Source organism: Bombina bombina, chromosome 4 (assembly GCF_027579735.1).
Source record: "Bombina bombina isolate aBomBom1 chromosome 4, aBomBom1.pri, whole genome shotgun sequence".
In the NCBI taxonomy this organism is placed as follows: domain Eukaryota; kingdom Metazoa; phylum Chordata; class Amphibia; order Anura; family Bombinatoridae; genus Bombina; species Bombina bombina.
In genome coordinates this window covers 336830160-336974338 of record NC_069502.1, presented here as the reverse complement: position 1 = coordinate 336974338, position 144179 = coordinate 336830160, and the positions used below count along the sequence as shown (strand labels likewise).

The 144179-nt window shown below is 38.9% G+C and overlaps 1 protein-coding gene across 1 annotated transcript; it reads left to right on the top strand.

Annotated features, from left to right (window-relative positions):
• The first annotated feature begins 33561 nt into the window (after positions 1 to 33561).
• On the top strand, positions 33562 to 142126 carry LOC128655369 (ankyrin repeat domain-containing protein 65-like). Its single transcript, XM_053709017.1, has 3 exons — positions 33562 to 33812; positions 45148 to 45697; positions 141035 to 142126. Exons 1-3 carry the CDS (start codon positions 33562 to 33564, stop codon positions 141470 to 141472), a joined length of 1239 nt encoding a protein of 412 aa, XP_053564992.1. The 3' UTR covers positions 141473 to 142126.
• The last annotated feature ends 2053 nt before the right edge of the window (positions 142127 to 144179 follow it).

Below are 144179 nucleotides of genomic sequence, written 5' to 3'. Positions count from 1 at the left end.
ATGTCCCTTTAATAGTTTATTTTAGTATATCTCTTTTTGGGGGGCTTGCGGTTTAGGGATTAATAGGTTTATTATAGCGGCGGTGTGGGCGGACAGCAGATTAGGGGTTAATAACTTTATTATAGTGGCGACAATGTTGGGGAGCGGTGGAAGAGGGGTTAATACATTTTAATAGTGGCAGCGATTTCCGAAGCGGCAGATTAGGGGTTAATAAATTTATTATAGTGTTTGCGATGCGGGAGGGCCTCAGCTTACGGTTTAATAGGTAGTTTATGGGTGTTAGTGTACTTTGTAACACTTTAGTTATGAGTTTTATGTTACAGCTTTGTAGAGTAAAACTCATAGCTACTAACTTTAGATGGCGTTACGGATCTTGTGGTTATAGAGTGTACCACTCACTTTTTGGCCTCCCAGGCACTATGGGAGTCCGATTGAAAAAGTGTGGTACTGACGTTGCGTGACAGGCTAAAAGGTGTGCGGTACACCTATACCAACAAGACTTGTAATAGTAGCGTTAGGGAGAACGAAGCGGTATGGGCCATAGCGCTGCTTTTTCAATCATAACGCAAAACTCGTAATCTAGGTGTTAGTATGAAACATCTATACAGTTTAAAACCAATTAATTTTCACAAAACATCCTGTAAAAACAAATATAGATCATAGTCTTTATTTAAACCCATTGTATTCAGAGTTCCCAGGTGCTAAATCACACCTCCCTCCTTTTAAGCAACAATTCTCTATTTTCACCCCTCCTCAATTTAGGGATGTGGTCAATTATTTGAGCTCTTAACTGACTGACTGTGTGTCCTGCTGTAAAAAAATGGGCAGAGTCTGGAAGGGACATATCTTTACATCTAATAGATAATTTATGGGCACTGATTGTGTCTTTAATGGGGCATATAGTTTCCCCAACATAGGCCCACCCACATGGACATTTTAATAGATATACTACATAATTAGTTTCACAGGTAAAGAAACCATTGATCTCTCTAGCTTTTTTCTAACATGTATTTATGCAACATGTCGACCCTTGATCATGGGGGGGGCGGTATGAAATTCACATATTTTAGGATTAAACTTACTTAATAAGTACCAGTGGGGTTTTTTTCAGAATAGCAGAAATGGTATCACTATGTATATTATATTCAGATGTAAAATAATATGATGATCACCTTTCTTATGTCCTTGGTTTAAATGTGAGCCCCTTATATCTGATGTAACTTTTTCCTTACAATTGGCAATTATTGATGGTGGATAGCCCCTATCTTTATATTTGGTGGCCATTTGTTCTAATCTAATGTCTTGTAGATTTTTTTCTTTTGCATTCCCAATGGTTTTAATAAATTTACTTTTTGGAATTGAGTTCAAGACCCTCTTTGGATGATAGCTTTTGAAGTGTAGTAGAGTATTGAGGTCGTATAGTCTTATTTATACACAACTGTATCCAAATAATTCACAATAAGTTAACAGTGAAAGAACTTAAAGTGAAAATCACCTTTATTTGTTTCAATAGTCAATCCTAGTGTTTCACAAACGTTAGGATTGACTTTCACTTTAAAGTGAATCTCAGACAATCAGTGCTTCTATTTAATTAATCTACAAATTCCTGTAATGATTTAGATGTTCCCCTCCATACACCAAACACATCGTCTATGTAGCGAAGCCAAATTATACTGTGATCTTGAAACATCAAATTTGTTTAAATGGCCCTCTTTTCAAAATGACTGACAAAAATGTTGGCGTTTGAAGGGGTCATATTTGAGCCTATGGCTGTGCCCTTTTTTTGTAGATAATATGTATCCTGAAAGAGGAAATAATTAACATACAGCAAAATATTCAAAAAATCCTCAACAAATTTACATTTTAAAGGAGGGAAAAATTTCTTGTCTAATTAGTTCTAATACTGATATTATACCTGCCTCATGGGGAATTGAAGTATATAAGCTGACCACATCTAATGTGAATAAAATATCATAATCTTCACTTTGTAAATTTGCTATTTTCCCAATAAAATCACCAGTATCAATCAAGTAAGAGTTTTATAAATAAGCTAATGGATTTAGAATTCTGTGAAGAAAAATTGCAATATTTGAAAAAACTGATTAGTACTATTAACAATGGGTCTCCCTGGAAGATCTTTTACATTTTTATGTACTTTGGGGAGAGTATACAAAAATGGTGTTATGGGGTTCTTTTTTATTACAAATGTGGCAAGGTCTTTGGTGATAACTTTATTGTCTACAGCTTTGTCAACCACTTTCTGAATTTCTTTTTGAATATCTGCTAGTGGGTAACCATTTAGAATATGATAAATACCACTATCAGATAATTGTGCCAGAATCTCTTGTATATACTAGTCTCTATCAAGCACAACTACTGCACCAACCCTTGTCCGCATTTTTAATAATAATAGATGTATTACCTGCAAGATCTTTCAAAGCCTGTCTTTCAGCAGATGTGACATTATTAATAGGTCTATGTTTTTTCAACCCCTGAATTCAGAGTGCTGGAACAAACTTCGATTTATTTCTTAGACCTAAAGAGTGTAAATTAAACAATGCATTGACTGTGTCATGATACATATCACCTTGATTCACAACATCATTCTGTGTACAAAAATGTGCTTTCAATCTCAAAGTCCGAAAAAAGCGATAAAGATCTTTCTCCAGGGTAAACTCATTAGCATTTGTATTAGGGCAAAAAGATAAACCTTTACTGAGCACATTCAATTCGGTCTCTGTTAATTGATATTTTGAAATGTTAATGACTAAAGTGTAAATTTAACATTCTCCCATTTGCAATGTCCAATTGAGATTTATATGTACTCGTTAAATCAGAAATATTACCCTCAGCTAAAGAGCCATTCTCAGCATTATCTGTACATACTGGGTGTTGGGGGTTTAAAGGGACACTGTACCCTAAAAATTTATTTCGTGATTCAGAATGAGCATGAAATTTTAAGCAACTTTCTAATTTACTCCTATTATCAAATTTTCTTCATTCTCTTGGTATCTTTATTTGAAATGCAAGAATGTAAGTTTAGATGCCGGCCCATTTTTGGTGAAAAACCTGGGTTGTCCTTGCTGATTGGTGGATAAATTCATCCACCAATAAAAAAGTGCTGTCCAGAGTACTGAAACCAAAAAAAGCTTAGATGCCTTCTTTTTCAAATAATGATAGCAAGAGAACGAAGAAAAAAATGATAATAGGAGTAAATTAGAAAGTTGCTTAAAATTGCTCTTTCTGAATTACAAAAGAAAAAATTTGGGTTCAGTGTCCCTTTAAGTATGTTAGATCCCTTACGTCTTGATGCTGATTTTTTTCCGCCAACGTTGAGCTGGTTTGTTCTGTGTGAGGCTTGATTATTGAGGGTTTTTGCCACCTCTGCCTGTGCTTCCTTCCTCCCCTCCGGTATCAATGTCTGAACTTGAATTTAAAAAATCTTCAGAAGAAGTTGACTCGGCGTTACAGTGAATAGTATTTTTTTCCCACACACCTCCTTCTCTTCCGAGTCGCCTCCAGATGATGTCACAGGGTCTGCCATCATGTGACAACGGTATACACGGTTATACGGATAATCCTCTTCATCCCTGCTGAAGTTTTGTCTCTTTGTTTCTTTTAATTCCTTTTGGAAATCATTGATTATTTTATTAACCTCAGCTTTGATATTCTGAGGCTCATCTGCTGAAAAGTGAGTATCCAAATAGTATTCAAATTCCGAGACCAATAACTTATGTTTCTCTATCTCTTTTTGGAGACATTCAACTGTCTATACTATAATATCGAAGGAACATTTATTTAGGATACATTTTAATTTTTTTTTATACTTCTCATTGTTAGCCATAATAGTTGGTCTCAATTTGATTCTCAGTCCTCTCTGTATCCTTCTCACTTTATAGTATTCTGCAAGTGTTGTACTATGCAGTTGATAGGACAATAGTTTCTTGCATGCTTTCACCTAATTCTTAGAGATATTCATACTAGTTTTACCTCTAATAAAATCCCTTGTGCCTCTAGCCAGTGCTGTGATCCTGGAAGCTTATGCATCCATATAGGACAGGAGATCCATTACTTATTTTATCAGCTCCATTCTAATAAAAAGCTTTTTTTAAGTTTTGAATAATTGCTGTACCCACTGTTGGTGATTGTCTATGTTTTCCTGCCTGGGTTATGTGCACTGTCACTTAGAATTATAATGGAGCTGTCAAAAGAAGAAATGGATGCATTTTCCTATACAGATGTAGATGTTTCCAGGATCACAGCACTGGCTAGAGGCTCAAGGGATTTCCTTAGAAGTATATTTAGTATGAATATGTCTAAGAAATTGGGAGAAAGCACGCAAGAAACTACTGTCCTATGAATTGTATATTACAATACTAGCAGAATACTATAGAGTGAGAAGGATACCGAGAGGACTGAAAATCAAATTGAGACCAACTAGTATAACTAACAATCGGCTAGATTACGAGTTTTGCGTAATAACTGAAAGAGCAGCGTTATGGGCTATAACGCTGCTTTTTCACTACCGCTGCTATAATGAGTATTGTCAAAAAAGCTGTACCGCACACTTTTTTGGCCATAACGCAAATTAACTTACGCAATTTGCGTAAAGTCTTTTTTCAATGGGACTTCCATAGCGCCGATATTACAAGCTTTTTCTGGGAGGCCAAAAAGTGACGGTACAGCCTATCCCGCAAGATTCGTAACGCAATTTAAAGTCAGTAGTAATGAGTTTTACGCTACAAAGCTGTAGCATAAAACTCATAACTAAATTGTTAAAAAAGTACACTAACACCCATAAACTACCTATTAACCCCTAAACCGAGGCCCTCCCACATCGCAAACACTAAAATAAAATTATTAACCCCTAATCTGCTGCTCCCGACATCGCCGCCACTATAATAAGCATATTAACCCCTAAACCACCGCACTCCTGCATCGCAAACACTAGTTAAATATTATTAACCCCTAATCTGCCACCCCTAACATCGCCGCCACCTATCTACATTTATTAACCCCTAATCTGCCGCTCCGGACATCGCCACCACTATAATAAACATATTAACCCCTAAACCTAACCCTAAATCTAACCCTAACACCCCATAAATTTAACATAATTAAAATAAATCTAAATAAAACCTACTATTAATGACTAAATAATTCCTATTTAAAACTAAATACTTACCTGTAAAATAAACCCTAAGCTAGCTACAATATAACTAATAGTTACATTCGGCTAGATTTAGAGTTGGGCGGTAGCCGTCAAAACCAGCGTTAGAGGCTCCTAACGCTGGTTTTTACTGCCCTCTGGTATTTGGAGCCAGTCATTAAAGGGTCTAACGCTCACTTTTCAGCCGCGACTTTTCCATACCGCAGATCCCCTTACGTCAATTGCGTATCCTATCTTTTCAATGGGATCTTTCTAACGCCGGTATTTAGAGTCGTGGCTGAAGTAAGCGTTAGAAATCTAACGACAAAACTCTAGCCGCAGAAAAAAGTCAGTAGTTAAGAGCTTTCTGGGCTAACGCCGGTTTATAAAGCTCTTAACTACTGTGCTCTAAGGTACACTAACACCCATAAACTACCTATGTACCCTTAAACCGAGGTCCCCCCACATCGCTGCCACTCTATTAAAAATTTTTAATCCCTAATCTGCCGACCGCACGCCGCTGCCACCTACGTTATCCCTATGAACCCCTAATCTGCTGCCCCTAACACCGCCGACCCTATATTATATTTATTAACCCCTAATCTGCCCCCCTCACCGTCGCCCCCACCTGCCTACACTTATTAACCCCTAATCTGCCGAGCGGACCACACCGCTACTATAATAAAGTTATTAACCCCTAATCCGCCTCACTCCCGCCTCAATAACCCTATAATAAATAGTATTAACCCCTAATCTGCCCTCCCTAGCATCGCCGACACCTAACTTCAAGTATTAACCCCTAATCTGCCGATCGGAGCTCACCGCTACTCTAATAAATTTTTTAACCCCTAAAGCTAATTCTAACCCTAACCCTAACACCCCCCTAAATTAAATATAATTTTATTCTAACGAAATAAATTAACTCTTATTAAATAAATTATTCCTATTTAAAGCTAAATACTTACCTGTAAAATAAATCCTAATATAGCTACAATATAAATTATAATTATATTGTAGCTATTTTAGGATTAATATTTATTTTACAGGTAACTTTGTAATTATTTTAACCAGGTACAATAGCTATTAAATAGTTAAGAACTATTTAATAGTTACCTAGTTAAAATAATTACAAAATTACCTGTAAAATAAATCCTAACCTAAGTTACAATTAAACCTAACACTACACTATCAATAAATTAATTAAATACAATACCTACAAATAAATACAATTAAATAAACTAACTAAAGTACAAAAAATAAAAAAGAACTAAGTTACAAAAAATAAAAAAATATTTACAAACATAAGAAAAATATTACAACAATTTTAAACTAATTACACCTACTCTAAGCCCCCTAATAAAATAACAAAGCCCCCCAAAATAAAAAAATGCCCTACCCTATTCTAAATTAAAAAAGTTCAAAGCTCTTTTATCTTACCAGCCCTTAAAAGGACCTTTTGTGGGGCATGCCCCAAAGAATTCAGCTCTTTTGCCTGTAAAAAAAAACATACAATACCCCCCCAACATTACAACCCACCACCCACATACCCCTAATCTAACCCAAACCCCCCTTAAATAAACCTAACACTAAGCCCCTGAAGATCTTCCTACCTTGTCTTCACCATGCCAGGTTTCACCGATCGTTCCAGGCTCCGAAATCTTCATCCAAGCCCAAGCGGGGGCTGGCGATCCATAATCCGGCGGCTGAAGAGGTCCAGAAGAGGCTCCAAAGTCTTCATCCTATCCGGGAAGAAGAGGCGATCCGGACCGGCAAACATCTTGATCCAAGCGGCATCTTCTATCTTCATCCGATGACGACCGGCTCCATCTTGAAGACCTCCACCGCGGACCCATCTTCTTCTTCCGAAGACTTCACGACGAATGACGGTTCCTTTAAGGGACGTCATCCAAGATGGCGTCCTTCACTCGAATTCCGATTGGCCGAATTCTGATCAGAACAGCCAATAGAATGCGAGCTCAATCTGATTGGCTTATTGAATCAGCCAATCGGATTGAACTTGATTCTGATTGGCTGATTCCATCAGCCAATCAGAATTTTCCTACCTTAATTCCGATTGGCTGATAGAATCCTATCAGCCAATCGGAATTCGAGGGACGCCATCTTGGATGACGTCCCTTAAAGGAACCATCATTCGTCGGGAAGTCGTCGGAAGAAGAAGATGGGTCCGCGGTGGAGGTCTTCAAGATGGAGCCGGTCGTCATCGGATGAAGATAGAAGATGCCGCTTGGATCAAGATGGTTGCCGGTCTGGATCGCCTCTTCTTCCCAGATAGGATGAAGACTTTGGAGCCTCTTCTGGACCTCTTCAGCCGCCGGATGATGGATGTCTAGCCCCCGCTTGGCTTGGATGAAGATTTGGAGCCTGGAACGATCGGTGATACCTGGCATGGTGAAGACAAGGTAGGAAGATCTTCAGGGGCTTAGTGTTAGGTTTATTTAAGGGGGGTTTGGGTTAGATTAGGGGTATGTGGGTGGTGGGTTGTAATGTTGGGGGGGGGGTATTGTATGTTTTTTTTTACAGGCAAAAGAGCTGAATTCTTTGGGGCATGCCCCACAAAAGGTCCTTTTAAGGGCTGGTAAGGTAAAAGAGCTTTGAAGTTTTGTAATTTAGAATAGGGTAGGGCATTTTTTTATTTTGGGGGTCTTTGTTATTTTATTAGGGGGCTTAGAGTAGGTGTAATTAGTTTAAAATTGTTGTAATTTTTTTCTAATGTTTGTAAATATTTTTTTATTTTTTGTAACTTAGTTCTTTTTTATTTTTTGTACTTTAGTTAGTTTATTTAATTGTATTTATTTGTAGGAATTGTATTTAATTTATTTATTGATAGTGTAGTGTTAGGTTTAATTGTAGATAATTGTAGGTAGTTTATTTAAGTTATTTATTGATAGTGTAGTGTTAGGTTTAATTGTAACTTAGGTTAGGATTTATTTTACAGGTAATTTTGTAATTATTTTAACTAGGTAGCTATTAAATAGTTCTTAACTATTTAATAGCTATTGTACCTGGTTAAAATAAATACAAAGTTGCCTGTAAAATAAATATTAATCCTAAAATAGCTACAATATAATATAATTTATATTGTAGCTATATTAGGGTTTATTTTACAGGTAAGTATTTAGATTTAAATAGGAATAATTTATTTAATAAGAGTTAATTTATTTCGTTAGATAAAAATTATATTTAACTTAGGGGGGTGTTAGTGTTAGGGTTAGACTTAGCTTTAGGGGTTAATACATTTATTATAGTAGCGGTGAGCTCCGATCGGCAGATTAGGGGTTAATTATTGTAGGTAGCTGGCGGCAACGTTGTGGGGGGCAGATTAGGGGTTAATAAATATAATATAGGGGTCGGCGGTGTTAGGGGCAGCAGATTAGGGGTACATAGGGATAATGTAGGTAGCGGCGGTATACGGAGCGGCAGATTAGGGGTTGAAAATAATATGCAGGTGTCAGCGATAGCGGGGGTGGCAGATTAGGGGTTAATAAGTGTAAGGTTAGGGGTGTTTAGACTCGGGGTAAATGTTAGAGTGTTAGGTGCAGACGTAGGAAGTGTTTCCCCATAGAAAACAATGGGGCTGCGTTAAGAGCTGAACACTGCTTTTTTGCAGGTGTTAGGTTTTTTTTCAGCTCAAACTGCCCCATTGTTTTCTATGGAGATATCGTGCACGAGCACGTTTTTGAAGCTGGCCGCGTCCGTAAGCACTGCTGGTATCTATAGTTGCAGTGGCGTTAAATTATGCTCTACGCTCCATTTTTGGAGCCTAACGCTCTGAAAACCCAGCCATTCTGTGAACTCTAAATACCAGCGGTATTTAAAAGGTGCGGGAGAAAAAAAGCATGCGTAGCTAACGCACCCCTTTGGCCGCCAAACTCTAAATCTAGCCGATTGTATCTAGCTTAGGTTTTATTTTTATTTTGCAGGTAAGTTTGTATTTATTTTAACTAGGTAGACTAGTTAGTAAATAGTTATTAACTATTTACTAGCTACCTAGTTAAAATAAATACAAATTTACCTGCAAAATAAAACCTAACCTGAGTTACACTAAAACCTAACCTTACACTACAATTAAATCAATTACCTAAATTAAATACAATTACCTAAATTACAAAAAAACAAACACTAAATTACACAAAATAAAAAAAGAAATTATCAGATATTTAAACTAATTACACCTAATCTAATAGCCCTATCAAAATAAAAAAGCCCCCCCAAAATAAAAAAACCCTCCCCTAAACTAAACTACCAATTGCCCCTAAAAGGGCCTTTTGCGGGGCATTGCCCCAAAGAAATCAGCTCTTTTACCTGTAAAAAAATACAAACAACCCCCCAACAGTAAAACCCACCACCCACACAACCAAACCCCCCAAATATAATCCTGAAAAGGGCATTTGGATGGGCATTGCCCTTAAAAGGGAATTTAGCTCTTTTTCAAGTGCCCAAACCCTAGCCTAAAAATAAAACCCACCCAATAAACCCTTAAAAAAACCTAACACTAACCCCTGAAGATCCACTTACAGTTTTTTGAAGGCCGGACATCCATCCTCAACGAAGCCCGGAGAAGTCTTCATCCAAGCGGCAAGAAGAAATCAATGAAGCCGGGAGAAGTCTTCATCCAAGCTGGCAGAAGTGGTCCTCCAGACGGGCAGAAGTCTTCATCCAGACGGCAACTTCTATCTTCATCCATCCGTCGTGGAGTGGGTCCATCTTCAAGACATCCGGCGCGGAGCAGCCTCTTCCTTTCCACAGCGACTGAAGAATGAAGGTTCTTTTAAGTGACGTCATCCAAGATGGCGTCCCTTGAATTCCTATTGGCTGATAGAATTCTATCAGCCAATTGGAATTAAAGGTGAAAAATCCTATTGGCTGATGCAATCAGCCAATAGGATTGATCTTCAATCCTATTGGCTGACCCAATCAGTCAATAGGATTGAGCTCGCATTTTATTGGCTGATTGGAACAGCCAATTGTAGACATGTGCATGGCGAAAAAATTCGGTTCGGTTCGGTTCGGATCGATTCGGAATTTTTCGAAGTTCGGTTCGGATCGATTTGAATTCGGAAAATTATGAATCGATTCGTTTCGGATTCGTTTTGGATTCATTCGGATTCGAAGAAATTCGTCTGGATTCGGTTCAATTCGGTTCGTAAATTCTGCATTTCGGTAAGTGTTAGGTGGGATTAGACTAGTATTATACTGTATATTAGGTGTTAACCTAACATACTGTACAATACTAGTGTAATCCCAATGGCCATCCGAATTTACGAATCGATTCGGTTAGATTCGGTTAGATTCGGAAAATTCGGCAGAATTTTAATTCGGAAATTCGGTTCAATCTGAATCGCCGAATTTTCCAAATTTCCGAATCGAACCGAAACGAATCGCACATGTCTAGCCAATAGAATGCAAACTCAAATCTTTGGCTGATTGGATCAGCCAATAGGGTTGAAGCTCAATCCTTTTGGCTGATTGCATCAGCCAATAGGATTATTTCACCTTTAATTCAGCCAATCGGAATTCAAGGGACGCCATCTTGGATGACATCACTTAAAGGAACCTTCATTCCAGAAGAGCGGTCATAAGAAGAGTATGCTCTGCGTTGGATGTCTTAAAGATAGACCCACTCCGCGCTGGATGGATGAAGATAGAAGATGCAGTCTGGATGAAGACTTCTGCCCGTCTGGAGGACTACTTCTGCCGGCTTAGATGAAGATTTCTCCCGGCTTCGTTGAGGACTTCTTGTCGCTTGGATGAAGACTTCTCCCGGCTTCGTTGAGGATGGATGTCCGGTCTTCAAAACTGTAAGTGGATCTTCGGTGGTTAGTGTTAGGTTTTTTTAAGGGTTTATTGGGTGGGTTTTATTTTTAGGTTAGGGTTTGGGCACTTTAAAAAGAGCTAAATGCCCTTTTAAGGGCAATGCCCATCCAAATGTGCTTTTCAGGGCAATGGGGAGCTAATGTTTTTTTAGTTAGGATTTTATTTGCGGGGTTGGTTGTATGGGTGGTGGGTTTTACTGTTGGGGGGTTGTTTGTATTTTTTTTTACAGGTTAAAGAGCTGATTTCTTTGGGGCAATGCCCAGCAAAAGGCCCTTTTAAGGGCTATTGGTAGTTTAGTTTAGGCTAGAGTTTTTTTTTATTTTGGGGGGGGGGCTTTTTTATTTTGATAGGGCTATTAGATTAGGCGTAATTAGTTTAAATATCTGATAATTTCTTTTTTTATTTTGTGTAATTTAGTGTTTGTTTGTTTTTGTAATTTAGGTAATTGTATTTAATAAATGTAATTTATTTAATTGTAGTGTAAGGTTAGGTGGTAGTGTAAGGTTAGGTGTTAGTGTAACTCAGGTTAGGTTTTATTTTACAGGTAAATTTGTATTTATTTTAGCTAGGTAGTTATTAAATAGTTACTAACTATTTACAAACTAATCTACCTAGTTAAAATAAATACAAATTTACCTGTAAAATAAAAATAAACCCTAAGCTAGCTGCAATTTAACTATTAGTTATATTGTAGCTAGCTTAGGGTTTATTTTATAGGTAAGTATTTAGTTTTAAAAAGGAATTATTTAGGTAATGATAGTAATTTTTATTTAGATTTATTTTAATTATATTTGTTAGGGGGTGTTAGGGTTAGATTTATGTTTAGGGGGTTAATAAATTTAGTATAGTGGTGGCGACGTTGGGGGCGGCAGATTAGAGGTTAATAAATGTAGGTAGGTTGTGGCGATGTTAGGGGTGGCAGATTAGGGGTTAATAATATTTAACTAGTGTTTGTGATGCGGGAGTGCGGCGTTTTAGGGGTTAATATGTTTATTATAGTGTTGGCGATGTCCGGAGCGGCAGATTAGGGGTTAATAACATTATGTAGGTGTTGGCGATGTCGGGGGCGGCAGATTAGGGATTAATAAGTGTAAGATTAGAGGTGTTTAGACTCAGGGTTCATGTTAGGGTGTTAGGTGTAAAAATAAATTTTGTTTCCCCATAGGAATCAATGGGGCTGCGTTACGGAGCATTACGCTGCTTTTTTGCAGGTGTTAGGCTTTTTTCAGCTGACTCTCCCCATTGATGTCTATGGGGAAATCGTGCACGAGCACGTAAAACCAGCTCACCGCAGCTTTCATAAGCGCTGGTATTGGAGTGCGGTATGGAGCTCAATTTTGCTCTACGCTCACTTTTTGCCTGTTAATGGCGGGGTTTTGTAAACCAGTAATACCAGCGCTGTAGGGAAGTGAGCGTTGACAATAACGTGCAAGTTAGTACAGAGCAGCTCTTACCGCAAAACTCGTAATCTAGCCGAATGAGAAGTATAAAAATTCAAATTGTATCCTAAATAAATGTTCCTTCAATATTATATTATGGACAGTTGAATGTCTCCAAGAAGAGATAGAGAAACACAAGTTATTGGTATCGAAATGTGAAAACAATTTGGATACTCACTTTTTAGTAGATGAGCTTCAGAATATCAAAGCCGAGGTTAATAAAATAATCAATGAATTCCAAAAGGAATTAAAAGAGGGATTAAAACGAAGAGACAATAATTCAGCAGGGATGAAGAGGATTATCAGTATAACCGTGCATACCATGGTCACATGATGGCAGACCCCATGATGTAACCTGATGGCAACCGGGAAGAGAAGGAAGTGTGTGGAAAGGAGCAAGGAACACTCCAAAAATACTATTCACGGTAACTCCAAGTCAACTTCTTCTGAAGATTTCTTTAAAGTTCAAGCTCAGACATCCATATCGTTGGGAGGAAGGAAAGACAGACAGAGGTGGCAAAAGGCCCTCAACAATCAAGCCGAACAAACTAGCTCAACATGGGCAGAAGAAAATCAGCATCAAGACGTAAGGGATCTAACAGATTTAAACCCCCAAGACCCGGTATGTACAGATAATGCTGAGAATGGCTCTTTAGCTGAGGGTAATATTTCTGATTTAATGAGTACATATAACTCTGAATTGAACATTGTGAATGGGAATGTTAAAAAATTACACTTTAGTCATTAACATTTAAAAAATATCTATTAACAGAGACTGAATTGAATGTGCTCAGTAAAGGTTTATTTTTTGCCCTACTACAGATGCTAATGAGTTTACACTGAAAAAAGATCTTTATCGCTTTTTCAGACTTTGTGATTGAAAGAACATTTTTGTACACAGAATGATAATGTGAATCAAGGTGATGTGTATAATGACACAGAAAATGCATTGTTTAATTTACACTCTTTAGGTCTAAGAAATAAATCTAAGTTTGTTCCCGGCACTCTGAATTCAGGGGTTGAAACATATATTACGTTTGTACAAAATTATATTGTCACTTTTTTCTAAGGAACAACATAGACCTATTAGTAATGTCACATCTGCTGATAGACATGGTTTAAAAGATCTAGCAGGTAATACATCTATAATTATTAAAAATGCGGACAAGGGTGGTGCAGTGGTTGCGCATGATAGAGAAGACTATATACAAGAAATTGTGGCATAATTATCTGATGGTGTTATTTATCAGATTCTAGATGGTAATCCACTAGCAGAGATTCAAAAAGAATTTCAGAAAGTGTCGGACAAAGCTGTAGACAATAAAGCTATCACCAAAGACCTTGCCACATTTCTAATAAAAAAGGACCCCATAACACCAAATTTTTATGCTCGCCCCAAAGTACATAAAAATGTAAAAGACCCATTGTTGCTAGTACTGAATCATTTTTTTTTCTAATATTGCTTCTTTCCGAAAATCTTACTTGAAAGATACTGCTGATTTTCTTACATGGCCCCTTCATACGCCAACATTTTTGTCAGTCAATTTGAAAAGGCCATTTATACAAATTTGATGTTCCAAGAACATTGTAAAATTTGGCTTCACTACATAGACAACGTGTTTGGTGTATGGAGGGGAACATCTAAATCATTACAGGAATTTGTAGATTTATTAAATAGAAGCACTGATTGTCTGAGATTCACATTAAGTTCTTCCACTGTTAGTGTGAATTATTTGGATACAGTTGTGTATAGAAAATACTCTACAATAATTACAGATTTAGATAGTAAACCCACAGACCTTCATACACTACTACACTACGAAAGCTATCATTCAAAGAGGGTCTTCAACTCAATTCCAAAAAGTCAATTTATTAGAACCATTAGGTATGCAAACAAAAAATATCTACAAGACATTAGATTAGAACAAATGGCCATTAAATTTAAAGATAGTGGTTATCCACCATCAATAATTGCCAATTGTAAGGAAGAAGTTATATCAGGTATAAGGGGCTCAAATATTAACCAATGACATAAGAAGAGTGATCATCATATTATTTTTACATCTGAATATAATATACATAGGTGATTATATATATACATATATATATATATATATAGAGAGAGAAATATATATATATATATATATATATATATATATACACACTGTATATGTATATTAATATCCGCTGGGGTAAAGAACTCACAAAGACAAACTATTAGGTGCCTGTGGTGCTTTTCAATAAATAAATACGGTACATAAGAAGGAAGGCACTCACCGGGTCTTTGCAAACAATTTATTCACAACTTGTAATGATTTGGGGTCTATCCCGTCTTCAGACAACTTAAATTGTGTGAAGAATGCCTTCCTTCTTATGGGCTATATCTATAGTCAAATAAATATATAAATAAAGGCAGCTGGCCTACCCTATAATAAACCTACAACAGCTAAAAAAAACTTCCTTATCTTTTGTGAGTTGAATAGTTTTTAGTGATTGATATTCACTACTGAAATATCAAACATTGAGGCAAATTGTTATTCCAAACTCCATTACACGTTCCTAGTGTCCCTATTTACCTGGTCTAATTCTCTAAATATTATATATATATATAGCTTGTATATAGAAACCACTTAATGGACTTTGTATACATTCAAAAATAACTTTTATTCCAAAGTCATAACATTTCGGGTACCCGACCAGTCCCTTTATCAAATGATACACACGAGACAAAAGTATGCATAACATCCATCACCTCACCCCACCTTATATACTGTAACTATAACATATAAGCAAATGTCAACAATTAACCAATAATACTTAGCTCCAACAGAAACCATGCTGGTTTTGCGTGTACCGCCGCAAGCCCAAGTGATGTAGTGACGTCATCATGGCGCAACACACCAGGTGCGTCAGCACTCCCTAGGGGAGGGTGGTGTCACAAGTGACAGCTGTCACATGTATTCTGTAGCCTGTGGGGTTTTACAAATCATCAGTAAGCTTACTCGGGCACAAAAAGCTCATGCAATACACATGGAAAGGGGCTAAAAAAGAGATAAAAACAAACATATATACATATGTACATAGTATATTAGACACGTACCAACATTGGCCTCTTCTAACATGTTAGTTACGGACTGTGGTATTACATCATATCTATTTGATATGGTAGAAACATCAGAAAACTTAGTGAGAGTTCATCCATATATATAATGAGTGACAGATCCACATTTCAGGGGATATAGAAGCTTGATTAAGATCCATAAATGCATATAAGTCCCATCTTCAGAGACTATTGATAGAAAGGGCTAAAATCCAAGTGGGTATTAAGACCCTTTGGCATTAGAGTATCCAAAGTGTAAATCCATCTAGTCTCTCTCCTCAATAATGCTTTTGCCCTCATCAATAACATCAACTAATACAGCTTCTGTTTCTGGGGTTGTTACCCGAGCAGCTAACAAACCACCGTTAGGAACAAACAAAAACTAACAAGGAGAGGGAGATTTAGAAAAAAAGAAACCCTTAAAAAAGAACCTGACATAGTATTTAACTGGAGTAGCAGGGTGTTAACAGAACATGAGACATATCTACTTGGTCGGGGTTATCTTTTGTGTCCACACCTAAAGAGGATGACTTTGAGGAAATAGTTGACATACATAAACTTCAGAGACAATTCAAACTAAAAGACTTCTTTAGGAATAAAACACAGGGAACAGTAACTAAATTTAAAACCCCGTCAACATTTGAACCACCCACTACTAACCCAGCTATCAAAAGTTTTACTAGCATGGTATTTCACAACTGCACAAGCAATAAGTCACAAACATACTCAAATTTGACTGAAGGTGAAAGGAAAGCTATCCTTAGTTTAAAGAATGATGAATCAATCAACATATGCCCAGGCGGGCAGTATTGTGGTTATGGATTACACACAATATAGAATTGAAGCCAAGAGACAGCTTTCTGATACCTCTACATATATTAAACTGAGGGGCAACCCCACACTTACTTTTAAAAAAAAGTATTGACCTGTACCTGAGGTCGGCAAATAAAGCAGGACTCATAGACGAAAATACGCTTTTGATCCTGACCACTGACTTTCAGAAAATTCCAGTGCTATACTTATTACAGAAAGTGCATAAGACACCTATAGTCTCTGCGAGGGATTCACTTTTTTTCCAATATAGCAAAATTTGTGGATTATTTTCTGCAGCCAGTGGTCAGGAATACTAGCTCTTACCTGAAAGATGCCCCTAGTCTCATTTCACTATTGAAAACAGCAGATTGGCTGAAGGAGGGTGATTTTCTGGTCACCATGGACGTTGACAGCCTGTACACCTCCATCCCTCATGATGGGGGTGTGCAGGCTGTCCGATCCATGGTCACCAGCTCTATATTCTATGAGGGACCACCAATTGAGTTTATTATAGAACTCATGCTCTTCTGTTTGGAGAAAAACTATTTTAAATTTGAGTCCAAATTCTACTTGCAGACCTCAGGTACAGCAATGGGTTCCAATACGGCTCCCACCTATGCCAACCATAAAAGAGATGTCATGAGACTCCAAGACTGTATGGAAGTCATCTTCTATACATGCTATATTAATGACGTACTATTGATATGGCATGGTAATGAAGAGCATCTTGTTACATGGGTGAACAATTTGAATAAAATTGAATCCCCTATAAAATTTAAGCTTGAATTCTCCCTTGAGTCTATACATTTCCTCAATCTCAATATCTTTAAAGTTAGGGAAGGCGACTACTGTAGGTTTGGTACATCATTATATGCCAAGCCAACAGATAGGAATTCGCTCTTGAAAGCACACCGCTGCCACCCATATCACCAGAAGAAGGGGGTATTCACGTCTTAACTCACCACAGTCATAAGGAATAATACAGAGAACTCCATAATGAGTGTAAAACTGGACCTTGATGGGGAAGAAGCTTTTAAAGTTATGATGATAGTTTGGTGACTGAGACCAAGAGAAGAGTGCTGGAATGTACACAGGACAAACTCATCATTAAAATTGTAAAGCCACAAGGAACGGATCGGATAAATTTTGTGACAACATTTGATACTACCCATGGGATACTCAATTCCTCAATGAGGAGACATTGGGATTTGGTGAAAGTGGAGAAGTTCCTACCATTTCAACATACAGAACTCCCTAGGATGGCATATCGAAGAGCACAAAACCTAAGAGATATTCTAGTGGAATCCGATCCAATGTACTGCTACCGTAAGAGTACATGGTCACAGTCAAACAAGAAAGGTTGCTTTCAATGCGGCAACTGTGTAACATGTAACAGCACGTTGAGGGGTTCCTCATTCCAGCACCCTCACACTAACCAAAGATATAAGATCAACCATCGTCTGACGTGCACGAGTGACCATGTCATCTATATCCTCATATGCCTGTGCTCCCTTTTTTATGTTGGAAAAACAATAACATTGTTCAGGGACCGCATGGCTAATCACAGGTGTGCTATCAGGGTAGCAATCGACAAAGGCGACTCTTAGCAACCTGTAGCCAGACGCTTTTGAAACATAGCGCTGCAAGCCTAAAAACGATGCTAATAGATCATATACCACCTATGTCCAGAGGGGGTGACAGGGCAAAAGCATTATTGAGGAGAGAGACTAAATGGATTTACACTTTGGATACTCTAATGCCAAAGGGTCTTAATACCCACTTGGATTTTAGCCCTTTCTATCACTAGTCTCTGAAGATGGGACTTATATGCATTTATGGATCTTGATCAAGCTTCTATATCCCCTGAAATGTGGATCTGTCACTCATTACATATATGGATGAATTCTCACTAAGTTCTCTGATGTTTATACCATATCCAATAGATACAATGTAATACCATAGTCCGTAACTAACATGTTAGAATAGGCCAATGTTGGTACGTGTCTAATATACTATGTACATATGTATACATGTTTATGTTTTTATCTCTTTTTTAGCCCCTTTCCATGTGTACTGCATGAGCTTTTTGTGCTCGAGTATGCTTACTGATGATTTGTAAAAGCCCATGGGCTATAGAATGCGTGTGACAGCTGTCACTTGTGACACCGCCCTCCCCTGGGGCGTTCTGATGCATCTGGTGTGTTGCACTGTGATGACGTCACTACGTCACTTGGGCTTGCAGCGGTGCACGCAAAACCAGCATGGTTTCTGTTGGGGCTAAGTATTATTGGTTAATTGTTGACATTTGCTAACATGTTATAGATATATAAGGCGGGGTGAGGTGAGGGATGTTATGCATACTTTTGTCTTGTGTGTATCATTTGATAAAGGGACCGGTCCGGTACCCGAAAAGTTATGACTTTGGAATAAAAGTTATTTTTGCATCTATATGAAGTCCATTGAGAGCTTTCTATATACAAGCTGGATTTAATTTGCTGTCATCACCGTGGCCATTACAGTTGATAAGGAGTGCATATCTTTGAAAGAAATATATATATATATATATATATATATATTCTTAATAAGCTTATCACAATTAATCACAAAAACATTTCTACTAAATTAAGAACATTAGAAGATCATGTTGAACTGTTATATTTTATGCATTTATTCCTAAGAATTTAAACTTCAGCGCTTATGCTACAACCTCAGCTTGCAGTAATATTCTGAAAGCAGGAAGTCCATGAAAGATTTTATGCTATTAGCGGACACAGAAATAAATACTGTGATTTATTTACATGAAAATGAGTCTAGAATATGTTGCATGAATTAGGCCTGTATAGTCATTCTTACTAGATTACATATTTTAATTGATACGCATACACATTCAACCTCAGCCTGTTCAGGTGTTATCATGTTCTAGAAGTAAATATTCTGCATTTTTGTTTTTCATCTGGATGGTTTGATAGTTAGAGAAAGGAAAACAGTCACACAAAAAAGAAACCAATCTATATAGATGATACATTTTTGTGACTTGAAATCTATCTGCGCCATTTGTGCTGGATTTAATATGCATCACCATGAGAGCAATAAATCTAAACCTTGTGCGGTTCTGTGGAAAAAAACAATAACATGTAAGAAATATTATCCTCGCTGTGATTGAGTATGATTATGATGCCTTGATATACCAAAACCAATCTAATATTTTAATGGTAGTGATGTTCACTTACATTATTTGAATAAAGACAGTGAATAAAAATAGTATTTTAGCTACAATAGATTGCCTATACCTATCTCAAGGGTAAACATGCATAGCAGAGCTCAGCTTACCCAGTAGTTTTTTTTACTGCTATGTAATGTGAGGAACATTTTAATGGTAAATTTATTCTACATTTGAATGTCTTTACCAAATTGTCCCTCACATAAATGTGGTACTACATACAGGCCTAATAAGTTTCAATTTGAATAGCCACCATTTAAATTTGTAAATTTAGTAAAACCACACCTGGGGAGTTTTTTTTTTATAAATGCCACAGGAATATATTTAAAATTTGTAGCTATATTAGAGAGAGTGAGACTTGTATTTCACCTGAAAAAAATAAGAAGTTTCAAAAATGTTTTAATTACCTGAAGGAATACATATATTGGGCCAGAGTGATACAGTGCTTTTTTTTGGCCGTTTGCGTTTAAGTTAAATTCCGCAAATGCGTGAGCGCAATTGCAATTTATGCTAGAATGATTACTGGGACATCAGAGCTTTGGGTAACTGTCACGCAAGTCAAAAAAGTGTCATAAGACACATAAAAAATACATTTAAAAGTACACCTACACTCATAATAACACTAATAAAAATTACTTTAAAAACAATTGCATAAAAAAGTTATAAGGGCTCAAAGATATGAGATGTCAGGGGTTAGAAAAAGAATGGACAAAAGTGCTTTTACATAGGGATCCATAGGAACATGTATAAATATATGTATGTATATAAATATACATGCATTTCTATAAATATGTATGTATGTATTTATATATATATATATGTGTATTTACAGACATATATACACATACAAATACAAACAAAGGCATACACATATGTATAGAAATACATACATATATCTCATTGCAATCCTGCGCTGGTTTTTGTGCGAGCTTGCGGCTGTTATTTTTTTTTTTTTTAAAACAAGGTTCCATTAAAGTCTACGGGGAATATGATCCTGCATTCTCAGCTTCGTAAAGTCTTTTTTTCTGCGTGAGGATGCGACCGTAAGAGCTCAAAATTTTACTTGCGACCTGTAATACGTGCGCAACTAGGCGTGCGAAGGGAAAAAAAAGTTGAACGCAGATAAAGCACTTGCAGGAGCCCAAATTTGAACTTCATTCATAATCTAGCCCATAGTATATCGTCTTACCTGCAAGGGTGCCAGATTCATTATAGAGGGAAAACCAATAGTTTTGAAGGATCGATTTCTGGAACAACTCTGCAGTATATTATAGATGATCTGGAAAGCACTATGCCAGGGGCAGAACACTTTAGTTATTTTCATAACTCTGATAGTACTTTATCTAAACTGCAGAGAATTTATCACATAGAATTTAAACATAGATATGTTAGATGAGGTGCAGGGCCAGCTCAACCATGGGACCAAGTGGGTCCAACAGACCCAGGCAGCACTTGACACAAGGGGCAGCACTTCAGTGACTGAGTCAGTCACTGTCAGACTCAGACCACTCCTGTCCTGTCCTCAGTCTCCGTGGCAGAAGTTGTAGGTATCCATCAGCATAACCACATCATGAAGAAAGACACAAAACCGGACAGGGGTGACATTCAAGGTGGACAAGTGCACCTCTTTCCTATCTTCCTTCCTACTTATTGCACAATCGTGCATAAGCATTGGTTGCATGCAGATATGCAGGCAGGCTTAGAAAGGTCAGCAGCAAGGCTAGCAGGTTGATTTGCTAATTAGTAATGTAACTATGGTGGGGCGTCATTTAATTCTCGGACCTAGGCAGCTCAATATCTTGAGCAAGCCCTGGGGATGTGATAGAGAGCTAATAATAAACAAATATGAGGTATTCTGGATTTTTACAGTCAAACTGATGTGAATTTTTTTATTTTATACTATTGTCCATGACTTATATCCTTGCATTATCATTCACGCATTAGTAATAAAGACCCTGTCAAAATTTAGTGTATAGTATAAACTGGAAAATGCTTCTACGTCTATAGTTTTACGCTTAAATCCATAAAGGATTTAATTACAGATTTATTCATTTGTTCATTTGTTACATGTGTGTTCTGAAGGCCTAGTGTTAAGCTGAAAAAGCAGCGTTAACAGGTCCTAATGCTGTTTTTTCACTACCGCTGCTATAACGAGTCTTGCAGGTTTAGGGGCACCGCACACTTCTTTGGCCTTACCGCATGCGCGAAACATGTCAGTTAGTTTAAGCTGCCCTGCTTAACTATTCTACAGATGAATAAAAACTAATTGCACTGGCTATCTATCCGGATTTGTCCTTTTTTCCTATGAGTAAACTTTGTTAACCCTTTTTTCTATGGGACTTCCATGGCGCTGGTATTATGAGTCTGTCCTGGGAGGCCAAAAAGTGAGCGGTACACCCTCTACCTCCAAGAACCGTAACGCATTCTAAAGTCAGTAGTTATGAGTTTTACACTACAACGCCATAGCATAAAACTCATAACTAAAGTGCTAAAAAGTACACTAACACCCATAAACTACCTATTAACCCCTAAACCGAGGCCCTCCTGCATCACAAACACTATAATAATGATTGGAACAGCCAACAGAATGTGAGCTCAATCCTATTGGCTGATTGGATCAGCCAATAGGATTTTTTCTACCTTAATTCCGATTGGCTGATAGAATTCTATCAACCAATCGGAATCTAAGGGACGCCATCTTGGATGACGTCATTTAAAGGAACCGTCATTCAGTAAGAAGACTCCGGATGAAGAGGATGCCCCGTGTCGGATGTCTTGAAGATGGACCCGCTCCGTGTCGGATGGATGAAGATAGAAGATGCCATCTGGATGAAGACTTCTGCCCGTCTGGAGGACACTTCGCCCAGCTTGGATGAAGACTTCTCCCGGCTTCGTTGAGGACTTCGGCCCGGTTGGATGAAGACTTCTGCCGCTTCCTTGAGGATGGATGTCCGGTCTTCAGAACAGTAAGTCGATCTTCAGGGGGTTAGTGTTAGGTTTTTTTAAGGGCCGATAGCAGGGGGTGCCTATTTTTGTATTATTATTATTTTTGTTCAACTGTTAGCAGATTTTTAACTGAACACAGTCAAACTGGGGACAAGAAGAAACCTGAAGATTTAACATCAACTTGTGCACACTGTCTCAATGACAATATACTTATGTCCTGTTCTTGTTGAGGTGAAATTTTTCTGAAACATCTTCCACAGAGTGTTTGTCATCTGATATGAACTTCCTTGTGTGTGATTACTGTAATCTATCGCTCTATTATCTCTCTATCTATCTATCTATCTATCTATCTATCTATCTGTCTGTCTGTCTGTCTGTCTGTCTATCTATCATCTATCTATAAATATAATTGAAACTATGAATTGTTGAATGTATAATTCATTTTTGTTTTAGTATTGTCAGGGTTTTTTCCCTGTTGTGTTTGCCATGTGCTGCTGGCAGCCATTTTACTCACCTCTCTTCCTGACTTGGTGCATTGTGGGGGATGCTGCTCATTGCCTGCACTTCCTTTTATGGCCAGACTGTTGTGCATCATCCATGTGAGACAGGATGCGGTCTCAGAATTGTGATGTCATCACTTATTATTTAAAGGGCCTCTGTTCAGTATGCTTTGCCCTTGCGTTGTCTCAGACCTGTTTGTGAGAGCTCCTGTGTTTTACCTGGCTGCCTGACGTCCTTCCTGGTTCCTGATCCTTGGCTTGTTCCTGACTCGGCTCGTCTGACTACCAGCTCTGGTTTTGACTCCTGGCTTGTTAATTGACTTGTGGACTTTTTATTATTTTTTGCTATTAATAAAGCTGTGATTATTTTTGCACTTCTCGTCTCAGTCTGATTCCTGGCACCCTGACATTACGCAAGGGCCATGAATCCTGATGGTGCTAATAATCCACCTTTACCTGTCATCATTTCCAGGATGGATGAACAGGATCACCGCTTGGATCAATTTGCACTAGCCCTGCAAACCCTGCTGACTCGCACTGCACATTTGGACCAAGGTGTCCCGCAAGTTATGGCTGCTCCTGTTTCCGCTGCTGCACCTATGCCTACCAGGAGCATGTCCGGTTCTGCACCTCTACCTCAGCGATATGGAGGCGATCCTATTCAGTGCAGAGGGTTTTTGAACCAGGTGGGCATTTACTTTGAGATGTTACCTCAGGCGTTTCCCTCTGACAGAGCTAAGGTGGGATTTCTCATCTCGTTACTCTCTGACACAGTTCTTGCCTGGTCTAATCCCTTGTGGGAGACTAATAAACCTAAGATTTCAAATTACCCTGAATTTGTGGCCTCCTTTCGAAGGGTATTTGATGTTCCGGCTCGCTCCTCCTCTGCTGCTAAACGACTCATGTCCATTCAGCAAGGTACAAGATCTGTTGCTCAGTATGCTATTGAGTTCTGTATGCTTGCCGCAGAGATAGGTTGGAACAATGAAGACCTTGTTGCCGCCTGCTTTCATGGGCTCTCTGATGCGATCAAAGACGAAGTTGCTGCCAGAGATTTACCAGAGGATCTTGAGGCATTGGTGTCTTTTTTTATCTTAATTGACATCAGACTCAGAGAGAGGCCCTCTTTCAAGGAGTGCTTGCAGAAGCCTCCTGTTCCATTGTCTCCTACTTGTTCGTTCCCACCCATGCCTCCCTCTCCTCCCATGCCTCCTGTTCCCGAGTCACCAGGTACTGCTGAGCCGATGAAGCTGGGATTCACGTGTCTCTCTGCAGCGGAGAGAGCCTTTAGGAGGAGGGAGGGGCTCTGCTTCTATTGTGGGTTACTGGGCCACCTTTTGAAGTCTTGTCTTACACGGCCGGGAAACGCTCACACCTAAGGTCCTGTTGGGGGCAGACCTTGGGTGGTTTATCCTTGTCCCCGGAACAACTTAAGGAGAAACCTTTGGTCACGGTTGTCCTTTCCTGGGTGGACTCCTCCTTAGTCATTCAGGCTCTTGTTGACTCCGGTGCTGCGGGCTATTTCATTGACAGTGCTTTTGTATCAAAGCACTCCATTCCTGTTTTGCCTCGGTCCATTCTGCTTGCTATTGAGGCCATTGATGGCAGGCCCCTTCAGCCCGCACTTGTTACTCACGAAACTGCTCCGTTGTCCATGGCTGTTGGGGTTCTCCATTTTGAAACACTCCAGTTCCAGGAGATAAACTCTCCACATTTTCCGGTTGTTCTGGGTTATCCCTGGCTCCAAAAGCACAATTCCAGTCTCGACTGGCGCATGTCCGAAATTTTGTCGTGGTCCCCGCAATGTATTTCCACTTGTCTTCGGAAACCAGTTAACGTCTTTTGCACTTCTTTGGTATCTCAATTGCCAGAGGAGTACCGAGAGTTCCTAGACGTGTTTGACAAGGTGCATGCCGGTACGTTGCCTCCTCACCGGTCTTACAATTGTGCCATAGACCTGCAACCCGGAGCCATTCCTCCTTGGGGCCGGGTGTACCCTCTGTCTGTTGCAGAGAATTGTGCTATGGAGGAGTATGTTGCCGATGCTCTGTCGCGGGGGATCATCCGCAAATCCTGCTCTCCTGCAGGGGCTGGCTTCTTATTTGTGAAGAAAAAGGGTGGCGAGTTAAGACCATGTATCGATTATAGGGGTCTTAATCGTCTTACCATTAAGAATGCTTACCCTGTTCCGCTTATTACGGAACTCTTTGACCGCCTCAAGGGAGCTACTGTCTTTACTAAACTTGATTTGAGAGGAGTGTACAAACTCGTTAGGATTAAGGAGGGCCATGAATGGAAAACAGCATTTAACACCAGGAGCGGGCATTATGAGTATCTTGTAATGCCCTTTGGCCTATGTAATGCTCCTGCTGTTTTCCAGGAATTTATTAATGATGTCCTACGAGATATGTTGCAACAGTGTATTGTGGTGTACTTAGACGACATCCTCATACACTCACCCACACTTGAGGCTCATCGTTCTGATGTTACACGGGTACTTCAGAGACTACGTGAGAACGGCCTGTTTTGTAAACTCGAGAAATGTGAGTTCCATCAGACTCAAGTAACCTTCCTAGGTTATGTTATCTCCGTTGCAGGGTTCTCCATGGATCCTGACAAGTTATCTGCAGTTCTGCAGTGGCCTCGCCCAGTTGCTCTTCGGTCTATTCAACGTTTTTTGGGGTTCTCCAATTACTATAGAAAGTTTATTAAAAACTTTTCTTCCTTGGTCAAACCTATCACAGACATGACCCGTAAAGAGAATGATCCACTCCATTGGTCACCTACTGCCATTAAGGCCTTTAATAGTCTTACGACTGCCTTTGCTGCCGCTTCAGTTCTGGCTCATCCTAACCCTGTCCTGCCTTTCGTTCTTGAGGTCGATGCGTCTGAGACTGGAGTAGGTGCCCTCTTGTCTCAACGTCCTACGCCTGACGGTTCTTTGCATCCGTGTGGTTTCTTCTCTAGGAAATTGTCTCCAGCGGAGTGCAATTATGAAATTGGCAACAGGGAATTTCTGGCTATAATTTTGGTACTTAAGGAATGGAGGCATCTTCTCGAGGGTACTAGCGTGCCAGTGCTCATTCTTACTGACCACAAGAATCTAACTTATCTATCTGAAGCAAAACGTTTGTCGCCCCGACAGGCCAGATGGGCGCTATTTTTGTCTCGGTTAATTATGTGGTCTCCTACCTGCCTGGTAGTAAGAATGTTAGGGCTGATGCCCTCTCTCGACAATTTTCGCCTCTGTCCAAGGAGGAGTCTGTACCTACTCCTGTTATACCTCCTGACCATATTTTGGCTACCATACGTACTAATTTGACTTCTCCCTTGGGGGAGGAGATCCTGGCTGCACAAACCAATTCACCTCCTGAGAAAGTGTTTTGTTCCTGAGAATCTTCTAACTAAACTTTTGCACACTTACCACTATCCTAAAGCCGCAGGTCACCCAGGCAAGAACCAAATGATTTGGTCTGTCACTCGACAATTCTGGTGGCCAGGACTTCGTTCTGATGTTGCTGCGTATGTTGCCTCCTGCTCAGTTTGTGCACAGAATAAGACTCCTTGACGTCTTCCTGTGGGTCTTCTTCAACCTATTGCTAATGGTGAGCGTCCTTGGACACATCTTTCCATGGACTTCATTGTCGAGCTCCCTGTTTCCAATGGCAATACTGTTATCCTTATGGTGATTGACCGTTTTTCTAAAATGTCACATTGCATTCCCTTGATGAAGCTGCCTACCGCTCAGGAGCTTGCTTCAATTTTTGTCCGGGAGGTCTTCCGTTTACATGGGTTACCCAAGGAGATAGTGTCGGACCGGGGCAGCCAGTTTGTCTCCAGATTTTGGCGTTTCTTTTGTGCTCAAATGGGGATCCAGCTTTCCTTCTCCTCGGCATATCACTCTCAATCCAATGGGGCTGCGGAACGGTCTAATCAAGCGCTGGAACAGTTCCTCCGTTGCTATGTCTCAGATCACCACAATAATTGGTCTGAACTGTTACCTTGGGCAGAGTTTGCTCGTAATAGTGCTATTAATGCTTCCTCCAAGTTATCCCCGTTCATGGCGAATTATGGGTTTCAACCATCCTTGTTGCCCGATTCATTCATGTCTCAGGGTATTCCAGCTTTGGAGGAGCATCTCCGGCAACTCCGTTCCACGTGGGTACAGATTAAGAATTGCCTTCATCGTTCTATGCAGTGCCAAAAGTTCCAGGCTGATCGTAGGCGTCTCCTTCCTACCAGGTTGGTGAGAGAGTTTGGCTGTCCTCCCGCAACTTGAACCTTCATGTGCCTTCCAATAAATTGTCTCCCCGTTATGCTGGTCCTTTTCGAATACTCCGATGGGTTAATCCTGTAGCTTACGCTCTTGACCTTCCTCCTGCTATGCGCATCTCCAATGTTTTTCATGTCTCCCTCTTGAAACCATTGGTTTGTAATCGGTTTACCACTGTGTTACCTCGTCCGTGTCCTATCCTTGCTGACAACCATGAGGAGTATGAGGTCAGCAGCATTATTGACTTTTGTATGTCCAGGGGCCGTGTACAGTATTTGGTTCACTGGAGGGGCTACGGTCTGGAGGAGCGTTCTTGGGTTCCCTCCGATGATGTTCATGCTCCTGCCCTCCTCCGTGCCTTCCATTCCCGTTTCCCCAATAAGCCTTTTGTCCTCCCGTGGGGGAGGGGTCATTGAGGGGAGGGTACTGTCAGGGTTTTTTCCCTGTTGTGTTTGCCATGTGCTGCTGGCAGCCATTTTACTCACCTCTCTTCCTGACTTGGTGCATTGTGGGGATGCTGCTCATTGCCTACACTTCCTTTTATGGCCAGACTGTTGTGCATCATCCATGTGAGACAGGATGCAGTCTCAGAATTGTGATGTCATTACTTATTATTTAAAGGGCCACTGTTCAGTATGCTTTGCCCTTGCGTTGTCTCAGACCTGTTTGTGAGAGCTCCTGTGTTTTACCTGGCTGCCTGACGTCCTTCCTGGTTCCTGATCCCTGGCTTGTTCCTGACTCTGCTGTTTTCCTTGTTCCTGATTCCGGCTCGTCTGACTATTCGCTTTGGCTCCTGACTTGGCTCGTCTGACTACCAGCTCTGGTTTTGACTCCTGGCTTGTTATTTGACTTGTGGACTTTTGATTATTTTTTGCTATTAATAAAGCTGTGATTATTTTTGCACTTCTCGTCTCAGTCTGATTCCTGGCACCCTGACAAGTATTAGTTTACAATAAAAAGTGATCTAATTTCTAAACATTCCAGTGTCCTTCCTTTATCTGTACCAATAGGCATATTTGTCGCTCTCCCTGGCACAAACAACTTCCTCAGCCTAATTTCCAGGGGCCACAGTGCAACCACTTATTTTTATCTGGCGGTTATTCCTCAGTCTGTACCCATTTGCAACATACAGACAGCTACCTCTCTTAGCAACAGCCAATTACCTATACCCTCTGTGCAGTGCTTGCATATATCTGTGGGTCTGTTAGGTCTGTTTGAATACCTTGTTCTGTGGCATATGCCTTGCTGGGTAATGCTAGGATTACCCAAGCGGCTGTGGGTAAAGCCTGATGTAAGATCATAAATCCCCTCAGACTGATCGGGTCACTGCATCAGACATATATACGATGCACTGTAATTCCCCCATTTTCACTAACTTTTTTGCCTCCGCCTGGTCACTTGCCAGAGAATCAGTGGGGCAAAAATAAAAATAGTGTAGATGGGGGAATAACGATACATCGGGCTTACCCACAGCTGAATTACAGTACATCGGGCTTTACCCTCAGCCGCTTGGGTAATCCTAGCATTCTGACTTTACCCGTAACATATATATATATATATATATATATATATATATATATACACATACATACACATATACAAATACACACACATGCATGTACACCTTTGAGTCCCATTTGTGCTAAGAAACATAAACAAAGAAATATAGAATTTGATAGAAGATGAACTACTTGTGTAATGACATTCAGCGATGTCTGTCGGACATGATACGCTACAGTGTATCATGTCAGACAGACATTGGTAAATCTACCCCCTTGTGTTTACCACCTCTATTGTAAGTTTATTCCCTTAATCCACTATCCTTTCTGTAAAAAAAATGCTTCCTCACATTTGTTCAGAATCTGCTACCTCTAATTACATTCCCTGCGATGTCCATTAAAAATATAGGGCACACTAAAAAATGCCAGCTGTGTTAAAATTCTTTGGTTAACCTTTAAAACCATCCATTTGTAATTCTAGATTGTATTATTTTTTTAACACCCCAATGTGATATAAAACAATCTATCATTCTTGTTCTTTAGTGTGCATGTTTATTTATTTAAAATTTGACAGCAGATCAAACTATTTTGCAAATCCATCTAAATTGCAGGTTTTGTTCTCTAACTAATGGTATCTTAACCTGCAATTATAGCTGACAGTTTTCAGTCATGTAATTTAGAATTGCTATTACAGTTAACAATACCTATTGAACAAAATATAGATTGCAGCAGCTGTTGCTAGGATCTCGTATAATACATGCATTAGAAGCATGCAGGTATGAAGTGTATAATTTTCTGTGACAGAGCAGTTTGCCAAGAACACTCAAAGGGCTTCAACACAATGGCTCTCACTCATGCCAGGTACTGGCCGACTGATTTTGAAAGCTGTGTTTGTAACCTATCACATAGAAAACGTATTTGTTTTCTTTAGTTTAATCTTTTATTGAGGTTAAAAGATAAAACATAGCAGGCAAATAAGCACATGAGTAAAACACATCAGGAATAGAAAACATTTTTATGTTTAGAGATAATAAATATCTGAAATAAATCATGTGATGCAAATTTTTTAAATTTTACTACGTCCAGGATTAGGGGTCATATTTATCAAGCTCCGTATGGCGCTTGATGCTAGATATGTGCATGGCGAAAAAATTCGGTTCGGTTCGATTCAGATTTTTTCAAATTCGGAAAAATTTGAATCAATTTGTTTCGGATTCATTCGGATTCGAGTAAATTCGGCTGGATTCGATTTGATTCAGTTCGGTTCGGAAATTCGGAATTTCGGTAAGTGTTAGGTGGGATGTGCTGGGTATTAGACTAGTATTATGTATTGTATATTAGGTGTAACCCATAGCAGAGTGATATAACCTAATATACTGTACAATACTAGTGTAATCCATGGCCATCCAAATCTAACGAATAAATCCAAATAAATCCAAACTAATTCCCGAATTTTACGAATTCGGCCGAATTTCCGAATCGATCCGAAACGAATTGCACATGTCTACTTGATGCCCCTTGTTTCCGGCAAGCCTTCTAAAGACCGCTGCTCCATAACTTGTCCACCTGTTCTGAGGCTGCGGTCAGAAATCAACCCGATCTTATACGATCGGGCTGATTGACACCCCCTGCAAGAACTGCTGGTGCAATGATAAATGCCGACAGCATATGCTGTCAGCATTTATCGATGTGCGGAGGACATGATACGCTACTTCGTACTCGCACATTGATAAATATGCCCCTAGGTCTTTTCTTTTTGTACAAAACAAGTGAGTAGGAAAGTGGATGCACCAGTATAAGGTGCATACAAAAGACCAGGGGAATAGCACCTCAAAAAATAATTCACAGAACACAAGGGTAAATATGCAAGGAAAAAATTATTTATATAAATCAAGTCATAAATAAATTAACACATACATGAGCAGACACAAAGACACACACATAAGACAACACATGGGCCCCTCACACAACTCTAAGAGAGACTGAGCTGGCTGTTAGTAACCTATGTAACGCTGTGAACACAGCCAAATAAAGTGCCAGATGTCGTTCAGTATACATTCGATGCTTGTTGTCACATATCCTGTTATCACATAACAGATGGTTAAGTCAGCAAAGATGTTAATAGTCAAGTTACAGTTTACATCCTGTGCATGCAGATGCAACAGACTAAGCAAGCAGATAGGATGGTAAGCCAGTAAACAGACAAACCAGTTGTAATGAAAAAGTGCAGGCAAGCACAAGCAGGCAAAGTTACTCAAGAAAGAAAATGTGAAATTCTGCTTTTCTTTTTGTCCAGAGACCCAGTGATTAGGGGTGTCACTACAGAGGTTCCAGAGGTCTAACTTGAGGCCAGGCCTATACAACTAGGTGGCACTTATAGATCTTCAGTTAATAGTATAATTTCTCCAGTAGTAGGGTTGCCATGGTTCTACTTTAGAAGATGACGCTTAAGAAAATACATTTGTCAGTGGTCTTTTAAACAAATTGTTTAAAAATGTCCTGTAAGTTTGAAGATGTTCTAAGGACCGTAACATATTTATTTTTTACAAGGGTCTTCTTTAACAGCAGAAAAATGGCAACCTTAAAGAGGGGGGCGGGTGGTGTCTGGGCTCCACCTGCAAAACAGGGTTCACGTTGTACAGAAAGTGTATAGTTTTGAAGTATGGTGGCAGGGCAAGGATGACACAGTATCACAGACAAGCCGCCCCTCTTGCTGCTATGTTACTGCTAGCTCAGCCCCTGCTGATGGCAAACATCCAGAAAGGTTGCTCTTGAAATGGGGGGCCTTACCATTGCCTTTGCCCTGTGGCCCATTGAGATCTAGTTTCGCCCCTGCCAGTGATCTCAAATTCATCAGAATGGTGAGAAATATCATGCCAGCCTTCACATGGACAGATATTATTGAATGATTTATGAAAAGGGGCTGAACCAGGAATTTCCTGCAAGCTTAACTCCATGGAAAGTAATGAAGATCACTAAAATGCAGATTCTCACAGGGGCAAGCAAATGTAATGGAGCAAAGTACACTGTTTTCAGCAGAATGTACCTTGCATTCATTTCTAGTTTTGCATAATGTATTATAATGCATAATATGCTTAGATTACTCTCATTCTGTCAGTCTGTACCCATTTGCAAAATACAGACAGCTACCTCTCTTAGCAACAGCCAATTACCTATACCCTCTGTGCAGAGCTTGCATATATCCGTGGGCCTGTTAGGTCTGTTTGAATACCTTGTTCTGTGGCATATGCCTTGCTAAATAATTGCGAGTAGTATACACTATAAATTTGTAGTCACAAAATCTATGTTCAGTAAACATTACCAATAAACCCTAACCCCTAATCTTATTGAAGGACTATTGCATACACAACTCTCAATGTTACCAAGCAACAAATGGTTGTCAACCTATTTAATCTTAGCCAAAAATAACTAGAACCTGTCTAAATCATCAGCTGTTACTTGACTGAAGCAATAAACAAACATTATAGTGTTTAAAATTAAAGAGATATTACACATATGAATCAAGGTTAAATTCAAGTTGTATTTTTTGTTCGTTTGTTTTTCTGTTTAAAACTAACAGGGAGGAACTTACAACAGAAGCTCATTTACTGCTAAGAAAAATTCCACAGTTCTTTTGAAATGTGTTTTTTTTCCAGTACAGGTTCAGAAGTTCTTCATCAAAAAGGGATAGAAAATAACTGGAAATGGCTCTTAACATCTCCAAGTTGTACACCGTAGAACAAGTATGCTTTTTACTTATTTGACAGCAAGCCAAAGAGGGGCATAACGTTGTTGTCAGAAAAGGATTAATAATTTAGGTGTCCCAATGTCTTTTTATGTAATGCTATGCACATCTCCTGATTGGCTGTACTTGGCAGTAAAGTTTGTACAACACATTATTTAGTGCATATATGGATGAAAAGCAAAGTGTCATCATGTGACTCATCAGACAAGGACCCCTGAGTGAAAAGTCTATAAGTTGTTGCCTACTATGCGTAATGGAAATATACTATTGGTCATGGGTTGTCTTTGCCACCATAATACATGATGCATATACAGATTTAAACATTGCTGGCTCTGTCTTTTGTACTTGATCACCCAGATATCCAGGAACATTAATTCTCCACACGATGTCTAATTTTGTGTAGTAAAAAATGTATAGCTTTACCTGTAAAAAGTTTGACTTTTTCTCACATCCCAAGGGATGCTAAATTGCTTCTTTTATTATACAAACCCTCTACCCTGCTACATGCTATATAGCAATTGCTTGACAGAAAAAAGATAAGCAATACTCAATATTTTTATATGTATGTCCATGAATCTCAAAACTATCCACATGTCCTAACAAAATTACAGTTTTAAATCATTTAAATTTGTATTCAGGCCTTTTAGAATGTAATAATTAATTGCTGACATACATTATGCTTTAACTTGTCTTTACTGGTAAGCATGAAGGTATCACAGTACAGTCTGGGTTACTTGATACTTGATTTCCAGTTAATAAACAACACTGGAAAGAATAAAAAAACAATAGTCTAATGTCTCAGGCAAAACTGTTACAAAGTTAGGAAAGCTAAAAGCACCATAGGAATGAAGACTAATAACTTGGGGCAATCCATTAGCATGTGATCTGTCAAATGATGTTACCCATGACAACAGCTAAACAGTGCTATGCTCAGCCTTTATCTGACAGTTTTGGAATGCTGGACTGTACTCAGGTTTGAATGCAGTGGCTGTGCCTTTATAAAAACATTATCCTTGGTCGATCTTGCAGAATAATTATACCTATGGCACAGCCTTTGGAAATAACATGGAAAATCTTTGATCTTCATGATTCCATTTCACTTTCTAGATCTGAACAACAGATCAGGAGAACAAGAAGCCTGAAGCAATGGCAGCTGGATAGGTGTCCCCACTTGTGTTCTTCACTTACTAATTCACTGGAAAGCAAAACAATCTTGCTACATAAAGCAGCATGGAAAGGTGATATAGACCAGGTTAACACTCTGCTCAACTTTGGAATCTCTGTTAACTGCCAGTAAGTTTCTCAATTTACAATAAATGTATTGCATTACTTTAGTTATGTTTGTTTAGTGTGTATGTGGTTAAAAAAAGATATATAAGCAATAATTTACTGAAGACACAATTAAAGGGACATTAAACACTTTAAGATAGTACTATAACCTGATAATATATATATATATATATATATATATATATATATATATATATATATATATATATATATATATATATATATATAAACTCTGCAATATACTTTTATAATGTATTTTGTCCCATTTTACTGTAATTCCATTCTAAAATTGTGAGCTTTTCAGTTCCTGTTAGTTCCACACAGCTATTGGCTACACACTCTAGTGACCTATTTATAACTGTCCCTAATTATCCACAGCAGATAACCTAAGTTGCAACATGGCAGCTCCCATTGTTTTATAGACACTTAAACTTTACACTTATTTTGTCAATATTTAAACAGCTAATGAAACTTTAAAAAATACATCTACATTTTCTCAGACTAATCTTTTCTTTGAAAGCATCATTCTATCTAGCATTTATTTAGTATTTAATGTCCCTTTAAATATGATGATATAATCATGTACAAAAAAGAAACTTATCTTATTATTATACATTTAGGGCTAAATTAAAAGTGGAGCGTTAAATTATCGCGTTCCTGCAAACAGGCAAATCTGCCCGTTTGTGGGAGCGCGATAACTAACCAACTATTACAAGTTGCTGATTATTGCTACTGCGAGTTTGTGGTAGCAATTAGTGCTCCGAAAATTAACCAGAGATCCGATCTCTGGTTAATTTTCTAAAATTGCCCCAAATGCCCTCAAAATAGAGGGCATTATAGTTTTTTATTTAAAAAAATGTAGCATTTTCTTTTAAATAAAAGAAAAACTGCACTAGGCAGTTTTGGGGCTTTAAATTTGGTGGGAGTGGGGTGTTAGAAAAACATAATGGCACTGAAAAGTACCTTTACATTGCGGCTATGGAAACTGTAGCCTAGATTTAGAGTTTGGCGTTAGCCGTCAAAACCAGCGTTAGAGGCTCCTAACGCTGGTTTTTACCGCCCGCTGGTATTTAGAGTCAGTCAGGAAAGGGTCTAACGCTCACTTTCCAGCCGCAACTTTTCCATACCGCAGATCCCCTTACGTCATTTGCGTATCCTATCTTTTCAATGGGATCTTCTAACGCCGGTATTTAGAGTCATGGCTGAAGTGAGCATTAGAACTCTAACGACAAAACTCCAGCCACAGAAAAAAGCCAGGAGTTAATAGATTAGGGGTTAATAAGTGTAAAGTTAGGGGTGTTTAGACTCGGGGTACATGTTAGAGTGTTAGGTGCAGACTTAGGAAGTGTTTCCCCATAGGAAACAATGGGGCTGCGTTAGGAGCTTAACGCTGCTTTTTTGCAGGTGTTAGGTTTTTTTTCAGCTCAAACTGCCCCATTGTTTCCTATGGGGATATCGTGCACGAGCACGTTTTTGAAGCTGGCCGCGTCCGTAAGCACCGCTGGTATCGAGAGTTGCAGTGGCGGTAAATTATGCTCTACGCTCCCTTTTTGGAGCCTAACGCACTGAAAACCCAGCCATTCTGTGAACTCTAAATACCAGCGGTATTTAAAAGGTGCGGCCAAAAAAAAGCCAGCGTTGGCTACGCGGGTCATTACCGACAAAACTCTAAATCTAGCCGTGTGTGTCTCCATTAAATATATATGTATATGCTTATATACATATATATTTATGTGTTAATATATGTATTTGATTAGCCAATAGGATGTAAGCAGCTCTCATCCTATTGTCTGATTTGAAATTTTCAGCCAATAGTAATGCAAGGGTACCCCTCTATAAAAGGGGTACCTTGCATTCAATCTTCAGTGTGCGATGGGTGATCGCATGAAGAGGACCTCCACGTCACTGATAACTGCCGCCAACCACTCTGCATCTGCCGACCGCTCCGCCTCCGTGCCACCACCAAGAAGATAGAAGATGGACCCACGATGGATGAAGATGGATCCGCCTGGATTAACTTCTTTTGCCATCTGGATGAAGAAGGTTGGCCGGACTTCATCAATGGTAAGTACCTATTTTGGGGTTAGTTTCTTTTTGTGTTTTTTTTTGGTTGGTTTTTGGGTTGTAGTGTTAGGGGCTATTTGGTTTCTTTTCTTGGCAAAAGAGCTGTTAACTTTAGGGCAATGCCCTACAAAAGGCCCTTTTAAGGACTTTTGATAGTTTATTTTGGGGTGGGTATAAGAATAGGAATATTTTTTTCTATTTTAAATAATTTACGGCTAGATTATGAGTTGTGCGTTAAGGTAAAAAAGCAGCGTTAGGACGCTGCTTTTTTACGCCCGCTGCTATTACGAGTCTTGCAGGTATAGGTGTACCGCACACTTCTTTGGCCTTACCGCAAAACGACTTACGTAAACTTCGTAAGGCCCTCCCGCATCGCAAACACTAAAATAAAAATTTGAACCCCTAATTTGCCGCTCCGGACACCGCCGCCACCTACATTATATTTATGAACCCCTAATCTGCTGCCCCCAACATCGCCGACACCTACATTATATTTATTAAACCCTCATCTGCCGCCCCCAATGTCGCCGCAACCTACCTACACTTATTTACCCCTAATCTACCGCCCCCAACATTGCCGCCACTATAATAAACATATTAACCCCTAAACCGCTGCACTCCCACCTCGTAAACATTAGTTAAATATTATTAACCCCTAATCTGCCATCCCTAACATCGCCGCCACCTACCTACATTTATTAACCCCTAATCTGCCGCCCCCACTATACTAAATGTATTAACCCCTAAACTTAAGTCTAACCCTAACTCTAACACCCCCTAACTTAAATATAATTAAAATAAATCTAACTAAAAATTCCTATCATTACCTAAATAATTTCTATTTAAAACGAAATACTTACCTATAAAATAAACCCTAAGATAGCTACAATATAACTAATAGTTACATTGTATCTATCTTAGGGTTTATTTTTATTTTACAGGCAAGTTTGTATTTATTTTAACTAGGTAACTATTTAATAACTACCTAGCTGAAATAAATACAAAAGTACCTGTAAAATAAAACCTAACCAAAGTTACAATAACAACTAACACTACACTACAATTAAATAAATTAACTAAATTAAATACAATTACCTTAATTAAATTAGATAAGCTAAAGTACAAAAAAACCCCCACTAAATTACAGAAAATAATAAACAAATTACAAGATATTTAAACTAATTACACCTAATCTAATAGTCCTATCAAAATAAAAAAGCCCCGCCAAAATAAAAAAAACCCTAGCCTAAACTAAACTACCAATAGCTAGTGATGTCGCGAACATAAAAATTTGGGTTCGCGAACGGCGAACGCGAACTTCAACAAAAGTTCACGAGCCGGGCGAACCGCCATAGACTTCAATAGGCAGGCGAATTTTAAAACCCACAGGGACTCTTTCTGGCCACAATAGTGATGGAAAAGTTGTTTCAAGGGGACTAACACCTGGACTGTGGCATGCCGGAGGGGGATCCATGGCAAAACTCCCATGGAAAATTACATAGTTGATGCAGAGTCTGGTTTTAATCCATAAAGGGCATAAATCACCTAACATTCCTAAATTGTTTGGAATAACGTGTTTTAAAACATCAGGTATGATGTTGTATCGATCAGGTAGTGTAAGGGTTACGCCCGCTTCACAGTGACAGACCAAACTCCCGCAGCGGGTACAACATCATCATCATCACACCGTACGTCCATGTGTGTAATGCTGCCTGACTGAGACATATCCCTGTTATCTACATCCTCTGGCAATAATGGTTGCGCATCACTCATTTCTTCCAACTGATGTGTAAATAACTCCTCTGACAGATCAAGTGAAGCAGCTGTGGTGCTAGTGCTGGTGGTGGCGGCAGGTGGGCGAGTGGTAACTTGAGAGGTGCCCGAAGCTAAGCTGGAGGAGGATGGTGCGTCAAGGTTCCGAGCGGAAGCTGTAGAAGATTGGGTGTCCTGTGTTAGCCAGTCAACTATGTCCTCAGAACTTTTCGAGTTCAGGGTACGTGGCCTCTGAACACTGGGCATTATTCTAGGGCCAAAGGGAATCACAGCACCACGACCACTGCCTCTGCCTGTCATTTTTTTTTCGATTAGTGGTACTATGCGTGCAAGCTACTGTGACAACAGATTTGAGTGGCACTGTGCACTGGCAGAAGTTGGCAGAGTAGACGCTGTAGGCCTGACACACATGCTTGCAGACAACTAACTGCTATTCAATCTATTACAGTCAAAATTTTATTTATTTTTTTATGTACACTACTGTTACACCAGATATGAGTTGTACTGGTGTGACACTGTGCCCTGGCAGGCCCTGAAACGCACACGCATAAAGGAAAATGACTGCTATTATTTCACAGTCAAATTTCTAGGTTTTATTTTAACCCCTTAAGGACCAAGGCCATTTTTCAATTTCTTTCCCTTAAGGACCAGGGCTATTTTTACATTTCTGCGGTGTTTGTGTTTAGCTGTAATTTTCCTCTTACTCATTTACTGTACCCACACATATTATATACCGTTTTTTTCGCCACTAAATGGACTTTCTAAAGATACCATTATTTTCATCATATCTTATAATTTATTATTAAAAATATTATAAAATATGAGGAAACAATGGAAAAAACACACTTTTTCTAACTTTGACCCCCAAAATCTGTTAAACATCTACAACCACCAAAAAACAACCATGCTAAATAGTTTCTACATTTTGTCCTGAGTTTAGAAATACCCAATGTTAACATGATCTTTGCTTTTTTTGCAAGTTATAGGGAAATAAATACAAGAAGCACTTTGCTATTTCAAAACCACTTTTTTTCAAAATGAGCGCTAGTTACATTGGAACCCTGATATCTGTCAGGAATACCTGAATATCCCTTGACATGTATATATTTTATTTTAGAAGACATCCCAAATTATTGATCTAGGCCCATTTTGGTATATTTCATGGCACCATTTCACCGCCAAATGCAATCAAATAAAACAAAATTGTTCACTTTTTCACAAACTTTAGGTTTCTCACAGAAATTATTTACAAACAACTTATGCAATTATGGCATAAATGGTTGTAAATGCTTCTCTGGGATCCCCTTTGCCACTGCGCACCACACGTGTTTTATGCCCAGTAGTGAAGGGGTTAATTAGGGAGCATGTAGGGAGCATGTAGAGTTAATTTTAGCTTAAGTGTAGTGTAGTAGACAACCCAAAGTATTGATCTAGGCCCATTTTGGTATATTTAATGCCACCATTTCCCCGCCAAATGCGATCAAATTTAAAAAAAAACTTACATTTTTTCGCAATTTTAGGTTTCTCACTGAAATTATTTACAAACAGCTTGTGCAATTATGGCACAAATGGTTATAAATGCTTCTCTGGGATCCCCTTTGTTCAGAAATAGCAGACATATATGACTTTGGCGTTGCTTTCTGGTAATTAGAAGGCCGCTAAATGCTGTTGCGCATCACACGTGTATTATGGCTAGCAGTGAAGGGGTTAATTAGGTAGTTTGTAGGGAGCTTGCAGGGTTCATTTTAGCTTTAGTGTAGAGATCAGCCTCCCACCTGACACATCAGACCCCCTGATCCCTCCCAAACAGCTCCCTTCCCTCCCCCACCCCACAATTGTCCCCGCCATCTTAAGTACTGGCAGAAAGTCTGCCAGTACTAAAATAAAAGGTTTTTAAAATTTTTTTTATTTTTTTTATCATATTTACATATGCTGTGGTGTAGCATCCCCCCTTAGCCCCCAACCTCCCTGATCCCCCCAAAACAGCTCTCTAACCCTCCCCATGTGCCTTATTGGTGGCCATCTTGGGTACTGGCAGCTTTCTGCTATTATTTCACAGTCAAAAAAGTGTTTTTGTTTTTTTAAATGTACACTACTGTTACACCAGATATGAGTGGTGGCAATGGGCAAGTGGGCACAGTATACGCTGTGAGCCTGACACACACGCTGGCAGGCAGGCAAGTGCAATTAGATTACACAGGAAAAAAAGCAGACTTATGTTCTAGCCCTAAAAAGGGCTTTTTGAGGTGCTGTCCTTACAGCAGAGATCAGATGAGTCCTTCAGGACTGTAGTGGACACTGAATACAGTAGCCTAGCTATCGATTTCCCTATTAAATCAGCAGCAGCTACACTGTCCCTCCTCTCACTAAGAATACAGCTTCCAAATGAATCTAAAATGGATGCTGTCCAGGAGGTGGGAGGGTCTGGGAGGGAGGGTCTGCCGCTGATTGGCTGTAATCTGTCTGCTGACTGTGAGGTACAGGGTCAAAGTTTACTCAATGATGACGAATAGGGGGCGGATCGAACATCGCATATGTTCGCCCGCCGCGGCGAACGCGAACATGCTATGTTCGCCGGGAACTATTCCCTGGCGAACTATTCGCGACATCACTACCAATAGCCCTTAAAAGTGCCTTTTGCGGGGCATTGCCCCAAAGTAATCAGCTCTTTTACCTGTAAAAAAAAATACAAACAACCCCCCCAACAGTAAAACACACCACCCACACAACCAACCCCCCAAATAAAATACTATCTAAAAAAACCTAAGCTCCCCATTGCCCTGAAAAGGGCATTTGGATGGGCATTGCCGGGCGAAGTGGTCCTCCAGACGGGCAGAAGTCTTCATCCAGACGGCATCTTCTATCTTCATCCATCCGACGCGGAGCATCCTCTTCATCCGACGACTAAAGACGAACGAAGGTACCTTTAAGTGACATCATCCAATATGGCGTCCCTTAGATTCCGATTGGCTGATAGAATTCTATCAGCCATTCAGAATTAAGGTAGAAAAAATACTATTGGCTGATGCAATCAGCCAATAGGATTGAAGTTCAATCCTATTGGCTGATCCAATCAGCCAATAGGATTGAACTTGCATTCTATTGGCTGATTGGAACAGGCAATAGAATGCGAGCTCAATCCTATTGGCTGATTGCATCAGCTAATAGGATTGAAATTTAATCCGATTGGCTGATAGAATTCTATCAGTCAATCAGAATCTAAGGGACGCCATCTTGGATGTCGTCACTTAAAGGTACCTTCGTTCGTCGTTAATCAGTCGGATGAAGAGGATGCTCCGCGTCGGATGGATGAAGATAGAAGATGCAGTCTGGATGAAGACTTCTGCCAGTCTGGAGGACCACTGATGAAGACTTTTCCCGGCTTCGTTAAGGACTTCGACACGGTTGGATGAAGACTTCTGCCACTTCCTTGAGGATGGATGTCGGATCCTCAGAACAGTAAGTCGATCTTCAGGGGGTTAGTGTTAGGGTTTTTTTAATGGTGTATTGGGTGGGTTTTATTTTTAGGTTAGGGACTTTGGGCCTCAAAAGAGCTAACTGTCCTTTTAAGGGCAATGCCCATCCAAATGCCCTTTTCAGGGCAATGGAGAGCTTAGGTTTTTTTAGTTAGGCTTTTATTTGGGGGGGTTGGTTGTGTGGGTGGTGGGTTTTACTGTTGGGGGGGTTGTTTGTATTTTTTTTACAGGGAAAAGAGCTGATTACTTTGGGGCAATACCCTGCAAAAGGCCCTTTTAAGGGCTATTGGTAGTTTAGTTTAGGCTAGAGGGTTTTTTTTTTTATTTTGGGGGGCTTTTTTTATTTTGATAGGGCTATTAGATTAGGTGTAATTAGTTTAAATATCTTGTAATTTGTTTATTATTTTCTGTAATTTAGTGTTTGTTTTTTTTGTACTTTAGCTAATTTAATTTAATTTAGGTATTTGTATTTAATTTAGTTAATTTATTTAATTGTAGTGTAGTGGTAGGTGTTATTGTAACTTTGGTTAGGTTTTATTTTACAGGTACTTTTGTATTTATTTTAACTAGGTAGTTATTAAATAGTTAATAACTATTTAATAATTATTCTACCTAGTTAAAATAAATACAAACTTGCCTGTAAAATAAAAATAAACCCTAAGCTAGCTACAATGTAACTATTAGTTATATTGTAGCTAGTTTAGGGTTAATTTTATAGGTAAGTATTTAGTTTTAAATAGGAATAATTTAGCTAATTATAGTAATTTTATTTAGATTTATTTAAATTATATTTAAGTTAGGGGGTGTTAGGGTTACGGTTAGACTTAGATTTAGGGGTTAATACATTTAGTATAGTGGCGGCGATGTTGGGGCAGCAGATTAGGGGTTAATAAATGTAGGTAATGTTTGCGAGGCGGGAGTGTGGCGGTTTAGGGGTTAATATGTTTATTATAGTGGAGGCGACGTTGGGGCCGCAGATTAGGGGTTAATAAGTGTAGGTAGGTGGCGGCTTCATTGGGGGCAGCAGATTAGGGGTTAATAAATATAATGTAGGTGTCAGCGATGTTGGGGGCAGCAGATTAGGGGTTCATAAATATAATGTAGGTGGCGGCGGTGTCCGGAGCGGGAGATTAGGGGTTAATAAGAATAATGTAGGTGTCGGCGATGTTGGGGGCGGAAGATTAGGGGTTAATAAGTGTAAGATTATGGGTGTTTAGACTCGGGGTTCATGTTAGGGTGTTAGGTGTAAACATACATTTTATTTCTCCATAGGAATCAATGGGGCTGCGTTACTGAGTTTTACGCTGCTTTTTGCAGGTGTTAGACTTTTTCTCAGCTGACTCTCCCCGTTGATTCCTATGGGGAAATGGTGCAAGAGCACGTACGACCAGCTCACCGCTGACTTAAGCAGCGCTGGTATTGAAGTGCGGTAAGGAGCAAAATTTTGTTTAACGCTCACTTCTTGTCTTTTAACGACGGGTTTGTAAAAACTTGTAATACCAGCACTGCAGGTAAGTGAGTGGTGAGTAAAAACTGCTCGTTTGCACCGCATAGCCTCTAACGCAAAACTCGTCATCTAGCCGTAAGTTTGTTATTTTCTGTAATGGTAGTTGTCTGTTGTAATGGTATTGGTAATGGTAGTTGTCTGTTGTCATATCTGTATAACCAAATACCTTTGCTCCTAGTGTGTCTTGCATTTCTTCCATAATTCCTTATGCACTGCTGTTAAAAAGGAAGGAATTACTCTGGATTTATACCCTAGATGCTTTAAAACCAAAAGGAATGAACAGAGACTTTGACTTGTGTATATTCATGTAATACAAAAAAATATGTATACAGGCAGTCCTCGGGTTACAGACATCCGACTTAAGTACAACTCGTACTTACATACAGAGAAAATAGAGCTTTATCGACAATCCTTCTTTCCAGGATAATCCAAAATACTGAAAATCCAATTGTCACAAGGACAGAAAGTGATGTGAAATTTTCTGAACAGGGGCACAGATAGCAAAACAAACTTTATCCTATGCTATCCAAAACAAAAAAAAATGTTTGGCTAGAGTTTCACCTAAAAAAAGTGCCTGTTCCAACTTACATACAAATTCAACTTAAGAACAAACCTAAAGTCCCTATCTTGTACGTAACCCGGGGACTGCCTGTATATTTTTTCCTCAGAAAAAGATATGTTTTTGATAGGCTAACCTGCTACATATCTGTATGTGTGTATTTTGTTTTGTTTTATTTTGTATTGAAGTTTCACTCCTCTGCCAATAGGGGGAGCTGGATTGAACCAGAATGAAAAATATAAGTAATAGTTAAAGGAGAGGAGCCAGTTCACCTGGTTAAGGTATTTAAGGTTGTTGTAATGCACAGTTGTAATTGACATGACTAAGGGTATGTGACCCGAAACGTAGTCATTTTGCACCTGCTCCTACATAAAGAATAAAGAGGATTTACTGCATATCAAGGTGGTGCTGCCGTTTTCTTGAACTTTTGTATTATCCAAAGGTTTTTGCAGGGACCTGTGGGCGTGCACACCTGTTTGTTTGTTGTGCTGGATTACATTGGATTTTGCATATTGATTCACTGTTGTTTACACCAGCACACAATAATTAACTTGGCTAGCATGCTAATTAGTACATCCTATTATAATTATGGGCCATGGTAGTAATAATACTGCACGTCACAATAATATGGATTTCTAAAGAATTTCAATAGTCAGTATTACATTTTTAAACATAGATATAAAGGGAAAGAGTGCTTGGTTTTTCTTTTTTTCAAGGCACTAAAAGCCACTAAGATCTACCTTTATCTTATTACCAAAATTTGAAGCAAAACCAATCAGATATTTGGGCTGTAGCTGTCTCTCAAACATTCTATTAGCGCTTCATGAAAGATTTCATTCAAACAGATCAGACAGCAATTTTACTTTATTATTCTTATTTAATTCCTGATCATACTTAATTAAGTTTGGACCACATCTTCAGATTTGAACCCTTTGGCTTACAAAAAGAGCAGTTAGTTATTTAAAGCGCCTTTTGTTTTCATACTTTATGAACAGACTGTAAAAGAACAAGCAAATAAATTTTATTTGGATCTTTGATCAATAAGTTCTAGAGCATATTTTGTAACATCTTTTCCCACATAATATTCAGTAGTAATGAAATATAGATTTTCAGAATTTGTTATCAAATCGTCTTTCCTTTTTGTCCATAGAGACATAAATTATTTGAATACAATGTGGGATTTATAACTTGACAAAACTAGGCAGAGGTCAGTTACAATACTGTGCCTTTTTATAGACACAGACTTCCTCCTGGTGGATAATAAATAGAATAACTTTGGTAATGGCAAAAAATATAGTAACAGAAATGCATCTCTAGGTGGTGATTTAACAAGTGTTTGTTTTAAAAATTAGCTCACCAAATGCAACAACCTATATTGGAGATGTTGTCATCTTTTCCAACAGATTCTCTATAAGTGGGTAGCTGAAAAATATAACCAAAATTACAACGGAAATTTAAGTAGCTGACATTAGTTTTGATAATATATTTATCTACTATGCTGTGCAATGATGCGTAAATGCAAATATGAATCTAAAATGCTCATGAAGATTAAGTAAAGGCCAAGCATGCAGAATTCATAAAGGGTTCATAGCCTCGTATCTCTTCACGCAGATAGGTCTCGAAAAGCTGACGAGGATATTTTGTCTTTATTTGTAGCGGCTTTAAGGATTAAAAGGTACGTTTTTGAAGAAAAGGAGTGAAATGTCAATTTTGATGAATTAAAATGCCCTTGTTTTAAAAATAGGTTTATTAAAAAACGGGCACTAATTCATCCAAATTGACCTTCACTTTAATGTATTTTTGAGGATTTATCAGAACAAATCTATGTAATATTTAGTGCAATGAGCAAATTGGACACTTGATTTTGTAGATCTTAATAGATGTTGCTCTTTTTAAATAGTCCTGAACAAAATCTTAGAATGACTTTAAATCATATAATGCTTTCTTTTGTTTTGACAGGGATTACAGAGGCTGGTCACCACTGCACAGTGCAGCCTGTTGTGGAAATCTTGCTTTAGTAAAATACCTGCTACAGAAAGGTGCCTCTGTTAACCTGAGAGATAGGTGCAAGTATACCCCGCTTCATCGAGCTGCAGGGAATGGACACACAGAGATTGTGGAGTATCTCCTTGAGACTGGAGCATCACCAAATGTCTGCACCTCATCAGGGGAGTCCCCCATGCATTTAGCTGCAGCTAATGGTTATCTAGCTTCCATTAAAACATTACTGAACTACAAGGTTTCATCCAGTATCATGGACAAAAATAAGTGGACACCGCTTCACTGGTGCTCTATCAATGACCATATAGAGGTGCTGGACTGCCTGGTGAGTCACGGAGCTAATATAGAAGATACGAGTAGCAATGGGTTGACATTGCTACACTTGTCTGCGCTGGCTGGAAACATACAAGTCATCAACTATTTATTAAAAAGGAAATTAGATATCAATGTCAAAGATATGAAAGGAATTACTGCTCTTCATTTAGCAGCGGAAAATGGAAACAAAGAAGTGAGTCACTTTTATTTAATTTAAAAATGGTGTTCTACCTAAACATGACACATTAAAGAACACATAGGTGACAACAATCACAACACTCACAATGATTTGAATCATTAAAGGGAGACTGAACCCAAATTTTTTCTTTCATGATTCAGATAGAGCATGCAATTTTAAGCAACTTTCTAATTTACTTCTATTATCAATTTTTCTTAGTTCTTTTGCTATCTTTATTTGAAAAAGAAGGCATCTAAGCTAAGGAGCCAGCAAATTTTTGGTTTAGAACCATGGACAGCAATTTTTTATTGGTGCTGTCCAATCAGCAAGGACAACCCAGGTTGTTCACCAAAAATGGGCCGGCATCTAAACTTACATTCTTGCTTTTCAAATAAACATACCAAGAGAATGAATAACATTTGATAATAGGAGTAAATTAGAAAGTTGCTTAAAATTGCATGCTCTATCTAAATCACGAAAGAAAAAATTTGGGTTCAGTGTCCCTTTAAACACTAGTATAGTTATTAAATACCAACTGACAGGATATTGTATTCTGTCATTGAAATGTTAATCTTTCAGATTTTTGACAGCCTTACAAAACTCTGATCAAATCATACTGGTAATAAATACAAGTGAAATACTATTCATTTATTGATCCTTCAATTTTTTTCAAATACAGCATGACGTAAGCTAAGGCTATTTTCTTGAATTAAAGGGACATTGTGTTTCAAACTTTTTTTGCTATCTATGCATTGAAAAATAATAATCTTTTTTCTTTTTTTTTTTTTTTTTACCTGAACAAAATGTATAGTAAAAGCTGTTTAAATTTCCATTTTACAGGAAGTGCTTAACAGCCAATGAGCATTAGTAGCAAGAACTTATTAGCAAATGAACATTAGCAGGAAGTACACCATTTATACGTTTGTCTTAGTTTCAGTTTATATTTAAACACCTTTTAATTTGACATTTTCAGGCAAAAAAAATGCATATTTAAATGTTCAAAATATTTTAATGCTGCTATTTTATATGTATGATAGTTAGAAGACATCTGAGAACAAGTTTTCTTTACACTTTAAGAAAAACTACAGGGAGTGCAGAATTATTAGGCAAATGAGTATTTTGACCACATCATCCTCTTTATGCATGTTGTCTTACTCCAAGCTGTATAGGCTCGAAAGCCTACTACCAATTAAGCATATTAGGTGATGTGCATCTCTGTAATGAGAAGGGGTGTGGTCTAATGACATCAACACCCTATATCAGGTGTGCATAATTATTAGGCAACTTCCTTTCCTTTGGCAAAATGGGTCAAAAGAAGGACTTGACAGGCTCAGAAAAGTCAAAAATAGTGAGATATCTTGCAAAAGGATGCAGCACTCTTAAAATTGCAAAGCTTCTGAAGCGTGATCATCGAACAATCAAGCGTTTCATTCAAAATAGTCAACAGGGTCGCAAGAAGCGTGTGGAAAAACCAAGGCGCAAAATAACTGCCCATGAACTGAGAAAAGTCAAGCGTGCAGCTGCCAAGATGCCACTTGCCACCAGTTTGGCCATATTTCAGAGCTGCAACATCACTGGAGTGCCCAAAAGCACAAGGTGTGCAATACTCAGAGACATGGCCAAGGTAAGAAAGGCTGAAAGACGACCACCACTGAACAAGACACACAAGCTGAAACGTCAAGACTGGGCCAAGAAATATCTCAAGACTGATTTTTCTAAGGTTTTATGGACTGATGAAATGAGAGTGAGTCTTGATGGGCCAGATGGATGGGCCCGTGGCTGGATTGGTAAAGGGCAGAGAGCTCCAGTCCGACTCAGACGCCAGCAAGGTGGAGGTGGAGTACTGGTTTGGGCTGGTATCATCAAAGATGAGCTTGTGGGGCCTTTTCAGGTTGAGGATGGAGTCAAGCTCAACTCCCAGTCCTACTGCCAGTTTCTGGAAGACACCTTCTTCAAGCAGTGGTACAGGAAAAAGTCTGCATCCTTCAAGAAAAACATGATTTTCATGCAGGACAATGCTCCATCACACGCGTCCAAGTACTCCACAGCGTGGCTGGCAAGAAAGGGTATAAAAGAAGAAAATCTAATGACATGGCCTCCTTGTTCACCTGATCTGAACCCCATTGAGAACCTGTGGTCCATCATCAAATGTGAGATTTACAAGGAGGGAAAACAGTACACCTCTCTGAACAGTGTCTGGGAGGCTGTGGTTGCTGCTGCACGCAATGTTGATGGTGAACAGATCAAAACACTGACAGAATCCATGGATGGCAGGCTTTTGAGTGTCCTTGCAAAGAAAGGTGGCTATATTGGTCACTGATTTGTTTTTGTTTTGTTTTTGAATGTCAGAAATGTATATTTGTGAATGTTGAGATGTTATATTGGTTTCACTGGTAAAAATAAATAATTGAAATGGGTATATATTTGTTTTTTGTTAAGTTGCCTAATAATTATGCACAGTAATAGTCACCTGCACACACAGATATCCCCCTAAAATAGCTAAAACTAAAAACAAACTAAAAACTACTTCCAAAAATATTCAACTTTGATATTAATGATTTTTTTGGGTTCATTGAGAACATGGTTGTTGTTCAATAATAAAATTAATCCTCAAAAATACAACTTGCCTAATAATTCTGCACTCCCTGTAAATGTATGCTTATCAGATAAATTCATTTCTTTCACGGTGTTGAGAGTCCTCAAGCTGATTCAACTCCTGGCCACTAGTAGGAGACAAAGATTCCCAAAGCTCCAAAAGCACTTAATCCCTCCCACCTCTCTGGTATTCCAGTCTGACATATAGCAAAAAAAGTAGAACGGTAGGAAATGACAAAGTAGGGAAAATGATGTGTAAACTAGATCTGCCCCCGAAAAAAAATTTAATTACGTAAAAAATAAAAATGGATGAGTATAATGGACCACCATGAAAGAAATTAATTTATCAGGTAAGCATACATTTTGTTTTCTTTCATAAGGTGGCACGAGTCCTCTAGCCATTACTCCTGATAACTAATACCCAAGCTGTGGAGTCCACGAGTAATTGAGCGGGACAAACATTTTTGTGAAGCAAGCACCTAAATATCAGACACTGCTTAGTTCACTCTCTGGAAATTGTTTCAAGAACCTTAAAAAAAACCTCTTGTGACTTTAGCAGAAGGTTTAAAAATTAAATCCAGCTGTTTAGAAGATTTTTCTGCAGATGATGTAGGGTTTTGGACATAAAACCTTTTTAAACAAGCATGCTAATGTGCTCTGAACACTGATTATGCAGAAGAACCTGATAATGTAACTTTAGGTTGACTTTTAGACATAGAACTTTTGCACATACTTGGTTGAGGCATAGCAGCTACCACTACAGAGTTCACAAAACCTTAAATCCTGCAAAATAGAACTTAAAATAGTGCATACTTAGAGGAGGTATAGCCATCACAACTACAGAGCGCACAAACCTTTAAATCCTTAAAAAGTTATTTTATTTTCCTTCCCATTGCATCATGTGACAGCCATAAGCCAAGTTAATCACAAAATGCATATAAGTATATTATGGTAATTTTGTACATGCTCAGCTGGTGTCTTAGAAAGTGTGTATATATAATAAGATTTTCCATATTTAGATATGAATGTGAATTGGAAAGTTGTTTAAAATTGTGGGCTTCTCTCTGCCGCGATTTCGCTTAAAATTGCGAGATTGCGCAATAGAAATAGATTTGCAGAGTTACCGATGCAGAGAGGACCACTCTGTGGTTCTCTCTGCACTGGACAGCGGTGGTGCCAATCGTTGGTGGGTGGGAGCAATAATAGGGAGGCCGGTGCGACATCAGATCCTGTCCGTGATTGTGCACGGAGGCGGGGCTTGGGAGCGTGTGCACGCGCACGGTTATTGGCACTACTTCAGTTTAATCTGCAGAAGAAGGCAGAGGGGAGAGGGAGGGGGAAAAATGTTTTGGAAAGGGATCCGGGAGGGGGAGAGGGTATTGAGGGGGGGGGGGGAGCTACACTACAGAAAATAGGGTTTTTTATATTTTGTTACAAAAAAAGTGCAAATTTCTTAGTAAACTGGGTACTGGCAGACAGCTGCCAGTACCTAAGATGGTGACCAATAGGTAAAAGGGGAGGCTTAGAGAGCTGTTTGGGGGGGTCAGGGAGGTTGGGGGGTAATGGGGAATCCTACACTTCATATAAAAACAGAAAACACCTTTATTTTTATACTGGCAGACTTTCTGCCGGTACTTAAGATGGTGGTGACAATTGTGAGGTGGGGGAGGGAAGAGAGCTGTTTGAGAGGGGTCAGGAAGGGATCTGGGGGTGGGATGTGTCAGGTGTGAGGCTGATCTCTACACTAAAGCTAAAATTAACCCTACAAGCTAACTAATTCACCTTTTCACTGCTGGGCATAATACAAGTGTGGTGCGCAGGGGCAATTAGCGGCCTTCTAATTACCAATAATCAACGCCAAACCCATATATGTCTGCTATTTCTGAACAAAGGGGATCCCAGAGAAGCATTTACAACCATTTGTGCCATAATTGCTCAAGCTGTTTGTAAATAATTTCAGTGAGAAACCTAAAGTTTATGAAAAAGTTAACATTTTTTTTTATTTGATCGTGTTTGGCGGTAATATGGTGGCAGGAAATATACCAAAATGGGCCTAGATCAATACTTTGGGTTGTCTACTATACTACACTAAAGCTAAAATTAACCCTACAAGCTCCCTAATTAACCCCTTCACTGCTGAGCATAATACACGTGTGGTGCGCAGCGGCATTTAGCGGCCTTCTAATTACCAAAAAGCAACGCAAAAGCCATATATTTCTGCTATTTCTGAACAAAGGGGATCCCAGAGAAGCATTTACAACCATTTGTGTCATAATTGCACAAGCTGTTTGTAAATAATTTCAGTGAGAAACCTAAAGTTCGTGAAAAAGTGAATGATTTGTTTTTATTTGATCGCATTTGGCGGTGAAATGGTGGCATAAAATATACCAAAATGGGCCTAGATCAATACTTTGGGTTGTCTACTAAAAAAAAATATATACATGTCAAGGGATATTCAGGGATTCCTGACAGATATCAGTGTTCCAATGTAACTATTGCTAATTTTAAAAAAAAAAAATGGTTTGGAAATAGCAAAGTGCTACTTGTATTTATTGCCCTATAAAAAGCAAAAAAACATGTAAACATTGGGTATTTCTAAACTCAGGACAATATTTTGAAGCTATTTAGCATGGTTGTTTTTTGGTGGTTGTAGATGTGTAACAGATTTTGGGGGTCAAAGTTAGAAAAAGTGTGTTTTTTCCATTTTTTCATCATATTTTAATTTAATTTTAATATTTTATTTATAGTAAATTATAATATATGATGAAAATAATGGTATCTTTAGAAATTCCATTTAATGGCGAGAAAAACTGTATATAATATGTGTGGGTACAGTAAATAAGTAAGAGGAAAATTACAGCCAAACACAAACACAGCAGAAATGTAAAAATAGCCCTGGTCCTTAAGGGAAAGAAATTGAAAAATGGACTGGTCCTTATGGGGTTAATAAAAATATCTTACCCGTGGCAGTTGCACTCAGCAACAAAGGAGCAGTTGAGGAATTTCAAATAACAAAGGAAAAAGGAAATTTATGCTTACCTGATAAATTGATTTCTACGATATGACGAGTCCACGAATTCATCCTTACTTGTGGGATATTATCCTCCTGCTAACAGGAAGTGGCAAAGAGCACCACAGCAGAGCTGTCTATATAGCTCCTCCCTTGACTCCACCCCACAGTCATTCGACCAAAGGTATAGGAAGAAAAAGGTGAAACTAAAAAGGTGAAGAGGTGACTGAAGTTTTGAAAACAAAAATATAATCTGTCTATATGACAGGGCGGGCCGTGGACTCGTCGTATCGTAGAAGAAATCAATTTATCAGGTAAGCATAAATTTCCTTTTCTTCTACTAGATACAATGAGTCCACGGATTCCTCCTTACTTGTGGGATACAATACCAAAGCTTACAGGACACGGATGAACGGAAGGGACAAGACAGATACCTAAACAGAAGGCACCACTGCTTGAAGAACTTTTCTCCCAAAAATAGCCTCAGAACAAGCAAAAGTATCAAATTTGGAAAATTTGGAAAAGGTATGAAGGGAGGACCAAGTCGCAGCCTTACAAATCTGTTCAACATAAGCATAGTTTTTAAAAGCCCATGAGGAAGCCACCGCTCTAGTAGAATGAGCTGTAATCCTTTCAGGAGGCTGCTGTCCAGCAGTCTCATATGCCAAACAGATGATGCTTTTCAGCCAAAAAGAAAGAGAGATAGCCGTAACTTTTTGTCCCCTACGCTTTCCAGAATAAACAACAAATAGGGAAGATGTTTGACGGAAATCCTTGGCTGCTTGCAAGTAAAACTTCAAGGCAAGAACCATGTCCAAGTTATGTAACAGACGCTCTTTCTTAGAAGAAGGATTAGGACATAGAGAAGGAACAACAATTTCCTGATTAATATTCTTATTTGAAACAACCTTAGGAAGGAATCGAGGTTTAGTACGCATAACCACCTTATCAGAATGGAATATAAGATAAGGCGAATCACATTGTAACGCAGAAAGCTCAGAAACTCTTCAAGCAGAAGAGATAGCAACCAAAAACAAAACTTTCCAAGATAAAAGCTTAATATCTATGGAATGCATGGGTTCAAACGGAATCCCTTGAAGAACATTTAAAACTAAATTCAAACTCCATGGCGGAGCAACAGGTTTAAACACAGGCTTGATTCTGACTAAAGCCTGGCAAAAAGACTGAACGTCTGGGAAATCCGACAGAAAGCAGAAATTTGTCCCTTTAAGGAACTAGCTGATAATCCCTTCTCCAATCCTTCTTGGAGAAAGGACAGAATCCTAGGAATCCTAACCCTACTCCATGAGTAGCCCTTGGATTTGCACCAATAAAGATATTTACGCCATATCTTATGGTAAATTTTCCTAGTGACAGGCTTTCGAGCCTGAATCAAGGTATCAATGACTGACTCAGAGAATCCCCGCTTAGATAAAATCAAGCGTTCAATCTCCAGGCAGTCAGCTGCAGAAAATTTAGATTTGGATGTTGGAACAGACTTTGAATGAGAAGGTCCTGTCTCAGTGGCAGTTTCCATGGTGGCAGAGATGACATTTCTACTAGATCAGCATACCAAGTCCTGCGTGGCCACGCAGGCGCTATCAAGATTACCGAAGCCCTCTCCTGTTTGATTCTGGCAATCAGACGAGGCAGGAGAGGAAAAGGAGGAAACACATAAGCCAGGTTGAATGACCAAGGTACTGCTAGAGCATCTATCAGTACTGCTTGGGGATCCCTTGATCTGGACCCGTAACAAGGAAGTTTGGCATTCTGACGAGATGCCATCAGATCCAATTCCGGTGTGCCCCATTGACGAATCAATGCCGCAAACACCTCCGGATGGAGCTCCCACTCCCCCGGATGAAAAGTCTGACGACTTAGAAAATCCGCTTCCCAGTTCTCTACTCCTGGGATATAAATTGCTGATAGATGGCACAAGTGAGTCTCTGCCCATCGAATTATCTTGGAAACTTCCATCATTGCTAGAGAACTCTTCATTCCCCCTTGATGATTGATATACGCTACAGTTGTAATATTGTCCGACTGAAATCATATGAATTTGGCCGAGGCCAGCTGAGGCCATGCTTGAAGAGCATTGAATATTGTCCTCAGTTCCAGAATGTTGATTGGAAGTAGGGACAAAGCCCCTGAGCCTTCAGGGAATTCCAGACTGCACCCCAGCCCAAAAGGCTGGCATCCGTTGTCACTGTGACCCACGCTGGTCTGCAGAAGCACATCCCCTGGGACAGATGATCCTGTGACAACCACCAGAGAAGAGAGTCTCTGGTTTCTGGATCCAGATTTATCTGGGGAGATAAATCCGCATAATCCCCATTCCACTGTCTGAGCATGCACAGTTGCAGTGGTCTGAGATGTAAGCGAGCAAACGGAACGATGTCCATTGCCACCACCATTAACCCGATAACCTCCATACACTGCGCCACTGATGGCCGAGGAGTGGACTGAAGTGTCCGGCAAGTAGACAGGATCTTTGACTTTCTGACCTCTGTCAGAAATATTTTCATGTCTACCGAGTCTATCAGAGTTCCTAGGAATGGAACTCTTGTCAGTGGAACTAGTGAACTCTTTTGTATATTCACCTTCCACCCGTGAGTTCTTAGAAATGTCCGCGTGAGACTTGGTTAGCTGGTAAGTTGACGCTTGAATCAAAATATCGTCTAGATAGGGCGCCACTGCTATGCCCCGTGGCCTTCGGACCGCCAGAACGGACCCTAGCACCTTTGTGAATATTCTGGGAGCTGTGGCCAACCCGAAAGGAAGGGCCACAAACTGGTAGTGTTTGTCCAAGAAGGCGAACCTGAGAAACTGGTGATGATCTTTGTGGATAGGGATGTGAAGATACGCATCCTTTAAGTCCACGGTAGTCATATATTGACCCTCCTGGATCATTGGTAAAATAGTTTGAATGGTCTCCATCTTGAACGATGGGACTCTGAGAAATTTGTTTAGGCATTTGAGATCTAAAATCGGTCTGAAGGTTCCCTCTTTTTTGGGAACCACGAACAGATTTGAATAAAATCCCTGCCCCTGTTCTAGTCTTGGAACTGGACAGATTACACCCATGGTATATAGGTATTTTACACAGTGTAAGAACCCCTCTCTTTTTGTCTGGTCTACAGACAAAAATGAAAGATAAAATCTCCCGCTTGGGAGAAAATCCTTGAATTCTAGTCGATACCCCTGTGTCACGATTTCTAATGCCCAGGGATCCTGAACGTCCCTTGCCCAAGCCTGAGCGAAGAGAGAAAGTCTGCCCCCTACTAGATCCGGTCCCGGATTGGGGGCTGCCCCTTCATGCTGTCTTGGTAGCAGCAGCAGGCTTCTTGTCCTGTTTTCCTTTATTCCAGGTCTGGTTAGGTCTCCAGACTGACTTGGATTGTGCAAAATTTCCCTCCTGCTTTGTGGCAGAGGAGGAAGTAAAGGGTCCACCTTTAAAGTTTCGAAAGGAACGAAAATGATTTTGTTTGGCCCTCATTTTAACCATCTTGTCCTGAGGAAGGGCATGGCCTTTACCTCCAGTAATGTCGGAAATGATCTCCTTTAGTTCAGGCCCGAATAGGGTCTTACCCTTAAAAGGAATAGTTAAAAGTTTAGATTTTGATGATACATCAGACGACCAAGACTTAAGCCATAACGCTCTATGCACTAAAATGGCAACGCCTGCATTTTTTGCCGCTAATTTCTCCATTTGAAAGGCGGCATCAGTAATGAAAGAATTAGCTAGCTTGAGAGCCTTGATTCTATCCAAAATATCATCTAATGGGGGATCAACCTTAAGAGACTCCTCTAGAACCTCAAACCAAAATGCGGCTGCAGTAGTTACAGGAACAATGCATGATATAGGTTGTAGAAGGAAACCCTGATGAATAAACAATTTCTTTAACAGACCCTCTAATTTTTTATCCATAGGATCTTTGAAAGCACAACTGTCCTCAATAGGTATAGTTGTACACTTAGCCAGGGTAGAAATAGCTCCCTCCACCTTAGGGAACGTCTGCCAGGAATCCCGAATGGTGGCAGATATGGGAAACATTTTCTTAAAATTAGGAGGGGGAGAGAACGGAATGCCTGGTCTATCCCACTCCTTAGTAACAATGTCCGAAATCCTTCTAGGGACTGGAAAAACATTAGTGTAAGTAGGGACCTCTAGATATTTATCCATTTTACACAATTTTTGCATATATGTGTTTAATCTTGTCAGCTAAGATTGCGCCACAAGTAAGGAAAAGTTAACCCTTTACAGAAAAAAAGTTACTCAAAAAACGTTTATTAAAGTAATAAATCAACCCCCTGTACCTCGCCACAGCTCTGTTGTGGTGCCTACCTGCCCTCAGAGGTCTGTAAAACACACTATCCTTCGTTTTTTTGCCTAGGCTCCTCGGAGCTGGAGCTTGCTGCCTTCAGGATCAATTCAACTGCGCGTCTGAGGCGCGAAAATAGGCCCCGCCCATCAATATCGATGCCTCTCATGTCTAATGGAAACCACTGCAAAGCGGTCTAGCAAACAAGCCATGTGGGTTTTCATATACCCCATATATAAACGAAAGCCATGTGAACCCTTAAAGTGCCATCATCAAAAAAAAGTTTTTCCATAAAAACGTTAAATATCCTCAAAAACATGAAAACATTTTGCCCACAAAACATTATGATAACAGTGTCAATCAATTGTTCCATAATAAACAGGTTCCAGTAATACCCCCTTCTTTACATGTAGGATTACTGCTTACCCCTTCCCCTAAGGGAACTATGTCAGCCAGTTCTGAAATACCATAGTCTCTCCAGAAAAAAATGACTGAACATACCTCAATGCTCATAGCATGAAAAACGTTCCTCACACTGAAGCTTCTCAAGTACTCCTCAGCCATTCTGTGGGAACTACTCTGGATCTTAGTAACAACTGCTGAGATCATCAGTCTCCAGGCAGAATCTTCATCCATCTGCTGCCTGAGAAAAAAAATAGCACACACCGGTACCATTTAAAATAAAAAAAGTCTTGCTTGGGACATCAATAGTTTTTTAGGGCAGGTGCAACTCAACGAGATAAGCAGGGAAGACTCAGAAACCCTAGAGGCCCAAATAACACCGGAAGAGATCAAAACAGCTATCACAAACATGCCAAACGGCAAAAGCCCAGGTCCAGACGGCTTTAGTGTACTATACTATAAAACTTATATGCGCCATGCATTGCCACCGCTGACAGCGTTATTTAACTCCTTACTCAAGGAAGGGGGATTCACAGCCAACATGTTAGAGGCACATGTCACGGTTCTCCCAAAACCAGGGAAAACTCCGGACAAACCAGAAAATTACAGGCCCATTTCGCTTCTAAATGTTGACATCAAGATATTCGCCAAAGTCTTAGCCATCAGAATAAACAAAATCCTCCCTGATTTGATCCACACGGACCAAGTGGGATTTGTCCCCGGCCGAGAGGTCAGGGACAATACCCTCAGAACATTCCAATTAACGCACTGCGCCCAATTACATAACCTACCGATGGCCCTCATATCCACCGACGCGGAAAAGGCGTTTGACAGAGTTAATTGGCTTTCCCTCAGATCTGTCCTCCACAAAATGAAATTCGGCGATACCTTTATTCAACTAATCTTTACATTATATCAGAACCCCACTGCGCGAGTAAAAGTAAACGGCATACTCTCAGAGAAATTTGTAATAAAAAATGGAACAAGACAGGGCTGCCCCCTTTCCCCAATATTGTTCGCAATTGCCATAGAGGCCTTAGCCCAAAAAATACGTGAGGATAATACAATTAAGGGAATCACAATAGGGAGCAATAATTACAAACTAGCGTTGTATGCGGACGATATCCTACTCACATTAACAAACATTGACCATTCCCTGCCTAGGGTATTAGGATCTTTCAAAGAATACGGGAAAATATCAAACTTCCAAATGAATCTCTCAAAATCAGAACTATTAAATATATCTTGTGATATGGAGACCCTTAACAAAACATTAAGAGAATGCCCGCTCAGACGCCAAGAGTCCAAAATGAAATGCCTAGGCATTTACATTTCCCCCGACCAACAAGAGATCTTTCAGGCTAATTACAAACAACTAGAGAGCAACCTAGTAGCAGACTTGTCAAATTGGAAAAACAAAACGATATCTTGGCTAGGCAGAATAAATGTTGTCAAAATGAACATACTCCCAAGACTCCTTTACATTTTACAAACAACGCCCGTGCCACTACCATCACACTACTTGTCAAAAATTCAAAGCATAATAGAACAGTACATATGGGGGGGCATCAGACCCAGAATAACCAGGAAAACACTATATTTACCAAGAAACAGAGGGGGTCTGGGACTCCCCAACATACTGTTTTACAAACAGGCCATTAATTTGAGGACGTTGATAGATTGGTGTAATAACACACATGACAAATTATGGGTGCAGTTAGACTGTGACATACTGGAAACTGGAAATGTTGGAGGCATGGCTTGGTTACCGAAAAAGAGCAGACCAGGGGCGATCTCCAAGTACCCACTGTATATAGAGTTCTTTGCTGGGTGGGACAAATTGATGAATACCACCACAAACATCTCAACCCCACTCTCACCACTGACCCCTTTATGCCATAACCTGGAGACACCATGGGCCAGTGGGGAACTAAATTTAACAAGTAGAGTGCCCCTTAAGGAAAGGTCAATTTCGACAATAACTGACAAGGGGAAACTAATGACTCTTGAGAGCATAAAAGAAACAGAGATAGGAGAAACCCTGAATTGGCTTGCACACTCACAACTAAGCCACTACTTGGCAACACATAAACAAAAACACAACCTACTTAGACTACCTACCCCATACGAAACTCTATGTTTACGGGAAGAATCAACTGCACATGCGATCTCTCTATTATATAGACTACTACTCATAGAAGATGCACAAACCTTACCCACATACACAAAGGCGTGGGAAAAAGAGCTAAACACAGACATTGACCTACAAGACTGGCTGACGGCATTTCAAATCACCAAGAAAGCCTCAATATCGACAGGAGTACAAGAGTCTAGTTACAAATTTATATCACAATGGTATCTTACACCCCACAGACTAAAACAAATATATAAAACGACCTCAGGACGATGCTGGAGGGAATGAGCCGGGGAAGGCACCCTAACGCATATATGGTGGGACTGCCCGGGCTTAGATCAGTTCTGGACCGACATACTTACCCACATCAAGATAGCGACAGGGAAACCCCTACAAAATAACCCCAAAACTTTACTGTTCCTTTCGTTACCTCCCCTGGAGAGCAAAGCTCTTACCGTGCTCAGACTAGTCATGTTGAATGGGGCGAAAATGTTAATCCCCAAACACTGGAAAAGCAAAATTCTCCCAACAGTGAAAGAATGGAAACAACAGGTAGACTCCTTACTACACTTAGAAAGGTATCACCATTTACAAAATAACACAGTAGACTTACATGAGATTATGTTACTACAATGGGAAGAGTGTCAAACAAGAGGCAGACTTAGGGATATTTAAAGTAGCACCAACTTAACAGAGGGTAACCGGCAGTAGGGAATTATGCACTTTTTGTATATGATAATATCACCTGTTCCTCTAAATATCTAACCTGCACAGTAGGATAATGTGAGATCTGTGACACCAGGAGGTGGACAGCCATGGCTTATATGGCACGAACTGGCAAAATTGAACATTCATACTCACTATCCTAAACACTAGATCCAACCCAAATTATCGACAATATGGATCTCTCACAGATCCTGGACTTGTTACTACTGTATTACGACATATTTGATGTATATTGAACACATTTTCTGCATGATTATTGTTACCTTAGCTTAACCCCCGGATATATACATGAACAATCCATTAGGTCCAAGAGTGACCTGTATCAGCAAGATGTGGGGACAAAAAATGAGGACTATAATTATCTCAATGCAATTCATCTCTAACATGGAATGTATAATTGATAACTTGTTTGACTATGTATTATGTTTATTTTCAATCCTCAATAAAAGATTTAAAAAAAAAAAAAAAAGTCTTGCTTGAAGAAAATAAAAAACTATCATTTTATCACCTCTTTCACTTTACCTCTTCCTATTACTTAGTGTAGGCAAAGAGAATGACTGGGGGGTGGAGTCAAGGGAGGAGCTATATAGACAGCTCTGCTGAGGTGCTCTTTGCCACCTCCTGTTAGCAGGAGGATAATATCCCACAAGTAAGGATGAATCTGTGGACTTGTCGTATCTAGTAGAAGAAATAGCCCAGTTACTAACTGTAGCAGCCATGCTAATTCAGTGTACAAAAAAAAAACATAATATACACAGAGACTCGTCTTCACATAGCCAAACATTTAAATCCTTTTTACTGTATACAGTATATAACAGAGGGTATAAGGTTGCATTGAGATGAAGGTCCCCGGTGAAGTAGGTGAATATGAATTAAGTCTCCATAATGAATAGACTAAATATAAAAATCTATGTAATTAAGGTAGAATTACAGGGAGTGCAGAATTATTAGGCAAATTAGTATTTTGACCACATCATCCTCTTTATGCATGTTGTCTTACTCCAAGCTGTATAGGCTCGAAAGCCTACTACCAATTAAGCATATTAGGTGATGTGCATCTCTGTAATGAGAAGGGGTGTGGTCTAATGACATCAACACCCTATATCAGGTGTGCATAATTATTAGGCAACTTCCTTTCCTTTGGCAAAATGGGTCAAAAGAAGGACTTGACAGGCTTAGAAAAGTCAAAAATAGTGAGATATCTTGCAGAGGGATGCAGCACTCTTAAAATTGCAAAGCTTCTGAAGCGTGATCATCGAACAATCAAGCGTTTCATTCAAAATAGTCAACAGGGTCGCAAGAAGCGTGTGGAAAAACCAAGGCGCAAAATAACTGCCCATGAACTGAGAAAAGTCAAGCGTGCAGCTGCCAAGATGCCACTTGCCACCAGTTTGGCCATATTTCAGAGCTGCAACATCACTGGAGTGCCCAAAAGCACAAGGTGTGCAATACTCAGAGACATGGCCAAGGTAAGAAAGGCTGAAAGACGACCACCACTGAACAAGACACACAAGCTGAAACGTCAAGACTGGGCCAAGAAATATCTCAAGACTGATTTTTCTAAGGTTTTATGGACGATGAAATGAGAGTGAGTCTTGATGGGCCAGATGGATGGGCCCGTGGCTGGATTGGTAAAGGGCAGAGAGCTCCAGTCCCACTCAGACGCCAGCAAGGTGGAGGTGGAGTACTGGTTTGGGCTGGTATCATCAAAGATGAGCTTGTGGGGCCTTTTCGGGTTGAGGATGGAGTCAAGCTCAACTCCCAGTCCTACTGCCAGTTTCTGGAAGACACCTTCTTCAAGCAGTGGTACAGGAAGAAGTCTGCATCCTTCAAGAAAAACATGATTTTCATGCAGGACAATGCTCCATCACACGCGTACAAGTACTCCACAGCATGGCTGGCAAGAAAGGGTATAAAAGAAGAAAATCTAATGACATGGCCTCCTTGTTCACCTGATCTGAACCCCATTGAGAACCTGTGGTCCATCATCAAATGTGAGATTTACAAGGAGGGAAAACAGTACACCTCTCTGAACAGTGTCTGGGAGGCTGTGGTTGCTGCTGCACGCAATGTTGATGGTGAACAGATCAAAACAAAAAATCCATGGATGGCAGGCTTTTGAGTGTCCTTGCAAAGAAAGGTGGCTATATTGGTCACTGATTTGTTTTTGTTTTGTTTTTGAATGTCAGAAATGTATATTTGTGACTGTTGAGATGTTATATTGGTTTCACTGGTAAAAATAAATAATTGAAATGGGTATATATTTGTTTTTTGTTAAGTTGCCTAATAATTATGCACAGTAATAGTCACCTGCACACACAGATATCCCCCTAAAATAGCTATAACTAAAAACAAACTAAAAACTACTTCCAAAACTATTCAGCTTTGATATTAATGAGTTTTTTGGGTTCATTGAGAACATGGTTGTTGTTCAATAATAAAATTAATCCTCAAAAATACAACTTGCCTAATAATTCTGCACTCCCTGTAGTCTGTTATGTCCCCTGATTATAATTTACCTCTAAAATTGGTGTACCTACTAATAGCCTGTGGGCTTGTGAAGACATGGCAGCACTTACCTCAGATGCACCCAATCTACAATGCATATTGGCTGCAAAAACATAATTTATGTAAGAACTTACCTGATAAACTAATTTCTTTCATATTGGCAAGAGTCCATGAGCTAGTGACATATGGGACACACAATCCCACCAGGAGGGGCAAAGTCTCCCAAACCCCAAAATGCCTACAAATACACCCCTCACCACACCCACAATTCAGTTTAGCGAATAGCCAAGCAGTGGGGTGATAAAGAAAGGAGTAGAAAGCATCAACAAAGGAAATTTGGAAATAATTGTGCTTTATACAAAAAATCATAACCACCATAAAAAGGGTGGGCCTCATGGACTCTTGTCAATATGAAAGAAATTAATTTATCAGGTAAGTTCTTACATAAATTATGTTTTCTTTCATGTAATTGGCAAGAGTCCATGAGCTAGTGACATATGGGATATCAATACCCAAGATGTGGAGTCTTCCACTCAAGAGTCACTAGAGAGGGAGGGAATGAAAATAAAAACAGGCATATTCCGCTGAAAAAAATTAATCCACAACCCAAAACAAAAATAAGTTTATTTCATCTTTGAAAGAAAAAAACTTAAATCGAAAGCAGAAGAATCAAACTGAAACAGCTGCCTGAAGAACTTTTCTACCAAAAACTGCTTCCGAAGAAGCAAATACATCAAAACGGTAGAATTTAGTAAATGTATGCAAAGAGGACCAAGTCGCCGCTTTGCAAATCTGATCAACTGAAGCTTCATTCTTAAAAGCCCACGAAGTGGAAACTGATCTAGTCGAATGATCTGTAATTCTCTGAGGTGGGGCCTGACCCGACTCCAAATAAGCTTGATGAATCAAAAGTTTCAACCAAGAAGCCAAGGAACTAGCAGAAGCCTTCTGACCTTTTCTAGGACCAGAAAATAAAACAAATAGACTGGAAGTCTTCCTGAAATATTTAGTAGCTTCCACATAATATTTCAAAGCTCTTACCACATCCAAAGAATGTAAGGATCTCTCCAAAGAATTCTCAGGATTAGGACATAAGGAAGGGACAACAATTTCTCTACTAATGTTGTTAGAATTCACAACCTTAGGTAAAAATTGAAAAGAAGTCAGCAAAACTGCATTATCCTGATGAAAAATCAGAAAAGGAGACTCACAAGAAAGAGCAGATAGCTCAGAAACTCTTCTAGCAGAAGAGATAGCCAAAAGGAACAACACTTTCCAAGAAAGTAGTTTAATGTCCAAAGAATGCATAGGCTCAAATGGAGGAGCCTGTAACGCCTTCAGAACCAAATTAAGACTCCAAGGAGGAGAAATTGATTTAATGACAGGCTTAATACGAACTAAAGCCTGTACAAAACAGTGAATATCAGGAAGTATAGCAATCTTTCTGTGAAATAAAACAGAAAGAGCGGAGATTTGTCCTTTCAAGGAACTTGCAGACAAACCCTTATACAAACCATCCTGAAGGAACTGTAAAATTCTAGGAATTCTAAAAGAATGCCAGGAGAATTTATGAGAAGAACACCATGAAATGTAAGTCTTCCAAACTCTATAATAAATCTTTCTAGAGACAGATTTACGAGCTTGTAACATAGTATTAATCACGGAGTCAGAGAAATCTCTATGACTTAAAACTAAGCGTTCAATTTCCACACCTTCAAATTTAATGATTTGAGATCCCGATGGAAAAACGGACCTTGAGATAGTAGGTCCGGGTGTAACGGAAGTGGCCAAGGAGGGCAACTGGACATCCGCACCAGATCCGCATACCAAAACCTGTGTGGCCATGCTGGAGCCACCAGCAACACAAAAGACTGTTCCATGATGATTTTGGAGATCACTCTTGGAAGGAGAACTAGAGGCGGGAAGATGTAAGCAGGATGATAACACCAAGGAAGTGTCAGTGCATCCACTGCTTCCGCCTGAACATCCCTGGACCTGGACAGGTATCTGGGAAGTTTCTTGTTTAGATGAGAGGCCATGAGATCTATCTCTGGAAGACCCCACATCTGAACAATCTGAGAAAACACATCTGGATGGAGAGACCTCTCCCCTGGATGTAAAGTCTGGTGGCTGAGATAATCCGCCTCCCAATTGTCTACATCTGGGATATGCACCGCAGAGATTAGACAGGAGCTGGATTCCGCCCAAGCAAGTATCCGAGATACTTCTTTCATAGCTTGGGGACTGTGAGTCCCACCCTGATGATTGACATAAGCCATAGTTGTGACATTGTCTGTCTGAAAACAAATGAACAGTTCTCTCTTTAGCAGAGGCCAAAACTGAAGAGCCCTGAGAATTGCACGGAGTTCTAAAATATTTATTGGTAATCTCGCCTCTTGAGATTTCCAAACCCCTTGTGCTGTCAGAGATCCCCAAACAGCTCCCCAACCTGAAAGACTCGCATCTGTTGAGATCACAGTCCAGGTTGGCCGAACAAAAGAGGCCCCTTGAACCAAACAATGGTGATCTATCCACCACGTCAGAGAGTGTCGTACATTGGGATTCAAGGATATTAATTGTGATATCTTTGTATAATCCCTGCACCATTGATTCAGCATGCAAAGCTGTAGAGGTCTCATGTGAAAATGAGCAAAGGGGATCACGTCCGATGCTGAAGTCATGAGACCTAAAACTTCCATGCACATAGCCACTGAAGGGAATGACTGAGACTGAAGGTGCCGGCATGCTGCGACCAATTTTAAACGTCTCTTGTCTGTTAGAGACAGAGTCATGGACACTGAATCTATCTGGAAACCTAAAAAGGTGACCCTTGTCTGAGGAATCAAGAAACTTTTTGGTAAATTGATCCTCCAACCATGTTTCCGAAGAAACAACACTAGTTGATTCGTGTGAGATTCTGCAGTATGTAAAGACTGAGCTAGTACCAAGATATCGTCCAAATAAGGAAACACCGCAATACCCTGTTCTCTGATTACAGATAGTATGACACCCAGAACCTTTGAAAAGATTCTTGGAGCTGTTGCTAGGCCAAATGGAAGAGCAACAAATTGGTAATACTTGTCTAGAAAAGAGAATCTCAGAAACTGATAGTGTTCTGGATGAATCGGAATATGAAGGTATGCATCCTGCAAGTCTATTGTGGACATATAATGTCCTTGCTGAACAAAATGTCTGAACACATTTTCTTTCTTTGGTACAATGAATAGGTTTGAATAAAACCCCAAACCTTGTTCCTGGCATGATTACCCCTGAAGACTCCAGGTCTGAAACACACTTCAGAAAAGCCTGAGCTTTTACTGGATTGACAGGGATGCGTGAGAGAAAAAAATCTTCTCACAGGAGGTCTTACTTTGAATCCTATTCGATACCCTTGAGAGACAATGCTCTGAATCCAATGATTTTGGACAGATTTTATCCAAAAATCCTTGAAAACCTTGATCTGCCCCTACCAGCTGAGCTGGAATGAGGGTCGCACCTTCATGCGGACTTAGGGGCAGACTTTGGTTTCCTAAATGGCTTGGATTTATTCCAATTTGAGGAAGGCTTCCAACTGGAAGCAGATTCCTTGGGAGGAGGATTGAGTTTTTGTTCCTTATTCTGACGAAAGGAACGAAAACGGTTAGAAGCCTTAGATTTACCCTTAGGTTTTTTATCCTGAGGCAAAAAAACTCCTTTTCCTCCAGTGATAGTTGAAATAATAGAATCCAACTGAGAACCAAATAAATTATTACCTTGGAAAGAAAGAGATAGTAATCTAGATTTAGATGTCATATCAGCATTTCAAGATTTAAGCCACAAAGCTCTTCTAGCTAATATAGCTAAAGACATGGATCTAACATCAATTTTGATAATATCAAAAATGGCATCACAAATAAAATTATTAGCATGTTGCAGTAAGCGAGTAATGCTAGATATGTCAGGATCCAATTCTCGTTGCGCTAAATTCTCCAACCAAAAAGTTGAGGCAGCCGCAACATCAGCCAAAGAAATAGCAGGTCTGAGAAGATGACCTAAGTATAAATAGGCCTTCCTTATATAGGATTCAAGCTTCCTATCTAAAGGATCCTTAAAGGAAGTACTATCTTCCATAGGAATAGTGGTACGTTTAGCAAGAGTAGAAATAGCCCCATCAACTTTGGGGATTTTTTCCCAAAACTCTATAGATTTTGCTGGTAAAGGATACAATTTTTTAAACCTTGAAGAAGGAAAAAAAGAAGTACCTGGCTTATTCCATTCCCTAGAAATCATATCAGAAATAGCTTCAGGAATAGGAAAAATCCCTGGGGAAACAACAGGAGGTTTAAAAACAGCATTTAAACGTTTATTAGACTGAACATCAATAGGACTGGTTACCTCAATATCCAAATTAATTAACACTTCTTTTAATAAAGAACGCATATACTCTATTTTAAATAAATAAGTAGATTTGTCAGTGTCAATGTCTGAGGAAGGATCTTCTGAATCAGATAGATCCTCATCAGAAGAGGATAAATTATTATGTTGCTGGTCATTTGAAATTTCATCAGCTAAATGAGAAGTTTTAAAAGACCTTTTATGTTTATTAGAAGGTGGAAATGCAGACAAAGCCTTCAGAATAGAATCAGAAACAAATTCTTTAAAATTTACAGGTATATCATGTACATTAGAAGTTGAAGGAACTGCAACTGGCAATGTACTATTACTGATGGAAACACTATCTGCATGTAAAAGTTTATCATGACAACTATTACAAATGACATTTGGTGGAATAATTTCTACACTTAGCTTTGGTAGAACCGATGTCAGGCAGCAATGTTCCAGCAGAAACTTCTGAGGCAGGATCAGATTGGGACATCTTGCTCAATGTAAGAGAAAAAACAACATATAAAGCAAAATTATCCATTTCCTTATATGACAGTTTCAGGAATGGGAAAAAAATGCAAAAGCATAGGCCTCTGATAGAGAAAAATGCAAGAACATCAATGGGGTATTGAAATAATGAAAAAGATTTGGCGGCAAGTATGACGCACAACATAGCGTAAACTTTTTTGGCACCAAAAAATAACCGGAAATGACACACTCGCGTCACTAATTACGCCACCGTTTGAAAGGTCTCCGCGTCACGTATGACGCCGGAAATGACGAAGTTGCGTCATAAATGTCTTTTTTCGCGCCAAAAAAATGTTTGCGCCAAGTATGACGCAATAAAGTTTAGCATTTGACGCACCCGCGGGCCTAATACCCGCAATAGCAAGAAGTAGTCAATTGAAAAAAAGACTAAAACCCCAGGTAAGAAATACATTTCTTAAAATGTTTAAATTCCCCAAATATGAAACTGACAGTCTGCTGAAGGAAATGCATGAACCTGACTCATGGCAAATATAAGTACAATACATATATTTAGAACTTTATATAAATGCATAAAGTGCCAAACCATAGCTGAGGTGTCTTAAGTAATAAAAACATACTTACCAAAAGACACCCATCCACATATATCAGATAGCCAAACCAGTACTAAAACAGTTATTAGTAGAGGTAATGGTAAATTGAGAGTATATCGTCGATCTGAAAAGGGAGGTAGGAGATAAATCTCTATGACCGATAACAGAGAACCTATGAAATAGACACCTGTTAGGGAAATCATCGTATTCAAATAAGTGATACTCCCTTCACGTCCCTCTGACATTCGCTGTACTCTGAGAGGAATCGGGCTTCAACAATGCTGAGAAGCGCATATCAACGTAGAAATCTTAGCACAAACTTACTGCACCACCTCCATAGGAGGCAAAGTTTGTAAAACTGAATTGTGGGTGTGGTGAGGGGGTGTATTTGTAGGCATTTTGGGGTTTGTGAGACTTTGCCCCTCCTGGTGGGATTGTGTGTCCCATATGTCACTAGCTCATGGACTCTTGCCAATTATATGAAAGAAATAAAGACTGCTTCCAGTAGAGGGCCCATCCAGTGCTGTGTAAGTCACAGCAGAGAAACTAGTATACAGATGACCCAACTGGAGGAGGCTAGGGGACATGTCCCTGTGACACCTGTAGCAGGCTTGTGACTTACTCCTTCACCAGGAGTGATTCTGGCATTGCCCAATACTCCAATCTCTCCTCTGTCTCTCAGCAGCAGATCTTTGAGGGGAAAACGGGCCTCAAATCAATCTAAAGGACCACTCTCCGCAAAGAATCTGGAGCACCTCAATTCTTCTCCCTCCTATGCAGGCAAAAATTAGGCTGGAATGTCAGAGAGGTGAGGGGGGGGGATTAAGTGTTCTTAGAGATTTTAGAATCATTGCCTCCTCCTAGTAGCCAGGAGTTGAATCCTAGGAGTAATGGCTCGTGGACTCTCACCACCTGATAAAAAAGGACAGTTTGAGTCACTTATTGGTACTTGAACTAACATTAATAGCACTAACCTAAATAGAAGCATATTTAATTTATGACACCCCTTTAACTTCCATATTCTGGAAGTAATAACTATGTAATGATGTCAAATCACCCTAAAAAAATTGTTGGCTTTCATGGGTGGGCAAATTGTTATTGCTCCTTTCACTATACTTGACCTTACACCATAAGCAGGACCTAAGTGTAGTATTTAATAGCCATTAACTAGTGTTTATGACATTTGTATTCAATAACTGGTCTTTTTTTCTCCAGACAGGGACCAGCCATGGCAGTTTAGACATGCTAAAGCATTATGAAGAGAGTTCATTTTCAATTTAAAGTGATACATTATATCACAGGTTGTTTAATTGATGCCCTCAGAGTCCAGCATAAAGAAATAGCAAACAATCACCGAGATTACAAGTTGTGCCCTAAACCGGGTGCGTAAATAACGCAAAAGAATTAGCGTTATCGCACTCTCCATAGCGCTGCCATTACAAGTTACTGAAAAACCTGTTTGTGTTGTGCAATATGGTGCGATAAGCTCCATACCGCACAAAACCCAAGGCCTGACTTGACATGCTCGTGCACGTTTTCCCCCATAGACATCAATGGGAAGAAAGTGTTAGAAAAAAACTAACACCTGCGATCGTGGAATGGCGATCGATATAACACAATCCCCATTGATGTCTATGGGAAAAAGAAAGTTATGTAAAATCCTAACACCCTAACATAAACCCCTAGTCTAAAACACCCCTAATCCGCAGCCCCCCGACATCGCCAACACTAAATAAACCTATTAACCCCTAAACTGCTGCCCCTGCATCGCTATCACCTAAATAAAGTTATTAACCCCTAAACCACTGGCCCCCACATTGCTACTACTATAATAAACCTATTAACCCCTAAACTGCCTGCCCCCCAGATCGCTACTACCAAAATAAACGTATTAACCCCTAAACCACTGGCCCCCACAGCACTACTAATAAAATAAAGTTATTAACCCCTAAACCGCCAGCCCCCCACATTGCAAAACACTAAATTAAACTATTAACCCCTTAACCTAATACCCCCTAACTTTAAATTAAACTTTCAATATAAATATCTTAAAATAAATAAAAATCTTACCTGTGAAATAAAAATAGGAATACTACTAGTATAAACATTGTTACTACCCTGAAAGAGGATTCCTGTATATAATTATACACAGCACTAACATATGATGTAGGCTATTAATATACGTTCACCGCTAATATAAACAGAGCGGTGATGACATAGCCAATCACAACAGCCCAAAATCTTCAGGAATTAGTGAATATACTAATAGTCTCTCATAATAACATCACTAAAAAGATAGAACAACCCCACATCACAAGTCCTCACAGCCCCCTAACATGTCGATATTTATATAGAGATAGAGGGTATTTTTCTCTATCACTTTTCGTATTACTAACTGTTCTATTTTCGAAGGAATATGCAAGTTAAAACCTAATATTCAATTGGAACTAGGCAGCATGTACACACCTATCGTCAACACAATGTGGTGTTGACGTCATACCCAATAGGAATATCGGCATCACTAAATAAGACCAAATAGGATTATGGCAATGGCGAAATCTATTGCTGCAAAAAATACTGCTGTCCTGCATTATATGGCATATCTAGTGCCTTTAAAAGTGTATTTTTATATTTTTAAAATATTATCGATAGGCACAGGAGGGTAGGAGAGGAAAAGCTATCTATACCCAATCACAAATATGGAAACACAATACCCAATAGAAAACTGGCTAGGACTACCCACCACTAGAATAACATGGTGATGATGTCACAGCCAATGAAAAGAGCCAAATTTCAGCAGCAGTAAACAAAGTAAACTTTTACACTGAATTTGGATAGACATAAAAGTCTATAACACATAGAAAATAGAACAAATAAAAAGTTAATTTATGCTTACCTGATAATAATTTCTTCTACAATCTGACGAGTCCACGGATTTCACCCTTACTTGTGGGATATTAACCTCCTGCTAACAGGAAGTGGCAAAGAGCACCACAGCAGAGCTGTATATATAGCCCCTCCCTTCCCTCCACCTCCAGTCATTCGACCGAAGTTAGGAAGAGAAAGGAAAGGCCAAATGTGCAGAGGTGACTGAAGTTTAAAAAAAATAAAATATAATCTAAATCTGTCTTAAAAATTACAGGGTGGGTCGTGGACTCGTCATATCGTAGAAGAAATTAATTTATCAGGTAAGCATAAATTTACTTTTCTTCTACAAGATATGACGAGTGCACGGATTTCTTCTGTTAAGTGTGATCAGTCCACGGGTCATCATTACTTCTGGGATATTACTCCTCCCCAACAGGAAGTGCAAGAGGATTCACCCAGCAGAGCTGCATATAGCTCCTCCCCTCTACGTCACTCCCAGTCATTCTCCTTGCACCCAACGACTAGATAGGATGTGTGAGAGGACTATGGTGGATTATACTTAGTTTTATATCTTCAATCAAAAGTTTGTTATTTTAAAATAGCACCGGAGTGTGTTATTACCTCTCTGGCAGAGTTTGAAGAAGAATCTACCAGAGTTTTGCTATGATTTTAGCCGGAGTAGTTAAGATCATATTGCTGTTCTCGGCCATCTGAGGAGTGAGGTAAACTTCAGATCAGGGGACAGCGGGCAGATGAATCTGCATAGAGGTATGTAGCAGTTTTTATTTTCTGACAATGGAATTGATGAGAAATCCTGCCATACCGATATAATGTCATGTATGTATACTTTACACTTCAGTATTCTGGGGAATGGTACTTCACTAGAATTACACTGTAAGAAATACATAAAGCTGTTTAATAACTAGAGATTATGTTTAACGTTTTTGCTGGAATGTAAAATCGTTTTCATTTGCTGAGGTACTGTGTGAATAATTGTTTGGGCACTATTTTTCCACTTGGCAGTTGCTTAATCTGTTTTCTGACAGTTTCTGTTCTCCCTCACTGCTGTGTGTGAGGGGGAGGGGCCGTTTTTTTTGGCGCTTTTACTATGCATCAAATATTTCAGTCAGCAACTCATTGTATTCCCTGCATGATCCGGTTCATCTCTACAGAGCTCAGGGGTCTTCAAAACTTATTTTGAGGGAGGTAATTTCTCTCAGCAGAGCTGTGAGAATTATAGTTTGACTGAGATAAAAAACGTTTATTCTGTAATTTGTTTCCTGCTTTCAGAATTTGTTATCTTTGCTAATGGGATTAAACCTTTGCTAAAGTTGTGTTGTTTACAAGGATTGAGGCTATAACTGTTTCAATTTATTAATTTTCAACTGTCATAGATCTTCTGTGCTTCTTAAAGGCACAGTACGTTTTAATATTATTCTAATTGAATTGTATTTCCAAGTTGCAAGTTTATTTGCTAGTGTGTTAAACATGTCTGATTCAGAGGATGATACCTGTGTCATTTGTTGCAATGCCAAAGTGGAGCCCAATAGAAATTTATGTACTAACTGTATTGATGCTACTTTAAATAAAAGTCAATCTGTACAAATTGAACAAATTTCACCAAACAACGAGGGGAGAGTTATGCCGACTAACTCGCCTCACGTGTCAGTACCTACATCTCCCGCTCAGAGGGAGGTGCGTGATATTGTAGCGCCGAGTACATCTGGGCGGCCATTACAAATCACATTACAGGATATGGCTACTGTTATGACTGAGGTTTGGGCTAAATTACCAGAACTAAGAGGTAAGCGTGATCACTCTGGGGTGAGAACAGAGTGCGCTGATAATATTAGGGCCATGTCAGACACTGCGTCACAGGTGGCAGAACATGAGGACGGAGAACTTCATTCTGTGGGTGACGGTTCTGATCCAAACAGACTGGATTCAGATATTTCAAATTTTAAATTTAAACTGGAAAACCTCCGTGTATTACTAGGGGAGGTGTTAGCGGCTCTGAATGATTGTAACATAGTTGCAATACCAGAGAAAATGTGTAGGTTAGATAAATATTTTGCGGTACCGACGAGTACTGAGGTTTTTCCTATACCTAAGAGACTTACTGAAATTGTTACTAAGGAGTGGGATAGACCCGGTGTGCCGTTCTCACCCCCTCCGATATTTAGAAAAATGTTTCCAATAGACGCCACCACAAGGGACTTATGGCAAACGGTCCCTAAGGTGGAGGGAGGCAGTTTCTACCTTAGCTAAGCGTACCACTATCCCGGTGGAGGATAGCTGTGCTTTTTCAGATCCAATGGATAAAAAGTTAGAGGGTTACCTTAAGAAAATGTTTGTTCAACAAGGTTTTATATTGCAACCCCTTGCATGCATTGCGCCGATCACGGCTGCAGCGGCATTCTGGATTGAGTCTCTGGAAGAGAACATTGGTTCAGCTACTCTGGACGACATTACGGACAGGCTTAGAGTCCTTAAACTAGCTAATTCATTCATTTCGGAGGCCGTAGTACATCTTACTAAACTTACGGCGAAGAATTCAGGATTCGCCATTCAGGCACGCAGGGCGCTGTGGCTAAAATCCTGGTCAGCTGATGTTACTTCTAAGTCTAAATTGCTTAATATACCTTTCAAAGGGCAGACCTTATTCGGGCCCGGGTTGAAAGAGATTATCGCTGACATTACAGGAGGTAAAGGCCATGCCCTGCCTCAGGACAAAGCCAAAGCCAAGACTAGACAGTCTAATTTTCGTTCCTTTCATAATTTCAAAGCAGGAGCAGCATCAACTTCCTCTGCACCAAAACAGGAAGGAGCTGTTGCTCGCTACAGACAAGGCTGGAAACCTAACCAGTCCTGGAACAAGGGCAAGCAGACTAGGAAACCTGCTGCTGCCCCTAAAACAGCATGAATTGAGGGCCCCCGATCCGGGATCGGATCTAGTGGGGGGCAGACTTTCTCTCTTCGCCCAGGCTTGGGCAAGAGATGTTCAGGATCCCTGGGCGCTAGAGATAATATCTCAGGGATACCTTCTGGACTTCAAATACTCTCCTCCAAGAGAGAGATTTCATCTGTCAAGATTGTCAACAATCCAGACAAAGAAAGAGGCGTTTCTACGCTGCGTACAAGAGCTCTTGTTAATGGGAGTAATCCATCCAGTTCCACGATCAGAACAGGGACAGGGGTTTTACTCAAATCTGTTTGTGGTTCCCAAAAAAGAGGGAACTTTCAGACCAATCCTGGACTTAAAGATCCTAAACAAATTCCTAAGAGTTCCATCGTTCAAGATGGAGACTATTCGGACAATTTTACCTATGATCCAAGAAGGTCAGTACATGACCACTGTAGATTTAAAAGATGCTTACCTTCACATACCGATTCACAAAGATCATTATCGGTACCTAAGGTTTGCCTTCCTAGACAGGCATTACCAGTTTGTGGCTCTTCCATTCGGATTGGCTACAGCTCCAAGAATCTTCACAAAGGTTCTGGGTGCTCTTCTGGCGGTACTAAGACCGCGGGGAATCTCGGTAGCTCCATACCTAGACGACATTCTGATACAAGCTTCAAGCTTTCAAACTGCCAAGTCTCATACAGAGTTAGTGCTGGCATTTCTAAGGTCACATGGATGGAAGGTGAACGAAAAGAAAAGTTCACTCGTTCCACTCACAAGAGTTCCCTTCCTGGGGACTCTTATAGATTCTGTAGAAATGAAGATTTACCTGACAGAGGACAGGCTAACAAGACTTCAAAGTGCTTGCCGCACCCTTCATTCCATTCAACACCCGTCAGTGGCTCAATGCATGGAGGTAATCGGCTTAATGGTAGCGGCAATGGACATAGTACCCTTTGCACGCTTACACCTCAGACCACTGCAACTGTGCATGCTAAGTCAGTGGAATGGGGATTACTCAGACTTATCCCCTTCTCTGAATCTGGATCAAGAGACCAGAAATTCTCTTCTATGGTGGCTTTCTCGGCCACATCTGTCCAGGGGGGATGCCATTCAGCAGACCAGACTGGACAATTGTAACAACAGACGCCAGCCTTCTAGGTTGGGGTGCCGTCTGGAATTCTCTGAAGGCTCAGGGACAATGGAGTCAGGAGGAGAGTCTCCTGCCAATAAACATTCTGGAATTGAGAGCAGTTCTCAATGCCCTCCTGGCTTGGCCCCAGTTGACAACTCGGGGGTTCATCAGGTTTCAGTCGGACAACATCACGACTGTAGCTTACATCAACCATCAGGGAGGGACAAGAAGCTCCCTAGCTATGATGGAAGTATCAAAGATAATTCGCTGGGCAGAGTCTCACTCTTGCCACCTGTCAGCAATCCACATCCCGGGAGTGGAGAACTGGGAGGCGGATTTCTTAAGTCGTCAGACTTTTCATCCGGGGGAGTGGGAACTTCATCCGGAGGTCTTTGCCCAAATACTTCGACGTTGGGGCAAACCAGAGATAGTTCTCATGGCGTCTCGACAGAACGCCAAGCTTCCTCGTTACGGGTCCAGATCCAGGGATCCAGGAGCAGTCCTGATAGATGCTCTGACAGCACCTTGGGACTTCAGGATGGCTTACGTGTTTCCACCCTTTCCGTTGCTTCCTCGATTGATTGCCAGAATCAAACAAGAGAGAGCATCAGTGATTCTAATAGCACCTGCGTGGCCACGCAGGACTTGGTATGCAGACCTGGTGGACATGTCATCCTGTCCACCTTGGTCTCTACCTCTGAAACAGGACCTTCTGATACAGGGTCCCTTCAAACATCAAAATCTAACTTCTCTGAAGCTGACTGCTTGGAAATTGAACGCTTGATTTTATCAAGACGTGGGTTTTCTGAGTCAGTTATTGATACCTTAATACAGGCTAGGAAACCTGTTACCAGAAAGATTTACCATAAGATATGGCGTAAATACCTATATTGGTGTGAATCCAAAGGTTACTCTTGGAGTAAGGTTAGGATTCCTAGGATATTGTCTTTTCTACAAGAAGGTTTAGAAAAGGGTTTATCTGCTAGTTCTTTAAAGGGACAGATCTCAGCTCTGTCCATTCTGTTACACAAACGTCTGTCAGAAGTTCCTGACGTCCAGGCTTTTTGTCAGGCTTTAGCCAGGATTAAGCCTGTGTTTAAAACTGTTGCTCCACCATGGAGTTTAAACCTTGTTCTTAATGTTTTACAGGGCGTTCCGTTTGAACCCCTTCATTCCATTGATATAAAGTTGTTATCTTGGAAAGTTCTATTTTTAATGGCTATTTCCTCGGCTCGAAGAGTCTCTGAATTATCAGCCTTACATTGTGATTCTCCTTATTTGATTTTTCATTCGGATAAGGTAGTCCTGCGTACTAAACCTGGGTTCTTACCTAAGGTAGTTACTAACAGGAATATCAATCAAGAGATTGTTGTTCCTTCTTTATGCCCAAATCCTTCTTCAAAGAAGGAACGTCTACTGCACAACCTGGATGTAGTCCCGTGCTCTAAAATTTTACTTACAGGCAACTAAGGAATTTCGACAAACGTCTTCTCTGTTTGTCATTTACTCTGGGCAGAGGAGAGGTCAAAAAGCTTCCGCTACCTCTCTTTCTTTTTGGCTTCGTAGCATAATTCGTTTAGCTTATGAGACTGCTGGACAGCAGCCTCCTGAAAGAATTACAGCTCATTCTACTAGAGCTGTGGCTTCCACTTGGGCCTTCAAGAATGAGGCCTCTGTTGAACAGATTTGCAAGGCTGCAACTTGGTCTTTGCTTCATACTTTTTCCAAATTTTACAAATTTGACACTTTTGCTTCATCGGAGGCTATTTTTTGGGAGAAAGGTTCTTCAGGCAGTGGTTCCTTCTGTATAAAGAGCCTGCCTATCCCTCCCGTCATCCGTGTACTTTTGCTTTGGTATTGGTATCCCAGAAGTAATGATGACCCGTGGACTGATCACACTTAACAGAAGAAAACATAATTTATGCTTACCTGATAAATTCCTTTCTTCTGTAGTGTGATCAGTCCACGGCCCGCCCTGTTTTTAAGGCAGGTAAATATTTTTTAATTTATACTCCAGTCACCACTTCACCCTTGGCTTTTCCTTTCTCGTTGGTCCTTGGTCAAATGACTGGGAGTGACGTAGAGGGGAGGAGCTATATGCAGCTCTGCTGGGTGAATCCTCTTGCACTTCCTGTTGGGGAGGAGTAATATCCCAGAAGTAATGATGACCCGTGGACTGATCACACTACAGAAGAAAGGAATTTATCAGGTAAGCATAAATTATGTTTTTTCAGATCCAATGGATAAAAAGTTAGAGGGTTACCTTAAGAAAATGTTTGTTCAACAAGGTTTTATATTGCAACCCCTTGCATGCATTGCGCCGATCACGGCTGCAGCGGCATTCTGGATTGAGTCTCTGGAAGAGAACATTGGTTCAGCTACTCTGGACGACATTACGGACAGGCTTAGAGTCCTTAAACTAGCTAATTCATTCATTTCGGAGGCCGTAGTACATCTTACTAAACTTACGGCGAAGAATTCAGGATTCGCCATTCAGGCACGCAGGGCGCTGTGGCTAAAATCCTGGTCAGCTGATGTTACTTCTAAGTCTAAATTGCTTAATATACCTTTCAAAGGGCAGACCTTATTCGGGCCCGGGTTGAAAGAGATTATCGCTGACATTACAGGAGGTAAAGGCCATGCCCTGCCTCAGGACAAAGCCAAAGCCAAGACTAGACAGTCTAATTTTCGTTCCTTTCATAATTTCAAAGCAGGAGCAGCATCAACTTCCTCTGCACCAAAACAGGAAGGAGCTGTTGCTCGCTACAGACAAGGCTGGAAACCTAACCAGTCCTGGAACAAGGGCAAGCAGACTAGGAAACCTGCTGCTGCCCCTAAAACAGCATGAATTGAGGGCCCCCGATCCGGGATCGGATCTAGTGGGGGGCAGACTTTCTCTCTTCGCCCAGGCTTGGGCAAGAGATGTTCAGGATCCCTGGGCGCTAGAGATAATATCTCAGGGATACCTTCTGGACTTCAAATACTCTCCTCCAAGAGAGAGATTTCATCTGTCAAGATTGTCAACAATCCAGACAAAGAAAGAGGCGTTTCTACGCTGCGTACAAGAGCTCTTGTTAATGGGAGTAATCCATCCAGTTCCACGATCGGAACAGGGACAGGGGTTTTACTCAAATCTGTTTGTGGTTCCCAAAAAATAGGGAACTTTCAGACCAATCCTGGACTTAAAGATCCTAAACAAATTCCTAAGAGTTCCATCGTTCAAGATGGAGACTATTCGGACAATTTTACCTATGATCCAAGAGGGTCAATACATGACCACTGTAGATTTAAAAGATGCTTACCTTCACAAAGATCATTATCGGTACCTAAGGTTTGCCTTCCTAGACAGGCATTACCAGTTTGTGGCTCTTCCATTCGGATTGGCTACAGCTCCAAGAATCTTCACAAAGGTTCTGGGTGCTCTTCTGGCGGTACTAAGACCGCGGGGAATCTCGGTAGCTCCATACCTAGACGACATTCTGATACAAGCTTCAAGCTTTCAAACTGCCAAGTCTCATACAGAGTTAGTGCTGGCATTTCTAAGGTCACATGGATGGAAGGTGAACGAAAAGAAAAGTTCACTCGTTCCACTCACAAGAGTTCCCTTCCTGGGGACTCTTATAGATTCTGTAGAAATGAAGATTTACCTGACAGAGGACAGGCTAACAAGACTTCAAAGTGCTTGCCGCACCCTTCATTCCATTCAACACCCGTCAGTGGCTCAATGCATGGAGGTAATCGGCTTAATGGTAGCGGCAATGGACATAGTACCCTTTGCACGCTTACACCTCAGACCACTGCAACTGTGCATGCTAAGTCAGTGGAATGGGGATTACTCAGACTTATCCCCTTCTCTGAATCTGGATCAAGAGACCAGAAATTCTCTTCTATGGTGGCTTTCTCTGCCACATCTGTCCAGGGGGATGCCATTCAGCAGACCAGACTGGACAATTGTAACAACAGACGCCAGCCTTCTAGGTTGGGGTGCCGTCTGGAATTCTCTGAAGGCTCAGGGACAATGGAGTCAGGAGGAGAGTCTCCTGCCAATAAACATTCTGGAATTGAGAGCAGTTCTCAATGCCCTCCTGGCTTGGCCCCAGTTGACAACTCGGGGGTTCATCAGGTTTCAGTCGGACAACATCACGACTGTAGCTTACATCAACCATCAGGGAGGGACAAGAAGCTCCCTAGCTATGATGGAAGTATCAAAGATAATTTGCTGGGCAGAGTCTCACTCTTGCCACCTGTCAGCAATCCACATCCCGGGAGTGGAGAACTGGGAGGCGGATTTCTTAAGTCGTCAGACTTTTCATCCGGGGGAGTGGGAACTTCATCCGGAGGTCTTTGCCCAAATACTTCGACGTTGGGGCAAACCAGAGATAGATCTCATGGCGTCTCGACAGAACGCCAAGCTTCCTCGTTACGGGTCCAGATCCAGGGATCCAGGAGCAGTCCTGATAGATGCTCTGACAGCACCTTGGGACTTCAGGATGGCTTACGTGTTTCCACCCTTCCCGTTGCTTCCTCGATTGATTGCCAGAATCAAACAAGAGAGAGCATCAGTGATTCTAATAGCACCTGCGTGGCCACGCAGGACTTGGTATGCAGACCTGGTGGACATGTCATCCTGTCCACCTTGGTCTCTACCTCTGAAACAGGACCTTCTGATACAGGGTCCCTTCAAACATCAAAATCTAACTTCTCTGAAGCTGACTGCTTGGAAATTGAACGCTTGATTTTATCAAGACGTGGATTTTCTGAGTCAGTTATTGATACCTTAATACAGGCTAGGAAACCTGTTACCAGAAAGATTTACCATAAGATATGGCGTAAATACCTATATTGGTGTGAATCCAAAGGTTACTCTTGGAGTAAGGTTAGGATTCCTAGGATATTGTCTTTTCTACAAGAAGGTTTAGAAAAGGGTTTATCTGCTAGTTCATTAAAGGGACAGATCTCAGCTCTGTCCATTCTGTTACACAAACGTCTGTCAGAAGTTCCTGACGTCCAGGCTTTTTGTCAGGCTTTGGCCAGAATTAAGCCTGTGTTTAAAACTGTTGCTCCACCATGGAGTTTAAACCTTGTTCTTAATGTTTTACAGGGCGTTCCGTTTGAACCCCTTCATTCCATTGATATAAAGTTGTTATCTTGGAAAGTTCTATTTTTAATGGCTATTTCCTCCGCTCAAAGAGTCTCTGAATTATCAGCCTTACATTGTGATTCTCCTTATTTGATTTTTCATTCGGATAAGGTAGTCCTGCGTACTAAACCTGGGTTCTTACCTAAGGTAGTTACTAACAGGAATATCAATCAAGAGATTGTTGTTCCTTCTTTATGCCCAAATCCTTGTTCAAAGAAGGAACGTCTACTGCACAACCTGGATGTAGTCCATGCTCTAAAATTTTACTTACAGGCAACTAAGGAATTTCGACAAACGTCTTCTCTGTTTGTCATTTACTCTGGGCAGAGGAGAGGTCAAAAAGCTTCCGCTACCTCTCTTTCTTTTTGGCTTCGTAGCATAATTCGTTTAGCTTATGAGACTGCTGGACAGCAGCCTCCTGAAAGAATTACAGCTCATTCTACTAGAGCTGTGGCTTCCACTTGGGCCTTCAAGAATGAGGCCTCTGTTGAACAGATTTGCAAGGCTGCAACTTGGTCTTTGCTTCATACTTTTTCCAAATTTTACAAATTTGACACTTTTGCTTCATCGGAGGCTATTTTTGGGAGAAAGGTTCTTCAGGCAGTGGTTCCTTCTGTATAAAGAGCCTGCCTATCCCTCCCGTCATCCGTGTACTTTTGCTTTGGTATTGGTATCCCAGAAGTAATGATGACCCGTGGACTGATCACACTTAACAGAAGAAAACATAATTTATGCTTACCTGATAAATTCCTTTCTTCTGTAGTGTGATCAGTCCACGGCCCGCCCTGTTTTTAAGGCAGGTAAATATTTTTTAATTTATACTCCAGTCACCACTTCACCCTTGGCTTTTCCTTTCTCGTTGGTCCTTGGTCGAATGACTGGGAGTGACGTAGAGGGGAGGAGCTATATGCAGCTCTGCTGGGTGAATCCTCTTGCACTTCCTGTTGGGGAGGAGTAATATCCCAGAAGTAATGATGACCCGTGGACTGATCACACTACAGAAGAAAGGAATTTATCAGGTAAGCATAAATTATGTTTTCATCCTTACTTGTGGGATACAATACCAAAGCTACAGGACACGGATGAAGAGGAGGGACAAGACAGGGACCTAAACGAAAGGCACCACTGCTTGAAGAACCTTTCTCCTAAAACCAGCCTCAGAAGAAGCAAAAGTATCAAATTTGGAAAATTTGGAAAAAGTGTGAATAGACGACCAAGTTGCAGCCTTGCAAATCTGTTCAACAGAAGCATCGTTTTTAAATGCCCACAGCCCTAGTAGAATGAGCCGTAATTCTTTCAGGGGGCTGCTGTCCAGCAGTCTCATACACCAGACGGATGATACTCTTCAGCCAAAAAGAAAGAGAGGTAGCCGTAGCTTTCTGACCCCTACACTTTCCGGAAAAAACAATGAATAATGAAGATGATTGATGGAAATCCTTAGTCACCTGCAAGTAAAACTTCAGGGCACGGACCACGTCCAGGTTATGTAACCTACGCTTCTTCTTAGAAGAAGGGTTAGGACATAATGAAGGAACAACGATTTCCTGATTAATATTCTTATTAGAAACAACCTTAGGAAGGAAACCAGGTTTGGTACGTAAAACCACCTTATCAGAATGGAAGATAAGATAAGGCGAATCACATTGTAACGCTGAAAGTTCAGAAACTCTATGAGCAGAAGAAATAGCAACCAAAAACAAAAGTTTCCAAGATAATAACTTAATATCTATGGAATGCATAGGTTCAAACGGAACCCCTTGAAGAACACTAAGGACTAAATTCAAACTCCAGGGCGGAGCAATTGGTCTAAACACAGGCTTAATTCTGGTTAGAGTCTGACAAAAAGACTGAACGTCTGGAACGTCCGCCAAATGTTTATATAGCAAAATTGATAAAGCAGAAATTTGTCCCTTTAAGGAACTTGCTGATAACCCCTTCTCCAATCCTTCTTGGAGAAAAGACATAATCCTGGGAATCCTAACTTAACTCCATGAGTAGTCCTTGGATTCACACCAAAAAAGATATTTACGCCATATCTTATGATAGATCTTTCTAGTGACAGGCTTACGTGCCTGAATCAAAGTATCTATGACCGAATCAGAGATAAATAGAATAGAAATAGAATAGATAAAATCAAGCATTCAATCTCCAAGCAGTCAGTTGCAGAGAAATTAGATTTGGATGTTGGAAAGGACCTTGAATGAGAAGGTCCTGTCTCACTGGAAGTTTCCACGGAGGCAGAGAGGACATGTCCACCAGATCTGCATACCAAGTCCTGCATGGCCACGCAGGCGCGATTAGAATTACTGAAGCTCTCACCTGTTTAATCCGAGCAATCACCCGGGGAAGGAGAGGAAACGGTGGTAACACATAAGCTAGGTTGAACGACCAAGGCACTGCCAAGGTGTCTATCAGTTCGGCCTGAGGATCCCTTGACCTGGATCCATATCTTGGGAGCTTGGCATTCTGTCGAGATGCCATTAGATCCAACTCCGGTCTGAACCATCTGAGAATCAGTGAGGCAAATACCTCCGGATGGAGTTCCCACTCCCCCGGATGAAAAGTCTGTCGGCTTAGAAAATCTGCTTCCCAGTTGTCCACTCCTGGGATGTAGATTGCTGACAGATAAGAAGAGTGGGCCTCCGCCCACCGAATTATCTTGGATACTTCTGTCATCGCTAAGGAACTCCTCGTTCCCCCCTGATGATTGATGTAAGCCACAGTCGTAATGTTGTCCGACTGGAATCTGATGAATTTGGCCGAAGCCAGTTGAAGCCACGCCTGAAGCGCATTGAATATAGCTCTCAGTTCCAGAATGTTGATTGTAAGTAGAGACTCCACCTGAGTCCAAACACCCTGAGCCTTCAGGGAATTCCAGACTGCACCCCAGCCTAGTAGACTGGCGTCCGTCCTCACTATCACCCACGAGGGTCTGCGGAAACACGTCCCTTGGGACAGATGATCTGGTGACAACCACCAAAGAAGAGAGTCTCTGGTCACCTGGTCCAGATTTATCTGAGGAGATAAATTTGCATAATCCCCATTCCACTGTCCGAGCATGCACAGTTGCAGTGGTCTGAGATGAAATCGAGCAAACGGAATGATGTCCATTGCCGCCACCATCAATCCAATTGCCTCCATGAACTGGGCCACTGATGGCCGAGGATTGGACTGAAGAGCTCGGCAGGTATTTAGAATCTTTGACTTTCTGACCTCCGTCAGAAAAATCTTCATGTCTATAGAATCTATTAGTGTTCCCAGGAAGGGAACCCTTGTCTGTGGAATTTGTGAATTATTTTCTAGATTCACCTTCCATCCGTGAGATCTCAGAAATGCTAACACTGTGTCTGCATGAGAATTTGTTAGACGATAAGTCGAAGCCTGAATAAGAAAATCATCCAGATAAGGCGCCACTGTTATGGCCTGCGGTCTGAGAACCCCCAGAAGGGACCCTAGAACCTTTGTGAAGATTCTGGGTGCTGTGGCCAACCCAAAGGGAAGAGCCACAAACTGAATATGCTTGTCCAGGAAGGCAAACCTTAGGTATAGATGATGATCCTTGTGGATAGGAATATGCAGGTATGCATCCTTCAAGTCCACGGTAGTCATATATTGACCCTCCTGAATCATTGGTAAAATTGAGCGAATGGTACACTGAGAAACTTGTTTAGACTCTTGAGATCTAAAATAGGTCTGAATGTTGCCTCTTTTTTGGGAACCACGAAAAGATTTGAGTAAAACCCCCGTCCCTGCTCTAGTCTTGGGACAGGACAAATTACTCCCATAGTGGAGAGGTCCTTTACACAACGTAAGAACGGCTCTCTTTTTATCTGGTCTACAGACAATCGTGAAAGAAGAAACCTCCATCTTGAGAGAAAACTTTTGAATTCCAGTTCTAGTGCCCAGGGGTCCTGAACATCTCTTTCCCTAGCCTGGGCAAAGAGAGAAAGTCTGCCCCCTACTAGATCCGGTCCCGGATCGGGGGCCGCCCCTTCATTCCGACTTGGTAGTAGCAACGGGCTTCTTGTTTTGTTTACCCTTGTTCCAAGCTTGGTTGGGTCTCCAGACGGACTTGGCCTGAGCAAAATTCCCTTCCTGTTTTGTGGAGGAAGAGGAAGAAGAGGGTACTCCTTTAAAATTCCGAAAGTTGCGAAAATTATTCTGTTTACCCCTCACTTTAACAGCCTTATCCTGAGGTAGGAGATGACCCTTACCTCCAGTGATATCAGAAATGATTTCCTTCAAGTCAGGCCCGAATAGGGTCTTACCCTTGAAAGGAATAGCCAAAAACTTTGATTTAGATGATACATCAGCAGACCAAGACTTTAACCATAGCGCTCTACGCGCCAAAATGGCAAATCCAGCATTCTTAGCCGCCAATTTAGCAATTTGAAAGGTGGCATCTGTGATAAAAGAATTAGCCAGCTTGAGAGCCTTAATTCTATCTAAAATATCTTCTAATGGAGTCTCAGTCTTAAGAGACACTTCTAGTGCCTCAAACCAAAAGGCCGCCGCAGTTGTAACTGGTATAATGCATGCCGTAGGTTGCAAGAGGAAACCCTGATGAATAAACATTTTCTTCAAGAGACTCTCCAATTTCTTATCCATAGGGTCTTTGAAAGCGCAGCTGTCCTCAATAGGAATAGTTGTACGCTTAGCCAGGGTAGATATAGCTCCTTCCACCTTAGGGACTGATTGCCAGAAGTCCCGAACAGTGTCAGATATAGGATAAAAAATTTTGAAATTAGGAGATGGAGCGAACGGGAAACCCGGTCTGTCCCATTCCCTCTTAATAATTTCCGCAATTCTTTTAGGAACCGGAAAAACGTCAGTGTAAGCAGGTACCTCTAAGTATTTGTCCATTTTACACAACTTCTCTGGTGGTACCACAATAGGGTCACAGTCATCCAGAGTCCCCCTCAGATAGAAGATCTCTAACCCCCAATTCAGATCCCTGAGAGGGTACATCTGAAATAGCCAACAACGCATCAGAGTGATTAGTATTCACATTGTCCTCTGTCCTACTGCGTTTACCCTGTAACACTGGCAACTTAGATAACACCTCTGTAAGGGTAGTCGACATAACTGCAGCCATATCCTGCAGAGTAAATGAGTTAGACGCGGTTGAAGAACCAGGCGTTGCTTGAGTGGGCGTTAGAGTTTGTGACGCTTGGGGAGAAACTGGCGGTACACCCTGATTCCCTTCAGCCTGAGAATCATCTTTACACACATTTTCTTTACCTAAAATTTGTGCTTTGCATTGTAAGGCCCTCTCAGTACACGAGGTACAAAAAGTTAGAGGGAGTTCCACAGTGGCATCTAAACACATAGAACAAGGGGTTTCCTCCCCACTGTCCGACATGTTAAACAGACTAGCAGTACTGATAATAGTCGTACCTTGCTAAATATTGAGTTTTGATTAAACTAAAAAACAAAAAAAATTAACACCAAAAAAATTGTACTGCGCCTTTAAATTTTAAAAGCGCAACTTTTTTACTGAAACCTGCAAAAACGCATTTTTAGCCAGAAAAAACTGTTTAAATGTTTCTCAAAATGCTCCTTAATATTGCATCCACTTGCAGGATAAGCCCAAAATACAGTAAAACACTCAGACTATAATAATTTTATTATAGAAACAATTTATTTAAACAATTTGTTGGCCCCTGCACCATGCCACAGCTCTGCTGTGGTGCCTACCTGCCCCCGAAATTAACTCAGATGTCCGGTATATAGATAGGACTTTATCGAGTGCAGTACACTTAGGTCTCCAGCCTCTGTCCACTATGCGATGGCAATGAAGACTGTGCGACTGAGCGCGCGGAAATAGGCCCTGCCCACCGTGGGCGTACTGAATTGTGACTAGGACCCGCATGGGTCCAAACAAACATGCCTGCCATAAAAGTAAATGTAAAAAAACATGTGATCCTAATGCAGACCAAACCCCTGCATTCATCCATAAACCGCTTAAAGGCACATTAAACCCAAAATATTTCTTTCATTATTCAGATAGAGAATACAATTTTAAACAAAATTCCAATTTATTTCTATTATCTATTTTTCTTCATTCTTTAGATATCCTTTGTTTAAGAAATAGCAATGCACATGGGTGAGCCAATCACACGAGGCATTTATGTGCAGCCACCAATCAGCAGATTCTGAGCCTATCTAGATATGCTTTTCAGCAAAATATATCAAGAGAATGAAGCAAATTAGATAATAGAAGTAAATTAGAAAGTTGTTTAAAATTACATGTTCTTTCTAAATCATGAAATACAAAAATTGGGTTTAATGTCCCTTTAAGTCTCCCAGCGTCAAACCCATACATAAGCCCTTCTACAACATCAATTAATAAAGGAATTTCAGATACACAAATATTTTTGTTAGTACATACTCCTTACCCTTCCCCCTATAGGGGACAATGTCAGCCTGTTCTGGTATACCAAGTCTCCCCAGAAAACAAAAAGACTGCACATACCTCAAAGTTGCTTGTAGCAAGACACCGGTCTCCACACTGAAGATTTTCTCACACATACCTTCAGCTACGTTGTGGGAACCATTATGGATCTTAGATAATGTTTTGCTAAGATCATAAACATCAGGGCAGAAAAAAATATGTCTCCACTTCTCCTTGTGAAGCAATAGACTGACGATTTCCCCCTGAGGAAAATAGCACTCTCTGGCACTATTTTAAAATAAAAAACTTCTTGATTGAAGAATCTAAACTAACACTTCATTTTACCTCTTCCTATTACTAACACAGGCAAAGAGAATGACTGGAGGTGGAGGGAAGGGAGGGGCTATATATAGAGCTCTGCTGTAGTGCTCTTTTCCACTTCCTGTTAGCAGGAGGTTAATATCCCACAAGTAAGGATGAAATCCGTGGACTCATCATATCTTGTAGAAGAAAATGAATATGTGTCTGTATATATAAAAACGATTTGAGAAAGAAGACTTAAAGACAAATACTGGATGTGACATCAGCACTTAAATGGTGATCATAAATAAACAGACCAAAAGATCATAAAGATATAAAAACAATTTGAGTATATACTTTTTGTTATAACATTATTACTCTGTGTACACTAATATGTTAATAAAGATTCACTTGCAAAAAAAAATGGTCACATGTTTTTAGCAACTTGTGACCACAAAACAAACAATTATGAAACAGGTATAAAAGGCCACCAGCACATACAACAAACCAGTCTTGAAAAAGGCCTGTGAGAGGCCGAAACGCGTTGACCAAGCATCTGGTAAGCCTTATTTCTACATCTATATTTACTTTGAGCATACTACACTATATTGATTATCTTTCACAGATAAATCCAGCTAGGAGCAGATCTTTCACAGATAAATCCAGCTAGGAGCAGAACATCCACTAAAATCTCTGGAATTTCCACCTGTGGTTGCAGCACTAACCCTGCAGCACCCAGCTGCAATAATCTCGCAACACCCAACTGAACCTTGAGAATAATTTTAAATTCACTAACTTTCATCACTTAGACTTATGTTGCAACTACAAAAGTATTTATCCTAACTTCAACACATTTTTTCATCTTTTTTCATCAATGGCATCTTTTGGCAATTTCTGCTAAAAAAAAATGCACATTTTTTTCACATTTTCACATTTTTTTATTTTTATCCTTTTTTGAAGGATTATCCTTTTTTCTCTCTCACTATTTTGCACTAGTTTTTGAGCTTTCAGTCACATCCCCTTTTTTCTCCTACACCATCACTAATGAGGGATCATCTATAACATAACTATATTGGACTCTACCTAAGTATACGTCTGGAAATTCTACATCATATTTTCACTGAACCTTGGATTACAAATTACACTCAACTGATAGGAACAATTTGTGACTTCTCACTACACCACGGCCAATACCCCGCTGGGCGCTTAGTGCCCCATTTGTGTAGCAAGGTGGTGTAGTACTGCTTTAGTGGTACTTTCTTTAGTGGTACTTTTTCCATATATATATATATATATATATGTGTGTGTGTGTGTGTGTGTGTATATAGCTTTTATTCGCATATTATTATCAACATTGTCTACTGTCACATTTTACCAGTCTTTTTGTATGTTGATAAACATGGATCCATGTTAATTTAATATTTGAATATTCCACATAGGTATCTTTGCATATTGCAAATGATTTATTGTTTAAAAACTTTTGTTTTAATTGTTTTAACTGTCGACATTTATTGTCATTAATAAATACACGTGTACTACCTATTCACATCCTAGCCCACTTCTAGTTGAGGCGCTCAGGCTACATCCATATATTCCCAGAAATAAAAATAAAACCTAAGATTAAACTATAAATTAACCTAACATTACTATTTTAAAAAATAAAATAAAATAAAAATAAAAAACCTAAATTACAAAATTAAAAAATCCTAACACTACAAAAAACTTACAAAAATCTAACAATACAAAACAAAGCACTAACATTAGAAAAATAGAATAAGAACAAAAAAGCCACTCCAAGATAAAAGCACCCCATAATCTATCAATAAACTACCAATAGCCCTTAAAAGGGCCTTTTTTAGTGCATTGCCCTAAGTTAAATAGCTCTTTTACCTAAAAAAAAATACAAAGCCCCCTAAAAGTAAACCCCCCACCCCACCAAACCCCCAAAATAAAAAAAAAACCTAAGTCTAAAAAAAACCTAAGCTTCCCATTGCCTCTAAAGGGGCATTTGTATGGGCATTGCCCTTAAAAGGGCAATCAGCTCTCTTGTGCCTATTAAAATAAAAAGCCCTAATCTAAAAAAAACACCCCAAAAAAACTAACACTAACCCCAGAAAATCTACTCACTCTTCAGCCCTCTTCAGCGGCGGTGGTCTTCAGCGACATGGATCCTCTTCATTCGATCGTCCGCTGCACACTCAAGCTTTAATGCAAGGAATCTTTTTTATATTGGGGTACCATTGCATTCCTATTGGCTGAAAATTTCAAATCAGCCAGTAGGATGAGAGCTGCTCAAATCCTATTGGCTGATTTGAACAACCAATAGGATTTAAGCAGCTCTCATCCTATTGGCTGATTTGAATTTTTCAGCCAATAGGACTGCAACGGTACCCCAATATAAAAGAGGTACCTTGCATTCAAGCTTCAGTGTGCGGCGACAATTGCATGAAGAGGAATTCCCCGCCACTGAGGATTGCTGCCGCTGAAGACCGCCGTTCCGGATCCGTGCATTGGGGAAGACCGCTCCGCACCTCCGGGAAGAATATAGAAGATGGTCCTGCAATGGATGAAGATGTCACCGCATGGATGAAGACCTTCACTGCCGGATTTCAGGAACAGTGAGTACCTGTTTCGGGTTTTTGTTTTATTTCTATGGGCGCAAAAGAGCTGATTGCTCTTTTAAGGGCAATGCCCATACAAATGCCCCTTTAGGGGCAATGAGTAGCTTAGGGGCTTTTTAAGACTTAGATTTTTTTTATTTTGGGGGGTTGGTTGGGTGGGGGGGTTTTACTGTTTTACTGTTAGGGGGTACTTTGTAATTTTTGTAGGTAAATGAGCTGATTGCTTCAGGGCAATGCCCTGCAAAAGGCCCTTTTAAGGGCTATTGGTAGTTTATTGATAGATTAGGGGGTGTTTTTATTTTGCGGTGGCTTTTTTGTTTTTATAGGGGTAAAATTTATTATTTTTGATAATTTCGTTTTTTTTTGTTTTTTTTTGTAATGTCAGATTATTTTTAATTTTTGTAATTTTAGTCTTTGTTTTTCTTAGGTTTTTTATTTTTCGTTTATTTTATTTTTTTTAAAATAGTTATGTTAGGTTTATTTATATGCAAAAAATGAGAACAGAAAGTCCCAAAGTTTCAGGCTAACAATCAAACTTCATTCAAAGAGTAAAATCAAGAAAACGGACAGCTGTTTCCAAAACAGAGTGGCTTGTCTGACCAGTTTCTGTCAATAGACCGTAATCATAGACATGATGGGCTACAACTGTGTGCCCTATTTAAGAAAGGTGAGATTACCTCATTGAGTAAAAGCAAATGTTATTGAAAAAGTTTATTACATTTAAAGGAATAAACACTATAACCCTAAATATATATACAGGTGGCCCTCGGTTTACAATGGTTCAATTTAAGCCGTTTCAGAATAACAACCTTTTTTTCCAGTCATGTGACTGCTATTGAAAAGCATTGAGAAGCAGTACATTGATTAAAATAGCCAGTAGGTGGAGCTGTCCGCTTGTGTTGCAGCAAAGATATGCAAGCCAAGCAAGCTGAAATTAATTTGTGTAACTAGACCTGAGCTATCAAGCAGTTTTCAAAGGAACAAGATCTTCCTGTCTATAAATCAGTCCAGATTGAAATGCATAGAAAGAACTGTTTGCAGAAAAATGCAAGTAATTCTGTGTTGTGTGATTATTTTATTAGGTTTATAATGCTGTTTAGGAAATGTTTTTGTTCATTTAACTTAGTTTAATTATATATTCTGTGTTGTGTGATTATTTTATTAGGTTTAAAATGCTGTTTAGCATTTAAAGTCTTTATTTCAAAGCTTTAAAAATAATGTTTAGGTGTTACTTATGACAATTTTGAGAGGGGCCTGGAACCTAACTCCCTCACTTCCCATTGACTTACATTATAAACTGGGTTTAAATTTACAAAGGTTTCGATTTAGAACCATTCCTTCTGGAACCTAACCCCGACGTAAACTGAGGGCTACCTGTATATATATATGTATATATATATATATATATATATATATATATACATACACAAGTGGATGACTTAGATATGGTTTAACATAATCTGTAGATGCATGAAAACAAATATGAAAATAAATGCTCAAATATGAATAATATTAGCAAGCCAAGCAAAATCTAAGGAAATACATACACAAAACTGTAATATAAAATATTACACATATTTAAAGTTTAAACTTATTTTTTTTTTTTAATATCACAGGTAAGTTTTTTTTTTATTTAAAGGTAGTTATATTGTAAATTTAATTTAAAGTTAGGGGGTGTAGGTTTAGGTGTTAAAAGTTTAATTTAGTGTGTTGGGATGTGGGGGGCCGGCAGTTTAGGGGTTAATAGTTTAAGTTTAGTAGTAGCGATGTGGGGGGCTGGCAGTTTAGGGGTTAAAAGGTTTATCAAGTATTGGCGATGTGGGGTGGGGCGGCGGATTAGGGGTTAATAGGTTTACTATAGTATTTACCATGCAGGGGTATCGTTATAGCCGGACCACACAACCTGTAATACAGGCGCAATGAAAATCCTGCACTCAAAAGCCATATTTTGAGTGCGGAATGGAGAGTTGCATAAGGCTAAAATGCTAGCGGTATAGCCGTACCGTCGCAACTTGAAATACGGAGACCTGCATACTCAGCACGCAATGGCAAATTTTTCAGTGGTATAGCCGTACCACAAAACTTTTAATCTTGCTAAGTGATTGTACTTCACCATGTGTATATAGCGCAAAATGCAAATACTGGGTTTTCATTTACTCTAAAATATTCTGAAACTAATACGTATATGATTGTACTGTAAAACTACCAAAAGTGTAAATGTTTTCACATATTTTTCTCTTTAGCCACATGAAATATTGATTATCTTTAAAAAAAAAATACGCCTAGATTTAGAGTTTTGCGGCCTAAGGGGTGCATTAGCTACGCGTCTTTTTTTTCTAGCGCTGCTTCTAAACAATGCTGGTATTTAGAGTTCTCTGAAGGGCTGCGTTAGGCTCCAAAAAGGGAGCGTAAAGGCATATTTACCGCCACTTCAACTCTCAATATCAGCGTTGCTTACGGTAGCGGCTAGCTGGAAAAACGTGCTCGTGCACGATTCCCCCATAGGAAACAATGGGGCCCTTTGGGCTGAAAAAAAACCTAACACCTGCCAAAAAGCAGCGTTTAGCTCCTAACGCAGCCCCATTGTTTCCTATGGAGAAACAGTTTCTAAGTCTGCACCTAACACCCTAACATGAACCCCGAGTCTAAACACCCCTAACCTTACACTTATTAAACCCTAATCTGCCGCCCCCGCTATCGCTGACCCCTGCATTTTATTATTAACCCCTAATCTGCCACTCCGGACACTGCCGCAACCTACATTATCCCTATGTACCCCTAATCTGCTGCCCCTAACATCGCCGATACCTACATAATATTTATTAACCCCTAATCTGCCCACCGGACCTCGCCGCCACTATAATAAATGTATTAACCCCTAAACCGTTGAACTCCCGCCTCGCAAACCCTATAATAAATAGTATTAACCCCTAATCTGCCCTCCCCAACGACCGGACCTTGCTGCTACTCTAATAAATGTATTAACCCCTAAAGCTAAGTCTAACCCTAACCCTAACACCCCCCTAAATTAAATATAATTTTAATCTAACGAAATAAATTAAATCTTATTAACTAAAGTATTCCTATTTAAAACTAAATACTTACCTGTAAAATAAACCCTAATATAGCTACAATATAACGAATAATCATATTGTAGCTATTTTAGGATTTATATTTATTTTACAGGCAATTTTGTATTTATTTTAACTAGGTACAATAGCTATTAAATAGTTATTTACTATTTAATAGCTACCTAGTTAAAATAATTACAAAATTACCTGTAAAATAAATCCTAACCTAAGTTACAATTAAACCTAACACTACACTATCAATAAATTAATTAAATAAATTACCTACAATTACATACAATTAAATAAAATAAAATAAATTACAAAAAAAAAAAAAACACTAAATTACAAAAAATAAAAAAAGATTACAAGAATATTAGGCTAATTACACCTACTCTAAGCCCCCTAATAATATAAAAAAGCCCCCCAAAATAATAAAGGTCCCTACCCTATTCTAAATTAAAAAGTAACCAGCTCTTTTACCAGCCCTTAAAAGGGCTTTTTGCGGGGCATGCCCCAAAGTAATCAGCTCTTTTGCCTTTAAAAAAAATACAACCCCCCCAACATTAAAACCCACCACCCACATACCCCTACTCTAACCCAAACCCCCCTTAAATAAAACTAACACTACCGCCCTGAAGATCACCCTACCTTGAGCCGTGTTCACTCAGCCGGGCACCGATGGACCAAAAGAGGACATCCGGTGCGGCAGAAGTCTTCATCCTATCCGGGCAGAAGAGGACATCCGGACCGGCAGACATTTTCATCCAAGCGGCATCTGCTATCTTCATCCATCCGACGAGGAGCGGCTCCATCTTCAAGACCTCCGGCGCGGAACATCCTTCTTCCCCGACGACTAGACGACGAATGACGATTCCTTTAAATGACGTCATCCAAGATGGCGTCCCTTGAATTCCGATTGGCTGATAGGATTCTATCAGCCAATCGGAATTAAGGTAGGAAAAATCTGATTGGCTGATTGAATCAGCCAATCAGATTCAAGTTCAATCTGATTGGCTGATCCAATCAGCCAATCGTATTGAACTCGTATTCTATTGGTCCATCGGTGCCCAGCTGGGTGAACACGGCTCAAGGTAGGGTAATCTTCAGGGGGGTAGTGTTAGTTTTATTTAAGGGGGTTTGGGTTAGAGTAGGGGTATGTGGGTGGTGGGTTTTAATGTTGGGGGGTTGTATTTTTTTTAAAGGCAAAAGAGGTGATTACTTTGGGGCATGCCCCGCAAAAAGCCCTTTTAAGGGCTGGTAAAAGAGCTGGTTACTTTTTAATTTAGAATAGGGTAGGGACCTTTATTATTTTGGGGGGCTTTTTTATTATATTAGGGGGCTTAGAGTAGGTGTAATTAGCCTAATATTCTTGTAATCTTTTTTTATTTTTTGTAATTTAGTGTTTGGTTTTTTATGTAATTTAGTTTAGTTTATTTAATTGTATGTAATTGTAGGTAATTTATTTAATTAATTTATTGATAGTGTAGTGTTAGGTTTAATTGTAACTTAGGTTAGGATTTATTTTACAGGTAATTTTGTAATTATTTTAACTAGGTAGCTATTAAATAGTAAATAACTATTTAATAGCTATTGTACCTAGTTAAAATAAATACAAAGTTGCCTGTAAAATAAATATAAATCCTAAAATAGCTACAATATGATTATTTGTTATATTGTAGCTATATTAGGGTTTATTTTACATGTAAGTATTTAGTTTTAAATAGGAATACTTTAGTTAATAAGATTTAATTTATTTCGTTAGATAAAAATTATATTTAACTTAGGGGGGTGTTAGGGTTAGGGTTAGACTTAGCTTTAGGGGTTAATACATTTATTAGAGTAGCGGCGAGGTCCGGTCGGCAGATTAGGGGTTAATACTTGAAGTTAGGTGGCGGCGATGTTAGGGAGGGCAGATTAGGGGTTAATACAATTTATTATAGTGTTTGTGAGGCGGGAGTGCGGCGGTTTAGGGGTTAATACATTTATTAGAGTAGCGGCGAGGTCCGGTCGGCAGATTAGGGGTTAATAAGTGTAGTTAGGTAGCGGCGACATTGGGGGGGACAGATTAGGGGTTAATAAATATTATGTAGGTGTCGGCGATGTTAGGGGCAGCAGATTAGGGGTTCATAGGGATAATGTAGGTGGCGGCGGTGTGCGGTCGGCAGATTAGGGGTTAAAAATATTTCTTATAGTGGCGGCGATGTGGGGGGACCTCGGTTTAGGGGTACATAGGTAGTTTATGGGTGTTAGTGTACTTTAGAGCACAGTAGTTAAGAGCTTTATAAACCGGCGTTAGCCCATAAAGCTCTTAACTACTGACTTTTTTTGTGGCTGGAGTCTTGTCGGTAGAGGGTCTACTGCTCACTTCAGCCAAGACTCTAAATACCGGGGTTAGGAAGATCCCATTGAAAAGATAGGATACGCAATTGGTGCAAGGGGATCTGCAGTATGGAAAAGTTGCGGCTTAAAAGTGAGCGTTAGACCTTTACCTAAACGACTCTAAATACCAGCGGGCGGCCAAAAGCAGCGTTAGGAGCCCTTAATGCTGCTTTTGACGGCTACCGCAGAACTATAAATCTAGACGATAGTTTTGACAGAGAAGCAAAATAAATGAATAAGATGAATGCAGCTATACAAATATAATACACTAGTCCTAAAGCCCGTTCACATGGCCATTTTTTGCAGTACAGCGGTCCCACCCTTTGCGCTCTCTCTCTCCCCCTCTCTTTTGAGCTCTCTCTCCCCCTCTCTTTTGAGCTCTCTCCCCCCTCTCTTTTGCGCTCTCTCTCTCCCCCTCTCTTTTGCGCTCTCTCTCTCCCCCTCTCTTTTGCACTCTCTCTCTCCCCCTCTCTTTTGCGCTCTCTCCCCCTCTCTTTTGCGCTCTCTCTCTCTCCCCCTCTCTTTTGTGCTCTCTCTCTCTCCCCTCTCTTTTGTGCTCTCTTTCTCCCCCATCTCTTTTGTGCTCTCTCTCTCTCCCCCATCTCTTTTGTGCTCTCTTCCCCCCCTCTCTCCACCCTCTCTTTTGCACTCTCTCCCCCCTCTTTTGCTCTCTCTCTCCCCCTCTCTTTTGAGCTCTCTCTCCCCCTCTCTTTTGAGCTCTCTCTCTCCCCCTCTCTTTTGCGCTCTCTCTCTCTCCCCCTCTCTTTTGCTCTCTCTCCCCCCTCTTTCTTTTGCGCTCTCTCCCCCTCTCTTTTGCGCTCTTTCCCCCCTCTCTTTTGCTCTCTCTCCCCCATCTCTTTTGCGCTCTCTCTCCCCCTCTCTTTTGAGCTCTCTCCCCCATCTCTTTTGCGCTCTCTCTCCCCCTCTCTTTTGAGCTCTCTCTCTCCCCCCTCTCCTCCTCTTTCTCTCTTTCTCCCCTTCTCTCTCCCCCCTCTCTCTCCCCTCTCTCTCCTCTCTCTCTCCCCCTCTCCCCCTCTCCTCTCTCTCTCCCACTCTCCTCTCTCTCTCCCATCCTCTCTATCTCTCCTCTCGCTCTCCCCTCCTCTCTATCTCTCTCCCTTCTCTATTTCGTGACCGTGCCCGGCCACGCCCCTTCATGGCTGACCACGCCCTCCACGATCACTCACGCCTGGCCACGCCCCTTCACATCGGTCACGCCCCCGCTCATGTCCGGCCATGCCCACTTCTACCGCAGATCAACCAGGGAGTAGGACTCATCAGAGACTGACATATGAATTGTCAGAATAATGTAATAAATTATTATTAATGCACTTTGTCACAGAAATATGTAGTTTTATTATTACATATTCACAATATTATATTATGAGCCATTAATAAGGCTTACACATTAATATTTGGCACTTTCTAAGGATTATATATTCTCACTAGAGACTGACATATGAATTGTCAGAATAATGTAATAAATTATTATTAACGCACTTTGTCACAGAAATATCACTCTTAGTAAGTTAATAATTGTGGGAGATAGATTAATATTAAATATTTATTTTTAAGGTCAATAAAGCCCTTTGAGCACTCCATAAACATATCTATGAACGCATACATGATGAGGGTATTAATATAGTAATTACCCAAGCAATGATAGAACAACTATCTGCAGTTAACACGTAACAAGAATGAATGGTACTGAAAACTATATCCAATTTATAAGATTTGATGAACATAATTCAAGTATTGAACAATACAAGTGAATTGAGAAGCTTTGCCTTTAAGGGATTCCTCCGTCATACAGACACGAAATTGGAGGTTTCCGATTGGTCAGAATATAGGAAGGAGGTGGAGTTAGATTCATAAATAGCCGCGTTTGCCGCGGCGCCCTGCCTTTTGATAAAGCCGGAAACCCGGCGAAACATGTCAAGGGAGGAAGGGGGAGCTCATGGGAGCTCAGTGTAGTTTTTTTAAAATACTTGCTGGTTGAATTTCCTCAGACTAGAACCTGTAAAATACAATTGGTGTAGTGAATACAATTGGTGTAGTGAATACTCTGATAGTAGCAGCTAACTCGAGATGATACTTAATTCAGTAAATAATACAGCACTTGTAACACTCGAGTGGACTAGACTATAGATATCAGTATGTCACCAATGGAAGGGATCTGCAAATAATTACGCTGCATAATTACAAATTACAAGTATTATGTGTTCAAAAATACTACAAACTTTGGGCTAAATATAACTATCTAACTATTTAGCAATTTAACATAAGACCGCGATCAAACAGCAGAGCAGACAAACCTGCTGACACAGTATTTCATGTGTGCCATAAGTATTAACGCTGTATACTAACAGCACTGCACAACAGTGATTTTCAAATTATTACGCTATATAATGACAAGTACTGGTTGTTAAATAATACTTTAAGCCTGTGGCTAAATATAGCTATTTAATTATTCAGGAATTTAACAGAGGACTGCGGTTAAGCAGCAGGGTAGACAAACTTGCTGACACAGTATATTCATGTGTGTCATAACTATCAACGCTGTATACTAACAGCAATGCACAGCATTTAAATGCTGAATGAAATTCATGATAGCACTTGATATTAAGGGATTCTTAAGCAACTAGATTTTGTTATTAAGTAACCTTAAACTGCTTACAGCAGTACATACAGCACTAGATCCATTCTAACCCTTGATACAAAATACCAACAAGCGTTAAAATTGGCAGAATTCCAAGAAATATATATACATATATAGCATATATACAAATATATTATGCAATTTAAATATTAATGGACTCTGAAAACAATGTTATACGCAACTCAGGGGTATAATAGAAGTACACTTGATCCAACATTTATATTGGGGCTGAATGTCAGCTGTTCTAATACAATTTCACTACTCGGCTTTATTTGTTGTGCTGTAACCAACTTTACTGTGTATCAGGGTCGGACAAGCAGCTCTATGATCTTTAAAGTATACACCAAGCACCACTAATTCCCTTATGTCTCATTCATACATATTGAGAAATCCTACGTTGATTGTAGACTGACAGTCACCTATTGTTATCTTAGTTGTAAATCCCTATCACATTAATTAATGTACTATAATAGTCTCAATTCATTAACAGTGATGTAACATAAAATATATGGAAATATCAGCATGATCAGTACTGTTTAAAATAGCGACTTATACAAGTCACTGATTTAAGTTTTAAATAAGCCAAACTATTTTGGTATAAACAGTGCAACTGGTATGTCTTGAGTACTTATTACCTTTTTCTAGCAATTTGAGTATAACACTTAGATTTGATAGTGACTCAAATATTATTCGATCAACTTTCAAATAGTATCTAATATTAGGAATATACCATCTAGTAACCCATAAGGTGAATTGTACAAGCCTTTTGATCTATCTATTGCTCAGAGGGAAATTTCCAATATTCCTAGGACCTAATGTACCTGATAAGCATGACATTGTACACTTTATAGCAGATACTAGGAACAATCATATGTAATTTATCATATGCTACAAACTTAAAGAAATTTACAATATCATATTCTGAGTCTATTATGTCAGTGTATCTATGTTCTTAATACCCAGGATCATTACTTCACACAGTGGTGTGATGGAATGTTAATACGTAGCGTTAGGGTATAGTGCTGCATTGGTTGAGAACACATATATTTTTATGGCAATATTGATTTCAATTTTTTCTAGCAGTCACCAACTATTCTAGTCGTTGGTTTCATTACTAATCACCAGATAATATTAATAATTGCCTCTAGTCTCTAATATCCAGTCTTTGTACTGGGAACACCAGCATTTTAGTTTTAATCAACCCATATTTTAATATTTCTAATAAAGATTAATGTTTTAATGTGTGTGAATCTTTTTTCAACTCCAGATAATTTAGGGTCATTTGAGTGCTTATATAGTATCTTTTTCTGTTAGTTTCTCTAACTAACATATTTGGAATGTAACTTTGTTGATACATAGCACCTAACCACATTAACTGTAGAATATTAAGGCCATTGAGCTTATTACAGAACGGTTAAAGACCCAGTGTAAAATCTATGAGTGGTGCCATCAACCATTTCTGAATTTCAGTAGGACTCAAAGGCCAGGTGTGTTGTCCTTGTGCTGTCTCTACTGCGCATGACAGCTTCGGACAAACACACTTGGCCTTTTATTATATAGGATATTTATAGTTTTTTATCAATTCCATTTTAAAGTCTATAGCAACTATCTAGCATGATAAACAACCAGCATTTTTAGAATACCCATATGATATCTATAGGGTCGTGTACCAATGATCTGCAAAAGGTGATATCTCAGCTGTGTCTTGTTTATATTTTTAATAATGGGTTGTGTAGGTTCCTTAACCTTTTAATGCCGTTATGCCGTTGTATTCTGTCACAATGGCACTGGGCTTTAAAGCCGTTATGACAGAATGCAACTTCATTGCAAACGGCTGTCCTGAAGCCTACTAGGCTTGCAGGATTTGATCGCGGTCTGGAGGACGTTCCTAGCGTCTTAGGGACGCCCCCCAGACCCGATCCCATAATTGAAATCTCTTGATCTTTTGCATGATCGCGTGATTTTAATTTGTCTACATCGGAACGCTGTATCGATGTAAACTTTTTAACCCGGTAATGAAAGGGTTAACCAATTGATTTTATTTCTCTGAACTTGTTTTCTAGTTGCAATAAATAAAGATTCACTATTCTCCATCATCTTCTTTTTCATATTAAGGATCTCATAGATATGGGGAGTTAGGTTTTTTCTTTATTGAGAAAAGAACAGAAATATTTTGTTGCATATCTACATCAGCTGCTCCACTCTGCCAGTCTCTACACTGGCTCCTCATACACTCTAGAATACAATGCAATCAGCCAATAGGATTGAGCTGGCATTCTATTGGCTGATTGGAACAGCCAATAGAATGCCAGCTCAATCCTATTGGCTGATTGGATCAGCCAATAGGATTGAAGTTCAATCCTATTGGCTGATTGGATCAGCCAATAGGATTTTTCCTACCTTAATTCCGATTGGCTGATAGAATTCTATCAGCCAATAGGAATCTAAGGGACGCCATCTTGGATGACGTCACTTAAAGGAACCTTCATTCTTCAATCGCCGTGGAAAGAAGAGGATGCTCCGTGACGGATGTCTTGAAGATGGACCAGCTCCGTGCCGGATGGATGAAGGTAGAAGATGCCGTCTGGATGAAGACTTCTGCCCGTCTGGAGGACCACTTCTGCCGGATTCGTTGAGGACTTCGGCCCAGTTGGATGAAGACTTCTCCTGGTAAGGTGATCTTCAAGGGGTTAGTGTTAGGTTTTTTTAAGGGGGTATTGGGTGGGTTTTAAAGTAGGGTTGGTTATGTGGGTGGTGGGTTTTAATGTTGGGGGGGATTTGCAATTTTTTTTACAGGTAAAAGAGCTGATTACTTTGGGGCAATGCCCCGCAAAAGGCTTTTTTAAGGGTTATTTGTAATTTAGTGTAGGGTAGGGCTTTTTTTATTTTGGTTTTTGATTTTTATTTTGTTAGGGGGATTAGATTAGGTGTAATTAGTTTAAAAATCTTGTAATTTGTTTATTATTTTCTGTAATTTAGTGTTGGTTTTTTTGTACTTTAGCTAATTTTATTTAATTGTATTTAGTTTAGGGAATTAATTTAATTATAGTGTAGTGTTAGGGCTATTGGTAGTTTAGTTTAGGCTAGGGTTTTTTTTTATTTTGGTAGGGCTTTTTTATTTTAATAGGGCTATTAGATAAGGTGTAATTAGTTTAAATATCTGTAATTTGTTTATTATTTTCTGTAATTTAGTGTTTAGTTTTTTTTGTTCTTTAGCTAATTTAATTTAATTTGGGTAATTTGTTTTTAATTTAGTTAATTTATTTAATTATATTGTAGTGTTAGGTGTTAGTGTAACTTAGGTTAGGTTTTATTTTACAGGTACTTTTGTATTTATTTTAGCTAGGTAGTTATTAAATAGTTAATAACAATTTACTAACTATTCTACCTAGTTAAAATAAATACAAACTTGCCTGTAAAATAAAAATAAACCCTAAGCTAGGTACAATGTAACTATTAGTTATAGTAATAGTAATTTTATTTAGATTTATTTAAATTATATTTAAGTTAGGGGGTTAGAATTAGGGTTAGACTTAGATTTAGGGGTTAATAACTTTAGTATAGTGGCGGCAACGTTGGGGGCGGCAGATTAGGGGTTAATAAATGTAGGTAGGTGTTGGCGATGTTAGGGACGGCATATTAGGGGTTAATAATATCTATCTCATCTTTGCGAGGCGGGAGTGTGGCGGTTTAAGGGTTAATATATTTATTATAGTGGCTGTGATGTCCGGTTCGGCAGATTAGGGGTTAAAATTTTTATTTTCGTGTTTGCAATGTGGGAGGGCCTCGGTTTAGGGGTTAATAGGTAGTTTATGGGTGTTTGTGTACTTTTTAGCACTTAAGTTAAGAGTTTTATGCTACAGCGTTGTAGTGTAAAACTCTTAACTACTGACTTTAAAATGCGGTACCAGTCTTGACAGGAGAGGGTGTACCGCTCACATTTTGGCAGACTCGTAATACCGGCGCTATGCAAATCCCATTGAAAAAAGAGGATGCGCAATTTACGTAAGTGGATTTGCGGTATTTCCAAGTCTGGCCAAAAAAGTGAGCAGTACACCTGTACCTGCAATACTCGTAATACCAGCGGGCATTAAAAAGCAGCGGTTGGGACCGGCCAACGCCAAGGCTGCTTTTTAAGCCTAACGCAAAACTCCTAATCTAGGTGAAAGTGATTATGCCACTTCCTCTCAGAATATTACCTCCATATTATACAAACAAGTGATTTTGGCCTCTTTTGTTTACATGGTTGGTTGAAGGTTGCTTGTGGACCATCATTTTTAAGTAGTATCACAAATTAACAACAGTATTGAGAGCTTGACTTGGGTATTTTTCGTCCTTGTTGCAGTCATATGACGCTTTTGCTTTTATTAATTCATTTATTTATTTTTACATGAAGACTTTTCTCTTGCTGTATTTCTTTTAATTTTGTTCCTCTATTCTTTGGAATTTTAACAATTTCCCCAATCCTTGGAGATTGGTAGCATGAATTTAACATGATTCTGTCCCCAGCATAAGGCAAGTATATCTTGTGGCATGAACAGTTCTAGGTTTACAAAGTACATAGCGGAATGAGGTTAAGCTCTATCTTGATATCATCTGACCACCAAGCGTTTTCTCATCACAGCTAGGGCACAATGAAGCGCTCTGTGGAAAACATCCGATGGTTTTCTTTTTAGTAAAGTTTCCTCTCCTGTACAAGCGAGTGTTATGTGGAACCTTAATATATATAATTTGTTAAGCATTACTTAAAGGGACACTGAACCCAAATTTTTTTCTTTTGTGATTCAGATAGAGCTTGCAATTTTAAGCAACTTTCTAATGTACTCCTATTATCAAATTTTCTTCATTCTCAGGGTATCTTTATTTGAAAAGCAAGAATGTAAGTTTAGATGCCAGCCCATTTTTGTTGAACAACCTGGGCTGTTCTTGCTGATCGGTGGATAAATTCACCCACCAATAAACAAGTGCTGTCAAGGGTCTGAACCACAAATCTTGGCCTCTCTGTGACTTCTCTCACAAGTCTCATTTTTCTTAGTGTTGAGTCTTAAGAGACAGACTTCCCTACCAATCCCTGGGTGGAGTGATACAGCTTTCAGTTCTTGAGATTATTGATCCAGCTGCTCACTGGGATATTCAAAAACTTGCATATTTTTGCACCAAGATCCATGCATTTGGAATGCTGTAGAAGCTCTTTGATCTTCATTTTCCTTAAAGGGACATTAAACCCAAAACATTTCTTTTATGATTCAGAAAAAGAATATGATTTTAAACAGATTTCCGATTTACTTCTATCATCTTATTTACTTTATTCTCTTGGTATCCTTTGTTGAAGAAGCAGCAATGCACTACTGGGAGCTAGTCAATGCATTGGGTGAGACAATAATATGAGGCATATGTGTGCAGCAACAAATTAGCAGCTACTGAGTATACCTAGGTCTTCTTTTCAACAAAATAAATCAAGAGAACAAAACAAATTAGATAATAGAAATAAACTGGAAGGTTGTTTAATATCACATGCTCTAGCTGAAACATGAAAGAAAAAAATGTGGGTTTTATGTCCCTTTAAGATTCTCTCCCAGATCAATAACTGTTCAACATTGTGTTTTTTATCCAGAAAATATGACAACTTCAACTGCTTCAATGTGAATAAAGGCTCAGGTGCATTCTTTTCATTGTAAAAGACCAAACAACAGCTTTAGCAGAAGGGTATAAAATGACTCAGTAATGGGAGGGTTAAAGGGACAGTCAACACCAGAATTTTTGTTGTTTTAAAAGATAGATATTCCCTTTATTACCCATTCCCCAGTTTTGCATAACCAACACAGTTATATTAATACACGATTTACTTCTGTAATTACCTTGTATCTAAGCCTCTGCAAACTGTCCCCTTATTTCAGTTCTTTTGACAGACTTGCATTTTAGCCAATCAGTGCTCACTCCTAGGAGCTTTACGTGAATAAGCTCAATGTTATCTATATGAAACACATGACCTAATGCCCTCTAGTGGTGAAAAAGTGTCAAAATGCTTTCAGATTATAGGCAGCCTTCAAGAAATTATCGGCTAAATTACGAGTTTTGCATTAAAGGCTGTGCGGTGCTAACAAGCAGTTTTCCCTCACCGCTCACTTACCTACAGCGATGGTATTACGAGTTTTCAGAAACCCGTCGTTAAAAGACAAGAAGTGAGTGTTGAGCAAAATTTTGCTCATTACCGCACTCCAATACCAGCGCTGCTTAAGTCAGCGGTGAGCTGGTGTAACGTGCTCATGCACGATTTCCCCATAGGAATCAACGGGGAGAGCCGGCTGAAAAAAAGTGTAACACCTGCCAAAAAGCAGCGTAAAACTCACTAACGCAGCCCCATTGATTCCTAAGGGGAAATAAAAGTTATGTCTGCACCTAACACCCTAACATGAACCCCGAGTCTAAACACCCCTAATCTTACACTTATTTACCCCTAATCTGCCGCCCCCGACATCGACAACACCTACATTATATTATTAACCCCTAATCTGCCGCTCCGGACACCGCTGCCACCTACATTATACTTATGAACCCCTAATCTGCTGCCCCCAATGTCGCGGCAACCTACCTACATTTATTAACCCCTAATTTGCCGCCCCGAACGTCGCCACCACTATATTAAAGTTATTAACCCCTAAACCTAAGTCTAACCCTAAACCTAAGACCCACTAACTTAAATATAATTTAAATAAATCTAAATAAATATTCCTATTATTAACTAAATTATTCCTATCATTAAATATATTATTCCTATCATTAACTAAATTACTAAATTATTCCTATTTAAAACTAAATACTTACCTATAAAATAAACCCTAAACTAGCTACAATATAACTAATAGTAACATTGTAGCTAGCTTAGGGTTTATTTTTATTTTACAGGCAAGTTTGTATTTATTTTAACTAGGTAGAATAGTTATTAAATAGTTATTAACTATTTCATAACTACCTAGCTAAAATAAAGACAAATTTACCTGTAAAATAAAACCTAACCTAAGTTACACTAACACCTAACAATACAATATAATGAAATAAATTAACTAAATTAAAAACAAATTACCCAAATTAAATTAAATTAAATTAGCTAAAGAACAAAAAAAACTAAACACTAAATTACATAAAATAATAAACAAATTACAGATATTTAAACTAATTACACCTTATCTAATAGCCCTATTAAAATAAAAAAGCCCTACCAAAATAAAAAAAAACCCTAGCCTAAACTAAACTACCAATAGCCCTTTAAATTGCCTTTTGCGGGACATTGCCCCAAAGTAATCAGCTCTTTTACCTGTAAAAAAAATACAAACAACCCCCCCAACAGTAAAACCCACCACCCACACAACCAACCCCCCAAATAAAATACTAGCTAAAAAAAAAAACAAGCTCCCCATTGCCCTGAAAAGGGCATTTGGATGGGCATTGCCCTTAAAAGGGCAGTGAGCTCTTTTGCCGCCCAAACCCTAACCTAAAAATAACACCCACCCAATACACCCTTAAAAAAACCTACCACTAACCCCCTGAAGATCGACTTACCGGGAGAAGTCTTCATCCAAGCCGGGCCGAAGTCCTCAACGAAGCCGGGAGAAGTCTTCATCCAAGCCGGGCGAAGTGGTCCTCCAGACGGGCAGAAGTCTTCATCCAGACGGCAACTTCTATCTTCATCCATCTGGCACGGAGCAGGTCCATCTTCAAGACATCCGACGCAGAGCATCCTCTTCATCCGGAGTCTTCTTACTGAATGAAGGTACCTTTAAGTGACGTCATCCAAGATGGCGTCCCTTAGATTCCGATTGGCTGATAGAATTCTATCAGCCAATCGGAATTAAGGTAGAAATAATCCTATTGGCTGATGCAATCAGCCAATAGGATTGCATTGGGTGGGCTTTATTTTTAGGTTAGGGTTTGGGCGGCAAAAGAGCTAACTGCCCTTTTAAGGGCAATGCCCATCCAAATGCCCTTTTCAGGGCAATGGGGAGCTTAGGTTATTTTAGCTAGTATTTTATTTGGGGGGTTGGTTGTGTGTGTGGTGGGTTTTACTGTTGGGGGGGTTGTTTGTATTTTTTTTACAGGTAAAAGAGCTGATTACTTTGGGGCAATGCCCCTCAAAAGGCCCTTTTAAGGGCTATAGGTAGTTTAGTTTGGGCTAGGGTTTTTTTTTTATTTGGTGGGGGGGGGGCTTTTTTTATTTTAATAGGGCTATTAGATTAGGTGTAATTAGTTTAAATATCTGTAAATTATTTATTATTTTCTGTAATTTAGTGTTTGTTTTTTGAACTTTAGCTAATTTAATTAAATGTAGGTAATTGTATTTAATTTAGTTAATTTATTTAATTGTAGTGTAAGGTTAGGTGTTAGTGTAACTTAGGTTAGGTTTTATTTTACAGGTAAATTTGTCTTTATTTTAGCTAGGTAGTTATTAAATAGTTAATAACTATTTAATAACTATTCTACCTAGTTAAAATAAATACAAACTTGCCTGTAAAACAAAAATAAACCCTAAGCTAGATACAATGTAACTATTAGTTTTATTGTAGCTAGCTTAGGGTTTATTTTATAGGTAAGTATTTAGTTTTAAATAGGAATAATGTAGTTAATGATAGTAATTTTAATTATATTTATTTTAATTATATTTAAATTAGGCGGTGTTAGGGTTAGGGTTAGACTTAGGTTTAGGGGTTAATAGCTTTAATATAGTGGCGGCAATGTTGGTGGCGGAAGATTAGGGGTTAATAAATGTAGGTAGGTGGCGTCGATGTTAGGGACAGCAGATTAGGGGTTAATAATATTTAACTAATGTTTGCGAGGCGGGAGTGCGGAGGTTTAGGGGTTAATATGTTTATTATAGTGGCGCCGACATTGGGGGCAGCAGATTAGGGGTTAAAAAGTGTAGGTAGGTTGCGGCGACATTGGGGGTGGCAGATTAGGGGTTAATAAATATAATGTAGGTGTTGGCGATGTTGGGGGCAGCAGATTAGGGGTTCATAAATATAATGTAGGTGGCGGCGATGTCCGGAGCGGCAGATTAGGGGTTACAAATTTTATTATAGTGTTTGCGATTCGGGAGGGCCTCGGTTTAGGGGTTAATAGGTAGTTTATGGGTGTTAGTGTACTTTTTAGCACTTTAGTTATGAGTTTTATGTTACGGCGTTGTACCATAAAACTCTTAATTACTGACTTTTAAATGCGTTAGGACTCTTGACGGGGTAGGCTGTACCGCTCACTTTTTGGCCTCCTAGGACAGACTCGTAATATCAGCGCTATGGAAGTCCCATAGAAAAAAGACTTTACGAAGTTTACGTAAGTCGTTATGCGGTAAGGCTAAAGAAGTGTGGGGTACACCTAAACCTTCAAGACTCGTAATACCAGCGGGCATAAAAAAGCAGCGTTAGGATCTCTTAACGCTGCTTTTTTACCCTAACGCACAACTGGTATTCTAGCCGTACCATATGAACCTCCTAGGTTTAGCATTCAACTAAGAATACCAAGAGAACAAAGCAAAATTGGTGATTAAAGTAAATTGGAAAGTTGTTTAAAATTACATGCCCTATTTAAATCATGAACGTTTTTTGGGACTTGACTGTCCCTTTAATGATTCACAGGTGGAGGTCAATGGTAAGCTGAATGTGCCCTCACTAGCACAATTTCTTTCATAGATATAAACTGGGATATTCAATAACACATGAATGGAATTTATATGGAAGCAACATATTTCAGTTTTCATCTTCTATAAAAAAATATTTGTCAAGATGTAATCAATGTCACATTACAATAAGTGATTTTGAGTTTTAGTGTTTTGAAAAAATACCACACAGTAAAATATTTTAGCAAAACATTTGTAATTCAGTAAAGTGATAGTATTTGTAAGGAGCCATAATAATCTTGTAAGGCACTCTGCAAAATATATTTACAGCTCACACATTCACACACTATACACAGATAGAAAAACAACAAAGGGCTTTACAAATGATCACACACACTTCAATACACAGTTACAAACACAATATGCAGGTATGTGGAGATAATGCACAGATATAAACATAATACATACACACAGTGTACAGTTCAGTTGGAGTTGCTTGGGTCTCATATGCATCTCTAAATTTTAAGCAGTATCCCCATTGTTTGCACCAGCCATAGTGAGTCTTAGGGGCATAATTATCAAGCTCTGTACGGAGCTTGATGCCCTGTGTTTCTGGCGAGCCTTCAGCCTCTCCGGAAACAGAAGTTATGAAGCAGCGGTCTAAAGAACACTGCTCCATAACCTGTCCGCCTGCTCTGAAGCGGCGGACAGAAATCGACAGAAATCAACCCGATCGAATACGATCAGGTTGATTGACACCCCCTGCTAGCGGCCGATTGAACAGGACAGGACAATTACTAGGTGCAAGCAGATCTGTTGCTGCTGGCCAGAAAAGACTGAAACTCAATAGATTTATGAATGAATTTTTTTCATTGTAGTAAGATAAGAGTTTCTTTGTTTTTTTTTCAACTAAAAATGTACATTAAACTCAGAACTAAATTCCCCATAACAAGTTTAATCATGTATAGTGAAAGCAACTTTGCATTGTACTTTCATATTTATTTTTCTTACTTTTCCTGTAACACAATGTGAATATTGTCCTTTTTCCACTGCTGCCAAAGAGATTGGAGTGCATTCTGTGATGCTCCTATGTGCTGTAAAAAAAACAAACAGTTTTCTGCAGAAAAAGTAATTAGGTAAAAAGAAATCTCTCATTCTCAAAATCTATAAACAGGACAACAACATCCATCTAATCTCTCCAGGTATAAATAACCTTGCTTAATTGTAATCTTCAGAAATAAGATCAGTCCTTAGATAAAGAAAATGGCAGAAATAAAGCTGACACCTTTTTGTTACAAATTCAGGGCTAGATTACGATTGGATCGCAAATTAGCCCTCCTGCTCATGTGTTAACTCTGCTAGAAGTAAACTTTTTGCGTGCATCGAGTAGCACACATATTACAAGTTGAAAGTACAAAGTTATTGCACGAGCGCTAGTCGGGCTCAAAAAGCGGAATATCACAACCGCATTGATGTATTCTCCATAGACTTCAATGGCGAAAAGTGGGGGGAAAACTAACACCGTACTCGCGCACAAACTAAATAGTTTTTAACCAAAGTTCTTCACATATTCTATTTATTATTAAATAAATATTATATATATATATATGGTTGTAGGTTTGTTTTTAGGTAGTTGCGCCTGAATAAAGAGGGTGGTTTTGAGACTAGAGCACTATGAGTGCTGCTGTAAGTGGTTTCTCACTTCCTCCTTAGTGAGAAGTAATGGTTGTGGTTGTAGAAGAGGTGTTTCTAACAGCGCTTACAAGAGAAGTTCCTCGTGCATGTGTAAATGAGAATACAAAAAGATACATATATCTCAAATGAGTAAAACAGCGTCTTCAACAATAAAAAATGATGCACTTCAATAGCTCACCTGTAAGATCACAGGGATTGTTTATCAGCGTTGTAGAACTTTTTAGTTGGTTATGTCCCAGTTTTCTTTCTTTTTAACTGGAGTGCCAAACAGTCTAAATAGAGACTGTACAGGGGTTTTAGGGTCTCCGATCTGGTTCCACTCCGTATGATTTGACGGAGGGAAGTGTGATGGGGTACTCCAAATTTTTATGAGCTGATACATGTTTTAGTTAAAAAAACAAATTTTATTATTGTTTATAAAAGCAAAAAATGTGGATATATTAAATTATATATATAATTCTAGAATAAAAGATAGCAAAATATTCAATTAAAGGGACACTGAACCCAAAAATTTTTTATCGTGATTCAGATAGAGCATGACATTTTATTTTTTTAATTGTTTATTTATATCCATCAATGTGTACAATCAAATAATTTCAACCTTTTTATGCCACGCAGGGCCAGGTACAACAAAATACAATACAAGTCAAAAAAATTCCAAAACATCAAGTTTTACTTTCTCTTAATGATTCAATAATGCCCTTTTATGTGATATATGTACATATAGTTGGATTTTTTATATTTTTCTTCTTTTTTTTTTTGATATACATGACACACTTTAAACTTTCGTTAACTAAACAGAACCAAAGCAGGGTAAGAAAGATAAAAGAAAGGAAGAGAGGGAGAAAAGAAAAAAGGAAAAAAAAGGGAGGGGGGGAGGGAAGTAAAAAAAAAGGGGACAAGAAACTCAACTTTTTGCTGTGGAGGATCACCACGTTCCTAGGAGGACCAATTCCGAGTCTCTAAATGGGTAGATTAAATATTCAACCTCACTAGGGGGGAGGCTTTTGATAAAATTCGACCACTTGGAGAAGAAAGTCTTCACTTCTTGATTATTTTGAAGATTGGTGTCAAGTTGTTCGATAATGCATTGCTTCTTTAAGCAGTTCTTTACCTTTGAAATGCTTGGGGTTCCTTTCAACTTCCATTTTTTCAGAATCAAATATCTAACTGCTAGTATTACTAAGGTGACTAGTTTAAGTTTATCCTGGGGGAGGCCAAGGTCTGTGACAGGGAAAATTATGTTTGAAGGGGATAAGATCAAGGAGGGGATGCCCACTGTGCTATTTAACCAGTATTGGATCTTTAACCAAAAATTTCTCACTTTGGACAGTGCCAAAACATATGTATGAGGCTGGCCGATGTAAAAGAGCATTTTGGACATTTATTAAAGCTAGGGTTCTGACATTTAGTTCCTTTCTCTGGAGAAAAATTTGTCATATGCACTAGTTTAACATGTGCCTCCCGCCAGGAGGCGGCGAGGATAGCATTCGAAATCACTTGAAATGATGAGGTTATCACAGAAGCCTCCAGCGAGGTATCCTCTAAAGCTGCTGCCCATTTAGCCTGTATTTTTTCTATTGTAACTGTGCCTTTAAAAGAAATTAATTTTTGGTAGATATATGAAATTGAGGTTATACCACTTTTAACTAAATTAAGCCAATTTTCAAGAATACCTAGAGACCACACCCAACCATAATTATTTATTAATTTATAAGCATAGTGTCTAGCTTGGAGGTAGGCATAGAAATTTTTGTTGGAAAGGTGAAATTCCTCTTTAAGAGAGTTAAATGTTCTAATACATCTTCTCTCAGTATCTAATTGCTGAGAGACATTTATAAGGAATATGAATACAAGGTAAATGAAGGATAACCCGGCACTCTGTGCAATGGATAAAATACTTCTTCTTTATTTATTGTAATCCGGATAAAAACAGGTTTCAGAAACTGTGTCCAAATACTGTGTACAGCACACTGTTAGTAAGCAATAGGTTGGTGGTCACTAATGCTGACGCGTTTCGGCTCCCCACGCCGTAGTCATAGCATAATTTAGTGACCATCAACCAAAGTTTAAAAAGGGTTACATCAGTCCCTATTGGTTAACCCCAGACACACCTCCTATGCTGCTTAACTGCCATATTACCTCTTATAGAAGAGTAATCTCATAAGCACTTCAAAGTAATGCTAGCTAAACCTAGGCTGACAGGTTTTAATTGTGACATGGCAAATATCTATAATACTCTGGCTTTGTTTTGTCATCTTTTATGATCTAAATGACTACTGTTGCAACTAGAGTTGTATTTGTTTCTAACCCATAAATAGAGTTAAGCTAAATTTAATTTAATCTAATTTTGTTATTATTATTATTCTCCCTTAACTGTTGTTTACATACATATGGGTGATGTCCATAATCTACAACACAACAATTTAATAATTTAGTGTTGTGGATTAGAGATCCTTGTGATGTCACTGCAGTAAGTGATGATGTAAAGACAACTATCACTTAGTGCCAAAAATTAATAAGATCAAATTCGCTGTTTAGACCGGATGGTCTTCTTGTTTTCATTCTTAAAATCCAGAAGACCTCCTCTCTGGCTAATATGAGATCTCTGTCCCCTCCTCTTGCAGGGGGCGGAATGTGTTTGACAATGGTCCATGTAAGAGAGCTAGGGTTTTTGTCGTGAACTTGGTGAAAATGTGTAATTAGGGGTGTTGTGAGTGTACTCATTTTTATGTTGTTTATATGTTCGCGGATTCTGGATCTGACCTCATGTGACGTCATTCCTATATATTGCAGTCCACATTGTGAACACGTGAGCATATAAACAACATAAGTAGCTCTACAATTAAAGCATCTTTCATGCAAATATGATTCCCCTGTGATGGTACTTGTAAAGCCATTGCCGACCACTAGATACTTACAAGCTATGCAGTCGGTATAGTGGCACCTGAACACACCTTTAGTGCTCAGCCACGAATTTGTGTTATTTCTGTCTCTTGATTTGAGTACAGTAGGTGCTACCCTATTACCAATTGTAGCTCCTCTTCTGTAAGAGAAACGACAGCCCCCTCTGACTATATTTGCTAGGCCATCATCGGCCAAAAGTAGTGGATAATGTTTGGATATTATGTTGCAGACTTCTCTATATTGATCGCTATAGGTTGTCAAAAAAGTTGTTTTTTGTGTGTACCCCTCATTGTGTTTCTTGCGTTCTGTTCTCGTCATAAGGAGAGAGTCTCTATCCCCTTTAGCTACATCTTTTTTGATACCAAGTACCATTTATAAGGCCCAAAGATTCCCATTTGATAAAGAGGGCAGATTGTATCCCAGCTTGAAATTGTGGGTTATTTGTGAGTGGTACATACCTTGAAATCCTTGATTCAATATGTAAAAGAGAACATAATTTCTTCCACATCAGAATTGGGTTATAAATAGATTTTAACTTTTTTATTTCAGAAGGAATTATATTATTGTTGCATTGTAATAAAGCTATAAGGAAGTATGGATAGGCCATGTTGTTTTCCAATTCACAATTTGTTACATAATTAGAATTAGTTAGCCAATCCATAACCACTCTGGCTTGAAACACTACATTATACATTCGAATGTCTGGTAGAGAAAGTCCCCCGTACTCTGTGGGGAGCGCTAATTTGGACAATGAGATCCGAGGTTTCCTGTTCTGCCAGATGAAAGAGCGAAGTGCTGAATTAAACGATAAAATGTCTTTTGTTTTCAAAACAATTGGGGTGTTCTGGAGCATGTATAAACTTTTAGGAAGCAGGGACATTTTGTAAAGAGCTATACGTCCTGATAGAGAGAGAGGGAGTTTCTGCCAATTTTTAAGGGCTTCCGTAACTTTCTTGAAAACAGGTAAAACATTCAAGTTGTACCATGCCTTAGGATCAGGAGAGATCCAGATACCTAAGTACCTGAATGCTTCCTGTACTATCAAAAACGGTATATTTTCACATGAATCTTTGGTTTGTTTAAGCCAGCATAGTTCAGATTTTAATATATTTACTTTGTAGCCCGAAAAAGAGCTGAATTGATCTATAATTTTGAGAAGTTTGGGGATATTCCTAGCTGTATTCGATATATAGACAAAAACGTCATCTGCATATAATGCGATTTGTAGTACTTTTCTTTTACCTTAATCCCTTCCAGTTGGTGTCTAATTTGTAAAGCCAGAGGCTCGATGGCCAAGTCAAAGAGGAGAGGAGAGAGACGACACCCCTGCCTTGTCCCTCTTCCGAGACTTGTCGTGGGTCATATCACCATTTACCAGAATTTTCATGGAAGCGTAACTATATAAGTTATTAAAGAGACGTAAAAAATTACCTTTAATACCGAACTGCTGTAATGTGAAAAACAAATGATCGCGATGTACCGAATCAAACGCCTTTTCAGCATCTATTGATATAATCGCCCTGTCGGGAGTGTCCTCCCTCTCCCGTCCCTCCGGTTCCTCTATCTTTTTAGAATATTCTATAGTCAGAAATACCTCTCTGATTTTAGCTGCTGAGTTTTGTTTCAAAAGGAAACCCGCTTGGTTTTTGTGGATAATAGTGGGGAGAAGGGATTGAAGTCTGTGTGCTAAAATTGCTGTAAAAAGGTTGTAATCTGTGTTTAAAAGCGCAATGGGCCTGTATGACTCTTTTCTGTTCGGTTCTTTGCCTGGCTTGAGTATAAGAGTTGTGTATGACGCGACAAATTCCTTGGTGGGAATGCTTCCGGAAATATAAATGTCTTTGAAAAGTAATGCTGTATAATGTCAGGGGCTAAAATTTTATAGAATTCATTCGGGAGCGCATCCGGTCCCGGAGCTTTGTTAAAGGCTAGTTTTTGGATTGTAGAGAGAATTTCTGTCTCCGTAATAGGAGATTGTAATGTTTCTAATGAATCAGGAGGTAACGACGGAAAGACTAATTTACCCCAGAAATTTTCCCTCTGTATGATGTTAGAGGGCTTGTGAGTGTATAGCGTCTTGTAATATTCTGCAAATGCTTTACATATTTCTTCCGGGGAGGTAAGGTGTTTACTGCCCGAGGGTTTTATGTGCCCTAGAATAACATGTAAATTCCCTGAGATCAGGGTTTTGGACCCTCCAGATATCACAAAGTTTCAAGTTCTAGAGCAATTTTGTAAATAACTTTGATTCTAGATTATCTCTCTTAGTTTTATATGGGGCAGGACTCTGCCTGAGTCTATCAACCGGGTACTGAGGGGCCATATTAAAATCACCTCCAAGTATTAAATAACCTTCTGAAAATAAAAGAAGCTTGTTTTGTAACTTTTCCCAGAGGGGAAGACTGAAGACATTGGGAGCATAAACGTTACAAAGTGTATATATTGTTTTAATACTTTAATTTTGACCATTAAATATCTCCCCTCATGGTCTGTATCTATCTGAATGACTTCATAAGAGAGTTTCTTCCCCAAGAGGATCGCAACTCCACTTTTCCTTTTTGTAGTAGAAGAAAATAGGACTTCTTTAACCCAAGAAGATTTAAGTTTTAGTACCTTCTCTGGTTTCAAATGTGTCTCTTGTAAAAGGCTATGTCCGTTTTAATTTTTTATTGTCTTTCGTTTTATGGGGGAGGTTAGAACACCTATGTTCCATGAGGTCAATTTAAGGTTTTCCTCCACAGCCATTTTCTAAAGAACAGAGAAAACGTAAAATGAGAGAAGAAAAAAAAAAAGAGAAAAAAAAAGAAAAAAAAAAAAGAAAGGGAAAGAACAAAAAAGGGTTGCCAATTTCCCATTTTGCAACCTCGTGTACCCATAAATAGCAACCATATAACAAGGTCTTATCTTGACCTCTTATTTTTTTCACTAACTATAATCAGTTTTTCCATTTTAATTCAATCTAGCTACATGCTTGATCTAAATAAATTATTACTTCTCACAGTTTTTTTATTCTGTGGGGAAGGATTCAGAATAAAATTTTGCTGCCTCGCGGGCTGTTTCAAAAAAATGTACATGTCCATCTATTGTGAGTTTCAACCTAGCTGGGTAAAGCAAGGTTGCTTGGACCAATTTTTTGATAAAATTTGTGCAGTGTGGGGCTAACTCTCGTCTTTTTGTGGCGGTGCCCATTGAATAATCTTGAAACAAGAAGATCTTTGCTTCCCCTAAAAAAATGGGTTGGTGTTTACGAAAAGCCTGGAGTAAAGTAACTTTGTTTTGAAAATTTAACAGTTTAGCAATAATTGGTTTTGGCCTTGTATTGGTTCTATGTGTATCCATTATGCCAACCCTGTGAGCCCTTTCAATAATGATGCGTGGGTAGGTTTCTGGTGTCTGCATTAGACGAGGGAGTGTGACAGATATTAATTTGTCTATATCTTCAAATTGCCTCTCTTCGGGGACCCCTATTATCCTGAGGTTATTCCTCCTTGATCTGTCCTCGAGATCTTCAATTTTATTTAGCATTTTCAATATGATATTATTTGTGAACTCAAAGTTGACTTTATAGTTTATGGTCAAATCCTCAAGATCAGAGATTCTTTGTTCCGCCTCAGATATTCTAGAGGCGAACTGTTTAACTTCATTAGATAGGGCAGCAATGTCTTGTTTAATTTCCAGTTTTAAGAGGTCAAATTTGGGTGTTAAAGCCTCTGAGATGCTTGAAACTAGTGTGTGAATATCTAACGGATCAGAGCTACCTGGAAGAGAAGGGATGGGTGAATGTGCATCAATTGATGTTTCCAGAACATGTTTGTTCTTTTTCTCTCTTTGTCTCCCTGTCATAGTTGCGGGAGAAGTTTTAGAGTGCCCGTGTAAGTATTTATCCATATACAATTATGTGACTTAAAAAATCTACTGGAATATTCACCAGAGAGTGGGAAGGCGTGAGTGAAAGCTTGCAACGTATGTGAGTTTATTAGTAAAGGGTATTATTTACCCAATAGAGGTCTGTGCAGGGGAGGGGGGTGAATAGAAGGAAGAAAAAAAAAATTAAATCAAGAAGATATGGTGAATTCTGTGCCGTGAAGTTGTGCAATATTAGGAAAAAGGAGAGAAAGAGAAAAAAAAAAAAGAATTTTAGTTGTGAAGGTTTTATATATATTCTCCTTGATAACTATGGGAGGAAGCGCAAAGAGAAGGGGAAATAGAAAAAGAGATTTCCTTCCCTTAATTCTATTTTAGATGAATAGAAAAAAAAAAGCTGGGTAGCTATATTTTACTAAGTAGGTTAATACTACTTAATGTGAATGGAGGCTTGTTTAAAGATAAGTTAGATACTTAATAGACTAAATAGGATTTGCTGGGGTTTTTTGTTGTTTTTTTTTTTAAAAAGAAAAAACTAAGGCCTAGATTTAGAGTTGGGCGGTAGCCGTCAAAACCAGCGTTAGAGGCTCCTAACGCTGGTTTTAGGCTACCGCCGGTATTTGGAGTCAGTCAGGAAAGGGTCTAACGCTCACTTTCCAGCCGCGACTTTTCCATACCGCAGATCCCCTTACGTCATTTGCGTATCCTATCTTTTCAATGGGATCTTTCTAACGCCGGTATTTAGAGTCGTGGCTGAAGTGAGCGTTAGAAATCTAACGACAAAACTCCAGCCGCAGAAAAAAGTCAGTAGTTAAGAGCTTTCTGGGCTAACGCCGGTTTATAAAGCTCTTAACTACTGTGCTCTAAAGTACACTAACACCCATAAACTACCTATGTACCCCTAAACCGAGGTCCCCCCACATCGCCGCCACTATATTTAAATTTTTTAACCCCTAATCTTCCGCTCCGTTCACTGCTGCCAACTACGTTATCCCTATGTACCCCTAATCTGCTGCCCCTAACACCGCCGACCCCTATATTATATTTATTAACCCCTAATCTGCCGCCCCCGGTATCGCTGACCCCTGCATATTATTATTAACCCCTAATCTGCCGCTCCGTACACCACCGCCACCTACATTATAGCTATCTACCCCTAATCTGCTGCCCCTAACACAGCCGACTCCTATATTATATTTATTAACCCCTAATCTGCCCCCCTCAACGTCGCCTCCACCTGCCTACACTTATTAACCCCTAATCTGCCGAGCGGACCGCACCGCTACTATAATAAAGTTATTAACCCCTAATCCGCCTCACTCCCTCCTCAATAACCCTATAATAAATAGTATTAACCCCTAATCTGCCCTCCCTAACATCGCCGACACCTAACTTCAATTATTAACCCCTAATCTGCCGACCTAATCTCGCCGCTACTGTAATAAATGTATTAACCCCTAAAGCTAAGTCTAACCCTAACACTAACTCCCCCCTAAGTTAAATATAATTTAAATCTAACGAAATAAATTAACTCTTATTAAATAAATTATTCCTATTTAAAGCTAAATACTTACCTGTAAAATAAACCCTAATATAGCTACAATATAAATTATAATTATATTATAGCTATTTTAGGATTTATATTTATTTTACAGGTAACTTTGTATTTATTTTAACCAGGTACAATAGCTATTAAATAGTTAAGAACTATTTAATAGCTAAAATAGTTAAAATAATTACAAATTTACCTGTAAAATAAATCCTAACCTAAGTTACAATTAAACCTAACATTACACTATCAATAAATAAATTAAATAAAATACCTACAAATAACTACAATTAAATAAACTAACTAAAGTACAAAAAATAAAAAAGAACTAAGTTACAAAAAATAAAAAAATATTTACAAACATTAGAAAAATATTACAACAATTTTAAACTAATTACACCTACTCTAAGCCCCCTAATAAAATAACAAAGCCCCCCAAAATAAAAAAATGCCCTACCCTATTCTAAATTAAAAAAGTTCAAAGCTCTTTTACCTTACCAGGCCTGAACAGGGCCCTTTGCGGGGCATGCCCCAAGAAATTCAGCTCTTTTGCCTGTAAAAAACACATACAATACCCCCCCCCAACATTACAACCCACCACCCACATACCCCTAATCTAACCCAAACCCCCCTTAAATAAACCTAAAACTAAGCCCCTGAAGATCTTCCTACCTTATCTTCACCGAACCGGGTATCACCGATCGGTCCTGGCTCCAAAATCTTCATCCAACCCAAGTGGGGGCTGGCGATCCATAATCCTGCGGCTGAAGAGGTCCAGAAGAGGCTCCAAAGTCTTCATCCTATCCGGGAAGAAGAGGCGATCCAGACCGGCAACCATCTTGATCCAAGCGGCATCTTCTATCTTCATCCGATGAGGAACGGCTCCATTGTGAAGACCTCCAGCGCGGATCAATCTTCTTCCGACGACGTCCAACTGAAGAATCACGTTTCCTTTAAGGGACGTCATCCAAGATGGCGTCCCTCGAATTCCGATTGGCTGATAGGATTCTATCAGCCAATCGGAATTAAGGTAGGAAAATTCTGATTGGCTGATGGAATCAGCCAATCAGAATCAAGTTCAATCCGATTGGCTGATCCGATCAGCAATCAGATTCAGCTCGCATTCTATTGGCTGTTCCGATCAGCCAATAGAATGCGAGCTCAATCTGATTGGCTGATCGGATCGGCCAATCGGATTGAACTTGATTCTGATTGGCTGATTCCATCCTATAGAATCCTATCAGCCAATCGGAATTCGAGGGACGCCATCTTGGATGATGTCCCTTAAAGGAACTGTCATTCTTCAGTTGGACGTCGTCGGAAGAAGATTGGTCCGCGCTGGAGGTCTTCACGATGGAGCCGTTCCTCATCGGATGAAGATAGAAGATGCCGCTTGGATCAAGATGGTTGCCGGTCTGGATCGGCTCTTCTTCCCGAATAGGATGAAGACTTTGGAGCCTCTTCTGGACCTCTTCAGCCGCAGGATTATGGATCGCCAGCCCCCGCTTGGGTTGGATGAAGATTTTGGAGCCAGGACCAATCGGTGATACCCGGTGAGGTGAAGATAAGGTAGGAAGATCTTCAGGGGCTTAGTGTTAGGTTTATTTAAGGGGGGTTTGGGTTAGATTAGGGGTATGTGGGTGGTGGGTTGTAATGTTGGGGGGGGGGTATTGTATGTGTTTTTTTACAGGCAAAAGAGCTGAATTTCTTGGGGCATGCCCCGCAAAGGGCCCTGTTCAGGGCTGGTAAGGTAAAAGAGCTTTGAACTTTTTTAATTTAGAATAGGGTAGGGCATTTTTTTATTTTGGGGGGCTTTGTTATTTTATTAGGGGGCTTAGAGTAGGTGTAATTAGTTTAAAATTGTTGTAATATTTTTCTAATGTTTGTAAATATTTTTTTATTTTTTGTAACTTAGTTCTTTTTTATTTTTTTGTACTTTAGTTAGTTTATTTAATTGTAGTTATTTGTAGGTATTGTATTTAATTCATTTATTGATAGTGTAGTGTTGTTTAATTGTAGGTAATTGTAGGTATTTTATTTAATTTATTTATTGATAGTGTAGTGTTAGGTTTAATTGTAACTTAGGTTAGGATTTATTTTACCGGTAAATTTGTAATTATTTTAACTATTTTAGCTATTAAATAGTTCTTAACTATTTAATAGCTATTGTACCTGGTTAAAATAAATACAAAGTTACCTGTAAAATAAATATAAATCCTAAAATAGCTATAATATAATTATAATTTATATTGTAGCTATATTAGGGTTTATTTTACAGGTAAGTATTTAGCTTTAAATAGGAATAATTTATTTAATAAGATTTAATTTATTTAGTTAGATTTAAATTATATTTAACTTAGGGGGCTGTTAGTGTTAGGGTTAGACTTAGCTTTAGGGGTTAATACATTTATTACAGTAGTGGCGAGATAAGGTCGGCAGATTAGGGGTTAATAATTGAAGTTAGGTGACGGCGATGTTAGGGAGGGCAGATTAGGGGTTAATACTATTTATTATAGGGTTATTGAGGCGGGAGTGAGGCGGATTAGGGGTTAATAACTTTATTATAATAGCGGTGCGGTCCGCTCGGCAGATTAGGGGTTAATAAGTGTAGGCAGGTGGAGGCGACGTTGTGGGGGGCAGATTAGGGGTTAATAAATATAATATAGGGGTCGGCGGTGTTAGGGGCAGCAGATTAGGGGTACATAGGGATAATGTAAGTAGCGGCGGTTTACGGAGTGGCAGATTAGGGGTTAAAAAAATATTCAGGGGTCAGCGATAGCGGGGGCGGCAGAATAGGGGTTAATAAGTGTAAGGCTAGGGGTGTTTAGACTCGGGGTACATGTTAGAGTGTTAGGTGCAGACGTAGGAAGTGTTTCCCCATAGCAAACAATGGGGCTGCGTTAGGAGCTGAACGCGGCTTTTTTGCAGGTGTTAGGTTTTTTTTCAGCTCAAACAGCCCCATTGTTTTCTATGGGGGAATCGTGCACGAGCACGTTTTTGAAGCTGGCCGCGTCCGTAAGCACCGCTGGTATCGAGAGTTGAAGTTGCGGTAAATATGCTATACGCTCCTTTTTTGGAGCCTAACGCAGCCATTCTGCGAACTCTAAATACCAGCGGTATTTAAAAGGTGCGGCCAGAAAAAAGCCAGCATAGCTAACGCACCCCTTTGGCAGCAGAACTCTAAATCTAGGCGTAAGTTAATTTGTCTATACAGTGTATGTGTTTTTCCTTGAGGAAATAAGAATTTGAGCACTCTACAATATTACTGCAAATACCTGTAGATATTCAGGGGATATACTATTTAAGGGGCCCCAAGAATGTAATTATTAATACTTCTGTAACAATTTAATTTGCAGCAGTTCTATAGATTTTTTTAACTTTATTAACTTTCTAGTGTTTATGGACACAGAGAAGGCAAGGAACTATAATTTCCCTAACAGAATATAGTTAGCTTAAACTTATTTGTGTCATTCAATGCTTTAGCTTAGTTAAGACCAGGGAGGAAAAGAGGCCCTTTCAAGAAAACCCATTTTCCCCCGCTTCTAAGACAGAGATGTCTAATATCAAGCAGCAAGAAGTAAAAATAGAGGACCAGTTTGAAATTTGGTTTCAGCACTTATTCAAACAGCCTCTTAATTATTTTACTTAACAATTATCAGCTTATTATTTCTATTTAGCCCTAATATAGTTAGAGATAGTATTGTTTATCAAGAATTTATATATTAGCTTACTCATCTAACTTCTAAACTAGAAATGTTGATTTTCACAGTTCTCCTTTCCAGATACTTTGCTCTTAAAAGACAGTGGCCTAGATTTAGAGTTCGGCGGTAAAAGGGCTGTTAACGCTCCGCGGGCTTTTTTCTGGCCGCACCATAAATTTAACTCTGGTATCGAGAGTTAAAACAAATGCTGCGTTAGGCTCCAAAAAAGGAGCGTAGGGCATTTTTACCGCAAATGCAACTCTCGATACCAGAGTTGCTTACGGACGCGGCCGGCATCAAAAACGTGCTCGTGCACGATTCTCCCATAGGAAACAATGGGGCTGTTTGAGCTGAAAAAAAACCTAACACCTGCAAAAAAGCAGCGTTCAGCTCCTAACGCAGCCCCATTGTTTCCTATGGGGAAACACTTCCTACGTCTGCACCTAACACTCTAACATGTACCCCGAGTCTAAACACCCCTAACCTTACACTTATTAACCCCTAATCTGCCGCCCCCGCTATCGCTGACACCTGCATTACACTTTTAACCCCTAATCTGCCGCTCCGTAAACCGCCGCCACCTACGTTATCCCTATGTACCCCTAATCTGCTGCCCCTAACATCGCCGACCCCTATGTTATATTTATTAACCCCTAATCTGCCCCCCACAACGTCGCCGACACCTACCTACACTTATTAACCCCTAATCTGCCGAGCGGACCTGAGCGCTACTATAATAAAGTTATTAACCCCTAATCCGCCTCACTAACCCTATCATAAATAGTATTAACCCCTAATCTGCCCTCCCTAACATCGCCGACACCTACCTTCAATTATTAACCCCTAATCTGCCGATTGGAGCTCACCGCTATTCTAATAAATGTATTAACCCCTAAAGCTAAGTCTAACCCTAACACTAACACCCCCCTAAGTTAAATATAATTTTTATCTAACGAAATAAATTAACTCTTATTAAATAAATGATTCCTATTTAAAGCTAAATACTTACCTGTAAAATAAATCCTAATATAGCTACAATATAAATTACATTTATATTATAGCTATTTTAGGATTAATATTTATTTTACAGGCAACTTTGTAATTATTTTAACCAGGTACAATAGCTATTAAATAGTTAAGAACTATTTAATAGTTACCTAGTTAAAATAATTACAAATTTACCTGTAAAATAAATCCTAACCTAAGATATAATTAAACCTAACACTACCCTATCAATAAAATAATTAAATAAACTACCTACAATTACCTACAATTAACCTAACACTACACTATCAATAAATTAATTAAATAAAATACCTATAATTATCTACAATTAAACCTAACACTACACTATCAATAAATTAATTAAACACAATTGCTACAAATAAATACAATTAAATAAACTATCTAAAGTACAAAAAATAAAAAAGAACTAAGTTACAGAAAATAAAAAAATATTTACAAACATAAGAAAAATATTACAACAATTTTAAACTAATTACACCTACTCTAAGCCCCCTAATAAAATAACAAAGACCCCCAAAATAAAAAATTCCCTACCCTATTCTAAAATACAAAAATTACAAGCTCTTTTACCTTACCAGCCCTGAACAGGGCCCTTTGCGGGGCATGCCCCAAGAATTTCAGCTCTTTTGCCTGTAAAAAAAAACATACAATACCCCCCCCCAACATTACAACCCACCACCCACATACCCCTAATCTAACCCAAACCCCCTTAAATAAACCTAACACTAATCCCCTGAAGATCTTCCTACCTTGTCTTCACCATCCAGGTATCACCGATCCGTCCTGGCTCCAAGATCTTCATCCAACCCAAGCGGGGGTTGGCGATCCATAATCCGGTGCTCCAAAGTCTTCCTCCTATCCGGCAAGAAGAGGACATCCGGACCGGCAAACATCTTCTCCAAGCGGCATCTTCTATGTTCTTCCATCCGATGACGACCGGCTCCATCTTGAAGACCTCCAGCGCGGATCCATCCTCTTCTTCCGACGACTAGACGACGAATGACGGTTCCTTTAAGGGACGTCATCCAAGATGGCGTCCCTCGAATTCCGATTGGCTGATAGGATTCTATCAGCCAATCGGAATTAAGGTAGGAAGATTCTGATTGGCTGATGGAATCAGCCAATCAGAATCAAGTTCAATCCGATTGGCTGATCCAATCAGCCAATCAGATTGAGCTCGCATTCTATTGGCTGATCGGAACAGCCAATAGAATGCGAGCTCAATCTGATTGGCTGATTGGATCAGCCAATCGGATTGAACTTGATTCTGATTGGCTGATTCCATCAGCCAATCAGAAAATTCCTACCTTGATTCCGATTGGCTGATAGAATCCTATCAGCCAATCGGAATTCGAGGGACGCCATCTTGGATGACGTCCCTTAAAGGAACCGTCATTCGTCGTCTAGTCGTCGGAAGAAGAGGATGGATCCGCGCTGGAGGTCTTCAAGATGGAGCCGGTCGTCATCGGATGGAAGAACATAGAAGATGCCGCTTGGAGAAGATGTTTGCCGGTCCGGATGTCCTCTTCTTGCCGGATAGGAGGAAGACTTTGGAGCACCGGATTATGGATCGCCAACCCCCGCTTGGGTTGGATGAAGATCTTGGAGCCAGGACGGATCGGTGATACCTGGATGGTGAAGACAAGGTAGGAAGATCTTCAGGGGATTAGTGTTAGGTTTATTTAAGGGGGTTTGGGTTAGATTAGGGGTATGTGGGTGGTGGGTTGTAATGTTGGGGGGGGGGTATTGTATGTTTTTTTTTACAGGCAAAAGAGCTGAAATTCTTGGGGCATGCCCCGCAAAGGGCCCTGTTCAGGGCTGGTAAGGTAAAAGAGCTTGTAATTTTTGTATTTTAGAATAGGGTAGGGAATTTTTTATTTTGGGGGTCTTTGTTATTTTATTAGGGGGCTTAGAGTAGGTGTAATTAGTTTAAAATTGTTGTAATATTTTTCTTATGTTTGTAAATATTTTTTTATTTTCTGTAACTTAGTTCTTTTTTATTTTTTGTACTTTAGATAGTTTATTTAATTGTATTTATTTGTAGCAATTGTGTTTAATTAATTTATTGATAGTGTAGTGTTAGGTTAATTGTAGGTAATTGTAGGTAGTTTATTTAATTATTTTATTGATAGGGTAGTGTTAGGTTTAATTATATCTTAGGTTAGGATTTATTTTACAGGTAAATTTGTAATTATTTTAACTAGGTAACTATTAAATAGTTCTTAACTATTTAATAGCTATTGTACCTGGTTAAAATAATTACAAAGTTGCCTGTAAAATAAATATTAATCCTAAAATAGCTATAATATAAATGTAATTTATATTGTAGCTATATTAGGATTTATTTTACAGGTAAGTATTTAGCTTTAAATAGGAATCATTTATTTAATAAGAGTTAATTTATTTCGTTAGATAAAAATTATATTTAACTTAGGGGGGTGTTAGTGTTAGGGTTAGACTTAGCTTTAGGGGTTAATACATTTATTAGAATAGCGGTGAGCTCCGGTCGGCAGATTAGGGGTTAATAATTGAAGGTAGGTGTCGGCGATGTTAGGGAGGGCAGATTAGGGGTTAATACTATTTATGATAGGGTTAGTGAGGCGGATTAGGGGTTAATAACTTTATTATAGTAGCGCTCAGGTCCGCTCGGCAGATTAGGGGTTAATAAGTGTAGGTAGGTGTCGGCAACGTTGTGGGGGGCAGATTAGGGGTTAATAAATATAACATAGGGGTCGGCGATGTTAGGGGCAGCAGATTAGGGGTACATAGGGATAACGTAGGTGGCGGCGATTTGCGGTCGGAAGATTAGGGGTTAATTATTTTAAGTAGCTTGCGGCGACGTTGTGGGGGGCAAGTTAGGGGTTAATAAATATAATATAGGGGTCGGCGGGGTTAGGGGCAGCAGATTAGGGGTACATAAGTATAACGTAGGTGGCGGTCGGCAGATTAGGGGTTAAAAATTTTAATCGAGTGGCGGCGATGTGGGGGGACCTCGGTTTAGGGGTACATAGGTAGTTTATGGGTGTTAGTGTACTTTAGGGTACAGTAGTTAAGAGCTTTAGAAACCGGCGTTAGCCAGAAAGCTCTTAACTCCTGCTATTTTCAGGCGGCTGGAGTTTTGTCGTTAGAGCTCTAACGCTCACTGCAGAAACGACTCTAAATACCAGCGTTAGAAAGATCCCATTGAAAAGATAGGCTACGCAAATGGCGTAGGGGGATCTGCGGTATGGAAAAGTCGCGGCTGAAAAGTGAGCGTTAGACCCTTTAATCACTGACTCCAAATACCAGCGGGCGCCCAAAACCAGCGTTAGGAGCCTCTAACGCTGGTTTTGACGGCTACCGCCGAACTCTAAATCTAGGCCAGTGATTTTACTATATTTGTTACAAAGACATAAGCTCTGAACACATTATGCTGTATGTTCCAGTAATGTATCCAATCCTATATAATTAGGCATTACATTTTGTGTTTCACCAAACATACAAAAGTGAACCTGATTAGAACATAACCTCCCAGCACATTTTATACTTGAATTAGATTTTGTTAGTGGAGTTAACCAGCATAGTGTGAAAGGGAGGTGATTAGTATCAAGGTGCAGCAGTATGAGATGAGCCTGTAAAAGTTTATATAAACAGGATTGCAAGTTGAGTATGTTGATTAGTTCTTAAGTGCCTTTTAGCTTTTTTCTGTTTACTCTCCAGAAGGTATAATAAAGCCAGTATGCTAAAGGCAAAAAAGCCAATGACTCAGAAAAATATATAGAATATATAGAACAATAATTTAGGGTATAACAGTTGAAATTTAAAAAAATCTTAATACATGTATAAAATGAAAAAAAAGTGAAAAGAACACTGCTTTCTGTAACTAAAGTCTCTGATATTTGAAACGAATACAGCCTATTAAGCAGTTATACTTTGTATAGCTAGGTTAGATCAAGTATTCCACAGCTAGGAGAGTCCTTTAAATTAATTTTATGAGCCCAGGCAATGGGAAAAAAAACAAAAAAACAAAGAAAAAGTCCAGAAATCATTTATTGAAAAACAAATGAAAACAGTCACTCAGTCCTGTTGTTTTATAGAAAAGAATCAGTTAGGGGTTTACCTGCTATGAACCTTTAACATCCGTAGCCAGCACAGACCAAGGCAGCTCTCCCTCACGCAGCACCGGTGGGAGGGAAAGTGTCCATTCAGGGGAGTAAAGGAAAGGAGCTGGCTTCAGTTTATCCTTAAAGACAGGCCCATCCGTGGAACCTGAAGCAGACCATAGAGGCAGACAACCGAGGATCCGGAGAGGCACACCAAGGTGCTGTGTCAGCTCTCTCCCCTCACGCAACACCAGTGGGAGGGGGGAGCGAGAGAAACAAAGCTGGACCACACAGGCTCCTCAGCTGTGAAGCCGATTGTATTCAGGCACTTCGGCACGTCAGCCAGCATCGCTCACCCAGCTAAGGGACCAAACAGGCGCACCAGGGTGCAAGCGCAAACCTCACCCCTCGCGCAGCACCGGTGGGAGGGGGAGGGAGAGAAAACAGGACCGAGTTACCCAAGCTCTTTCAGGTATGTTCCCTTGTGCAGAGGTGGGAAGGTATAGGAACCGGTAACACCCCAGATGGTTCAAATATATTCAGCTGCTCACTTCTGTAGCAAACCAGAATGCTAATAGCGAAGGTGACCGGGAGTCAGCCTGAGTTATTAGAGTATACCGGGCCAAGGTTAGTAAGCTTCTCCTGTCTTAGCACAGTCAGCAAGGTTACTTTAACGCTGGGGGAATGTAAGTTTTTAGGCAGGTTCCCGGTATCAAAGACAGAGGCAAAAAGTATTAAGCTTAGGCAGGCTCCTAATAATCATCAATTAGCGTTTAAGGCAGGATACCTTATGTACTCAGTTAGGTTAATGTGAGATGAAAAACTGGTGTATCAGTGAATAGCCATAATCTGTCCCTGTTATAGGCAACATTAGTGCATTGTTGTGGCACTATTGGGATTCCAGCAGCGGTAGTTTTTTGCTTCAAGCCGCCCAGTGTCAAATGGTTTAGGCGCGAATCTCGCCAGCAGCTTGTGGGAAAGGTAAGATCAGCACAGGTGCAGCACCTGACCACACACCTGTGCTCCTCCTCCGGAAACCCCAGCCAGAGCATACAATTTTCAGAGCATGACATTTTAAGCAATTTTCTAATTTACTCTCATTATCAAATTTTCTTCATTCTCTTGGTATCTTTATTTGAAATGCAAGAATGTAAGTTTAGATGCCGGCCCATTTTTGGTGAACAACCTGGGTTGTTCTTGCTGATTGGTGGATACATTCATCCTCCAATAAAAAAGTGCTGTCCATTGTCTAAACCAAAAAAAGCCTAGATACCTTCTTTTTTAAATAAAGATAGCAAGAGAACAAAGATGAATTGATAATAGGAGTAAACTAGAAAGTTGCTTAAAATTGCATGCTCTATCTGAATCACGAAAGAAAAAATTTGGGTTCAGTGTCCCTTTAATTGAATTAATTTAAATTTTAATATATTTGAATAAAAATGTGTATAGGAAATTATAAAAAAGGGGAGTATATGAATATAGTATTAAAATTAGTATTAATTAAATATGAATACCTATATAAAAATGTGTATAAATATAAAAACATAGGTAAAAAGGTACTAAATGAATAAAAAGTATAAATATGGATGAACTAGTTTCTATAGTGGTTTCAGCTATAAAAATAGTGGTATAGTGATTACCGATTAAAGATGGTTTGTGTAATAATAAGTCTCTGTGGAAAAAACATATATGCTATATACGTAGTGAGTATATGCAGAAATGGGCATTACGATCTACTGGATTTTGATATTGACCAAATACTTATTTTCCACCATAATATGCAAATAAATTCTTTCCAAATCAGACAATGTGATTGTCTGGATTTGTTTCCACATTTTGTCTCTCATAGTTGAGGTATACCTATGATGAAAATGACGGGCCTCTCTCATCTTTTTAAGTGGGAGAACTTGCACAATTGGTGGCTGACTAAATACTTTTTTGCCCCCCTGTATATCCACATTTTTTGCTTTTATAAACTCACAATAATAAAATTTGTTTTTTTAACTAAAACACATATAAGCTCATAAAAATTTGGAGTACCCCTTCACACTTCCCTTTGTCAAATCATACGGAGTGGAACCGGGGGGGGGGGGGTCCCTACAACTCCTGTACAGTCTCCATTTAGACCAGGGGTGTCCAAACTTTTTTTGAAGAGTGCCAGATTTGATGAAGTGAACATGTGCGAGGGCCGACCATTTTGCCTGACATTCTTTTAAACCATTTTAATTAAATGCAAATTAACTATTTTATGCAAAGTTTATTGAAAACGGCATTCATTTTGTGACTTGGATGACAAATCACTCTTTCTTTAATATAAAAAAAACAGGAAGCTGAAATATGTCAGGAACATTGTAAAGTACATTACACAAAGTAATAAAGGTTGTCTGTCAACTTTTAAGTTAAAAAAATGTGAACAGGTACATAACACCAAGTATACATGTGTTCAAATATATTTATAACTGATTTAGACCAACTGACATTAACTGAGATTTTACAATGTATTCATCTCAATTGAAAAAAAAAAAACTTGCCTGTACTAATGTGAAGGGTGAAACTGAGATCTGGACTGCAGCACATAGACTAGGTCTGGTTCAAAGGCCGTGGTTTTGATGCGCAAAATGTCACGCAGGTGAGAGTCACTTAGTCTTGTCCTCACGCGGTTCTTGTTAAAGTTCATAACAGAGAATGTCTTCTCACACAAATATGTTGAGCCAAACAAGCTCAGCATTTTCTTCAATGTTCGAATCTCTTGAAACCGGCTCTTATCCAGTTGGCGGTAAAAGTTCACACCTGCCTGTCAGTGTGTTGTCTGTGCATTTACTGCTCCTTGTCAAGGTGTTTGGTAGGCAGAAGTTTTTTTTCTTCTTCAATAGCCCTTAATGGTCGCCCTTCTGGCTGTGTGTGGAGGCGCAAGGAGAAGGAAAGCCCAAATCTCGCGACGTCCGAGATCTCGCAAGATTTGTGCTTTCCTTCTCCCTGTGCCGGCTGATGACGTCAAGTCCCGCGGCGAGAGATCCCAGGAGTCCTGAGCGGCGCTCGGGGACTCACTGGGGGGGCCGTAAGATCTATATTTGGGCAACTTATCTGTGGGGCCTTATCAGTCCGGAACGCGTGCCGGACTTTGAACATGCCTGATTTAGACTGTTTGGCACTCCAGTTAAAAAGAAATAAAACTGGGACATAACCAACTAAAAAGTTCTACAATGCTGATCACCGATCCCTGTGATCTTACAGTTGAGCTATTGAAGTGCATCATTTTTTATTGTTGAAGACGCTGTTTTACTCATTTGAGATATATGTATCTTTTTGTATTCTCATCTACACATGCACATGAGGAACTTCTCTTGTAAGCGCTTTTAGAAACACCTCTTCTACAACCACATATATATACTGTATATATATATACTGTATATATAAGATTTTTTTGGTAATATATATATATATATATATATATATATATATATATACATATAGATAGATATATGATACATAGATAGATAGATAGATAGATAGATAGATAGATAGATAGATAGATAGATAAAGATATATACTGTATATATATATATATATATGCTGTATATATATATATACAGGGAGTGCAGAATTATTAGGCAAATGAGTATTTTGACCACATCATCCTCTTTATGCATGTTGTCTTACTCCAAGCTGTATAGGCTCGAAAGCCTACTACCAATTAAGCATATTAGGTGATGCGCATCTCTGTAATGAGAAGGGGTGTGGTCTAATGACATCAACACCCTATATCAGGTGTGCATAATTATTAGGCAACTTCCTTTCCTTTGGCAAAATGGGTCAAAAGAAGGACTTGACAGGCTCAGAAAAGTCAAAAATAGTGAGATATCTTGCAAAGGGATGCAGCACTCTTAAAATTGCAAAGCTTCTGAAGCGTGATCATGGAACAATCAAGTGTTTCATTCAAAATAGTCAACAGGGTCGCAAGAAGCGTGTGGAAAAACCAAGGAGCAAAATAACTGCCCATGAACTGAGAAAAGTCAAGCGTGCAGCTGCCAAGATGCCACTTGCCACCAGTTTGGCCATATTTCAGAGCTGCAACATCACTGGAGTGCCCAAAAGCACAAGGTGTGCAATACTCAGAGACATGGCCAAGGTAAGAAAGGCTGAAAGACGACCACCACTGAACAAGACACACAAGCTGAAACATCAAGACTGGTCCAAGAAATATCTCAAGACTGATTTTTCTAAGGTTTTATGGACTGATGAAATGAGAGTGAGTCTTGATGGGCCAGATGGATGGGCCCGTGGCTGGATTGGTAAAGGGCAGAGAGCTCCAGTCCCACTCAGACGCCAGCAAGGTGGAGGTGGAGTACTGGTTTGGGCTGGTATCATCAAAGATGAGCTTGTGGGGCCTTTTTGGGTTGAGGATGGAGTCAAGCTCAACTCCCAATCCTACTGCCAGTTTCTGGAAGACACCTTCTTCAAGCAGTGGTACAGGAAGAAGTCTGCATCCTTCAAGAGAAACATGATTTTCATGCAGGACAATGCTCCATCACACGCGTCCAAGTACTCCACAGCGTGGCTGGCAAGAAAGGGTATAAAAGAAGAAAATCTAATGACATGGCCTCCTTGTTCACCTGATCTGAACCCCATTGAGAACCTGTGGTCCATCATCAAATGTGAGATTTACAAGGAGGGAAAACAGTACACCTCTCTGAACAGTGTCTGGGAGGCTGTGGTTGCTGCTGCACGCAATGTTGATGGTGAACAGATCAAAACACTGACAGAATCCATGGATGGCAGGCTTTTGAGTGTCCTTGCAAAGAAAGGTGGCTATATTGGTCACTGATTTGTTTCTGTTTTGTTTTTGAATGTCAGAAATGTATATTTGTGAATGTTGAGATGTTATATTGGTTTCACTGGTAAAAATAAATAATTGAAATGGGTATATATTTGTTTTTTGTTAAGTTGCATAATAATTATGCACAGTAATAGTCACCTGCACACACAGATATCCCCCTAAAATAGCTAAAACTATAAACAAACTAAAAACTACTTCCAAAAATATTCAGCTTTGATATTAATGAGTTTTTTGGGTTCATTGAGAACGTGGTTGTTGTTCAATAATAAAATTAATCCTCAAAAATACAACTTGCCTAATAATTCTGCACTCCCTGTATATATATATATATATACTGTATATGTATATATATATATATATATATTTAAAAATAGTTAGAATACATTACCCTATCAGCTATAACAGAGTTAAATACTAAAAATTCATATTGCAGAAAAAAGTAGTTTTTTGCAGAAATAAATATTGCAAAAAAAATATTTTATTTTTTGCAGCAAGTAGTTGTTTTCAGCTACTTGACTGCAAAGGGCTCCAATGCACTTACTATGTCTATATTTGTATACATATGTATTTAAGTGTTAATATGTTCATATACTATATGTCTGCTGTAAATACATTTATACACATATAAATACATCTATACACACACACACACATATATATATATATATATATATATATATATATATATATATATATATATATATACATATTTAGACATTTATATGTGTGTATCTCAATGTTAAAGCACTTTGCAGCTATTTCTAACCTCATATATTTGAGCTCTTCAATAACCTTTTAATGCAATATTTTTTTGTAATTTTTTTTTATCATTCAGTGTTATTATGAGTGCAACTGTACTTTTAAAACTTTTTTGACTTGTGTAACAGTTAGTCAGAGCCCTAAAGGAGCCGGCCTATTTTTGGTCCAGCAAATGTAGCCATGAATCAGCAAGCGTTACCCAAGGTGCTGAACCAAAAATAGTCCGGCTCCTAAGTTTACATTCCTGCTTGACAATTGATAATAGGAGTAAATTAGAAAGTTGCTTACAATTGCATGCTCTAGCTGAATCATGAAAGAAAAAAATTGGGTTTAGTATCCCTTTAAGAAAGGACTAGATCTTAAATGCGTTGCTCATTTTATCGGCCTGTCACAACTTCAGTAGTTTAGTCAGAACTTAAAATTTGCACAATTTTGTACCCCTTGTTAGATGTAAGTTACTCTCCATTATAATATAAGGGGGCAGCATCCATCCTGTAACCATCCACCTCTTGGCACATAAAATGAGCTACACTGTTAAGGATACCAGCATCACAATAACGCCATCAAAACCTTACAGAACTCATTAAAACAGGAACAAATACCCTCAATAAAACAGCCTACTCTAACATATGCACAAAATAAAAAAAGTGAAAGCAAAAAAGGCAAACAAAACAGACATGCAAATATTTCACACTTACATTTATATATATGGTGGTTCAAGCATATTTCAGAAATTGGGGTTGTAATTGTTGTAACCACTTAGCAATAGGTTCACTTTTTATGTATTGGGTACCTAATGTAACTATAGATGTTAATAGAAAATCTATGTGAAGTAATGCTTAATTAATTTTGATCATAATCTCACCTTCACAATGAGGTATCTTGGCAACCTCAACCAATATCTATGAATCTAGCCAATCACATTGATTCATGGGGGAAAAAATAAAAATACATAAAACAGAGAACAGCTAACATATTAATACAAGAGGAGGCCAAAGTGTTTCTTTCATGACTCAGATAGGCAAAAACAGACCACTCTAAGAGTAAAAGAATTTAATACAAATTTCTGAAGCGCAAATAAAAACAAACTTACATGATTTAAAAGCAATCAAGCATATAGAATATATCACCACAAAGTCTCCTTAGCAGGCCAAATGACTGTTGGTTTATGCCACTCGGGCCTTCCTGTAGTCTAGAGCAAAACCGGAATGCCGGACTACTCAAATTTGGTATTGCCAGCGTCAGGAGAAAGTGTGTAGGAAGCAGAACTCCTCTACGCGTTTCGTCGGGATCCAACCCGACTTCGTCAAGAGGTGGTGTATTAAGTGATCACTTACTTCCTTTAAAATAAGCGGGCTTTCAGAGGTGTGATACGTGGCAGTGTCTGATTGGCTAAACACGTGTCACTTGGTGATTGGCTGCTGACAGCCAATGAAAATTACTCATCACAAATTATGTCACAATATGCGGTACAAGTAAAAATGACAATAATTGCTAGAAAAGGCACATACCTGACTAGTATGGAATGATATGCATCAAAGTACATGCAAGTGTATAGTAATGAATATCACTGTAAAAAATAGAAGGGGACAGTATAATAAACGCCAAATCTGGTAATCACTAGTACATAAAAAGATTAAAACTACAAGTACAACAAGTCATCTTATGTTTGATTCACAGACAGTACGGAACACAGATAGAAGCTAAAAAGAGTTTGATTTTAATCTAAATAGGTCTAAAATCATATATGCTAATATATCTAAGAAGCTTATGGGTAATCTTATTTGGTTTGAATGACCCTGAACAGCAAATTAGCTGTCACCACTAAATGAGAGGAGAGATGTGCTACATATAGACTTTATTTCTTTTGTGAAACAATTAACGAGTTCACCGAGAAATAGTGACAATAAATGTGCATGAGGAGATTAATATTAAATGGACGCAGAAACCTATATTACTTGTAAGTTAAGTGGTAGAAGGACAAAATGTAAATGCTCTTTAGCAGTGTATCTACATCCACTACACAGTATAACCAATACAGAAGAATGCAACTCATTGAAATCGAATACGCTGTGTTACATCTAACTAAGACAAAAGTCCTATGTAAAAAATGTCCACATCATAGTATTCGAATTCAAAAATAGAAAGCTTCTCATTGGTAAGTTGTGTTATACATATAGATATGACATATAGGAAATATTGAAGTGGTTAAAATACTCAGAAAACCCCAGCATATTTACATAAAAGCCTAGAGGTCTAGATCTATATTAAGACCTTTCTGGTGAACTGTGTATTTAGAGTTTAAAGTTCATGAATCCAGTAGGTCTCACGTTGTCGCAAACTTCTTAAGCTATTCTTGGAACTATTAGGTGGAATCCAGTCTATGACTATGATTTTTAGTCCCTTACAGTTAGCATTATGAAAGTGTCTGAAATGGTGAGGAACACTATGAGTCTCAATTTTGTTTTTAATGTTGCATCAGTGTTCATTAAATCTGTTTTTTATCAACCTTTTGGTTCTCCCTATATAAAAGCAATTGCAAGTACAAATTAAAAGATATACCACAAACATAGATTTGCACGAATATTTGTGCTTAACTTTGTATTCTTTAGTATTATCTATATTTTTAAATTTATCACCCTTTATAATATGACTGCACATATTGCAGTTACTGCTTCCACATGGCCATGACCCATTGGCTCTACTTAGCCAATGAGAGTTCTCTGGTTTCTTGGGAATTATTAATGATCTTAATTTTGAGGGAGATTACATATTATAGATGCTAGTTCTTTTTAAAAGTAATCAAAGGCCTCTCGGGGAGCATTCTGCTTAGTATTGGATCACAAGTTAAGATGTTCCAGTGTTTCTTAAGTATGTTTTCAATGTCCCTTCTACCTTTACTGTAAGTGGTAATGAACCTAACATCGTCTTTCTTAGATAACCTTTCTTGATTTCTGTCTATTGGATTAAGCATATACTCTCTTTTTCTTTGAACCTCTTATCCAAGATGGTAGATTCTTTATTGTAGTCTAAGATGTGAGTTCAATTTCTGCTTATCCTCTGATACTATCCAAGAGGGATATTATTTTTCCATTTCAGAAGGTGACCACTCTTGGCATTGAGGAACCCGTTTTTGTCGGTTGGCTTCCTATAGTTCTTAACGGCAATCCTATTATCCTTATCCACAAAGAGAAGATCAAGAAATTCAATATGATCCTTTCTGATGTTGCTTGCTAAGGAGACTTTGTGGTGATATATTCTATATGCTTTATTGTTTTTAAATCATGTACATTTGTTTTGTTTTGCACTTCAGAAATTTGTATTAAATACTTTTACCCTTAGGAGTCCATTTATTAATGTGCAGACGGACATGATCTTGGTCTTAGGACCGCTGCTTCTTAACTTCCGCTTCAGCCGAAACTGAAGCGCAGTGGGTCTGAGGCAGCATCCGCTGCTTCATAAATAGACCCAACAGAGTGGTCTGCGCTGTGTTTTTCTGTTTTTGTCTTTCAAGTTCATTTGGGAGGAGGATCACAGTCCTCTCACTACAGCATCTACTAACAGCGCTTTCTGAATTTTCATTTTGGAAATATCTACACTGTCTCCAGATACATTTATTGGAAAAGACACTTCCTCTGTTATCTACGCAGGATCTTACATACCAACAGGTGTGATACCTTTTGAACTGCTGATCAACACACAGGTTGTGTTTAAACTTTTTATATTTCTTGCAGAATTATATTGCATACTTTACCTACTTATTGTTTTGTATTATGTACATTTATTACACCTAGTGTGTTCCTTATCTCTTGTGAATCATTTTAACTAATATTGGGAAGCGCAGCTTATACATTTCTCTTTTGCATGACTCAGATAGAACATGCAATTTTAAGCAAACTTCTAATTTACTTCTATTATCACATTTTCTTAATTCTCTTGGTATCTTTTGTTGAAAAAAAGCTCAGGAGTGTGGACATGCCTAGAGCACTATATGGCAACAGTTTTGCAAGAACGTTATCCAGTTGCAAGAGCACTAGATGAGAGCACTATTTCTTACCATGTAGTGCTCCAGGCACGTACCTAGGTATCTCTTCAACAAAGAATAGAAGTAAATTGGACTTTTTAAATTGTATGCTCTGTTTCAATCACAAATAATAGTTTGGGGTTTCATATCCCTTTAAATAAATGTCAAAACCCATTTGTTTGTATTCAAGTATGTAACAAACTAGTTTACCTGTTCTTCACTTACTTTCCAAATGAATAAGATTAATAAAACAATAATTAGAGGCCAGGGTTGTCTAGAAAGAATTCAACACAAAAATTCCATGTATAGGTTTGTACAACTAGTTCCTTTTCTCGCTTTCATAAATAGCTTTTTTCTGTGATATTTTTTCTGTAAAGTTACACATTACATCCCTTTAAGAGTGTGGTATGAGACGCCACAATGTCTGCATACCGTTTTCTAATTACATTTTAATAGGTGTCTTTTTATTTTGAAACATGTAAAATTGATTGTCCAGCGGTACTAATTATTTGGACTTTTATAAGCTTTTTAAGCAATAAATTCCTCTTATCCTTTAAGATCATTGTTGGCATTTATAAATTAGACAGTTAGAAACATGCAAGTTCATCTGTCAGTTACATTGTGTTTAACAGTAAAGAACAGTGGGTTATGTACTTTTGACTGAACAGCACATGTTGTAGGGACACTGTGCCCCATGAATATGTAATCTTGCAGGGTATAACAATTTATTACACTATTCTGTGACATCAACAAACCAATAAACAAATTGAAAATAATTTCCTAAATCACTTATACTGAAGTTTAAAGTGATTTAGCATATAAGTATTATGTCCCTTTACGGTCAATAGGTGGCGCTCAACTACAAAGTTTGAAAAAACAATAGCGCACTGAAATATTATACATGAATATTTTACAAAAATACACATTATTGGTATATACTGACATTTTGAACAGCCATCAGAAAACACTTTTCAAGTGTTCACTTTTTTTTACAATTATTTTAAATATCTAATTCACATCTTGAAAAAAACCAATTTGGACGTATCTTGGTTGTTAGCACTGTTCACATTTTAACAAATAGTATTTTTTCTATGTTTAACTGTTAAAATATAAAAATAATAAGCAGATCACACTTGTCACTATAATAGGATAGTCACAATGTTTGTGCTTGATTGCAATTAAAGGGACAGTGTATTGTAAAATTTGCTGCCCTTTAATTTGTTTCCATTTATCCGCATTACCTGCTGTGCATTAAATCTACAAACCCTGTACCTTTATTTTGACATTATAAACATATGCTTTTGTCTGATGTATTCCCACCTATACTGAATATTTCAATACTTTGTTAACTATTGTCTATAAAAAAACTATGTAGACATGGCCAGCAGCAGTTACACTCCCAGTAGAGGGTGGGAGAGATAAGTAAGAGGATACCCTCCTATTTAAAAAAGGGGAACTTGCCCCATTTTAGCACATATAAAGTGGTTGCTATGATCCTCAGCGTGTGTGTGTCGTATTTTGTGTTTAGGAGAAAGAGGCTAATCAGGAGTCACCGTCCACTATAATATAAATACATTAGATAGGTGACTGACATATTTAAAGGGATATAACCCCCCCACCCCCCAAAAAAAATGCTTTTGGGATTCAGGCAAAGCATGCAATTTTGAAAACGTTTCCAATTTACTTCTATTATCAAATTTGCTTCGTTGACATTCATTGTTGAAGAGATACCTTGTTAGGTGTCTGGAGCATTACATGACAGGAAATAGTGCTGCCATCTAGTGCTCTTGCAAATGTATAACATTCTTGCAAAACTGCTGTCATATAGTGCTCCAGACACCTGCATGCTCCTGAGCTTACAGCCCTGCTTTTCAATAAAAGATACCAAGAGAGCAAAGAAAATTTGATAACAGAAGTAAATTAGAATTTTGTTTAAAATTTTGGAACTCATTACCAAAGGAGGTAGTGAATGCCAATACCCTAGATACATTTAACAATTTATTAACAATAAATTTGTATTACTGAGATATTGCTGGAAATAAGCATTAATCATACACGCTGTATACTGGTCTGTATGTGTAAGGAACATACTTTATTGTCTTGGTTAGTGTCTATATAATTGTCTGGGTATATTTCAAAAAGTCTGTGGACGCCCATGTCTAGAGGATTCAATGCTTATCCTCTTTCTGCTTATAGCACAGTGTATAGGGAATCACAATAGTGAAGCAGGTAACAAACAGGACTTGCACAAAAAGGAGAGCCAAGTGCCAATTTTAGAAGATTTATTTCAGGTTTATAAGTAGAAAATCACAAGCATTAAAAGCTCTGTTGAAGAATCGTGTAGCTCAACACGTTTCAGCAATAAACTGGTCTTTTTCAAGAGCAGATTAAATCATTTTGTAAAAGAGCCGGAGGGAAAAATTATACAGGTAAACCAGTTATGAGTGCCTATCATGCCATATTGTAATAATCTGCACAAATCTATTTGGTTAATTGTTTGAAAATGCAGCTTCTCCTCGTAGAAGGTTGTTCCTATTTGCTGTAGCTGATTGGCATTTTGAAAAATCTTTTTAAAATGCTCAGTTTTTCCAAAGATAATAATACGATCATTCATAGCATTTCCAGAAAATATAGGGATGTTTGATTTGAGCCTTATAATATATTTGTGCATATAATGATGATAATAATAATAATAATTGCTATATCTCTGCATAACACACAGTGTACCATAAAAAGATAAGCAACTAGAAGTTATGTAAAGGGACAGTCTAGTCAAAAATAAATGTTCATGATTCGAATAGGACATGTCATTTTAAACAACTTTCCAATTTACTTTTATTATCAATTTGGCTTTGTACACTTGGTATTCTTAGTTGAAAGCTAAACCTAAGTAGGCTTATTTGCTAATTTCTTAGGCCTTAAAAGCTGCCTCCTATGTGAATGCATTTTGACAGTTTTTTTACAACTAGAAGGCGTTAGTTCATGTGTGCGATATAGATAACATTGTGCTCATGACCGTGGAGTTACCTAGGAGTCAGCAGTGATTGGCTAAAATACAAGTCTGTCAAAAGAACTGAAATAAGGGGGCAGTCTGCAGAGGGTTTAGATACAAGGTAATCACAGAGGTAAAAAGTGTATTCATATAACTTTGTTGGTTATGCAAAACTGGGGAATGGGTAATAAAGGGATTATCTATCTTTTTAAACAATACAAATTCTGGTTTAGACTTTTCACTTTTTCTGTACTCTGCATAATTACGAAATGCTGTTTCTTACTTGCATGTCTATCTTCTTGGCTATAAGAAATTAATACACATGTGAGTGCTGCATTCCTCAGGCACACCTCCTTTATTGGTCTCTGGAAAACGAAATGAGTGCAACCACTGGCTAATGCGCTAGGTAGCCTAAACAACACAAAATAACAAAAGCGGCAAAGCTACTCTAGAGCAAATAATTACAACTTTTTAAAGTTAAGGTCAATTAGATGAATCGGTGCCCGGTTTTTAATAATCCTATTAAAAACAAGGGCACTTTAATTCATCAAAATTGACATTTCACTAGTTTTCTTCAAAAACTTACCTTTTAATCCTGACAGCCGCTGCAGCGATTCCCCTGGCCAATTAAACAGACATGAAACTCATTTTTTTTCTTTCACGATTCAGATAAAGCATGACATTTTAAATAACTTTCCAATGTATTTCTATTATCTAATATGCTTAGTACTCTCTGTATCCTTTGTTGAAAATTATACCTAGGTAGTCTCAGAAGCTGCTGATTGGTGGCTACACATATATGCCTCTTGCTATTGCTTTCAGCTTGCTCACAGTAGTGCATTACTGCTCCTTCAACAAAAGATACTAAGAAAATTAAGATAATTAGATAATTGAAGTAAATTCGAAAGTTGTTTAAATTGTATGATCTATTTGAATCATGAAAGAAAAAATATGGGTTACATGTGTCTTGACAGGGCACCTGATTGGCTATACCTTTGCAAATAAATAGAAAAGGGCTGGAGAGAGGTGTGGCCACTGAGTAATTATGAGTGGTGCTATTATATGCTTTAGAAAATATTTATAAGGTAAGAAGTAGACATAGGGCATTGCAAGATATTTACTTTTACTGATCCTTTAAGAATTAATACATTAATCTAAAGCACTGGTGCAATTACGAGAAAAGAAGTAGAAAGAAGTAGTTAGGGTGAACAATGTTAAGGTTTTAACAGTGCTTGTGTGGCCAGCGGGTTAAGGTGGGTACTAACAAATGTTGCCCCAAAGCTTCATATCACGGTTGCTGGTGGTACTGATATGGTAGGGGCATGATGTTCAACTACAAATTGTATGTTCTGCATTTTTCTCAGCACAATGTGTGCAACCTAAATAATTGGGGTGGTTTTGCACCCTTGTAGAACCAGCACTCAGGGCCGGATTTCACATTAGGCACAGTAGGCATGTGCCTACAGGTGCCTTGCAGTGAGGGGCGCCTGCCTGTCAGTAATAAAAAAAAATAAATTATGAGGGCATTTATTTTAGTAAGAATTGTGCTGCCAGGTGCCTACAAAGTCGAGTGTTTCATTGGGAATATGTTACAGCAGTTGAGGGAGCCATGAAGGAGAGAGGGGCAAAGATTAAAACTAAACCCCTCCCATTTTTGCCAGGCATGTTTAGTTTCACTTTTAATTTATGTACTTCTGTTGCCTCACACAGCCAAGCTCCATGCTGATGTGGTGCAGAAACTTTTTGTTGAGGAATGAAAGCTTCAGAACAGGTTAGGACTGTACAAGGCTTCTAATGCTGCCTAGAATGAAAACATAACAAGCAGAGCACTTTAACCCCTTGGCTACCAGAGAGGGTTGCAGTGTATTCACTTGTTATGTGCTGTATTCCTTTTTTATAGCCAGGAGTTTAAATTCTGCTTCAGGATGAATGTTTTTGTTCTATAAAGGCCTTGGAGGTGTGGAGGTTATGTGGGACTAGCTGCTCTGCTCTTTATTACAAGATGCCAATTGTGATTTACAGCCTTTAGGGCACTTTGACAACAAAGTTTGTAGACTGTAAGGCTGTAAAATGTGTATGTGTGTAAACCACTCACATGGCATATTTGTTTGTATGTATGTATATGTATGTGTATATATATATATATATATATATATATATATATATATATATATATACACATACACACACATCACACACTCACACACACACATATATATACACATACACACACATTACACACACACACACACACACACACACATATATATATATATATATATATATATATATATATACACATACACACACATCACATAAAAGAACAGATTAACAATTTTTAATCAAGTAAGTGTGGTATTTTTGTATTGTGGTAAATTGAATTTCTAAGTTCTAATTTTAAACACATTTGTTGACCCCTGGATTACATATAATCTACAACATTCCATGTTTTCCTTTGAGAGCAACATCATATGATATTTATATTTCAGAACAAAATAAATGTAACATCTGTGTGTATTTGTACCAAAAATATCAGAGTTTACAAGATTTTTTTTCATGTAGTGGAAAAAAATACCTACATTTTATAGTTTCTTCCACTGGCTGCACAGGTTGTTGATGGTGATGAGCTTGCATGCTGCTAGTTTTAATATTGCTATTGTTTACAAAAAACTGTGTTTAACTCCAACAAAATTTTAAGCACATAGTCAAAGTCATCTCCAGAAAAGCAATACACTAATGGCTTGTCAATAAACATATCCTATGAGCCCATCTGGTTCTGCACAGATGTGTATTGCTGTCTCAGAACTGACATTGACTATGTGTTTAACTCTTTTGCAAGAGGCTAACACACTTCTGTGCAAGCACTAGTGCAATAATAAAATGCCCAGCAAACTGTCACATTTTATGTCCCTTTAAATAGGGTTTTCTTTAGAATATTTTGCATTAAAAGTTTAACATGATTTGTTTTTGTTATACATAATAGAAATTGTATGGCCATTTGAGTCAAGTGAATGTTGATTTTTGGTGTAGCTTCCATTGCAACAAATATTGCAATTGGTGTGTGTATTTGTGAACCTCCATAAAAGGGAAAATGTAATTTTACATCTAATATTTATTTTTAGTTGTCCTAAATAATAATAAAAAAAAGTCCTAATTTTTTCCACTTTTTTCTGGGGGGGTGGGGGGGGGCGCTTCAGGTTTTTGTGCCTACAGCCACCTGAGATGTAAATCCGGCCCTGCCAGCACTGGTATAGCTGTTAACACCTCTAAGTAAATGTTAGTTCTAGAATAATGATTGAGGGTGCAACTATGTCCATGTCTGTTTATGAACAGGCTAAAAATCTTCCAAAAAAAAACCTTATCAACTGCACTGGATAGTAATTTTTCAGTCCTCAGTGAATAAGGCGGAAGATAGCATCATCTGGTAGCCACACTCCCATAGACTGCAGCAAAATGTGCTTCTCAACAATGTCAGCAATATATACATAAAAAGGGGCTTGCCATGTCTAACACCATCAAGAGATTCTTTAGTGTATACTGTCCCATTATTGCCAGAAGATTTTAAACTAAATCCAGGGCAAGACACCAATTCCCCAGTTTACATTTTGCTCAAAGCATTTAGAAATACTGAGCACCTGTTCCTAATTAATAGCTTGCAGCTGGTAAATTCATGTATTGATATATTTCCTCTTACCATAGGTTCTTGATTTATTATTGAAGAATGGAGCCAAAGTGAATGAGATGGATGAAAATCATCTAACCCCTTTGCATTGTGCTGCAGGACGAGGTCATTCTGGAACAATCAAGCTTCTACTTCAACATGGAGCCAATATAAATGATAAAGACTTATTATACCTAACCCCATTACACTATGCAGCATACAAAGGTCAGAATGCAGCTCTGTCCTGCCTTCTTCAGCAGGGTGCTGACAATGATGCCAAAGACTGGCTAGGAAAGACTCCCCTGCATCTTGCAATAGAGAGGGGTTATTGTGCTACAGTAAGGATCCTTAAGGAATGTGGAGCTGACCTTTGTGCTAAAACAAAATGGAATGAATCCCCTATTGATTTAGCTGTGCAAAACAATCACAGGGAAATAGTCAATATTTTAACCATGGGAGGTATGAATCTATGCTAAATATCTATATTAATAAACAGGGGAAGGGAACATCATTGCATTTAAAATACAAAATGATTTAAACAATGCATTTGGTTTAAAAGAAAATCAATACACTTAGCATGTGGTCCAGGGGATTCATTTTAATAGTTAAACTTTCATTATTCATATAGGAGATGTAATTTTAATCAACTTTCCAATTTACTTTTATTATCAAATTTGCTTTGTTTTCTTGTTATTCTTAGTTGAAACTAAACCTAGGTGGGCTCATATGCTAATTTCTAAGCCCTTGAGGGCTGCCTCTTATCACATGTTTTTTAAATTGCTTTTAACAACAAGAGACTTTGGGCCATATAGATAACACTGTGTTCAGGCACAGGTTGCACAACACAATGCTAAATGCAATTCAATAGATTTTATATAGTCACAGTCATGTGATCAGGAGGCTGTCAGAAGGTTCTTAGATACAAGGTAATCACAGAGGTAAAAATCTTAGTAATATAACAGTGTTGGTCATGCAAAACTGGGGGATGGGTAATAAAGGGATTATCTGTCTTTTAAAACAATAACAATTCTATTGTAGACTGTGCCTTTAAATACACTTAGGTGAAGACATTTTTGACAGAACAGATTGAACCATTGTTATACCAACATATGTAAATTAAAATAATACTGAAAAAATCTTCTGAATATATTTCAAACATAAATAATTATATTTAAAAAATGTTTTGTTAAAAAATAACTGTCAGTAACACACCCGACATGAAATAGCACTTGCTTTGACCTAGGCTCATTAGAGGAGCCAAATAAGTTAATTCTTTTAACTGCAAATACTGAAAATCAGGTTTTGGTATTTTGCAGCATTTTGAAGAAAATTTAGGTTACAGAATTTGCATTTTGGTCTCTCTTGAGACCACTGGACAAGCATTAGTTTTTTTTACACAAAAACAGAGGTATTTAAAGGGTCATACAATTCAAAATTGAAATACACATCAATGCAATTCAATTCTGAATTGAAGCATTTTTGCAATAAACATGAATTAGCAAAGATGTTTATAATAAAAGTTATGATTGTTAAATTAAGTATTAAATTATGTAAGTTGTATTTACAAATTGAAAAAATGTGACTCAGTTGAATAACACAGTAACTGAAGATGCGTATGTAACACTGGAGAAAATCCTCTTATCTCAACGAATACAAGATAAGTATTGTGAGCAGGATAGCTCTTTAGAGGGGTCGTAAAACAGACTACTGGTTCTGTTTACAGTGTATGTGTAGTATCTTAATGCATCCTATTTTTTTCTTTCAGTATAACCATACATTTCTAATATATATATATATATATATATATATATATATATATATATATATATATATATATATATATAAATCAGGAGACAGCACTCACTGGTCTTGACAATACTGGATTTATTCAGTGACGTTTCGGGGAATACACCCCTTCATCAGACCCTGATGACCCAGATTTTTCTACCTTAATTCCGATTGGCTGATAGAATCCTATCAGCCAATCGGAATTCGACGGACGCCATCTTGGATGACGTCATTTAAAGGTACCTCATTCGTCGTTCAGTCGTCGGCCGGGATGGATGCTCCGCGTCGGAGGAGCGATGAATGAAGATTGAAGATGCCGCTTGATGGAAGATGCTGCCGGATGGAAGAAGACTTTGCTGCCGCTTGGAGAAAGACATCGCCGGGATGAAGAATTCTTCTTTGCCGCTTGATTGGACATCGCCCGGATCGGATGAAGAGTTCTGCCCGGCGGGGTGAATACAAGGTAGGGAGATCTTCAAGGGGGTAGTGTTAGGTTTATTTAAGGGGGGTTTGGGTTAGATTAGGGGTATGTGGGTGGTGGGTTGTAATGTTGGGGGGTGGTATTGTGTTTTTTTTTCAGGCAAAAGAGCAGTTTTCTTTGGGGCATGCCCCCACAAAAGGCCCTTTTAAGGGCTGGTAAGGTAAAAGAGCTTTGAACTATTTTTAATTTAGAATAGGGTAGGGCATTTTTTTATTTTGGGGGTTTATTATTTTATTAGGGGGCTTAGAATAGGTGTAATTAGCTTAAAAATCTTGTAATCTTTTTTTTTATTTTTTGTAATTTAGTGTTTGTTTGTTTTTGTAACTTAGTTTAGTTTATTTAATTGTATTTTTAGATAGATATTTGTAGTTTATTTAATTTATTGATAGTGTAGGTGTATTTGTAACTTAGGTTAGGATTTATTTTACAGGTAATTGGGTAATTATTTTAAATAGGTAGCTATTAAATAGTTAATAACTATTTAATAGCTATTATACCTAGTTAAAATAATTAAAATTTACCTGTAAAATAAATATAAACCCTAACATAGCTACAATGTAATTATTAATTATATTGTAGCTATCTTAGGGTTTATTTTATAGGTAAGTATTTAGATTTAAATAGGAATATTTTAATTAATAATATTATTAGATTTATTTTAATAAGAGTTTAGTTAGGGATGTTAGAGTTAGATAGGGTTATTATACTTAATATATATATATATATATAATAACGATATTAACTATATTAACCCTAATAGAATTAGGGTTAATATAGTTAATATAGCTGGCGGCGGTGTAGGGGGATTAGATTAGGGGTTAATGTATTTAATATAGCTGGCGGCGGTGTAGGGGGATTAGATTAGGGGTTAATACATTTATTATAGCTGGCGGCGGTGTAGGGGGATTTAGATT

Excerpts from the sequence above, each read along its gene's own strand:
- LOC128655369 (XM_053709017.1), top strand. The coding sequence starts at position 33,562 with ATGGCACAGCCTTTGGAAATAACATGGAAAATCTTTGATCTTCATGAT. Across the intron at positions 33,813-45,147 it reads GGAATCTCTGTTAACTGCCA|GGATTACAGAGGCTGGTCAC; the intron begins GTAAGTTTCTCA and ends TTGTTTTGACAG. Across the intron at positions 45,698-141,034 it reads CGGAAAATGGAAACAAAGAA|GTTCTTGATTTATTATTGAA; the intron begins GTGAGTCACTTT and ends CTCTTACCATAG.